The sequence below is a fragment of the Nomascus leucogenys genome, chromosome 8, assembly GCF_006542625.1.
Source record: "Nomascus leucogenys isolate Asia chromosome 8, Asia_NLE_v1, whole genome shotgun sequence".
Taxonomy (NCBI): Eukaryota; Metazoa; Chordata; class Mammalia; order Primates; family Hylobatidae; genus Nomascus; species Nomascus leucogenys.
Window position 1 is genome coordinate 16,496,546 of NC_044388.1, and position 121,896 is coordinate 16,618,441.

At 39.4% G+C, this 121,896-nt stretch overlaps 1 protein-coding gene across 2 annotated transcripts; it reads left to right on the forward strand.

Moving 5' to 3' along the window:
• The first annotated feature begins 25,935 nt into the window (after nt 1–25,935).
• RYK (receptor like tyrosine kinase) lies at nt 25,936–118,674 on the forward strand. Of its 2 annotated transcripts, none has more exons than XM_030816806.1 (15): nt 25,936–26,365; nt 52,862–52,983; nt 63,707–63,806; nt 65,488–65,622; nt 67,780–67,833; nt 72,451–72,595; nt 80,213–80,313; nt 83,420–83,545; nt 86,458–86,544; nt 92,333–92,402; nt 97,651–97,783; nt 99,670–99,779; nt 99,941–100,100; nt 116,436–116,572; nt 117,546–118,652. In XM_030816806.1, exons 1-15 carry the CDS (start codon nt 26,134–26,136, stop codon nt 117,655–117,657), a joined length of 1,824 nt encoding a protein of 607 aa, XP_030672666.1. In that variant the 5' UTR covers nt 25,936–26,133; the 3' UTR covers nt 117,658–118,652. The 2 variants fall into 2 exon arrangements, with proteins under 2 accessions (XP_030672666.1, XP_030672665.1); XM_030816805.1 differs by having other exon boundaries at nt 26,134–26,365; nt 83,411–83,545; nt 117,546–118,674.
• The last annotated feature ends 3,222 nt before the right edge of the window (nt 118,675–121,896 follow it).

Below are 121,896 nucleotides of genomic sequence, written 5' to 3' on the forward strand. Positions count from 1 at the left end.
GATTCTCCATTTTAGGCAATATCTATTGATAATGAGCATTTTACATCTTTTAGATTATTTTGGCAAATATCCATGACCTATAGCTATTAAAGTCTCTTCCCATACATTGCTTGGCGATCAATGTTAAATTCTGCCAAATGTTCACATATTTATTAGCAAAAAGGCACAAAAAGAGTCATGGCAATTATTCTTGCATCTGAGGGGATGTCCTCCGTTTCTATCTATGGGCTTGTCCTCCAGTTGAAAGACTTCTGTTTTATCCTTTCCAGATCATAAACTTCATGTTTTATGCTTGGGCTGAGGAGAGAAGCTGGGCATCTGTATGCTTCTCAAAGAGATAATTATGTCTTCTATCCTTAGTCCTTCCTGCATTCCTCCTTTCAGAGATACCTGATGTCTCTAACTCCTGACTTATGTTTTTGCTAAGTCAGTTGCCACTGTTCTTCAGCTTTCAGCTTCCAAAATGTAGTTACCGTTGTCTCTGCTCCCATTCCCTTTGTCATTTGGCTTATGCCCTTAAAAAAATCCGTTTCCTGCCAATTGAGTAGAGTTCAGGGAAATTGCAGAGATAAAAGTTGTGTTTAATCTGCCATCTTTAAGCAAAAATGTCTCATTCTATTTTAGCCCCTTCTGGTTTCATTTGGGAACTATCCAAGCTAGATGCCGTCATGTGTCACTTTAAACATCCTCTACAAGCTTGTTCCTTTTTCCTTCCACTGCTCTGGATTTGCATGCAAATATGAATTATTCCACAGGCCATCTTCTTTCCTTTTGCAAACAAACTGCTCAACACATAGGTTAGTGTTACCTCAGAGACTTCACTTATCAGTTTTGGCTTCACTCCCAACAGTGCCCAGAACTTGAAGAGCCCTGGTCAATACTACCTTCTGTCCACCTCATCAACAATTACATATGTTCAACCCTGTTATCCAGTCTCCAACTCTACCCTACTACTCTGTGCTTTCACCCAGAAATGACTTTTGTTGATATTTCAGAGAGAATAGAAGCAACAAAATGTGGATTTCCTTAACTTCTTTCTCCTCCTTCCCTACTCCATGTCTACATCTGAACCCATCCTGACTGCCCTCTTCAACAATCTCTGGCCCCAGCACTGTAACAGACTCTGTTTATGAAGCTGCCTGAGATGTCCCTCCTACATGCAGACCACACTGTGCTTTCCAGTCCCAGTCCTTCCTGCCTCTTTGGGACATTGCTCCATCAGCTATCCCCTCTTATTTTTATAATCTTATATTCTTTTTTTTTAACTTTTATTTTAGGTTCCGGGGTACATGTGCAGATTTGCTACATAGGTAAACTTGTGTCACAGGGGTTTGTTGTACAGATTATTTCATCACCAAGATACTAAACCTAGTATCCAAAATTATCTTTGCTGCTCCTTTCTTTTCTCCCACCCTCCACTTCAAGGAGGCCCCAGTGTCTGTTGTTCCCTTCTTTGTGTTCATGAGTCCTCATGATTTAGCCCCCACTTGTAAGTCAGAACATGTGGTATTTGGTTTCCTGTTGCTGTATTAGTTTGCTAGGGGTAATGGCCTCCAGTTCCACCCATGTTCCCATAAAAGACAGGATCTCATTCTTTTTATGGCTGCATAGTATTCCATGGTGTATATGTACCACATTTTCTTCATCAAATCTGTCTTTGAGGGCAGTTAGGTTGACTCCATATCTTTGCTATTGTGAATAGTGCTGCAATAAACATTTGCATGTATGTGTCTTTATGGTAGAATGATTTATATTCCTCTGGGCAGATGCCCAGTAATGGGATTACTGGGTTGAATGGTAGTTCTGCTTTGAACTCTTTGAGAAATTGCCATACTGCTTTCCACAATGGTTGAACTAATTTACACTCCCACCAACAGTGTATAAGTGTCCCCTTTTCTCTGCAACCTCACCAGCATCTGTTTTTTTTTTACTTTTTAGTAATAGCCATTACTAAATAGTGTGTGAGATGGTATCTCATTGTGGTTTTGATTTACTATTTCTGATGATCAATGATATTGAGCTTTTTAAAATATTCTTCTTGGCTGCAGGTATGTCTTCTTTAGAAAACTGTCCATATTCTTATATTCTATAAGAGCAGCCTCATTTTGGACCTGGCCACTTTGGCACATTCCTTTTGGCTTAGAAAGAGCTTAGATTTTTTTCATCTTAAAAGAATCCCTCTAAATCCCTATGGAGTTATTGCTCCTTCTCTCCCCACTCTTACATCAAGTTTCTTGAAAACATTGTATTTACTCCGTTTTCATACTGCTGATAAAGACATACCCAAGACTGGGTAATTTATGAAGAAAAAGAGGTTTAATGGACTCACAGTTCCACGTGTCTGGGAAGACCTCATGATCATGGTGGAAGGCAAAAGGCACATCTTACATGGCAGCAGACAAGAGAGAAAATATGAGGGCCAAGCGAACAGGGAAACTCCTTATAAAAACGTCAGATCTCATGAGACTTATTCACTCCCAGGAGAACAGTATGGGGGAAACTGCCCCTGTGATTCAATTATCTCCCACAAGATCCGCCCCACAATATATGAGAATCATGGGAGCTACAATTCAAGCTAATATTTGAGTGGGGACACAGCCAAACTATATCAAACATCTTCTGAAGTCATGGTCTCCACTTCTTTGCCTCTCCTTTCTTCTGTGACCTTTGCAGTCAGCTTTCTGCTTCCCATGGAGTCTCCCTCACCAATGCCCATTTTGTCAGCAGAGGCATTGAGCATGCCTCCATTCATGGCTTATCTCATTGCATTTAGCACAATTGACCACCGCCTCCCTAACACACTTCTTTTTCTGGACACCATGACTACTCTCATGCTTCTCCTAACTCTCTGGTTACTCCTTCTCTGTAGTTTCTTATAGGATTACGTGATCTTATTATATCTCATAATGCATGTTGCTATGGTTTAAATGTGTCCCCAAAGTCCATATGTTGGGAAATCGATCCCCAAAGCAGCAGTGATGGAAGGTGGGGCCTAATGAGAAGTGTTTGGGTCATGGGGGCACCATTCTCATGAATCGATTAGTGCCATTATCTCAGTAGTGGGTTCCTTATAAAAGGACAAGTTTGGCCACATCCTGTCTCTTTCTTGCCCTCTCTTTGCCCTTCCATTATGGGATGACATAGCAAGAAGACTCTACCAGATGTTAGCTCCTAAATCTTCGACTTCCCAGCCTCCAGACCATTAGCCAATACATTTTTGTTCATTATAACTTACACAGTCTGTGGTATTCTGTCACAACAGCATAAAATCAACTAAGACATATGTCAAGCATGCATTACAGTGTCTGACATCTGTCCATTATTCAAGAAATGTCCCCAATCATTAGTAGTCGCAGCAGGAGGAAGAGGAGGGGGAGGAGGGTTAGCATTAATATTGCTACTAATCTCTATCCATCAGAATGGCACCACTACCACCTATTTCCAGTCCAAACACTTGGGATTCATCCTTGTCCCTTGCCACTCACTTCCTACTTCCCCAAACTTTATTTAACCTATCATCAAGCTATTGATCCTATTCCATAAATATCCCTCAGATCAGACCATCTCTACCTGCTCCCCTGCCCCCATTTCCACCCTCACTGCCCTGCCCTGTTCAGTCCCCATCCTCTGTTACCCAGTCTATTTGAAAGTCTGAAAGCCACACTGCCTGGTGTCCCAGCCTCTGGCCTTACCATTTCCCCTCCAGCCCATCCTCTACATCTCCGAAACGATCTTCTAACATGCTTGTCTGAGCAGATCACATCTCTCCCAGGCATATTTCAGTAACAATTATAATTGGAACAGAGAAGAGAAAAGCTAATATTTAAAATCATAACAGACTGCAGCCGAATCATCCCCAAAGGCTTGCATGCCTCTGAGCACAAAGCTCTTTGTTTCAAAACACCTGGGTGGGGCCGGCCTTGGTGGCTCATGCCTGTAATCCCAGAACTTTGGGATGCCAAGGCGGGTGGATCACCTGAGGTCAGGAGTTCAAGACCAGCCTGCCAGCATGGCGAAACCCCGTCTCTACTAAAAATACAAAAATTAACCAGATGTGGTGATGCGTGTAGTAACCCCAGCTACTTGGGAGGCTGAGACAGGAGAATAGCTTGAACCTGGGAGGCGGAGGCTGCAGTGAGCCGAGATCGCGCCACTGCACTCCAGCCTGGGCAACAGAGCTAGACTCCATCTCAAAAAACAAACAAAGAAACAAAACAAACAAACAAAAAACACCTGGGTGGACACAGAAGGTGAACAGTTGGAAATTTAAAACAGAGAGATAGCTAAACTCCTCTGCAGGAAATAAATCGGGATTTGGGGGCTGGCAAGCATCTAGAGAGGGAAGAGAATTGAGGAAAGCCTTAGGAGGGATGCTACCTCACCATCTCAGTGGGAGGCTGGAGGCATGCCCTCAACCCCACTGCCCTTTGCCCTACATCTTTAATAAAGTTTATTACATAAACACTGCCCCTCATGATCCTGTAAATGGAGGAAAGGGGTGATGTTCTATGAGGATCTGCTAGGAACACAGAACTGAGAGCAGAGGTGGGAGGGCATCTCTGTGACTCTGGAAATTCCAGGTAGGATGAAATTGGAGCCTGCAGACCCTAGGAACAAAGGGCTTGGATGGAGAGGACCTGATGTAAACAAAGGTGGGTGTTCAAGTCAATTATACCTAAATTTCAAAAAGTGCCACCAGGCTCTTTGGCGTGATCTCATCACTATGGCAATGATGTGGCAGATGTTTTCTCTGGGTCAGGCAATGGGTTTGCTGCTTTAAAAGCACAATCTCATGCCATCCTCTCCTAAGGCCTGCTACAGAGTTGACATTATTGGATCCATTTACAACTTAGGACCTACCACTTACCTGGAGTCACAGAGTTGGAAGGGGTCAGGGAGTTGGGGTCTGAAACCAGATCTATGTATTCTCGCTCTTATTCAGAGCTGTCTCCTTTCTCTTAGACAAACTCTCAGCATTTCCCCATTGGCTCCAATTTTCTAATTGTGGTCAAATAAAAAGTCAGATCCAGTCACAGGTCTGAATGAAAACATCAGGTCTATTCACTCATTTTGCAGATTGGAAGAGGTTGCTCCAAGGAAGGGCAGAGAACTGGGACACCAAGGGAGCCAAGAGAACGAGGACATTTCTTTTCATTGTGAGTCCAATGTTCCTTCCACTGCCCCCATTTCCCAAACTGGGCCTGCAGAACTGGTGATGCCGATAAGTGTGCCATGAGAAAAGTATCCTGCAGTTAAATAAATCTGGACATTATTGAGTTAAAGTTAAATAGAGCTTCTCACAAACTTCAATGTATTACTGTGCATTTGATTTTCCAAAAGCAGGTGTTGGTATGCTCATTTCCCAAACTTATTGGACAAAGAGTTTGGTGGAACAATGATGAGCCTCTTATCAAGCTGGTGTATTGTGGAACAGAGTTTGGGAACTCTGGCTTCCTTTGCAGAAAAATCCTTGCTTTGAGGAAATACAGGCATTACATTCAGAAAGGGTTTCAAGTAATGCAAACTGACCACCCATAAAGATGATATTTCCTGCAGGAAGGATGAGGAACTCCTGAAGTCCTGCAGGAGCTCACGTTTTTCCTGGTAGGTATGAGTAGAGACAGACTCCATGTAGAGGGGATATTCTGAGTAAAGGAAGGAACTCCACAGACAGACTTTGGGAGAAAGGACAAGATCTAGCTGAAGGATTCTGAGAATGAGGCCAGATATAAAAGAAAACGTAGTAAACAGATAAGGCTGCTTTACAGTACTCAAAGCACAAGGATGATATACCTTTATTTTTCTCAAATAGAATCTGGCTTTGAGGCCCACCCACTGTGATTGGCAAGAAGCCTTACACCAGACATTTTTTATTTTTGGTGACTCCTTTTTTTCCTTTTTTTTTTTGAGACAAAGTCTCACTCTGTCACCCAGGCTGGAGTGTAATGGTGCAATCGTGGCTCACTGCAACCTCCATCTCCCAAGTGATTCTCATGCCTCAGCCTCCCAAGTAGCTAGGATTACCACCGTGGCAGGCTAATTTTTTGTATTTTTAGTAGAGACGGGGTTTCACTGTGTTGGCCAGGCTGGTCTCAAACTCCTGATGTCAAGTGATCCACCCACCTTGACCTCCAAAAGTGCTGGGATTATAGGCCTAAGCCACCCCGCCTGGCCATTTTCGGTGATTGTTACCCCTTCCTTCAGGTCATACTAGCATCTGGAGCTTTTCTAGTCCAGAACAACTAGGGAAGAGCCAACTCTGGTCATGGTGGATCCCCAAGAGAATCACTAGTGTAACTCCTGTGCAAATTTGGACTCCAGCTTGGACCAGCACTGCCATTCCAGGCAGGACGCCAAAACGGCCCTCCCAGGGGTTTCATCACAGACAGGGATCAGCTACAGAGACCCCTGTGGTAACCAGGGCCACTACTTGTTGTCCACAGACATCCAGCCTCCTTACGGTATCTGAGATACTCCTCTTCCCAGCCTCAGTGAAGTTTTCTTGGCAGCTGGATACATCCCTCCTTCCCTGGAAACCCAAACTTCAGGCCCACTCCCACTCCCAATTCATCCAATTTAGCTTCTTTAACCAAGCTCTGAGAGCAAAGGTCTGATAATAATCTTCTGGGTTTTGGGGAGCCAGGTTGACTTTACACATTTAAGGAGAGCATGAGCTAAATACTCCCTTGAATCGGGAAGAAAAATGCCTCATCTTTCTTTGGCTAAGGAATCCACAGCAGGCACTCCTAACAGTTCCATAAAAACAAAAACAAAAACAAAAACAAAAACAAAACAAAACAAACAAACAAACAAACAAAAAAAACAGCTGGGCACAGTAGCTCACACCTGTAATCCCAGCACTTTGAGAGGCTGAGGAGGGTGGATCACTGAAGTCAGCAGTTCCAGACCAGCCTGGCCAACCTGGTAAAACCCCATCTCTACTAAAAATACAAAACTTAGCCAGGTGTGGCAGCGTGCACCTGTAGTCCCAGCTACTCAGGAGGCTGAGGCATGAGAACTGTTTGAACCTGGGAGACAGAGGTTGTAGTGAGCCCAGATCACGCCACTGGACTCCAGCCTGGGCAACAGAGCGAGACTTGGTCTCAAAAAAAAAAAGATTTTTCTCAAGAATGTATCATGTTACAAATACACCAAATACACAAGCAAGGCCATTATATTTGCTATGATTATATTTGCAGTAAAAGATAGGAAAATGTTAGAGACAAATTTGGTAAAGCAATGAAGTCAGGGAAGGGAAATTCACTCCAATAAGACCCTTCTCCCTATGGAGCTTCTCTCCACGTGAGGTTGAAAAAACCTTGGCGTGATTCCGACACATGAGTAAGAATGACTCCAATGTGATCACTATTATAGCACAGGTGCCTGGGAAGTATTGTGTAGCTGAGCACATGAGTCAACATGCTGTAAACTCGCTTAACATCCACAACAATAAATAACATAAAAAATCATGACCAGTAAAAAGGAAAAGAATAGAAAAGCTGGCTGTGATGGCTAATTATTATTATTATTTAATTAATTTTTTTTTTTTTGAGATGGAGTCTCCCACTGTCATCCAGGCTAGAGTACAGTGGCACAATCTCGGCTCACTGCAACCTCTGCCTCCTGGGTTCAAGTGATTCTCCTGCTTCAGCCTCCCGAGTAGCTGAGATTACAGGCACCCACCACCATGTCCTGCTAATTTTTATATTTTTAGTAGAGATGGGGTTTCACCATGGTGGCCAGGCTGGTCTCGAACTCCTGACATCAAAGTGATCTGCCTGCCTCTGCCTCCCAAAATGCTGGGATTACAGGCATGAGCTACTGCGCCTGGCCCATGTGATGGTTAATTATATGTGTTGACTTGGCGAGGCTAGGGTGCCCAGTTGTTTTGTCAAACACCAGTCTAGATGTTGCTGTTGAAGTATTTTAAAGATGTGATTAACATTTAAATCTGCAGACTTTGAGTAAAGCAGATTACTTTTGATAATGTGGGTGGGCCTCAATCTAATCAACTGAAGACCTTAACAGCAAAAACTGGGGTTTCCAAAAGAAGAATGAATTCTGTCTTAAAACTGCAAGACAGAAACTCTGCCTGAACTTATGGCCTGCAGACTCAGACTCAAGACAGCAACATCAACTATTCTCTGAATTTCTAGCCTACAAGCCTGCCCTACACATTTTGCCCTTGCCAGTTCCCACAACTGCATGAGCCAATTCCTTGAAATGAATCTTTATCTCCTGTTGATCTGTTTCAGGGGAGAATTGCCACTAATGAAAAAGGCTTATGCTATTTTGAATATTACAGTGTCCACTAGAGATTAAGAATTAAAGACATGAGAATGGAACTAGGTAGCAAACTAGGTGCCCATATCTACTTTTCCTCCCCCCAGCACCAAATTCCACAAAGTGGACAACATTTAAAAGAAAGGGGAGAATGGAGAAGAGGTATAGAAGGAAAAGAAGGAGGAGGAGGAAGAGGCAGTGCATTTCTTCATACAGCACAGTGCTTTGACTGTGACAAGAATTGCAAACATTTTTCTCTCAGTTTGCCTCTTGTTTTTTGACTTTGTTTATGGTCGTTTTGTCCTGCAGGAGTATTTTATTTCCTATAAATGAATTAGAAAAATGAAGACATCCTCTAAAAGACAGAAAACAGATGGTATCAAATTAGCAGAGAAGCAAGATCAGAGAAAACCACAGCCTAAAATACCCTCAGTCCTGCTTTTGGAATGGAAGTTGTTCTGGAACAGCTCCTAGTTCAGAGTCAATTGACCCAAAAAAAAGGGATGGTACCCTGGGGCAACCACTGGGATATGCAATTTGGAGCAACAGGCCATGTGAAACGCTTTTCTCTGCTCCTCTTGTGCTGAGCAGGGGTTAGCAGCACTGTTGTTTCCAGGGTAAAGCAGTGACTTGGGTACTGAGGCCAGAGATGCAGAGTGATGTCCTGGCAACAAGTCACCCCCAGGATAGGCAAGAAAAACCTCATGGCAAAAGATAAGCTAGCAGAGTTTGCCACACTCAGCAGAGGCACACTCTCACCACCATCCACAAAAACCAATATGGCGTCATAAAAACAAGGATGAGCAGATGATCAATAGTCAGGAAATATCTGAGGAAAACCAATACCCTACAAGAGAACAGCAGACTAACAAGCAGAAAGATTGCTGTCTGAGGAAAGAGTTAAGAGCAAAGAGAAGAGTTCAAATACCTCTAATCAATTGCTTCAGAATGGTTAAGAACATGGGCTCAGGAAACAAACTGCCTGAAATCAATTTTGATTTCTATCCTGCTCTAAGATGTATGGATAGCACTGGGGAAAGTTGTGCCTCAGTTTTCTAACCTGTAAAGTGGGAATTTGAATAATACCAATCTCACAGGATTATTTTAAGACTTAAATGAGATAATCATGAAAAAACAAACCTCAGTAATGAGCCAATAATAAGTACTCAATACATGTTCGATATTGTATTACTGTTTTTAAAAAGCAAGAACTGGCTGCAGTAGAGAAGCAAAAATTTGAGAATATAGAAATGAAAATCAATGTATGGCAAATTTATAAATGAGAAAGATGAATGAACCATATAATAGATTAAAAAGTGGGCTGGGCACAGTGGCTCATGCCTGTAATCCCAGCACTTTGGGAGGCTGAGGCGGGTGGATCATTAGGTCAAGAGACCGAGACCATCCTGGCCAACATGGTGAAACCCTGTCTCTACTAAAAATACAAAAATTAGCTGGGCATGGTGGTGTGCACCTGTAGTCCCAGCTACTCGGGAAGCTAAGGCAGGAGAATTGCTTGAACTGAGAAGGTGGAGTTTGCGGTAAGCCGAGATCACACCATCGCACTCCAGCCTAGGCAACAAGAGCGAAACTCCATCTCAAAAAAAAAAAAAAAAAAGTGAATTAGTCACTGAGATTTTAGCCAATGTGCCCAGGAGCTGGGGGTTGGTGTATGAGGGGCCAAGCTTTCTAACTGGACTTTCCTTCTTTCCTTTCCCCTTCATGGAGGTAGAACTTTTGACTGACATGCCTGCAGGTGAAAGTGGGGGTAGAGATTGTTGTGCCTGGGGCTGAACTTTCAGTAGGTAGGGCCAGAAGTTTGTTTACCTATGGAAGGATCAAGCAAATAAGCCGATCCATTAAGGATAATGGGAGCCAGGTTTTTGAGTTACAAATAGGAAGTGAGGAAGGAGTTGTGTGGCACTGGAATCAGAAGTACTGATGTGAACTCATGGATGTTACAGATGTATGTATGTATATGTGTACATACATACACAGACATATACATACATAAATACATTTGTTTCCTTGCTTTGTCTCCTGAAAGGACCTGCAAACAATATACAATGAGCACACCTAGTTCCCAAATCTTGGTTTCTAAATACCATTCTCTATGAAAAGGAACTAGGACTGCTAAGAAAAAATGACTCCAGGGCTAGGGCAGAAAAGCATAAGAGGAGATAAAAATATTTTGTTTTTCTAAAAAGTAAGAAAATGCTCAGTGAATGTTAGAAACATATCAAAAGGACCCAGGAACCAGCTGCAAGGGGACCCACTGGCCAAATCTGAGACAATTCAAACATAAAAATATATATATAATGATAGTAATGGATTAAAATCCACCAAATAAAATAATCCATGAATTCAGTTGATATAAATATATCAATTAATAAATGGAAGAAAAGGGAAAGGTCTCCCTTATGGTTAAATGCCAACTAAATATGGAAGAAATTAGAAAGTTAAAAAATCATCAGTAGGTAATTAAACTAGTAGATAAAAGTTTGATGAGGAACAGGAGATTTATATAATCTCAAAGTATCTCCCCCCCAAATTTCTTGTTAATTACAAGGGAAAATAACTTTACAGTAAGGAAATGTATTGGAGAACACCTTAAACAAGTATTTAAAGTTAACATCACAGTAACGGGCCAAGCCAATAATGCATGATTCACTGAGAAGAATATAGCAATTCTACAATATTCCTGCCAAAATGTATAACCTGAATCTAATCATAAGGAAACATGAGGTAACATGGATTGAGAAACATTCTATACAATAACTGGTCAAGGGCAAGAAATTCAAGCAAAAGAAAGGCTAAGAAACTCTTTCAGATTAAAGGCGACTAAAAAGATATGACAAATAAATGCAATTTAAGATCCTGGATTGGATCCTGGACCAGGAAAAAAACAGCTATAAAAACTTTATTGGGACAATTAATGAAATCTGAATGTGAACTGTGGATTAGAAAATAGTATTATATCAATGTTAACTGTCTTAATTTTGATAATGGCACTAGGGTTATAAAAGAGAATGTCCTTGTTCTTATGAAATACACAATGAAGTATTTAGGCTTGATGTATGCAACCTATTCTCAAACAGTTCAGAAAAATGTCTTCCTTTCTTCCTTCCTTCCTTCCTTCCTTCCTTCCTTCCTTCCTTCCTTCCTTCCCTCCCTCCCTCCCTCTCTCTTTCTTTCTCACTCTCTCTCTTTCTTTCTGTCTTTCTTTCTTCCTTTCTTTCTCTCCTTGATTTCAAAAATGAAACTGAGAATTTCCTGGAATTTCTGAAAGACACCAGTTCTGGGAATCTCGATAACTCCACTTTCATACATCCCAGAGAAACTGTAGACATCAGTTTAAAAAACCTTTTAAAAACCCATAAGGAGGCCAGGCATGGTGGCTCACACCTGTAATCCCAGCACTTTGGGAGGCTGAGGTGGGCAGATCACTTGAGGTCACAAGTTTGAGACCAGGCTGGCCAACATGGAGAAACCCCATCTCTACTTAAAATACAAAAAATTAGTTGGGTGTGGTGGTGGGTAACTGTAATCCCAGCTACTAGGGAGGCTGAGCCAGGAGAATCAGTTGAACCCAGGAGGTGGAGGCTGCAGTGAGCCGAGATCGTGCCACTGCATTCCAGCCTGGTGACAGAGCAAGACTCTGTCTCAAAAAAAAGAAAAAAAAAAAAAAGACAAGAGGCAGATAATGTATCAAGGTGATCAAAGTGGCAGTTAGAGTTATAATTAATTTTTCAAAAAGAATAATGGAAACTAGAAGACAGTGAAATATCATCAATGTTCTAGCAACTCTGAATTCTGTAATGAGCAAAACTATTTTTTCTTTAGAATAAGATAAGGCATTTCTACTCAAACAAAAGCTGAGAGATTTTGCCACAAAAGATCACCATAAAGGAAAATTTAAAAGATGAACTTCAGGCAAAAGGTAAATGATTCCAGATGGAAGGTCTGAGATATGAAAAGGAATGGTTGTAAGTGTAACTAAGCAAGCACCGACAAAATCAAGTAACAATAATAGTATTAAACTTTTGTGCATGTAGGCAGAGGCTAGAACTAAAATTGTTGACAATAAGAGCAAATGAGTGGGGGTGGTGGTGATCATAAAGTGTTTTAATGTTCTTATGTTCTTCAGGAGGAGGGTAAATATGTGGATTAAATTTAGACCTTGTTAAGTATGAGTTTAATATAACTAGAACAATCATTAAAAGAATAGCCATAAAGCATATGACTTCCAAAAAAAGTAGAGACAATCAAGAAGGAAAGAAAGAAGGAAAATCAATCCAAAACAAGGCAAAAATTGGTTGGGGGCATGTGAGGAGAATAGCATAAGAAAGAAAATAGAAAATTTGTAATGAAATAGTTGAAATAAATCCAAATATACCTGTAGCTCCAGTAATGTAGTGAACTAAATTCTCAAGTTAAAGACAAATATTGTCATATATAATAAAACAAAATCCACACAACACATTGGGACACAGAAATGTCGAAGCTGACAGGATGTAAAATGATATACAGGCAAATGCTAACAAGAAGAAAGCTGGCAAGCTGGTATGGCTTTATTAATTTTAGACAAAATAGACTCTAGGCAAAAAGCATCAATGGAGATAAAATGAGTCATACATAAGAATAAACAGCTCAAATTTTCCAGAAGACATATCACTTTAAAATTTCCATGTCACTAATAATATAGTTCCAAAATATATAAAGCTCAAACTGACAGAACTACAGGAAGAAATAGATAAATCTATTATCTTAAGGAGGAATTTGCATACAGTTCTCACAGTAAGAGATCAGGCAAAAGCAGAAGAGTAAAAAGAAAGAAGATTTGATCAACACAATAAAAAGGTTGATGGGTTGACGTAATGCACATTACACAGAACTTTGCTCTCAACTATTGTAGAGCATATATACTTTTCACATGAAACATTTATGAGAATTAAACGACATGCTACACCATTAATCTAGCTTTAACAAATTTCTTTTTTTTTTTTGAGACGGAGTCTCGCTCTGTCGCTCAGGCTGGAGTGCAGTGGCACGATCTCGGCTCACTGCAAGCTCTGCCTCCTGGGTTCACGCCATTCTCCTGCCTCAGCCTCCCGAGAAGCTGGGACTACAGGCACCCACCACCGCGCCCGGCTAATTTTTTTGTATTTTTAGTAGAGACGGGGTTTCACTGTGTTTGCCAGGATAGTCTTGAACTCCTGACCTCGTGATCTGCCTGCCTCGCCTCCCAAAGTGCTGGGATTACAGGTATGAGCCACCATGCCAGGCCAACTTTCTAAAGATTGATATCTGAGCCCAAAGCTAGTATCTGTGAAGCTTTTAGAATTTTTTTTTTTTTTTTTTTTAAGACGGAGTCTTGGTCTGTCGCCCAGGCTGGAGTGTACTGGCGTGATCTTGGCTCACTGCAACCTCTGCCTCCTGGGTTCAAGCGATTCTCCTGCCTCAGCCTCCCGAGTAGCTGGGATTACAGACGCCCACCATCACGCCTGGGTAATTTTTGTAGTCTTAGTAAAGACGGGTTTTCACCATGTTGGCCAGCTTGGTTTCAAACTCCTGACCTCAGGTGATCCGCCCACCTCGGCCTCCCAAAGTGCTGGGATTACAGGCATGAGCCACCATGCCCAGCCCTAGAATTTGACCTAGAGACAAAAACAGAACTACCATGTCTCAGAGCTGTGGAAATTTCAGTAGTTTCAACTAAAGAATTCCTAGAAAGGTGTACTGATCTGTTCTGAAATGAATTGTGATGGTGGTTGCACAGCTCTATAAGTATACTAAAACTCATCGAATTGTTAACTTTAGGTGAATTGCGGCATGCAAATTATATATCAATAAAGTTTATGTATGTATCAACTTGAGAAGCTAGAAATCTATGGAAACCTGTCTGTTTCTATGAGGAATTTTAAAAACTTTCAGAAATAAAATATGAGCTAATGAAGCTAAAGTATTTGGGGGAAAAAAAGAAGTCTGACTTCCAATACCTCAAAGAAAACATTAGACTTAAGAGTACTGAACACTTACTATAGAAACCAGGAGACATGACGAAGTGACATACTGCACTCAGTGAATTAATCATGTAATAGCTGAAATCCTAAAGGCTTAGAAGAAGAGAATGAAATTGAAATATGGACTATTTGTATTCCACAATTAGAAGAACTGGAGGATCCCCAGAGTAAAAAATAACAACTCAAAGATGATGGACAAACAAACAAACTCCATTAACTCTAACAGAAAGTGATTAGAAACCATTTCCAATGCTAACTGAATAATGAGATGTCAGCTAGGTACAAGAGGAAGAACAAATTGAAAAGTTGCAGTATGAACCTCTTTGCTACATTCACCAGAAAGTTATAATGAAAAGTGTAATGGACTGAATTGTGTCCCTCCAAAATTCATTTGTTGAAGCTGTAACCCCCAATGCGACTATGTGCTTGGAGGCAGAGCTTTTTAGGGAAGTGATTAAGGTTAAATAAGATCAGAATAGTGGGGGCCCTAATCCAGTTGAACTTCTATTCTTATAAGAGAAGGAAGCGACACCAGAGATTTCTCTTTTTCTGTGGGGACACAGAGTAGAGGTCATGTGAGGGCAGAGCAAGAAGGTGGCTGTCTACAAGCCAGGAAGAGAGGCCTCACCAGAAACCCATCTTGGCAGCACCTTGATCTTGGACTTCTAGCCTCCAGAACTGTGAGAAAATAAATTTCTATTGTTTAAGTCACCTAGTCTATAGTCTTCTGTTATGGCAGCCTGAGCTGACTAACACAGAAAGCAAATACGGAAGCTTCTGATTAAAGATAGTAAAGCAAGAATATGCATTAATCTATAACCCCTTCTAAAATCCCTTTAAAACCACCATTAAGAGATTTTTTAAAGGCATAAACAAACAAGGACAAAAAATATGGCAGAGGAGACAATAGCAGGAAAATGTTCAAAGCTGGAAAGCAGGACATGTAGTAATTTATTTCGCTGATGTGAGAAAGAGGAATTCTCAGGCAGAAATAGGGAAAGCAGAGAATCAATCCAAAAGACTCAGGAATTGGTGGAACCAGTTAACTTTGCAAGTGAGAATGAAGATGGTATTGAAAATAAGAGAGTTGTTTAAATAGATTAAAGAGCTAAAAGGTTGTTAAACCTCCAGATACCTTCCTGCTATAGTTTGGGTGTTTGTCCCCTACAAACCTCATGTTGAAATTTGACTCCTGATGTTGCAAGGTTGGGTAGTGGCACCCAGTGAGAGGCATTTGGGTCATGGGGGCAGATCCCTCATGAATAGATTGATGCCCTCCCTGGGGGTGAATTCTTTCTCTGTTAGTTCTTTCAAGTTCTGGTTGCTAAAAAGAGTCTGGCACCTACCCCCACTTACTTCCTCTCTTGCCATGTGACCCTTTTGCACTTGCTGACTCCTCTTCTACTTTCCACTGTTGAAGCAACTTCAGGTCCTCACCAGATGCAGATGCCCAATCTTGAACTTTCCAGCCACCAGAATAATGAGCCAAATAAACCTCTTTTCTTTATAAACTATCCAGTCTCAGATATTCTGTTATAGCAACACTAAATGGACTAAGACACCTCCTCAACTCAGCACAGCAAGATGTCTCACACCGCCTCCCCAAATCTGGCAAAGTACTGGAGTTTTAAATATTGCAGAGGATAAAACTAAGGGCTAAGTTGAAGGCAAGGGTACCATATTAAAAATAGGAAGATTTTGAGACACTCTATCTCCATATTGATTTTAGGATTATAGGTCCTTCTTTTCCCTTGGCTGCTGGAATGCTGTTAGTTGGGCCTGTACCCTTTAGTCAAGAGATGGGGAAAATATTCCGTGGGAAATTAGACCGGCCCAAAAGATATGTGGAAAGATATGGACATTGGGGATTCCTAAATAAGTGACCAGATGAGCCACTAAGAACTTCACAGTCAACAGATTCCATCCATATCTATAGTTTCCAATTCAATTTTTAGTGCTCCTCTCTTCAATGAGCAACCAGGCAAGGATGATTTCAGGAACTGGTCTAACAATAAAGACTAAGATTAAAAACAAACAACTTAAAAGAAAACAGAAAACTAAAACTATACAGAGAAATAAAACTTTTTCAAAAGTTTTTAAAAAGTATTTTAAAAATATATTATTACTATCAGAGTTGTAAGAGAAGATAATTATTATGAAGCAAGAATATACCATTAGGCCTGGCACAGTGGCTCACACATGTAATCCCTGCACTTTGGGAGGCCGAGGTGAGTGGATCACGAAGTCAAGAGATCGAGACCATCCTGGCCAACATGGTGAAACCCCGTCTCTACTAATACAAAAATTAGCCGGGCATGGTGGCGGGTGCCTGTAGTCCCAGCTACTCGGGAGGCTGAGGCAGGAGAATCAATTGAACCCGGGAGGTGGAGGTTGCAGTGAGCCGAGATTGTGCCACTGCACTCCAGCCTGGCAACAGAGTGAGGCTCCGTCTCAAAAAAAAAAAAGAAAAAAATATACATACACACCATTAAAAAGGACATTTCAGAGAACAAATAAGCTCTGGGAAATTAAAAATAAAAGCGGAAATGAAAAACTCGAGAAGAGTTATAAGATAAAATTAAATAAATTAGTTAGAAAGATTAGCAAAGAGATGTTTTAACAGCCAGAATATAGGAATTTTAGAAAGAAGATGGAAAACAGGGTGGTGACATCATCAAGGATATAATTCAAGAAAACATCCCAGAACTGAATAGCCAGTGTTTGCAGATTGAAAGGATCCACAAAATACTCTAGACAACTGATTAAAATAGAAACACATCAAGGTGCACATTAAAAACTTTCAGAATATCAGGAATAAAGTATTCCAAAATTTTCCAGAGGGCAGAGGGCAAGGGGAGGAAAAGGAGAGAGGGAAAGAATGTTTTATACAAAGGGTCAAGAATCATAATGGCATCTGACTTTCCAAAAGTTACACTGAAAGGCAGAAGACAATGTAAAAATACCTTTGAAATTCTAAGGAAATGTTATTTTTAACATAGAATTCTATGCTTAGTCAGTATTATGAATAAAGTGTTCATAAAGATGTTTAGAATAAAGACTTTCAAATATGCAAACTCTCAAAATACTTATCTTCCATGTATACTTTCTTAGGGAAATGCTGGAAGAAGTGCCCACTATATAAAGAAGGCAAATCAAGAAAAAGGATGGTATCCAGGAAACAGGGAATCTAAAAAGAGTTACACAGGGAGGTCCCTGCATGATGGAACATTGCAAGATGATCACTTTGCAGCATCTAGGGAATAATTAATCCAAATGTCCAAGATGATGAAACTGATGGATCAGCTGATGTGTTTGAATACGTTGAGAGAAGGTTTAAACAACCGAGGGATGAGTTTGGGCATGACTTATTGATAAATACATAGAAACCTAAGCCAGTGAAGCACATGCTAACTTTAGCGGGGAAAAGGGCTGTGCAAGAAAGGAAAAATTATTGTCACATGGCTCAGCTATGAATAGCATTTACACAGTCATAACTATATAAACAGTGTTTATGATATGATGGTAGTGAGAACAGGCAGTTATATGTGTGTGGCATTTTGGAGGGTATAAAACAGAGCAAAATATACATAGTTTTCTGCAGGAGCAAATCATTTTAATACATAATGCCCAAAATAGAAAAATCAACAGGTCGGTCATATAAACATATTATTTCAAGTGGCAGAAGTGAATAAACAGCTAAAGGGGTTTAAAGCAGCTGCCAGGTGAGAATGGAGAACAGGTGGTAATGTTGTTTTTTGGTAATATGCCTTGTGGAACGGTGGCTCACACCTGTAATCCAAGCACTTTGGGAGGCCGAGGCAGGCATATCACTTGAGGTCAGGAGTTTGAGACCAGCCTGACCAACATGGTGAAACTCCGTCTCTTCGGGGCCAGGCTCAGTGGCTCACGCCTGTAAACCCAGCACTTTGGGAGGCCAAGGCGGGCAGATCACGAAGTCAGGAGATCGAGATAATCATGGCTAAAATGGTTAAATCCCATCTCTACTAAAAATACAAAAAATTAGCCGAGCATGGTGGTGGGCGCCTGTAGTCCCAGCTACTCAGGAGGCTGAGGCGGGAGAATGGCGTGAACCCAGGAGACGGAGCTTGCAGTGAGCCGAGATTGCGCCACTGCACTCCAGTCTGGGTGACAGAGTGAGACTCCGTCTCAAAAAAAAAAAAAAAAAAGAAACCCCAACTCTTCTAAAAATACAAAATTAGCTGGGCATGGTGATACACGCCTGTAATCCCAGCTCCTTCGGAGGCTGAGGCATGAGAATCGCTTGAACTGGAGAGGCAGAGGTTGCAGTAAGCTGAGATCACACCATTGCACACCAGCCTGGGCAACAAGAGCAAAACTCCATCTCAAAAAATAAATTAAATAAATAAATAAATAAATACATAAACCAACAACAAAAAAACTATTTATTTGACTCTTTAAACTATATTTGTATATAATTTTGGTAAAAATAAAAATTAACGGGCCAGGCGCGGTGGCTCACGCCTGCAATCCCAGCACTTTGGGAGGCTGAGGTGGGTGGATCATGAGGTCAGGAGTTCAAGACCAGCCTGGCCAAGATGGTAAAACCCTGTCTCTACTAAAAATACAAAAATTAGCCAGGCGTGGTGGTGGGCACCTGTAAACCTAGCTACTCAGCAGGGTGAGGCAGATAACTGCTTGAACCCGGGAGGCGGAGGTTGCAGTGAGCTGAGATGGTGCCACTGCACTCCAGCCTGGGCGACAGAGTGAGGCGCTGCCTCAAAAGCAAACAAACAAAAACACAAACAACAACAACAACAAAAAGCCCTAATTTTTTAAACAAAGAAAATGCCTGGGCCAGGTGTGGTGGCTCACGCCTGTAATCCCAGCACTTTGGGAGGCCCAGGCGGGCAGATCACGAGGTCAGGAGATGGAGACCATCCTGGCTAACACGGTGAAACCCTGTCTCTACTAAAAATACAGAAAATTAGCCGGGTGTGGTGGCAGGCACCTGTAGTCCCAGCTACTAAGGAGGCTGAGGCAGGAGAATGGCATGAATCCGGGAGGCGGAGCTTGCAGTGAGCCGAGATCGCGCCACTGCACTCCAGCCTGGGCAACAGAGCGAGACCGTCTCAAAAAAAAACCCAAAAACCAAAACCAAAACTAAACAAACAAAAAAGAAAATGCCTGAAACATATTACAGCATAAAATAGAAACATTTAATGTCCTCTAAGCAGAAAGACAGGACTCTGCAAATGTAGGTGACTTGAAACCAATATGAGAATGAAATGAAGAGAAATTATCAGTTGTGGAAGACCTAAAAGCTTCTGAGCAGAAATTGCAAAAGTAAATAGATAAATACACAAAATAAATTACAGAAAAAAGAGAAATATGCTGTCATGACAAGAAGGTTGGTGAAATCTGGCTTACTGCTTGTGTTAGAATAAGCTCTTACTTATTACCGTGAGGACTGTAGTAATTTGTTATAGCAGCAACAAAAAACTAATGATGGTGTCACCCTCGATCAGTTGTACCTTTTCCTCAACTGTGGAGACCTCCTTACAATTTAAAAGAACATCACCTAGGTTTTCTCCTGGAATAAGGTCCTGTCTTCTGAGAGGCCAGACTAAATATATTAAATTAGGTTAAGACAAAGCCATTGGAACAAAGAGACCTCCAGATGGATTTAATAAGATAAAAGTTTATTTCTCTGTCACGTAAGAGTCCAGCCAGTCTCAGCTGACAGTAGGTTGTGCTCATGTGGCCCCGAAGGCTTCTGAGTTCGTCCACCATGTCGCTCTTCTCCCTCGAGGCACCCTGCTTACCTCCGCAATCAAGGTGAATCATCACCACTCACGCAGAAAGTGAGGAAGCAGAAGCTGCACTTTTGCTCACATTCTACTCGAAAGAATTTAGTGAAGTACAGGGAAGGCTGTGAAACTAGCACAGCAAAAACCCTATGAGTATGGACAAAGGAGAGAACGGATTTCAGGGGACAATTTGTGTCCATCACCTGCATGACCCATTCTTTAGATTCTGAAGTCCCCTCAGCCCAAGGAAGTCTCTTCACTTTGGCCCCACATTGTGCATCCCCGTTACAAGGTTCTGGTGGCCACCCACCTGATTCTTTTGTGAGATGCTCACTTTCTTCCAACTTAGCAAAGATCCCTGGCTCCCTTGTAAGATAATAGAGAGGCTTCTCCAGGCTTTCAGCCCAAGACACTGAATAAGGAATGTTTCTCATATTTCACATGCCAATATAAAATTTACTTTGATGATAGACATCATTTTTGCAGAATTTCTTTTTCACCTTGTCGAGAATGAAATTCTGCACATTTGAGCTAAACAATTCAATGTTGAGGTTTGTGTTTAAAAAAAATGCTTATGACAAGTGAACACTGTGTCATACTGTAATACTGTGATTTCTCATAGGATCACTTGCCTATTTTAGTCTCAGTTACTGCAACTAATGCCATTTGTCAATTGTTTAAAGTGCTATGAAAAATGTAATTTTTGAAATGAAATGCTGAACAACCTGGAACTAATATCTAGATCAGCACTGCCCAATAGAAATGTCAGATAGGCCATAAACATAATTTTCTAGTACTTAAGTCAAAAAAGGTAAAATAAACATATGAAATAAATTTTAATAATATATTTTAACACAATATATCTAAAATATTACCACTCTAATATTCAACCAATATAAAAATTATCAATGAAATATTTTACATTCTTTTTTTTTTTAATACCAAGTCTTCAATATCTGGCATGTACTTTGCACTTACAGCACATCTCAATTCCTACCAGCCACATTTGAAGTAGTTTATGGCCATATGTGGCTAGTGCCTGCTATACTGGCCAGTGTAGAACTAGATGATCTCAATGTGAAAGGTATGTGAAGAAAGAGGGAAGTGAAAGCAGGCTGAAATTCCTGTTTTGTTTAAAGTTAGGTATGGCCACTAAGGAACATTCAGTAAATGTAATAAGTAGTGTTTGGTACAAATGGTTAACCATATGGAAAAAATAAAATTGTATCATATGCCATACATAAACATAAATTCCAGATAGATTAAGGAGCTATTTTTTAAGAGAAAAAAGTACAAAATACAAAAAGTATTAATTGGGGTCCTTTGTAAGACACAAAATGCAGAAACCATAAAGGAAAAGATTGTCAGATTTATCTAAAATAGAAATCCAAAATTTAAATTAAGTAAATAACATCATAAGAAAAGTTAAATGACAAGGGATACAGTAAAAGAAAACATCCATAAATCAATAAGAAGATAAATAAGCTAACTAAAAAATAGAATAGGTGGGCAGATATTTCAGAGTAATTTGAATAGGCAATAAGCATATAAGATGTTTAACCGCACTAGTGATGAGGGCAATGCAGATTAAACGACAATAAGCTATTTTTCTTTTGCTAGACTGTCAAAAGCAAAATGAAAAACACTGGCCTATTACCTTATGTCTCTCATTTATGCCACATTTAGAAATGTATATTTGTAAAATCTTTTGGAAGGCAATTCAGCAGAATCTATCAAAATTAAAACATAACTCCTTTGGACTTAAAGATTCCATTTCAGAGAATCTGTTCTTCTAAATATTTATACATGTGCACAAAGATGTATGTGCAAGGATTTGATGTGTATTACCAGAACTGGTGAAATCCATCAGTTCATCCCATCCAAAAGAACACCATGGGGTGCCGCTGTATGCCCTGTCATGAGAACATCCTCGAGATCTCAACTTACTTAGATAAGTCAAAAAAGCAAATCCTGTAGACCACAACTTTTTGTTGTGTTGTCCATTTCTGTAAGACTAAAAAAGAGCACACACATACAATTGTGTGTTTAAACCCATATATGTGTGAGTAACTGCCTAGAGAAAGGTCTCTCAGAACATACACCAAACTGGGCAGTGGGTGAGAGAGATGAGGGTGTGTGTGGAGGGACATATTTATATTTTACTTCAAATACTTCTGTGCTGCTTGACTCTTTTACAATGCAAATGGTTTAATATATTACTTCTGGAAGGAGAAGGTTTACAGAGAGAGCCACATTTCCAACCGCTCCTGGCAAAAGAAGAGGCTGATTTCAGGACTTGGAGCTACCCCTTCTCCAACCATCCACCCCCACCCAGCTGAGTGGTCAGGTCAGGTCCATGTTGCTGAGTTGTCTCTGGGTGTCTGTCCTTGCGGGCACCAGGTATTCTCAGCCCACATCAGAGGTCAAACATGGAACACCCGTCATCTCTGTGTAGCCTTGACCCCACGCTCCCACCTACCCATCTACCCCATGGCATCTCAAGCCCAAGACTGGCTTTTTAAAGTACAAGTCCTGCTGATGGTATTTCCTGGCCATGCTGAAATATGTCTCCTGGAGGAGGAGAATAAGGTCAACCACTGTGACAAACAAAACCAAGAGCGGAGGGCCAGTGGGTGGATTGTGTTGATGACTGTGGCTTTCATTTCCCCAAGGCAAAGAAACCTCAGGAGGCTGTGGTCAGGGTTTCTCATTTTCATGCTAAGGCTTTTTGGGAAATTTCAGAAGTTGCCACCCACACCTTGTTAGGGGAGGGAGAGGAAACTTCCTCTTCAGGATGGGTTGGGGATTGTGGGAAGACCTTTGTGTGAGACCAAGTGTCATGCAGAGACAGCAAGAGAGAGACTGGGAATCAATTCCTTCTCCGAGGGTTTAATTAAAGTGTGGGGAAGTTTGCAATCTTATTCAGAAGTTAATATCTGAGTGTAGATTTGAAGGAGGTAAGAGATGAAGCCATGTGGGTGTCAGACAGAAGAGCATTCCAGAGACAGGGAACAGCAGTGCAAAGGCCCTGAGGTAGAATTGTGTCTGTTGGAAGAACAGAAAGGAAGCCTTTGTGGCATGGCAGGAACTAAGGGAGTAGGTGGTCAGCAGAAGATAAGGTCAGAGGGAAGGGAGGAAGGTGGAGAGTGAGAACTACCTTGACATCTTGTAAAGACTGCCTTTTATTCTAGGTGAGTTGGGGAACCACTGGTGGTCTGAAAGCCAGAGAGTACATGATCAGGTTGACGTTTAACAGAATGCCTCTGTCTGCTGTGTTGGGAACAGACTGAGCGAGTAAGGGAGAAAGCAGGCAACTGCAGCCGACCAAAAGAGAGACAGGAGAGCTGAGATATTAATGGAGTGACCAGCAGCATCAGAAGCACCAGGAGGCTTGGGAAAACAGATTGTTGGGCCCCAGCCCTGGAGCTGCTACCTGATAGTACGGAGGGTGTCCAAGGAATTTACATTACAAGTTCCCGGGTGATGATACTGCTGGTCTGGGGGCCACACTTTGAGAACTTTTCTTTGTAGAATTGATGAAAACATTTGTTTATCAAAGTTCTCAAGGAAGCACATTGCTTGCTCCTGTGTCCCCAGTGCCTAGCGTGATGCCTGGCATGAGTCTTTATCGAGCTCAAGCTCTGGGCCAGGCATGGTGCTACTGAATGAGGTTCATGAGGGTCCCAGGTTTGAACTGTTCGGAGGTAACTGGTGATGAAACTTTCACAGGAAGTGGTCATTAAAGGAAAAGGATTCTTTGTAATTACAATAACAACAGGTGTGACACCTACCCAGTGTCTGCCTAGATGTTTTACTTGCATCTCTCTCCAATTAAATCCTGTAAAAGCCCTGGGAGTCGGGCATTATCCCGGGATTTTTATGAATGAGACAACCAAGGCTTGGACAGTTTAATTTTCCCAAGACCACAGGATTAACAAGTACCAGAACCTAGCCAGGCCTGAGTGAGAGCTCTCTGCTGTTTACATCATAGGCTGCCTCAAGAAGTCACTGACAAGACCTAGTAATTAAAGAACCTCGAGAAGCTAGGAGTTTCTTTCTTTGCGGACTGTGAGCTTTTTTAAAAGTGCAAGAATAAGCCATCCTTTAAAAAAATGCTTCCCATCTGAATTGAGATTCCTGTTCACACAACGTGTTTCGAGCCTCAAGCCCTTTCTGGCAGAACCCTGGTAGCAGTGGCTGTCCCAACAGAAGTTTTATTTTTGCTGACTTTTGTGGCTTTTAGCTTTCTCTAATGGAGCACTTTTCCTTCCCTCTCCCTCTTCTCAGCCTCCTCCGGTAGGATGAAGGGTGTAAGATTTTGTGCTGAGGCGCTGAAGCTTGACAAACTGAGGCCAGCCTATCTCTAAATGGGATCCGTGTATCTTGCTAGGGAGGGAGAAAATCAAGTTCCAGTACTTCCCTCCTTATCAGCCTTTTTCCCTACCCTTCCCTGAGGATAAAAATAGCGCTTCCCAGTGCCTCACTGCAATGGAGCAACTGCGCCCCGAAGCCAGGCCTAGCGTGAGAGCAGCTGCTCCCTGAGGCACGGCCCGGCGAGAGCCTTGGGGTCAGGACGGGGGCCTGTCCACAGGGACGAGGTGTCCCCGGACAGGGCAGGGGCCCTTGGAACCTCACCAAGAGAAGGGTCACTGGTGCAAGTTTGACCGCGATGGTGGGCGGCTCACAAAAATACATGAGGAGGCCCGGAAGTCCATGCATTGGCTGGCTCCACCGCCTTTAAGTACACGAAGTCTATCTGCAGTTCTTAACCTCTTTGAGGGGACAAGGACTCCCTAGAACAAATGATGACATACCACCTCTCTGTGTGCACTCAAGCATACACACAACATACAGAAACATGGACGTGGACACAAATACACACGAAGACACATACACTTTTGCACACAGTTTCATATTATTGGAAGGCTGTCGAAGCCTGGTATGGACGGCAGATTAACAACCCCAAAGGCAGGTTGATTATAGTGATGCAGAACGATTATAAAAAAATAACAATTTGGCCGGGCGCGGTGGCTTACGCCTGTAATCCCAGCGCTTTGGGAGGCCGAGGTCGGTGGATCACGTGAAGTCACGAGTTCGAGACCAGCCCAGCCAACATGGTGAAACCCCGTCTCTACTAAAAATACAAAAAATTAGTCGGGCATGGTTGCGGGCGCCTGTAATCCCAGCTACTCGGGAGGCTGAGGCAGGAGAATGGCGTGAACCTAGGAAGCAGAGGTTGCAGTGAGCCGAGATCGTGCCAGTGCACTCCAGCTTGGGTGACGGAGCAAGACTTCGTCTCAAAATAAATAAATAAAAATATAAAAATAAATAAAATTTTGTAACGTAAAAATAGGGTTACTAAAGCGTGCTAAGATCTTTCTGGAAAACAAATATATGTAGTATACATTCTAATAATAGATACGGAAATGATAAAGTTGATCACCGATGGTAAGATAAAGGATGATTTCTATCTATTTGAGTTTTCCCACTAAACAGGAAAGCATGCTGCTCTTTCGCAACCAGAACGGCCGCATCCAGGTGTTTCCGGGGACTTGGGGCGCCCACTGAGCTGCAGGCGCGGCCGGTGGCTCCAGCCTGGCACGTCCGTTGGGAAAGGAGGGTTACAGACAATAGACAAGCAAACATTAGACGCAGTGACCGCGTGGGGCGGGGACCGGCTCTTGGGGAGAGGGTGACCGGAGCCCTTCGCCCGCCGAAGCACTTTAAAACCCCAGCGCGCTTCCCAGCCCGGCCCGCCCAGAGCGAAAGGTGCGTGCGCGCTCCCGGGGAGGCGGCGGCGCGCACGGGCGCGTCTCCGCGGGCAGCCCCCTACTCCGGACGATGCCGCCGAGGAGGCGGCGGCGGCGGCGGCGGCGGCGCGCTCTAGAGGTCTGAAGCCACTGCTGGCTGCCACGGGCCGGCAGCGCGATGAGCTGGGCAGCCGCCCCCGGCTCGGGGCTGTGAGCGGCTCGGGGCCGGGGGTGGGCGGCGGTGCGGCGGACGGCCGACGCTCCTTTTCGGCGGCGGCGGCGGCGGCCATGCGCGGGGCGGCGCGGCTGGGGCGGCCGGGCCGGAGTCGCCTCCGGGGGGCCCGCGGCCTGAGGGCCCCGCTGCCGCCGCCGCTGCTGCTTCTGCTGGCGCTGTTGCCGCTGTTGCCCGCGCCTGGCGCCGCCGCCGCCCCCGCCCCGCGGCCCCCGGAGCTGCAGTCGGCTTCCGCGGGGCCGAGCGTGAGTCTCTACCTGAGCGAGGACGAGGTGCGCCGGCTGATCGGTGAGTGGGGCCGCCGAGGCCAGGGCGGGCAGGTCGGGCCGGCCGGGGCAGCTTCCGGCCGCCGGCGGATCAGTCTGCGCGCCGTGGACCGCCGGCGAATATCCTCCCCGCCCCCCGCGCCCGGATTCGCCTCGCGGCCCGGTCTCTGCCTGCCGTGCTGGCTGGGAGGTGTGGTCCCTGCCCGGACCCCAGCTCCGGGTCAGCCTTCGTGCCGCTCTCGCTGCCCCGCCGCGATAGACCCAGATTCACCCCATCCCATCCTCCTCGCTGCCTCCTTAGCCCTTCTCCCTAGAAGAGTCAATCGCCCTTACAACTTTTTTCCTTGCTGCACGAAGTTTTTTTGACCCTTTCTATGTGTGTCACTCTAGGGCCCTCGATTTTGAATATCTCGAAATTCATGTTTTAGACTGAACTTGCAAACCCTTTGCTGTGGTTTTGATGCCCCAGTAGAGGCCACGCTCTGTGCTTACCCTTTTACAAAAAAAAAAAAAAAGAAAAGAAAAAAAAAAAGAGAGGGGGAGGTTATAAGGGCACCAAATGTTCGTGGCAGCCTCCAAATCTTGGGACGTAGATTTGGAGCATATGCTTAGATTCTAAGCATATTGTTAGTGAATGAATTGCCAGGTGGCAGACCTTTTTAGTTTTTTGGTTTTTGCATTGGGTTTGTTGGGAGTTTGGACCGATTCTGTACTTCTGGGCCACTCTCCTACTTTGAATATCTTAAAGGGAAACAACTTAGTCTTGGGTCGGTTTGTGGTTCCATTTACTTGCTTAGCTTTGTTGTTTGGGGAATTAATTTGAAAAATTGCTGGGGTCTTATGTTAGGACTTTGTGGATTCTGGAAATGACCCCTTAGAGGAAGATGTGACAGGAACGACCTCTTCGTTCTTGTTGCCCGGGCTGGAGTGCAATGGTATGATCTTAGCTCACCGCAACCTCTGCCTCCTGGGTTCAAGCGATTCTCCTGCCTCAGCCTCCCCAGTAGCTGGGATTACAGGCACGCATAACCACGCCCAGCTAATTTTGTGTTTTTAGTAGAGACGAGGTTTCTCCATGTTGGTCAGGCCGGTCTCAACTCCCAACCCCAGGTGATCACCCACCTCAGCCTCCCAAAGTGCTGGGATTACAGGTGTGAGCCACCGCATCCGGCTTAAAAGGTTTTTGACAAACACAGCAGGCTCTTGCTTTTGTCCTTTTTATCCCCCAGGCTCTACTTTCCAGGGGTAGCTACTACCTCAACTAGGTCTTGTTTATTTTTTCTTCCTCTTTTTTTAACTTTTGTAGTTCTAAATCAATGTAGAATAAGTCTTTGACTTTCTAGTATCATAACTGAGCTCTTTCTCATTTCTCTCTTAAATCCTCCAATGTAGTTACATAACTTTTTTGTAAAAATAGCAGTGTTTACATTATTGTGTACACATGTATTGCTAAATAGTGACTTATGATTGTTTTTTTCTGTACATTTTTGTTTTTCCCAGAGCAAATAATTGCATTTTATCAAAATTGCATTTTGATTCGTTACCTATTTATCTTTGGCCGTGTTCCCTCAACTACTCCAAGAAGTATGTTAAATGCCTTTTGTTTTGTTTTTTTTTTCCAGGTAGCACGTTAAATCATCTATTAGTTCCGCTTGGTTTCCTCTTAGAGACTTCTTGGTCTGGAGCATTCCATCCTCTTGCTCCAGTCTAGATAATACGATTATTTTTTCTGGGACTTCAGTCTGTTACTTCTTTCCTGTCTTGGAACCTCTGTTTCTTGGATCTCCTTCCTTTTTCTTGGTTTGCTTCATTTTGCTACTATGTATGTATCCTCAGTAGCTTCTTAAGAAGGAATGATGAGAGATAAATTACTTGAGGCCTTGAATGTCTGAATGTGTCTATCCTGTCCTCATACTTTGTAGGTGGTTTGGCTGAATTTAAAATATTAAGTAGAAATACATTTTTTCATAATTTTGATGGCATGTTCACAGTTTTGTCTTAAGGGTTTTTGAGGAAAAGTCCAAAGCCATTCTGATGCCTCTTTTTTTCTCTGTTTTTTTGAAGCTCAGGTTCTTTTTCTCTGGCATTCTGAAGTTTTATAAGTTTTTGTGTGGTTGGTTGGTTGGTTGGTTCTTTCCTTCCTTTCTTCCTTTGCTTTCTTGTATTACCTTAGTGGGTCCTTTCAATCTAGAGACTCCTATCTTTTAGATTTCAGAAGTGCTTTTTTTTTTTTTTTTAATAATTCCCACTCTTTATTTTCTCTGTGTATGTTTCTTTCTGAGATGTCTGTTGGTTTGGTTGTTGAACCCCCAACAAGTGATCTTCAAATTTTCTTAACTAATCTCACCTCTTATGTATTTCTTTGTACTGGAAAGAGTGGGAAGGGGGAATGGTTCTCATTGTTAATGATCATGTTTTTAAATTTTAGAATCTTTTTCTGTTTCCATTTCATTGCATCTTATTTTATGGATGTATTATCTTCACTTGTCTCTGATGTGTGTATTTTTATTTTTTCTTTGTGTTTAATATATTTTTAATATTTCTTCTGTTTCCTCCAGTGTGGCTATTCATTTCAGGGATCTTTTCTTTGTTTGTTTAAGTCACAAATATCTGGTAATCCTTGACTGTCTATAATGAAGAGAAAGATCCTGAGGAGTTGATTGCAGAGGAGAGAACATGTGTGTATTGGTGGTCTAGTGACTTGTGAGTTCAGGTGCACTTTTCATTGGGAGTCTGCCCTGAATATCAACACCTTCATATCTCCTTTGGGGCCAGTGTTCACAACAAAGAAACCGTCATCTCCTGCCTCTGGTATGCTTGGTGATATACCAGCTGCCAGGGTTTGGGTTACCTGGCTGAGGGAGGGATGGAGGCTGTAGCCTTTGACTTCTGGCTACAGTTCCGTGTCACTGTGATTCAGTTTCTTCAGAAAAAACTTTGGGTCTCCTGCTGGAACTGGGGGTCCAAAAGCTTTGAACATCTCTTTCAGTGGCTCCCCCCTTGGCTAGGCTGAGCCTCAGATCAGCCTTTGGCATCTCGTTGGTGCCTCAAGACCTGAGCTTCTTGGAGGTCCTGAGGGGCAGTGACCATTCCTTCAAGTACTTTGCCATCTTGCAAAAGTTTGTTTAAAAAATCGTTGTCTTTCCTTTTCTGTTTGTCCTTGTGGTTTGATGTCTTTGTGATTTTTTTTTTTTTAAACTATCATTTTAGAGGAATTTTGGAAGGAAATGGAGGTGAGCGATTATGGTCATTCCACAATGTGTAAATGGCAGTTAGGGTTTGGGTTTAACTACTGAAGATGACGTGTGGCAGTCTTTTTGTATGAACAGTATTACGAGTAGTTAGTAGTGGTGGTTGCAGTTGTAGTTGACACTTTTAAAAGTGCTGTCTTTTGTCTGTGTGGGGCATAGAAGTCATCCTTGTGTTATGTACTGTCATTTCTATTTTATAGATGAGTGTTAGTCTGCTCAGGCTGCTGTAACAAAGTACCATAAAATGGGTGGATTGTAAACAACAGAGATTCATTTCTCACAGTTTTGGAGGCTGGGAAGTCCAGGATCAAGGCTTTGGTAGATTTGATATCTGCTGAGAGCCCTCTTCCTGGTTTATGGATACTGCTTTCTCCCTGTGTTCTCACATGGTGGAAGGGGCAAACGAGCTCCCCTGGGTCTTTTTATAAGGGCTCTAATCCCATTCATGAGGACTGCTCCCTATGAGCTAATCACCTCCCAAAGGGCCCTACCTGCTAATACCATCCCTTAGGGGTTAGGATTTCAACATAGAAATTTTGGGGTGACACAGAGAAATGAGAAAACAATAATCTTAAAGTAGGTATGTATTAATAACTAGCCTGATTTTTTGGTAGTAGTAGGGCACGCAGTCCTGATGGAAGTGTATCTGTTCTGAAACACCAAAAGTTTCAGGAGCTTTTAAACTCTGGTTGGCCTTCCTGTGTTCCCGGGCCCTGGTTCATCGATTGCATTTACTCCTCTTAACAGGCTGCAATGTAGGCATTCATTTCTGCATTTTACTGATGAGGACCCTGATTCAGGGCCTTTTGGACAGTGAGTAAGGCCAGGTCTTGACTCAGTCCTGCCTGAGACCTGAATTCATACTGCCTCTTTATCAGCTCTGGAGGAGTGCAATTAACCAAAAACTCATAGAGTAGAATCTGCAGGCCTGCTGCCATAGGTGCTTGTTTGTGGTCTTTATTATTATGCTAATTATTCTTGCATCCTCCCATGTTCTCTAATTGATAATTTTCATAGTACTGAGCTCTGTGGAATTCCGGAACCTGTGAAGGTGCCATATGGCTGGGCAGTGCCAGAGGCTTGGGAAGAACATGCTGGTGGGTGGGGGGAATGTATAAACTGATTATGCCAACGGTGGTGGTGGTAATAGGGGTCAGGGGGACTTTTGGGAAGAGACCCCATCTCCCACCAGTTAGAAATTCACTTTGGATAACTTGCTTCTCCTTTTAAAATAAACATCTTCTGGAAAAGTTAAGCGTGTTCACATTTTATTTAAAATCAAGTCAATACTAGTTGAGATCACTGTGTCCCAAATCAGTCCAGAAAATTTTTTTGAAGCTAAACCAAGTACCATATATTGTGGTAGAAAATGACAATTCAAAATTATTACATTCCTTTCCCTGAAGATCTCATAATTTTGTAGGGGAGACTTGCATTTATGACTGTAACAGAGATAAGAGTTATATTGCTGATTGCCATAAGTTATTGTAGGAGCACTTACTTTTGACTGTGGAAAGGGCAGAGGGGAGAGAGGCTTAGAGAGTTTTAGGAAAGTTGTCCCAGGGAAAAAAAAAGACATTTGAGCCTCATCTTGAAGGATGAATTTGGTAGGCAGAAAAGAGCAGTTCATACCAGGCAGAGAAAGTAGTGTGAACAAAGGCACAGAGGTGTGGAAGCAGCTGTGTGAAATTGTGGGGTAGGAAAAATCTAAGGTGGCTGAGGTGAAAAAATTAGCAAAGCCGTGGAGCGCCACAGGATAAAGCTGGAAGGGAGGCTGAGGTTAGAGTAGGAATTTGAACTCTTATAGGTGAATTCTTCAGTGAGCTGCTAAAGAATGCAGACTAGGAGAGCGCGCAGTCAGGTCTGGGTTATAGGAAAGATAACTTTGGCCCCAGTGAAAAGGATGGCTTTGGAGAATGAAATGCTGGATCTGGGAAATGGGATAGAGCCAACCTTGTGATGATAAGAGGGATCAACTTAGGCAGTTGAAGGGGTGGGATAGATTTGTGAGGAATTTGGTGAGTTTGGAGAAGACTTAATAGAAGAGACTTTAGGGCTAAAGAAAGGGGAGGAGTCACAGAGGAATCTAGGGTTTCAGATTTGGGCAACTGAACCAAAGGACCCTTTCCTTTTGGGAGAAGTGGTTGGTCAAGGGAAAGAAAAAGGAGATGAGCCATGTATTCCTCTCCTCCCAGCACCCCTCTCTCCTAAATCTCAGAGCCCATGCTTGGTGGGGAGGAGGGGTGGAGGGTTCAAGGCATCCTCTGCCCATGAGTCTGGCATAACCTGCCAGAGGGCCCAGATCCTGGATGGGTTGTTGGGAGGTTAGCACTCTGCAGCAAACCCTTAACCCTAGGCGTTTTGGTGGAGTTGCTATTTATTTGAATCCATGTGTTCCTCATTGGGAGACAGGCAGAGACATTGTGCAATTGTGGGTTTGAGGGTTGTTTTTTTTCCTCATGCTACACTTGTGAGAGAACTCTATCCAATTACGGCTAAACCTGTCCCCTGTGAGTCACATCCTGAGTTGACTGGTCAATTCCGAAGGTGCTGCCTAAAATGCTGTTTGGATTTTAAGGATCACTTTTGGGACAAATCAAACATGTGAGTATTTATTCAGGCACCTGAGTTGAGAAGTTCCATAGCATTACTTTTGGCGTTTTGATGCAGTTATGCCAATGTTCTGAAAAATCTTTCCAGCTACACATCCTAAGGCAAAACGAAAACTTGTACATGAAACAGAACCATTAGCTACTCTAAAATTATGTCACACTTAAAAGTATACATTTTTGTGCGTTGTTGATGTAAATCAAGTACAATATTTTCTAATAAAAATTTTATTAAACAGCATTCATTTGTGAAGGTCCTCTTACAATGTGCCAAAATAAACGTGTGTGTATTGCTCAGTTACAAAATAAACAGTTGTTGAATGATTCTTTTTGTGTGTTCAGCAGTGATAGTGCTGAGTGGATTTCATAGGTCTCATTCTTTATCTTTTTTTTTTTTTGAGATGGAGTTTTGCTCTTGTCACTCAGGCTGGAGTGTAATGGCATGATCTCAGCTCACTGCAACCTCTGCCTCCTGGGTTCAGGCAATTCTCCTGCCTCAGCCTACTGAGTAGCTGGGATTACAGGCGTCCACCACCACTCCCAGCTAATTTTTGTATTTTTGGTAGAGACGGGGTTTCACCATGTTGGCCAGTCCAATCTCGAACTCCTGACCTCAGGTGATCCACCTGCCTTGGCCTCCTTTCAAAGTGCTGGGATTACAGGCATGAGCCACCTCACCCGGCCTCATTCTCATTCTTATATAAATTTTAAGCTGGAATAGACAGCACACAAGTCTCTAGTTATGGATCACCTGTAATTTAGGGAGGAGGAGGAAGAGCGTATCTTGCTGTATGCCAGGTACTTTACATGTGTTCTCTTTTATCAACCATAGGAAGTCGGTGGCATTGACTGTTTTTTGTTTGTTTTTAAACAGATAAAGCTGAGATGCTGAGGTTGTGGGCAATTACAGAATTTGCTGTAGGTCACAGAGATGTGTGGGGCTATGTGACTCCAAAGTGCATGCTTTCTCTACTGTGCTGCCTTTGAAGGTTAACAGTTTACTTAGTCTTTAACCAAAATCATCTGAGAAGCTTTAACAAAATACGGATTCCTTGACCTACACTGAGCAATTTGTTGAATTGATCTGAGATGGGGCTCAGGTAAATTAATGTTTTGAATGCCATGTTTAATTGATTACAGGATGTACAGTTTTTCCACATTTGAACATCTCTGAAATCAGAACCATGTTATAATCAGTGGAGAGTCATCAGTTAATAGCTTTTTTTTTTCTTAGTGGCACAAAAAATAAGGATGTACTTTAGATTAAATGAAATATTATATAAAGGTGATACTGTAAAGGGAACTTAAATTCATAGTTTGTCACTTTTTTTTTTTGTCACCTTTCTTTTTTTTTGAGATGGAGTCTTGCTCTTTCTCTCAGGCTGGAGTACAGTGGTGCAATCTCAGCTCACTGCAGTCTCTGCCTCCCAGGTTCAAGCGATTGTCGTGCCTGAGGCTCCTGAGTAGCTTGGGGCTACAGGCGTGCACCACGCCTGGCTAATTTTTGTATCTTTTTTTTTTTTGGTAGAGATGGCGTTTCACCATGTTGGCCAGGTTGGTCTCGAACTCCTGACTTCAAGTGATTTCCCCCCACCACCAACCCTATCTGGGCTTCCCAAAGTGATGGGATTACAGGTGTGAGCCACCATACCAGGCCTCCACCTTTTTTGTGTGCATATGCGTGTGCTTGTCACAACTTTCAGAATTGTAAAATTCACTGGTGGTATTTATTATTTGCTTACGGCAATAGCTGTGTAGTAATGCCCTTGCAGGGAAACCATAAAATGAATGAGATATTGTCATTAGATTAAGAGCAATAGCAAGGTTACTTTTCAGCCAAGAAGCTGCAGGCAAGGAGAAATTCAGTGGTTCTCAACCTTTTTTTGTGAAAGCCTTAGGCCCTTTCCCTAGAAAAAGGCGTGAATGTCCACACATACTAAAATTTGTATACTGTGCTAGGACCTCTTAGACTTTTGGGGCCTTTGAGGGACTCCTGATGAAAAGCTTAATGGGTGCACCTGAGTGTCACAAAAACTGGTATATGTCATATTCTGTTTTACATCCTGAGATCTGACCTCCTACATGAATTTTTTAAAAAATTTGCATATATTAAGATTCACTCTGTTGTAAAGTTATGTAGGTTTCGACAAATGCATAGTGTCCTATATCCACTACAGTATCATAGAGAGTAGTTTGCACCTTTAAAAAGTCCCCTGTGAATGGGGCATTTGTATTTATAAATACTCCCTCCTTTATATTTTAAATAAGGTGCTTTAAAAATGTATTTATTATGAAAAATTTCAAAAATTCAAAATAAGGCAGAATAATATAATGAATCTCTATATACCCATCATCCAGCTTCAGCAATTCTCAACTCATAGCCAGTTCTGTTTCATCTCTACCACGTCACCCCTACTCCACTCATTTGCCCTCACTCTCCTTATCCTCTACTTAGATTATTTTGAAGCAAATCTAGACATAATTTCATAAAAAATATTCCAATATGTATATCTGAAAGAAATTCTTAAAAAATCTAAAATAACCATTATTGCACATTATTAAGAAATTAAGAATTTATAAATATCAAATATCTAAGCTGTTGAGCTTTTCCTGATTTATAAATATGTAAATGTATATGTAGAGACTCTTGCCTACCACCTGGATCCACTCTTATCCCTGCCCCTCCCTGCACCACTCAGTTCCCTTGGTGCCAGACTCCTTCTCACCCTGGAGTCTACATTAGATGGCACCTCTGCCTTGCGTTCCTTTCCCAGATCTTTACATGGCTGGTACTTTCTAGATCTCAACTTAAAATGTCAATTCCCCAGAGAGGCTTGTCTTCCTAGGGTTGATCCCCCGTGCCTCTCTGTGCTATCACACTGTTTTAAGCATCTGATACTTTTTTGGTTGTTTCCATCTCCTTTAGTGAAAGTTCTGTTTGAATAGAGACTTTTTAGGTTGTTCCACTTTATATTTTTAGCACCTAAAACAGTACCTGACATGTGGTAGGTTTTCATTAAAAGTGGAACAAATGAGTAAACGAGTGAATCATACTTACAAAAATATTCACTATCCTGTGCCTTACTGGAGTCATCATTCTGTTGATCATTTCCCATGGCCTGCTAAGTTATTATCCAAAAGGGAAATTAGACTGAAGCTATACTTACTAATGGAAGTTTACATATGTTAATTTTTTATAGCTGCTTTTCTTTTCTTTTCTTTTCTTTTTTTTTTTTTTCCTTTTTGAGACAGGGTCTCACTTTGTTGCCTAGGCTGGAGTGTAGTGATGCAGTTACGGCTCACTGCAGCTTTGATCTCCCAGACTCAAGTGATCCTCCTGTCTCAGCCTCTAACTAGCTGAGACTACATACCCCACTAATTAAAAAAATTTTTTTTGTATAGATGAGGTCTCCCTATGCTGCCCAGGATGGTCTGAAACTTCTGGGCTCAAGGGATCCTCCCACCTTGGCCTCCCAAAGTGCTGGGTTTACAGGTGTGAGCCACTATGCCTGGTCTTGATAACTTACTTTCTTTGGAGTTGCCTAGTTTGCCTCTCCCATTCCCTTGCTGTCTCTGGGTAAGGCGCCTCTCATGTCGACTTCCATAGCTCCATACCCTGCATAAGCAGACCTGTATCACTGCACCCACCATATTTTGTCTCTCCCCTACTGCACCGAGGCTACCTCATGGCTTGGCACAGAGCAGTCTCTCAATAGACTGTTGCCCTACGCTACAATTGGAGGATGTGAAGTATTCAAGAGAGATTCTGGCAAAAGCCTTTATCAGTAATGAAAAGCTAGGAAATACAATTTCTAATTTTTTTTCCCAAAATGCATAACCTGCTGTCCTATCCAGTCTGTTTTCCATCTTATATACAGTATCGTTTTCAGCCCTAGAAATTTGACTTGGGTCTTTTTATATTTTCCATGATTCTACTTAACTTTTTGACCATGTGGGGTACAGGTATAATAGTTGTTTGAGTGTCCTTGTTTGTATTCTAACATTTGTGCCTGTTCTGTGTTGATTTTGACGACATATCATGTTTACTTCCTGAAGTGGCACAGTTAGGAAAAGTTAGTGCCTGCAGATTCCTGGCTTTTCCTTGGGAGGAACAGGAGATTCCCTTCCATGTGTTCTTGAAGCTGATTTCTAAACCACCTATCAGGACCAAAAGGGTGGGCCTACCTGCTTTTCCTTAGGCAGAAAGAAGGCAGTCTGAAGGGAGGGGAAGAAGGGGTATATTTATGTTGTCTGCTGTTGTTGATCATGCATATGTTCTTTCTCTGGAAAGCTCTCTTTAATCCTTCTTTCTGTGTATGAACATACACTCTCAAAACAGTTCTATCAAGACACTTAGGGTTGCAGGACAAATATATGAGGAAATGCTGAAGAATGTGGCAGAGAATTACATGAAAAATCATATTTAATCCACAGATTATTGCTTGACCAGCTATGGGATTGAAGATTTACGTGCTTATTCAATTATGAGGAAAGGATGCCCCAGTTCTACAGTCTCATGTTTTAATTCCTTGTCTTATAATGTAGTTAAACATTAGGTCTCAGCTAATTTTCTAGGTATAATATGACCACAGCTAGATTTATTACATTCTGATGAACAAACTGTTATTTTATCGATTTCAGCGTGTTACTTTCCATAACCTAAGAGCACTTGAAATAAGAGCTCCTTGTTTACTTTGCTTTTAGCATTCATTAAAGTGTATTCAGTGGTTTAATACATGTTAAGTGATTTTGGTTTTTTCTCTGATTAATGGCTCATATTACCACTGTCCTCAGAATCTAGAAGATTATCTTGACTAAATGAATTTTTACTTAAGGTTTAAATGGCATATGGAAACTGTGGATGATTTAATAAAATAATAGTGTTTTGGCTGACACTAGGAAACCATGGATGATATCATAGAGTAATAGAATTTTGCGGCTGAGGAGGGACATTAACATCATCTGGTTTAACTTTTTTGTTTTGTAGTTGAGAAAATTGTTGCCTAGAGAGGGCGGTTAAGTAATTGGTTGCCAAAGGTCATTCAGCTACCTAGTAGTGAAGCCAGGGGAACAGAAGTGAGAACTGTGAACTCTGCTTTAGTTCTCTTTCTACGACATCACTTTCGTTTTTTTGCCTTAACTAATGGTTCTTGACATTTTCTTTAAAGTATCATTTTCTTTAAAACCCATCCTTGATGTAGTTGACTTTTACGACAGCCAGCCATTCATGCATCTAATATTTAAGTAGTTACAAGTAAACTAAGACCCCAGCCTTGTTTGTAAGATGTGAAAAGTAATAGGAAGATGGACATTTGAAACAACTCCCTGAAATATGTTTTGTTAAGTGCTATAAAGGTGGCTTTTAAAATAAAGAGAGATGGTTTGCTGATTTAGCACGAATGAACCATATGTGCAGCTTTGAGAAACCAATAGTCAACTTTTAAAATCATTTGGAAAAAATTTTTGAACTGTTGAATTATTAGAACTTGAGTTAGACAGGCCAATTCATGTAGATCACAGACCTTGAAATAGTTTGAACTTAAAATCGTCTAGGGAAAAATGAATTTTTTTTGATGAGCCTTAAGAGTTTTGCAAGAATAACTTTGGTTTTTTAGCTTTGAATTTGGGTTGTTTAAAAATAAAATTATGAAAAGTGCCATGCTTTCTTACAAGAGAGCAACATTTTTACTTTGCTGGAATTGGCAGTGGGAAATTTAAGTCTGGTTAATGTAACTGAACAGCTGAAGTATTTTCATCCTAAATCAGAATTTAAAAATCCTATGCATTCTAATGACAAAATGCTACCTCTTTAGTCCGTGGCTGTCCATTCTTGTTCTTGTCTGCTTTCCAGCAGAGCCCCCTTTTCTCTTGGCATCCTTGTCAAAAATTAATCAGCCCAAAATATATAACTTTATTTCTGGACTCAGTTCTCTTCTGTTGGTCTACATGTCTGTCATGCCAATACTACACTGTTTTGATTAAAGTAGCTTCGTGGTGAGCTTTGAAACCAGGAAGTGTGAGTCCTCCAACTATGTTCTTTTTAAAAATTGTTTTGGCTGTTTTGGCCTGCTCACAATTTCATATTAATTTGAGGATCTGCTTGTCCTCTTGTGCAAAAATGGGAGTCAGAATTCTGATAGGGATTTTACTGAATCTGTAGCTCACTTTGGGTAGTATTGTTATATTAACAATGTTAAGTCTTCCGGTCCATGAACATGGGTGTTTTTCCATTTATTTAGGTCTTTAATTCTTTCAGCAATGTTTTGTAGTTTTCAGTGTACAGTTATTCCTAAGTATTTTATTCTTTTGGATGCTATTGTAAATGGAATTGTTTTCTAATTTCCTTTTTGGATTGTTCATTGAGGGACCAGCTCTTATTATGCATTATACCTCTCCTTTCCTACTTGGATTGTTTTGCCCACGACAGTGTCTCAGCATTCTCTTTTCTTTTGATTTCTATGATCTTTACTTACATAACCTTTGACTCATTAGGATTGTTGGAGTCACCAGACCTCTACAAAATGATACTCAGTGACTTTATTTCCCTGACTCTAATTTTCATTTATTCCCTCCCTTTATCCCAAAGGGATATTAGAACCTACCCTGGTTTTTTTTCCTTTGACCATGCTGGTGTCCCAGTTCCCAGTTTTCTTTTTTTTCCCAAATGAGGCACTCATTGGAATGACCACCTTAGAAGTGATCTGTCTCAGCCCTTGGAGTTTCCTAACTATAGCACACCTACCTTCCTTCTCAGTCACTCCCTTCTACTGGAACCAGGCTCTGTTTCCTGGTCTCATAAAGAGTTACCCTGCTCCTGGCTTGCCGCAGAACTGGTTCCTTAAAGCATTACTGAATAAATTGTTTCCCTCACTGCCTCTCTAATCATTTCTCACTACTCACTTAACCTCTGTGATGCTTAACACTCCCTGAAAGTAATAACCCCTGCTGTCCACTGTCCCTGCTTTCAGACTGCATTTGATTGCTGTTGTCGAATTTGAAACACTAATAATTAATAGTAATTAGAAACAACTAGGTTATCTAGCCCCTATCTTTATGTGTCTTTTACTTTTCTCTGACTTTTAATTTTTTTCAAGCATATGATGGGGAAGGAAAGAAAAAGGAGTTAAAATTGAGAGATAAAGTATGATATTCTCTATAGATTTCATCTTTTTCTAAAAATAAATTTGTTTAAAATTCTTTTATATCATTAATTTTATTTCCTGATTATTAGGGTAAAATATACTCATTTATAGACTGTTTAGAAAATATACAAGAAAAGATATAGACTAGAAAATATACTCATTATAGACTATTTGGAAAATATTTGTAAAGAAGAAAAATACCGTATATTATTTATCCATGCATTGAGAATTTTTGATAAATGTATTTTCAACGTTTTTTTCATGTTCTTGTTTTTTCTTTATGTAGTTGAAACCATTTGTGATGGTTAAGAATATAGGTAACTCTTTGAGATAGATGGGACTTAAAAATGTATATGTTCAGTTTTGCCTCACTCCCTGCCTTCTTACCATTGCCCGGTGGTCATATTGTGGCCTATATATTTTCTCCTTTAAGAAATTGATTATGCTTTTCCTTATAGCTGATCACATTTTGTAAATATCTTACAGATGATTTGAAGTAAGTCACATTTCCTATAGAGTACCATCTTGATGTATGTATTAATTATGGCTGTACCTATAAACTATATGTTTTATATGCTAATATCAGTCATAGACTGATAGTTTTGTACCATGGTCATACTTATATTTGGTTCTTTTCATATTTCTACTATTTTTGTTTTTAAAATTCTTTATAGTTTGATACAGAACAGTGATGATTCATGATTATTATACCTTCATCCTGAAGCATACCTCTTCTCAGTATAAAACAGTTCTCCCCTATTAAAAACAAAAGTTTTATTAATCTCTCAGTATGTTTTAGAGAAACTTTTTGGGAAGAATACATAATTGAGGTGTTTCCTGAGGCCTTCTGAGTACTATTTTTGCATATGGTGAGAGTTTGTCTAGAAGTAGAATTCCTTGCCTGCTTTCTCTTCTCCTGAAAATTAAAGCTTTGTTCCATTCCCTACCGTCTTCAGGGTTTTCCATGTTATTCTCATTCAGATAGCATGGGTAACCCAATAATTTTATTTCAGTCCCATTGTCCAATGTTGCATGTGGAAATTTTTTCCAAGTTTTAGTCTTCTCTTTTCGTCTCTCTCTTCAGTTTATAGAACTTTGCCAAATTTTGCTGTCTGGTTTAACTGGGTATTTTAAGGGAAAGTTGGAGGAAGGTGTTTTAATCATTAATAATTTATCATTACTGGTGTTAACATTAATATACCAAAGATAATGTCTTTACAAATGTGATTTTTTTAATTGAATTTTATTTCTGAGGGCCTTTTTTCTATCTCTTATCAACCTTCATGGGTTATTTTAGACAGTATTTGGTTGTATTTTTGTATTAATGAGTTGTCGCAGCTGTATGCATATGTCTTTAAACATGTTTTTGAACACTTTTATTGTTTTTCCAGTTTAACTTCCATAGAAAATTTAAGAAAAGAAAAAGAATAAAAGCATATAATAAAAATCATCCATAATCCACCATTTATATTCAACCACTGTTAACATATTTTGCTATTTTCCTTTTTTTTTTTAAGTGGAACATAACATGCGTATGAATATATATTTAACTTTGATTCACTGGTTGTTTATTGAATACCTTTTACATGCATGAGCTATGCTAGGTGCCAGACAGTGTTGAAAATTTGCTGTATACAGTTTGTATGTTGTAATTTGCATTTACTGTTATATTCTAAGCAAAACTCATTTTACTACATTATTTATAACAGTTTTGTTCATGGCTTCATAGTCTTTTTTCAGTGTTTTTTAGTCACTTATTTGGTCATTAAAACCTGTCTTCAAAGAAGAAGCCCAATATGTTAGAGAGATGAACAGAGAGCAATTTAGTTGAGAGGATATTATGACTTGGGGTATCACGTCTCTCCTCCAAAGAAAGATAAACTGTTGAAAACTGTTGTTCTCTCTTGTGGATGTATTACAGTTTATTAATTATTGCTCTGTTGCTGGTAGTTTATATTATTTCTTTTCTTCAGTTTTAATTGTTTTTATTAATATATTTGTACATAAAAATTTGTGTCTGTCTTTCGTTTCCTTAAGGTGGATTTTAGTAATGGAATTACTGGGTCAAAGAGTACAAATATTTATAAAACTTTGTATAGAGTCACAAATTACTTGTCATAACCTGTGTAACAGTCAGTATTATTTTTAAATAATATAAACATTTCTGTTATAACATCAAATGCATTCCATAAAAACCCTTCGAGTTTACCTATTCACTAAAAATAACAGAATTTATGAGAAAAATAAGGTTAAGGGCCAGCCACTCAAGACCTCTGCAATTTTCAAAGCAGAGCACCAACAAAAGCATAATTGGTACCTTGTGAGATCACTTGGGCAGCCCAGTCAAACTACTTAGCATGGCTTATGTTGCCTCAGAAGAGAGTGAGAGATATTAACATATAGGGTGTGGTCTTGAGACAGTACAGATGAAAGTCATTTTCTTAGCCAATGTGGTTGCCATAAAGGTGGGCACCAGAGGAAGTGCAGCTTGCTGTGCAAAGGATGGGAATGCTCCTTTGAGCAGGGAGTCCTGGGTACAGGTTCTTATTTTAAATATTCTTGAAATAGAGCTGAGAGGACTCCTGCTTGGCAGCAGCTGAGCTGAATGAGGATCTTTTTCTTTCTCACTGAAAGTTACAATTCTATTCCTGCTATTCCAGATCCCCTTGCCTAGGAAAATTAATATGTGAACCCACTTGTTATACTGGAATGATCTTACAAACCACTTAAAAGCTGGTGTTACAGAAACATGTCTCACAATATAACAGACTGTATTTGCTAATTTGCTGCATGAAAATTTGAACAGAATTTTATTGGTTTCTTTCAAACCTTTTCAAACTGGAAATAACTACCTTAGCTAATAAAGAATGGAGTATCTGTTCCAAAACAAGTGTTTTCAAAACCTGTAGTCAGAAAACAGCAACTGTGTTTAATGATTATATTGCAATTTCAACACCTCAGTCTATGGTAGTGAATTTTAAATTTACAATTTATTTTGGTGGTCATTAGGTGTTCATTGAGATTTGGATCACGGGGCTTTAAATTGTCAGCAGCTTATAAATATTTATTTGTTGAGGGTACAAGCATCATCTTGTAGTGAGTCATTTGTGGCAATGGCTTAATCCAGGATTATGCAGCATTCAATTATAGCACCAGAGAGGACAGGAAGTAGAGGAGTGAGTTCAAGATTGGGTGTTTTTTTCTGAGCAGATTGTGTATGTCTGATGTAGGCTGTGGTGGGAGAAAGTGGAAACCTCCACTGGTAAGAAAGTAATTGAAGTAATTGAGGTTGAGGCCTGTAAGAAGAAACTGAGGAAATGATTGGTACAATAGAAAGGGAGAAACAAGAGGATTATAGATACTGGAGACAGAATGACCCTAGGAGCAGCTGTTGTAATAGTAAAGGAAAGAGCTGAAGAACTGCTAACTGTTGAGATACTATAGTTCAAGATTTTAGAGGCAGAGTAATTCGCATATTGCTGCTGTCCATAGAAATGAGTTTCTTTGGTATGGATGAAGGTTGTTGGAGTTGAGGAATAAAAGAGACGTTGAAGGGCAGATTGAAAGTGGGTTAGTCTCAGGGACCTTGGGAGTCTGCCCTAATGAGACATAGAAGAGGGATGTATAGAACTTGTATAAACTGGTCCCAGAATCCTCAGTGAATGAGGTAGCTGAGATACTGAGAAGGATAGAGGGTGGCATAGTTTGATGGCATGATTCTAAAGAAACAGAACTTTTGGTAAGGATGCTCAAGCAGTCATCTGAAGTGGCCATGGTGATCCAGGGCAGTGTCCACTGAGGATAAGAGAATGGGCCCTTTGGGCTTCACAGGGCCAGGGGAAAGTTGTACTTCCGAAGGATAAGGAGGTTGGTGGAAGTCAGGGGGTATTAGTGGGTGACAGTATAGAAGCAGATCATTGAAGGGGGATAAGGGGTGGACGGCCAGGGTGCTAAGCTACTAGCACGAGTTGAAGTCCAACTAGGTTTTAGAAGCCTGAGAAAGTTGGCTGACTGCAGTCTTTTCCCTGTCTTCAGTTGAAACGTTGTGAAGTTGCTCTGTTATGTTCAAAAAGAATATTCTCTACTTAGGAGGCATGGTTTCTGTTGAAGTTGGTAGTTTCTGTTTGGGCTGGTAAAACTAGAGAGACCTTGAGCAATTTGGGGAGAACAGATGTTCCCAGGAGGTTGGGAAGGAATTGGCTATATCTACCAGTCTCCGTGACAGATAAGATAAAATTTCTAGTAGAGCAAAACCACGAATTATCAAATGAATGCATGTGTGACTTGAAGACATGCCTGCATTTTGTTCTTTTTTTTTTTTTTTTTTTTTTTTTGTCTTGCTGCTTACAGGTACTTTTTATCTAGCTTAACATGGAGTTGAATTTACAGGACTCCTAGATGCTCTTGATACTTTGAACTGTGTCTGGAAAACTTATTTACACATAATAATGTGTAAACTTAATAACACAATAAATTGTTATTAGGAACAGAGTTCTTTATTTTCCTGGGAAAGGTGTTTTGAAGTTTAAATATGGAAGTTGGTGATCACTTAAGGTTAATTTTTTCTAAAACTTTTTATGTTAGTACAAGTACTATGCTATGATTTTGCAAGCTTCTTGAGATAAGCAGAGAGGTAAAAACCAATGAGTGTTAATTCCTTTTTTCCATCTTTTAAAAAAATTAGGTAAACTACGTATAATGAAATACACAGATTTTAAATGTTCTGTTGGTTGAGTTTTGAAAAATGCATACACCTATGTAACCACTACTCCATCCAAGATATAGGACATTTCCATCACCCCAGAAATTCCCTGATGGCTCTTTGTAATCAATTCAACAGTTTGCCTTCCACTCCCCTTTCCAGGGTCACCACTGACCTGATTTCTATCACCATAAATTACTTTTGCCTATTCTATAACTTTATATAAGTGGAAATATTAGTATATACTCTCGTGTAGCTTCTTTTACTCATACAGTCTATGAAATTCATCCCTATTGTTACAAAGTCTCTTATTTTCATTGCTGATTAGCATTCCACTTATATATATGCCACAGTTGGTTATCCGTTCATCTGTTGACGGACATTTGTGTTGTTTCCAGTTTTGGCTATTGTGGATAAAAGGGCTGTGAACATGGCCAGGCATGGTGGCTCACACTTGTAATCCCAGCACTTTGGGAGGCCGAGGCGGATGGATCACTTGAGGTCAGGAGACCAGCCTGGCCAACATAGTGAAACCATGTTTCTACTAAAAATACAAAAATTAGCTGTGCGTGGTGGCGGGTGCCCGTAATCCCAGCTACTCAGGAGGCTGAAGCAGGAGAATCACTTGTACCTGGGAGGCAGAGGTTGCAGTGAGCTGAGATCCTGCCTGGGCAACAGAGTGAGACTCCGTCTCAAAAATAAAAACGTTTTGGGGGAGGGATATGAATATTTGTGCATAAGTCTTTTTGTGGACATATGTTTTCTTTTCTTTTGGATAATTACTCAGAAATGGAATTCTTGGATCTTAGAATAGGTGTATGTTTAACTTTATAAGAAACTGTGTTTTCCAAAGTAGTTGAACGTTTTTTACACTCTTAGCAATGTGTAAGAGTTGTATAATAGTTACTCCACCTCCTTGCCAACGTTCAATGTTATTCTCTTGGGTGCTAATGGCTCTCATTGTGGTGTTCATTTGTAGTTCTCTGATGACTAAGGATGTTTAGCACCTCTTCATATGCTTATTTGGTATTGTATATAATTATGAAATGTCTGCTCACATCTTTTGTCCATTTAATTTGGTTAAAAAATTTTTGATTCTTTATATATTCTAGAAACAAATCATTAAAAAAAATTAACCAACATCTCTCCCTTCCCCCAGCTAAGTTCTTTCTTAGATATATGTGTTGTGACTATTTTCTCCTAGTTTGTGACTTTAATTTCATTTTCTTAATGTTTTTTGAGGGTCTGAAGTTTTTAAATTTGATGATTTTTAAATTTTGATAAGGTTTTAAAATTTTGATAATTTTCAGTTTTTGCTGGTTGCTTTATGTTCTGTGTCACTTGTCCAGGAAATCTTTGCTTACCCCAGGTTGTGAAGATTTTCTATCCTACGTTTTTTTTTTTTCAGACCAAAGGAGAGCAAGGGAGAGAGGGAAGGAGAGGCAGAAAGGGATGGGGGAAAGAGAGAGAGAGAGAGAGAGAGAGAGAGAAGGCAATAGAGAGAGTGTGAGGTGGAGGGGGAAGAAGAAAAAGAGAGAGGGCGAGGGAGCCAGAGAGCAAGAGCGACAGAGCCCCAGAGAGGGAGCGCTGCTCTCTGGCAGACAGGGCCTCTTCTATCCTACGTTTTCTTTTAGAAGCTTTATAGTTTTGGCATTTACATTAAGGTTTATATCTCAGATTGGGTTTTGTATGATATGTAAGATAGGGGTCAAGGTTTATTTTTTTTTTACTTATAACCCTAGGAAGAGTTTTTTAAACATTTATTTTATTTTTTAAATTTTTATTTATTTTTTATTTACACATTATTATTGTACATATTTATAGGGTACAGTTTGATGTTTTGATACACATCTCTGCTGTATAATGATCCAGTCAGGGTAGTTACTGTATTCATCACATCATACATTTATCATTTCTTTGTGGTAATAACCTTGAAAAGCCTCTCTTCTAGCTATTTTGTGATATACAGTGTTTTACTGTTAACTAGTCACTCTACTGTGCGTTAGAACATCAGAATTCATTCCTCTTATCTAACTGTAAGTGTGTACCCACTGGCTAACCTTTCCCCATCCTCCACTTTCCCCTCCCCTCCTCAGTCTCTGGTAATAATTGCTCTGCTCTATTCCTATGATATCAACTTTTTTTTTTTTTTTTAAAGATTCCACATATGAGTGATGTCATGCGGTATTTGTCTTTCTGTGTCTGGCTTATTTCACTTAACATGATGTGTTCCAGGTTCGTTCATGTTGTAGCAAATGACAGAATGTCCATTTTTTAAAAAGTTGAATAATATTACATTGTGTACATTCACCATATTTATCCATTCATTCCTTGTTGGACAGTTAGGTTGATCTCATATCTTGGCTATTGTAAATAGTGCTACAATAAGCATGGGAATGCAGATACCTCTTCGACATACTAATTTTATTTTCTCTGGATATACACCCAGTAGTGCGATTGCTGGATCATATGGTAGTTCTTCTTTTTCCCCCTACACACACAGTCTCGTTCTATCTTCCAGGCTGGAGTGCAGTGACATGATCATAGATCACTGCCGCCTTGAACTCCTGGGCTCAAGCCAACCTCCCATCTCAGCCACCCAAGTAATGAGGACTACAGTCATACACCACCATGCTTGGCTAATTGTAAACATTTTTTGTAGAGACAGTGTCTTGCTAATGTTGCCCATACTGGTCTCATATTTCTGGGCCTAAGTGATCCTCTGGTCCCGGCCTCCCATACACTGGGATTACTAGCATGAGCCACTGTACCTGGCCTTAACTTTTAATTTTTTTTTTTTTTTTTTTTTTTTGAGACGGAGTCTCGCTCTTTCCCCCAGGCTGGAGTGCAATGGCGCGATCTCCGCTCACTGCAAGCTCCGCCCCCTGGGTTCATGCCATTCTCCTGCCTCAGCCTCTCCGAGTAGCTGGGACCACAGGCGCCCACCACAACGCCCGGCTAATTTTTTGTATATTTAGTAGAGATGAGGTTTCACCGTGTTAGCGAGGATGGTCTCGATCTCCTGACCTCGTGATCCGCCTGCCTCGGCCTCCCAAAGTGCTGGGATTACAGGCTTGAGCCACTGTGCCCGGCCTAATTTTTTAAAGAACCTCCAAAGTCAGGCCGGGCGCGGTGGCTCACGCCTGTAATCCCAGCACTTTGGGAGGCTGAGGCGGGCGGATCATGAGGTCAGGAGATCGAGACCATCCTGGCTAACACGGTGAAACCCTGTCTCTACTAAAAATATGAAAACAAAATTAGCCGGGCATGGTGGCGGGCATCTGTAGACCCAGCTACTTGGGAGGCTGAGGCGGGAGAATGGCGTGAACCCGGGAGGTGGAGCTTGCAGTGAGCTGAGATTGCGCCACTGCACTCCTGCCTGGGCGACAGAGCAAGACTCGTCTTAAAAAAAAAAAAAAAAAAAAAAAAAAAAAACCTCTAAAGTCTTTTTCATAATGGTGTACTAGTTTATAATGCTACCAGCAGTATAATAGCCATCCTAACTGGAATGAAGTGGTATCTTTTTGTGGTTTTAATTTTCATTTCAAGATTTTTTTTTCTCCGTATATTTATGCATTTAGTTGCTTTACATTGCTTGTTGAAAATACTAAAGGTGAATTGCCTTGTTCCTCTTCCAAGCATTTTCATTTTCTTTTTTTTTTTTTTTTTTTGAGACGGAGTCTCGCTCTGTCGCCCAGGCTGGAGTGCAGTGGCACAATCTCGGCTCACTGCAAGGTCCGCCTCCCGGGTTCACGCCATTCTCCTGCCCCAGCCTCTCCAAGTAGCTGGGACTACAGGCGCCCGCCACCACGCCCGGCTAATTTTTTGTATTTTTGGTAGAGACGGGGTTTCACCGTGGTCTCGATCTCCTGACCTCGTGATCCGCCCACCTCGGCCTCCCAAAGTGCTGGGATTACAAGCGTGAGCCACCGCACCCGGCTGGCATTTTCATTTTAAAGATTGTTGTTGGCATGTAAATTTTATGATTAATTTATCTTTTCAAAAAATCTATTGAGATTTTGATTAAGATTACTTTGAATCTGCAGATCAATATGAGAGACTTGACATCTTAACAGTATTGAGGCTTATCTAAGGAGAATGTTACAGTATGTCTCTCCACTTTTTAAGGTTTTCTCTAATTTTTCTTAGCCATGTTTTATGATTTTCAGTGTGGAGATCTTACATAGCTTTAGAGTTATTCCTAGGTCCCTGGTGTTTTTTAATGTTATAGTATTGATTTTTTAAGTTTTATTTTCTAGTTGTTGCTAATATAGAAGTACAATTGATGTTAAAGTATTGGCTTTGTATTCTGAGACCTTGCTAAATTCACTAGTTGGTTTTAGTAGTATTTTAGTAGATTTCACAGTGTTTTCTATACATACAATTATGTCATCTGTGAACAATGACAGCTTTACTCCATCCTTGTGCTTTTTATGTCTTAATACATTGGCTAGGACCTCCAGTACAAGGCTAAATGGAAGTTGTGGAAGTGGACATCTTTGCCTTGTTTCTGATCTTAGGAATAAGGATTTAATAATTTACCATTGAGTATGATATTAGCTGTAGAGTTCTTTTTAATGTTCTTTACCAAACTGAGTAAGTTTCTGTCTATTCCTAGTTTGTTGACAGTTTTTATCATTAATAGGCTTTGAATTTTGTCAAATGCTTTTTCTGTATCTATTGAGATAATACGGGTTTTTATTTTGTTAATGTGGTAAATTATACTGATTTTTAAAAGGTTAACCTTTCATATATACTTGGTCATGATGTGTTAATCCTTTTATGTATTCTTGTATTGAATTTGCTAATATTTTGTGGAGAATGTTTGAATCTATGTTCGTAAGGGATGTTGTTCTGTAATTTTTTTTTCCTCATAATGTTTTAGTAAGTTTTTTGTATCAATATGATGCTGCTGGCCTCATCAGATGAGTTAGGAAGTATTCTCTTCGACTATTTTCTGATAAAGTTTATGTAAGATTGGTGTTGTGTCTAACTTAAATGTTTGATAGAATTCACTAATGAAGCCATCTGGACCTGGGGCTTTCTTTTGGGATAGGTTTTTAATTGTTTGAAATTTTTATTTCTTTTAATTTGGTAAATTATGTTGGTAAAGGGTTCTTCTGTTTCATCTAATTTGTTGATTTTATTGTCAAAGTTGTTTATAATAATCTTTTTATCTTTTTAACATCTATGGGATTTGTAGTAATATTTCATTTTCATTCCTAGTATTGGTAATTTGTGTTTGGTTTTTTTTTTCTCTTTTTCCCTTGATCAATCTTGTGAAGGGTTTAACTATTAATCTTTTCAAATAATGCTCTTTTGGCTTCATCCTTATAGTTAATCTCTTTATCATATGGTATTTCATCAGGGAAGGTAGGCTGTATGATTTTGGTTTGAATCTGTTTTCATATTTATAAAAAATTTTAAATGCATGTGGTCTAATTCATGATTAATCCCCCCTCACTTTTTCATGTCCCATAATTATATGTTCAAATCATCTACGTCCACACTCAATTTGTAACTGTTTTGATCTTTTTATTTTTTAAAGAGAGAGGGTCTTGTGTTACACAGACGGGAGTACAGTGGTGTGATCATAGCTCATGGTAACCTCAAATTCCTGAGCTCAAGCCATCCTCACACCTCATCCTCCTGAGTAGTTAGTACTACAGGTGTGTACCACCACGCCCAGCTAATTTAAAAAAAGTTTTATATAGAGATGGATTGTTGCTGTGTTGCCCAGGCTGATCTCGAACTCCTAGCCTCAACTGATCCTCTCGCTTCAGCCTCCCAAAGAGCTGGGATTACAGGTGTAACACCATGCCCGACTGTTTTGATCTTTTGATTTCTGAGAGGATGTTAGTTTCCAATTGTGATTGTGGATTTGTGTGTTTCTTTTTGCCTTTTTGTCCTGTTGGTTTTTGCTTTCTATATTTGAAGCCCTTTTTTTCAGTTGTACTACGTGTCTTCTTGTGTTTTTTATTAATATGAACTCAATAAATTTTATATTAATACATTTAATATGAAATCCTTTCAACTTGAGTTCTAGTTTGTCTCATGTCAATACTGCCTCATGTAATTTTCTTCTTTTTATTTATCTGACATATATTTCTAAGTAAACAGCACCTATCTAAACTATACTAAGGCCCAGACTTAAGAAAAAAAGACAAATTTAAATTATTTACAATTTTTCATCTAACCCCTTTCTCCAACACCACCAATCCTCCATTCCTGGATATTTGCTAACACTCCTGCCAGCAGGGAGAGGCTTTTGTAGAAGGGTCTACATTTCTGTCTCTGCTTTCAGTATCTTTTTTAGGATAAATAAAAGCAATGCTACCCAGCTAGTGCTGTGGAAGGCAAGCCGCCCAGGTGCCAGGGCAAGAGACCAAAGGCACAAGCTGTTCTAGTATAATAACGAAAATATATAGAATAAGAATAGTTATACTAGAAATAGAATATAGATATGATTATATATGAATATGATTAATCATTAGTTTGTAGCATTACTCTTTATTCCAAAATATTATAAAAATCTCTGTTCTACAATTATAACCTAGGAAAAACCAGGCCATACAGAGATAGGAGCTGAAGGGACATGGTGAGAAGTGACCAGAAGACAAGAGTGTGAGACCTCTGTCATGCCCAGATAGGGCCACTAGAGGGCTCCTTGGTCTAGCGGTAACACCAATGCCTGGGAAGGCACCTGTTACTTAGCAGACCGGGAAAGGGAGTCTCCCTTTCCCCAGGGGAGTTAGGGAAGACTCTGCTCCACCATCTCTTGAGGAAGGCCTGACATGAGTCAGGCCCGCCCGCAGCCATCTGGAGGCCTAAACGTCTCCCTGCGATGCTATGCTTCAGCGGTCACGCTCCTGGTCCACTTTCATGTTCCACCCTGTACACCTGGCTCTGACTTCTAGGTAGCAGTAGCAGAATTAGTTAAAGTATTAAAGTGTTTGATCTCTCCAAGAAATGCGTAGAAGAAATAATGACGTAAGCTGTCCCCTCTCTCTCTCTCCGCCTCAGCTACCAAATAGGGAAGGGCCCCGTGTCCATTGGACATGTGACTCGTGTGACCTTACCTATCATTGGAGATGACTCACACTCCTTACCCTGCCCCCTTGCCTTGTATACAATAAATAACAGCACAGCCAGGCATTCAGGGCCACTACCGGTCTCCGCATCTTGGTGGTAGTGGTCCCCCGGGTCCAGCTGCCTTTTTTCTATCTCTTTGTCTTGTGTCTTTATTTCTACGATCTCTGGGCTCTGCACATGAGGAGAAAAACCCACAGGCCCTGTAGGGCTGGACCGTACAAGTGCAGCAGCTTTCACCTGTGTAGCATGCCTTAAATCTCGTTTCTGCATTAATGATTTTATTACATCTAGTTCAGAAACGAGAAAACTAATTTTACAGGATAAATACCTGTAGGAGAGTGATTTGTTTCTAGGTCTATATTCTTAGGAGGTATGAGATCTCCATCTTGACCTCTCTGCATACTGTGAGGTTTCAGACCCCATAGTGCCGGCTCAGTAAATGTGAAATTTGCATTTTGGCTGTTCTCCTCAGTCTCTATCCCCCTTTAACTTGTGGAATATATATGTCATGTATTACTAGAGGGACGCCTGGATAGAACTTTAAATAACAGTAAATCAATCCAAGAGAAAGTTACTCCCTGCTTTTAGTCTTTCAGTTCCTTGGATGATCATGGAGAAATCCTCTTTGTGAATTTTTTTTTTTTTTTTTTTACGTTTCTCAAACACTTGATTATACCTCCCTCCTCCCTTTTTATAAACAATGAGCTAGGCTCAAGTTCACTGCCTTCTTGGTAGGCACCAGAATTGAGCTAGAATTTAGTACATTTGTTTTGTTTTTCTTTTGTTTTTTGATAACTTTTTTTTTAAAACAGTAACTGTTGATTTGCCACTGAAAAGTAGTGATTAAATTTTGCCTTACAAATTTTTATTTTAACAAGTCAAATGAGTTTTAAAGAAAAATATTAAATACAGGTAGGATAAAAGGGTGTGACAAAATTGAGAGCCTGATATGTTTGGAAGATTGTATGTGCCCTGGTTGAGAAGATGGTATGGGAGTGAGTGAAACTTCGGAGTCACTTCTCCAGCATTCCAAGCTTTTCATTTATTTTTGTTTTGTCTATAGTACTAACCTCTTGGTTAAGAAGTGTTTATGTTTTGTGCAGAGAGCTGTGTCCTGCAGATACCGTGAAAAACATAGTGTTCTTCCCTTTGTAGTCTTGGTAGGGAAGACAGCATGTGCCTGCAGAACACCTGGTGCAAGTGTGTACCATGGTAAATACTATCAGAACAGCAAGGACCTTGTGTTGTCAGAGGAGGCGGAGGTCATCTCTGGCTGGGGGCTTGAGGCTTGGCTCAGGCTTATGTTTTATCCGAGGCGCCTTTCTCCCTTTCATTTTGTATCTCCCTTCCTAAGTCTACGTAAATTTTTTGGGGAAGGGGCATTTCTTTGTAGCTGTTACTCTAAGAAGCACTGTGTCCAGAAGAAAGCGCATCACACTGGCCCTCAGAAGACAGAGTGCCTGCCAGAGTTCTAATTCTAGCACACCTGTTTTCAGCTGGATAACTGCTTAATTGTTTCAAGTCTCAATTTCTTCATATTTCTTGATGATGACAAAACCCCGTGTCTTTCTTGCTTCATAAGGCAGCCCATGTTAGGGCCATTTGTGATGTTCATTTGCTTATCAATATTATCTTCACTGTATTATTTGTATTTGAAATACTGATAGGGATGATTTTGAGGGTATTTTAAGTGTTTAATTTTTTTTTCCTATTTTTTTCTAGGTCTCGATGCAGAACTTTATTATGTGAGAAATGACCTTATTAGTCACTACGCTCTATCCTTTAATCTGTTAGTACCCAGTGAGACAAATTTCCTGCACTTCACCTGGCATGCGAAGTCCAAGGTAAGAGAGTGGCTAACCACGGACATCATGACAGGGTCACCCAGCCACAGAGGCAAGGGCTGTGTTTGAGGACTGGGCTGCCATCTGTACCAAAGGGTCCGCTGGTGATGTGATATAATAGTACTGAGTCTTTTCAAATTTATATTTCAAATATTTGGCCTATTCCTCTAAAATTTCTCGAATCCTTTGAAACGAAGGTGGCTATCATTTAATTGATTAGCACATGACACAACACTTACATCCTTTTAGGCTCTTCAAACAGAGATCCAGACCTAGCTTGAAAAGGGTACAATTGGGCCCAATAATGCCTGTGCTGCTGTGGTGAAACGATATGGGTGTAGGGGTGGGGATTGGTAAGATAGGATTCTTAGACATGTTGGACAGAATGGATACAGTTCTCCCACTCGTGGAGAAACGGTGTAAGAAAGGTACAGCAGATGCAGCCACCCATGTGTCCTGTGGTGAGGCTTCTTTACCCATAAGGGCTAAACCCAATCACTTAAGAATCTCTTGCCTGGGGTACTTGTTGCTGAATTCTTCACATTTCCTCTAACTGCCTGGGTCCCTCAAACATGGTAAGTTTTCTCCTAAGTCAGAGAGTCGGAGGCTGAGCATGGAGGTGCCTCCTATACCCAGCCAACTTCAGTTTCTTTTATCAGCTTTGTATATAGGCTTTTGAATAGGATTTTATTTAGGAAATAAAAATAGTCTTGCTACTATAAATAAGAATACCTATTGTAGAGTTTTTTAAAAAAGTATTATAGAATAGTGTCTGTCATAATATTTGCTGCAAGTTATTTAAATTGGCCACTTTAATATAGATTTTTTAAAATCTTCATTTTTTTCTACTTAGAAAACAACAGTGATTATTGGGAAAATTCAAATATTACAGAAATGTTTTAAGAACTGTAAGACTAGGCCTGGCGTGGTAGCTCACACCTGTAATCCCAGCACTTTGGGAGGTTGAGACGGGTGGATCACAAGGTCAGGAGATCGAGACCATCCTGGCCAACATGGTGAAACCCCCCTGGCCAACATGGTGAAACCCCGTCTCTACTAAAAAATACGAAAATTAGCAAGGTGTGGTGGCGTGCACCTGTATTCCCAGCTACTTAGGAGGCTGAGCCAGGAGAATCACTTGAACCTGGGAGGCAGAGGTTGCAGTGAGCCGAGATCGCACCACTGCACTCCATCCTGGGCGACAGTGTGAGACTCCGTCTCAAAAAAAAAAAAGAAAAAGAACTGTTAAGACTTCGTAGTTCTATACTCAGAAGTAATTTTTATAGTTTGGTATAACTTCTTCAAGGTCCCCTTTTTTCCCTTTTAAACAAAAAAGGGATTTTTAGACACGTATGTTGAACAGTACTTTTTCCCCTACAGAATAACTTATCTAGGCATCTTTCTTTTTCTCTCACTCGTTCTCTTTAGTGGTTTTATAATATGATATTGTATGGATGTATGCTATATTGCTATCTGTAAAGTACCTCGTTGATGGGACACATGGATTTTTAATAGCATTTTATTATTTCAAACAATGCTTCCCTTCACCATTACACAGTTTCCCTCATTTCATTTTATAGGCAAAATCCAGGTAATGGGAGGATGAAAACAATTGGTAGTTCATCTTTTATTGATGTTTCTACCTTTGCTATTTCTTTTATTTAAAAATGTTTCAATCTTTGCTTTTGATGAATATGGAAACAAAAAAATGTGTGTTAATGTGTATCCCTGTGTGTGTATATGTACATATATATGTGTGTGTGTATGTATATAAATATGTTAAGAACATCTTTGTTCAGAAGTTTTTGTGCACTTGTGGCCTTATTTCTGAATAGTAAATTACTGCGAAGAAGTGGCTAGGCCAATGTGTGTGCGTCTTTAAAACTTTGAAAGTGTGCGTCTTCTTTAAAACTTTGAAAGATACTGCCAAATGTACCAGTGAATAAGTGCTTATTTTTGATCTTCATTTCCTAATACCAACATTTTAAGTATACTTGTTTGCCTTCCAATCTCCCTTTCCCTCCCCCTCCCCATATGTCAGTGTGTATTTTCTAAGAAAAAGGGCATTCTTTATACAACCAAAGTACAATGATCAAAACCAGGAAATTTGACATTATGATGTTATCTAATCCACAGTAGTCACATTTTATCAATTATCACAACAATGTTCTTCATAGCTAATTTTTTACTAGTTGGTGTCTCTTAGTTCCCTATCAGTCTGGAACAGTTCCATAGGCTTTCTTTGTGTTTTTTGGCCTTAACATTTTTGAAACTTACAGACCAGTTATTTTGTAGAATGCCCCTCAGTTTGCGTTGTCTGAGGTTTCCTCATGATTAGATTCACGAATATCTCTGTGGCAGTGATACCACAAAGGTGCTGTCCTTCCCAGTGCACAGGTGCCAATTTGTCCCATGACTGGTGGTGGTAACTCCGAACACTCTCGTCACCAGATTTCTCCCCTGTCAAGTTTTTCACTTTATAATTAGTAAGTAATTTGTGGGGAGATAATTTGAAACTATCTTTTAAAAAATCTCATTCCTCATCATCCTTTCAACCACTACTTTTTGTATCTGTTTTTGGAACTAGTTTCATATTTCAGCCTGTGGTGTGGTGAAGGTAGTGTGTTTCCTCTCACTGGAAGAGGTCAGACCTACACTGGATAACCATACAATAAGGCTGTTATAGAAGGAATTCAAGTATTTGTGGAGTGGTTGCTACTGAATTTTAAGCTCCCTTGCAACTCTGAGGTCCAGTGTTTCTATGAACATCTTTCAGGCAGAGAAGCTTCTTATATTCTCCAAAAAGTTGACAGCTAATTCCTTGTTATTATTCTTACCTTTGATGTTGATACATATAAAAACAAATAATGTATTTCAAAATGATGAAAGGTTTATTAGAGAATTCAGTTCTAGGTACTTCTATTGACTTTGAACAGAGTGTGAATATTTCTGGGCACACTTAGGAAAAAAGAATGTTGATATGAGAGGTTTCCTGGGCAAGTGTATGGGTAGTGATTTGTGAGTACAAAGGCAATGTGGGAAGTGGCAGTCAGGACTGAACAAAATAAAACCTTTTACTGATTCCTTTAAAACAGTTAAAATACACTGTTATTTGGAGTGAGCTCAGGGCCCTGATGTTGCTGGTAATGGGTGTCTGAGTCTTAGGAGCCTGTTACAGGGGGAAGTTGGAGTGGGAGAGAGCAGGTAGGAGGGGCTCAGGTGAATATATATGTTTGAAGGGGAAGCAGGGTTAGCATGGTACATTTTGGGTCAGGAGAAGCCTTGACGTAACTGTAACTGTACTCCTATATCATTCACATTATTTTATAGCGCATAATTCCTAAGTTACCTCTTTGGCAGGTATAAATATCATTAGTGCACATTTGGGCTGCCACTGCTGGTATGATATTCTTTGTGAGGCAGAAGTTTCCTGATTTTTTTGGAGGGTATGACCATTTATTTACATGTCCAGGCCAGAAATGTAGAAGGGATCCTAGTTTCCTTCTCCTACACTTTCTAAATCTAGTTGATTCTCTCTAATAATTACATCTTAAATTCGTTTCCTACCTCTCTTGTAACCCAATGCCTCACCCTTAGTTTGGGCCTTCATTGTTTCTTGCTGGATTCAGAAGTGGTCTTCTAACTGGTCTCCTTTCCTCTGGACTGACCTCTTGTTGCACCCTCCACAAAGCCACCTTAGGCTTCTCTGTTGCTACCGGAATAAAGCTCTTGATTTTGTAGGAGGCTTTTATGATCTGGTCTCGGCCTTTCTTTTCTGCCTCTTATCTAGCCAGTCATTTAGTGTCATTTTTGTCTGTTTTGGAATTTCATGAATGCCCTGTGATCTCTCACAGTGCTGCTGTTTGCCACAAATGCCCTTTCTTCATTCTTTACCTGAATAACTCCTGTTTACTTCATAAAGCTGTGACCTGGTGTCACCTCTCCTCCAGCTGTGTCAGGTGCCCTTTTCTGTCTGCACAGTGCCCTTCTCCTCTCTCATAGCCCTAGTTATACTTTAAGAACATTGTAATAGTTGATTTTCTTTTCTTTCTCCCTCCTACTTGCTGAGCACCTTAAAGGGTATCCTCTGTGCTTGGTATAGCACGTGGTACTTACTGCAGAAGAGATGTGCAGGTAGAAGCCACAGGGCCCAGCTCAACAAATGGGGAACTTCTGAGCAGTTAGGGCTTTTCAGAGTTGGGATGTGCGGCTTTAGGAGTGGTGACTTTCCTATTTCTGGAAGTGTGAAAACATATAGGCTGGGTACACTTGACAGTAGTTGTACAAATGGGATTTTTCAGATATTTTACTCGTAATAGATTGAGGTTATAAGTTTGGAAAAATGAGTGGGTTGAATATAAACCTAAACTGATTTCACAAGTTCATCTGTAACAGGTATAAAAGTTAGAGGAAAGTAACCATCTTACTGTGTTTTTTTTAGTAAAAAACTAAGGAAATATGTCTGTGTTAATCTAGTTTCAAGCTTCAGCCACTATTGCAGTTGCCAATTCTAGGTAATAATCTCTGGTGATTTTAGCACAGTTGATTACGTTTATTTATTTTAAAAATTAATCTTATGAGTAGATAATATATGCACATTGTAAAAATTTAAAAAGCATAAAGGGTATACAGTGAAAAATAAGTCCCCTACACCTTCTAGTACCATCCCTGAGCAGTCCAGCCACTTAGTTCCCCTTGCTTGAGTCAGCCACTGTTGCCTGATTCTTGTCTTTCCTTTAGAAATAGTTCGTGTATATATAAGCATCCGTGTGTATATGTATATATACATCTTTCAACAACTAACATACCACATACTTTTCTGCAGTTTGCAGAGCACTGAACAATATCCTGGTCAAGGATCTCTGTCACTTGATACAGAGTTGTACTTTTTCCCCCTTCAAATGGCTGTATTACTTATTATTATATGGTTGTACTTTGGTTATTGATCAGTTCCTATGAGGAAATTAAGACCCAGATTTGGAAAGGGACTTGCTTAAGGTAGGAGAAGTAGGGTTAGAGGAAGCAGAAGGTAGAGATGACCTGAAATGGGAAAGTCACACATGAGGGCAGGGGAGGCTTGATGAAGGGTTTGTCACCTGATCATTTAACCCTGAGGTGTAATCATGAACTTTCAGAAAGAAGGCCGTGGCTCTGAAGCTCTAATACTTTATCAGAAACCCTCAGTTCTTGCTTTTTAAGGTTTTGCCAGAAGACGAAATACTTGCTTCCAGAGATCTGCAGGCTCCCTGGTATATGTCAGTTCAACATCGTAGATATTTTAACATTAGTTTCACATATCACAGCTTCTGGTAATAGTGTTTCTCAGTGTTTACACTGTTTTGTCTTGCTGCACAGATTGTGGTCTCTTCAGAGGCTTGAAGCTGTCTTACTCTTAGGGCATAGGTCACACATGCCTTAGTGAGTGGTCAGGAAAGACCATTGTGTTAATTGCATTTTGAGTTGGGAGTAGAACTCTGGTATTGCTTCTTTTTCACAAGACCACACACTTAAAAGCAGGCTACTGAGAGGCTTTAACAGATAATTGGTTTCTTCTGTATTCTAGAACATTCCCCAATGTCCAGGAAAAACATGTAACTGTGTCTGTTAAGTGTCAGTGGCTTTTTTTTTTTTTTTTTTTTGAGACAGTCTCGCTCGGTCACCCAGGCTGGAGTGCAGTGGCGCTATCTCGGCTCACTGCAACCTCCACCTCCTGGGTTCACACCATTCTCCTGCCTCAGCCTCCCGAAAAGCTGGGTCAACAGGCGCCTGCCACCATGCCCAGCTAAGTTTTTTGTATTTGTAGTAGAGACGGGGTTTCACTGTGTTAGCCAGGATGGTCTCGATTTCCTGACCTCGTGATCCACCCACCTCAGCCTCCCAAAGTGCTGGCATTACAGGCATGAGCCACCGCGCCTGGCCGTCAGTAGCTATTTTAGATATCCGAAAAGCAAAAACTTGCCAGAATGTAGCAGAATATTCCCACTACCCACCCTCACCCCATGGCTGTTCTCTGCTTTCAGGAATTCGTCATCATTTTCTAGGAGTTGCAGGGAACTTGTCCAGAGTTCTAGCAGGCACTGCTGGAGGTCAGCGGCTGTGTCCTTTGCAGAGTGAGGTTTCTATGAGAAAGGCATTACTTCTAGTAAGTTCAGAGAAATTAAAAGGCTATTTGGCTGTAGACAAGTGTATTCACTTTAAATCTGTACTCTGTGTGTTCCAGAAGGAAATGGCTTTACTTACCAGCTTCCTATTTGTAATTGCCATTTGTTTCCAAGTAAGGGAACATAAGCAAAAATGTTTATTTTTCAGTTTATTCAAATGTTTATATTTTTGGTAGTTTCCTGTTTCTTTTTTTTTTTCCTTTTCTTTTTTTTTTTTTTTTTTTTGAGACTGAGTCTCCCTCTGAGTAGCTGGGATTACATGTGCCTACCACCATGCCCGCCTAATTTTTGTATTTTTAGTAGAGACAGGGTTTTACCATGTTGGCCAGGCTGGTCTTGAACTCCTGGCCTCAAGTGATCCACCTGCATTGACCTCCCAGAATGCTGGGATTACAGGTGTGAGCCACCACGCCTGGCCTGTAGTTTCTTTTCTGAAGTATTTTGGCTCACTGTACATTCTGATAAACAACTGCTGTTCAAATTTCTTTGTCCCAGTAGAGTGTACATTTAACTTTTGAGCAAATCTGTTTCTTTAAAGGATGATTGGCAAGTGAGAGTCCTTACAGATTGATACATGCCAAACTAGAGAAAATTTGACTTCAATAATTGGCAATTTCTTCTCTAATCCCAGAAACTGCAGTGTTAAAATTTATATCCTAAAGACTGCAGAGGGAAAAGAGAACTACCTTGTGAATGCCTCCGATTTTTTGACAGTTCCTCAGAAAAGGAGCCAGCAAGCAGGCATCCACAGTTTCATGCTTCATATTCCTCTAAGCTGCTGATACGACCAAAGGGGCTGCCTTCTCAGATCTCCTCCTCAGCCCTTTGCACCTCTCCCTGTACCCTCACTGGCCAGCTACACTCACAGCCTCATTTCCCTCCCTTCTCTCCTCCTTTTCATCTTGCCACACTGAGATGCTCAGCTACCAGTCTTACCCGCTTTTTTAACTGCAGTTAGGGCCCTGGACCCCTTTGCCAGACCCTCTCTGCTTACTTTGGGGTTCTGGTCTCTGGTCTGCTGCTTCTCTCCTTGTGATAACTGAGACCTAGAATAAAGGAGACAGGAAGTTTCTGGGGAAATAGTAAGTGTGGCTTTGAATTTGTTAAGTTGGAAGGCTGTAGGATAATTAGGTAGATTTGCCTAGTAGGTAATTGGACACTTGGGAGGGATTGAAGGTAAAAGAGAGTGAGAGAAATTGACGATTAAGATATCCCATCAGTGGTGAAATGGGCTAGAACCTAGTGTACTAGGAGAGAAGGATTTACATTTGGAGAGGAAAAGGGACCTCTCCTTGGGACTAGAATGAAAAGAATAGATGCTCTAATAGATCTGCCGGGGTGTTGAAAAGAAAGACAGAAATGGGGTTCCTCTGTGCTAGTGGAAAGGGACAAGGACATTGAGTGTGAGGAGGTGGGGAAGGCCTGTAAGGTTGGAATAAGATTAGGGAAGAGAGGGTCAGTGAGGAAGGGATTGCTAAGGGGAACTAAGGGCCTCCCCTGAGACTGGAGGTCATTGTTGTGTAAGAGCTCCTTCTCTGTAGAATGGATTTCCTTCAGCAGTGCTGAGCGGCAGGAGTAGAGTAAGGGGTGGTCAGGATGCTAGAGCTGTCCTTTGAGGGTTTGGAAGGAGTGAACCAGCTGAAGGTGCCAGTATGACTGTCAGTAATGTTGCCTTCTTTAGGGCTTGAGCTGTGGAGAACATGAAACTAGGTGTTCATGGCTATACTGGAGAGAAGGGAAGTGGCTTTAACTGGCTGCTGCATCCTGCTATGAACACAGCCCCTGGCTCATAAATGTGCCTCATAAATGTTGGCTGACTTGGAGTGATGGAATCAGAGAACTGGTTTTGTAGGAATCAGAGGTGGTGATGGGATCTTTGATAGAATGGCATTTTTGCATTTGTTTTGGTTATGAAGTAATTCTTTAGCGTGTCAGGATATTGAATACTGAATATTGAAGCCAGGGAGAACATGGCAGGAGACCAAGGCCTCTGCAAGTCCTGTGTGGGTCATTGGTGTTGATGGCATGAGAAGTAGCCATTATGAGTAGAAGCTGTGAGCTTCGGCTGGGCGCGGTGGCTCACACCTGTAATCCCAGCAATGTGGGAGGCCAAGACAGGTGGATCACTTGGGGCCAGGAATTCGAGACCATCCTGGCCAACATGGTGAAATCTCGTCTCTACTAAAAATACAAACATTAGCTGGGCATAGTGGCGTGTGCCTGTAGTCCCAGCTACTCGGGAGGCTGAGGCAGGAGAATCGCTTGAACCCAGGAGGTGGAGGTTGCAGCGAGCCGATATCATGCCACTGCACTCCACCCTGGGTGACAGAGTGAGACTCGGTCTCAGAAAAAGAAGTTATGAGCTTCAAAGTAGAGGGGATTTGCATGAGGGCATGAGGAAGGGATGTCTGGGAAGGACCTAGTGATCCTAAATAGTGCTGACCCTACTGTCTAAGCCCTGAGGGTCAGGTGTTGCAGGAACTGAATGATAGGCAGGGAAACAGATGACTTCTGAGGAAAGCAAGGTTGTAGGAGAAGGTGGGAAGACATTTATGAAGAGGCAGAGAGTGTAGGAGGCTGTTCTGAATAGGGAGGTTCTCAGAATGGGGAAAAAACAGAAGGCCTGCAACAATGTTCTTGACAGACCCAGGAGGGTTTGTGTCAGAATCCCTGGGGCCAGCAGTGGGCTGATGATTATGGAGAAGTGCAGCATGGCAATAAGGTGGCTGTTCTGGAATGACTGCTGATGCCGCTGATGTCAGAGGAGACTTGTGCCAGGCTAACAGTTAGGTGTATTGCATTAATGATCTTATTTGATCCTCATAACATGTATTACCCTCATTTTACAAACTATGGAAACTGAGAGAAGTTACTAATTTACCTAAGAGTCACGTGGTATCATGGTTCCAAACCTATTTCTTGCTGGCAGTGCTGATTTCTTTTGTGCCCCTACCCTTCATGTACGGTCCTGTTCAGAGGTAGCATCGGTGTAGGGATGTATAATGCATTCTTTGATGTTGTATTGCTGGAAAGCTTGCTCATTCGCTGCCCAAACTTGCTTGGCTGTGGCTCTCTAGCACCCCCTGGTGGCAGCAATGGTATTGTGATATGCTAAGGTGAGTGTGAACACTTCCTAGCCAAGGTACCTCAAAGTCACTGATGTGCTGCAGCAAGAACATTTCCTTTGTTGGGAATGTGGCAGTTATCAAACACAGCCTTTAACAGTTGTTTATGTACCTATCTTAACTGCAAAGGAAGAGTTTGTTTGCATACTCCTACAGTGTTTAAGAGACTTTAAATAGAGTGTGAAAGGAGAAACCCCAAGGGGAATCAAATTCTGGACTGAGCCCTTCTTCTTCATGGGTAACAACACCTTCCACCTTAGCCCAAGCATAAGGGCCATCCCTTCCCTTATATCTGGGATGATACTCTTTCCCTCTTTTCTTTCATCTTTATTATGTACCATTTCATTAGCTTTTTTCACTAGCCTATATACATATTTGAATATCTCATCTAAAAACAAAGAAAGAAAAGCTTTGGAACACCCCCCACTTCACCATCTGTCTCCCATTCTTCTAGTTAAGTTTCTTGAAGAATGGTTTATCGAACGTCTTTCTTCTCACTCTTTTCCCAACCTGCTGCCTCATGGCTCCGCAAATCTCAGTCTGCCACCAATGATACCCTTTGTGACCACTGAATGAGGGAGGGATACCATAGTTATCAAGAACCTGTGGGCAGGGCAGAGAGTGATGTGAGCTGTAGGGCTTCATTGAAGGTCTTGATGCCAGCAGCCATTCTGAATTTCAGCTATTTCTTTGCAGTTAGAGCTGCTGCTTTCATGAACTCTCCATAGCAACAGAGCCATAATTATTGTTGCTGATTGGTTCTATTAAGCCACATTGGGTAGGCCAAGTATGGATAGATAATATTGGTGTTTTAGAGACATCTCATGGGTTGCCTGTCTTCCCTTCTGGATTCTGAATCACTTGAGAAGTAGATCCAGAGGTCAAATGGGGATCTAAACATGAACTTTCTTTTTGGTGAGAGCAAGACTAGAGGATGTGACTTAGATATTCTATGAGAAATCTGCCTTGGAATCTGCTTATTGTGTGAGTGGGTCTGCAGAGCAGACCTTCTTCCACCAGCCACAAGGAGGCCCTCCGAGCTTGGCTTTCATTTATCAACCAGAGAAGGCATTGGTAGCTATTTATGGTCTGTCAGTTACATATCTCACCGCTTTGGTTCTTCATATCTGGCTTTCCATGGCCTCTCTGTCAGTGCTGCATAGTCCTCAGCAGGATTTCTGACCCTAGATGGCAGGTTTTATGGAAGAGTGGTGGTCCTGTTTTGGACTTAAAATAGAGGGTGGCTTACTGGGTTGAATTTTTATCCAATTGAAAATTCTTAGGACTGTTTCTGACAATTTGGATTTTTTTATAGCTAGATTATTTGTACATATGAAAGGCTCATCCATTGATTAATGAGCTAATTAATGAAGTCAAGCTGATAGTATCCTTCCTGTTATCACAGGTCCATTTTGTTTATTTCTGTCTATTTTACAGGTTGAATATAAGCTGGGATTCCAAGTGGACAATGTTTTGGCAATGGACATGCCCCAGGTCAACATTTCTGTTCAGGGGGAAGTTCCACGCACTTTATCAGGTAAGTAAGATTCTTCAAAGACAGAGTTAACATACTTTTTCAACTGCATCCCCTATGGCCCCAAAACAGAAGTTTACTGATGTGTAGTGTGTATTACTTGATAGGCATAAGATATACGAATACTGTGAAAGGTAATTTTTGTAAATATTTGCACTGTGTTCTTAAACCATTCTCTCTTTTCTGTTCTTCTGGAACTCTCTGTGCTCCGCCCTCCCTGTCTCCTTTTCTGCATTGCTGGTACTTACCTCCACATGAGTCCCTGTGCCTGATCTTGTTTCGCTTTGATTAGGCACAACATTTCACCCTGTGGCCCAGATGATCTTTGCACAGTCATATTTGACCCTGTGACATGAAGCCCATCAGTGCCTTCCACGCCCATCAACTGAGCATTCCAGACTCACCACCTTGTGTCCTGGATCCTTTATCATCTGCCCCTGCCTGCCTGTCTAGCCTTGTTGCTGCACTTGCCCCAGAGTTCTAGCAGTTCCAGACTACATGCAGTTCTGATCTTCAACCCTTTGCATGTGCTGGTCTCAGTATTTGGGATCATCTTTTCCTCTTTCTGCTTGTGAACTCCTTTCTATTCATCCTACTCATTCTGCAAGACTCAAGATCTGCACTGTCTTTTTCCTGTCACCTTCTTTTCTTTCATTTGTTAACTTCTATTCTTCCTACCCCTTAGAACCTTATATTTAACTGTTTTTTTTCACTGATTACATTATCTAGCAATTCCCTTGATGCTTAGCATAGAGTATGGCGCAGGATAGGCACTCAGTACAGTCTGAGTAAATGAATAAGTGTCTTATTTACACCAATTTAACTGCTTTTGAGCTAACTTCTTAGGCTCTTGAAGTTGTGGTATTTGTAAGAAATGGAAATTTTTAAAAATTGAAAGTATCAGCCACAATAGTGTTGTGAAACTTTTTCTGGCAGTCATATTCACTGTTATCAGTGACATATATTAAGCTTAAAGAAAGCACAGGAAGGCTGCTTAAATTTTTATGGGCAGTAAAGGAATTTAGAAATGCCCATATCTTTAATGCACTCATACAGATGGTAGAATGATATATTTTAAATTTGTAGGAAAAGAATCTTAAAGATTGGGGAAAAAAATTATATGCACTGAAGTCTGTTATCCCATTGTTACAATTCTCTGTTAAAATCAATTTCTATTGAGAAAGGTGATAGCTGACAATTTATCAGATTCATTTACAGGTTTATATTTAATCTTTTTATTAAGAGCAGACATACTTGCATTTTGGTAGTGAGTTGTCTTTCCATTTGATCATGTAATTTCTATTGTTACTATTGCTGATGTGTCTGTTAAGGTTTGCCTTATGATCCTTCAGCTTTAGTATACTGGAATAGCAGGACTTATGAGACAAAGTGATATATTAAAAACAATGAGCAAAAGTTGAAAACAATTACCTCTTCATTGATGTCTTGGTTTGTTCTTTAATACTAACTTTTATGTCCATAATGAATTAAATGCTTAATGTCTAGAGGTGTGGTAGTCTGAAGATCTCTAAAAACTTTTGTTTAGTTACTTTAGTTAAATGTATTACTTTTAGTTTTCTTGCAGCAAAAATAAGTAATTCTAAAATGTTTAAAAGAATCATTTTGGGGTATTAATGTTGATTTTTAGAAAATGTAAAATATTTTTCTTATCTTTTTTAAACAGTGTTTCGGGTAGAGCTTTCCTGTACTGGCAAAGTAGATTCTGAAGTTATGATACTAATGCAGCTCAACTTGACAGTAAATTCTTCAAAAAATTTTACCGTCTTAAATTTTAAACGAAGGAAAATGTGCTACAAAAGTAAGGAATTTATTTACCAAAATATGTTTTACGTGTATGTGAGAAGGTGAAAAATAGAGTTTGTTGTTTTTTCACAGATTTAAGTATGACCAACTCGTGATTATAGTTGCAAGTGAGAAAAGAGCACTGGCAGGTGAAGTTTTGAGATAACCCCAGATAGTTGGTAGCCAAGAATCTCACTCAGGCCTCATTCAGCCCATGCTTTCTCAAATCTTTTGTCAGAATTGCTAAGATGTTTTCCATTAGGAATAGTGCTAAAATGGTTGAAGAGGTAAAGAAATAAGAAAAATCTGTTGGGACTTTTGAGTAACTATGTTAACTGTGTTTCCCTTATCAAGTTACTTTTATGCAGAAGCATTGCTCTGGGGTGAGATAGACCTGGGTTGGAATGACAGCTCTGCTTTTTTCAGTATGTTGATACAAGTTACATAACCTCTCTGAGACTCAGTTTTTTCATCTGTAAAATGGGCATAATACCTGTTTCAGAGGTTTGTTGTTTTTTACAATTCATTAAATGTAGCCTAAAACTTAGAATACCGTATTGGGTACTTACCAAAGTTCTTTTTGGTTTCGAATTATCTGTTACTGAAGAAATCAGAGTGGATATGAAAGAGTTCCAGCATGCTAGGTCATAAATCAAAGAATTTTAGAGTTCTCCTTACAAGTTTAGTCCAACCCACTCACTGTAAGTTCCACAAAGCTACAGTGACCCAAATTTACAAGGTCACATAGGTAGAATTGGTTAGTATCCAAGATGGTGGGGAAACATCCTTAAAAAAAACCTCCCAAACCCTGAGTGCTTACTGTGTTCTAAGTGCTTGACAGGTATTACAGCTGTTTAATCCCTACAGCAACCCTAGGCAATGGGTTCTCTCATTGTCTTCATTTTCAGAAAAGGAAGCTGAGCTTCAGAGAATATAGCTTGCCAATATCAGATAGCTAAGTGATGCAGCTAGGATGCAGACCTGTCCTCTCAGCCTCTTTGTTAAACTGTGTTTTAATAAATTTCCCAATTGAAATCAGTGCTGAGTGTTATGAAAACACCTAAGGCCAACAAGTGAGTTGTAATGGCTAATGTCTGGGTACATGCCAATAAAAAAGCTGCACTACATTTGAATAGACATTTTAAGAAAGAAAAGTTAGCATCTTTCAGCTTTAGTGTTTTGGTACAATTTTCAGTTCTACTATATTGAGTTATGTACCAACTTCCATGTAATGTTAAAGACAAAGGAGATTTCAGAGACTCTCTACTCCAATGTAGTAGTTACATATTTGATATAAGGAGATTGGACCCTAGGCTACCACAGCTAGCCAGTGAGGAGTGTAAAACATTCAGTTCCTGATCCTCAGAGAGATGGGCATGACTGTACCATGGTGCTTCATCCGTTACTCTCAAATAAGGCAGAATGATAACCAGACATGGTGTGGCCTCTGGATCCCACCAGTGCTAATATCAGCTAAGGTTAATGATCAGCTGATACTCGAAATGGTCACATACTTTCTCCATTTTCTTTAGTATGTGTGTGAAATTAACATTAAAATTCTGTGTTGGAGTAATTTTCTATTCTGTTTTAGACTTAAGTTTTTCTCTGGCCCTCTGTATTTGTTGGTCATGGTTTTGGCCACCCTAGTCACCCAGTTCAGGCTCATGACTCTTACTTTATTATGTGATCCGAATGTATTTATTTATCTGGTTTTCCAGCCTACTATATTTCAAAAACTGTCTGCAACAGAAAACATATCTGTACTATATGGAATGTTAGTAGGTGTTACTAGCAAGAAAAGTTTCCTTTATCATATGAGGATGGGAATTATGGGTTAGACAAGTTTTGTGACCCCATAACTCCTTTTAGTCTTTACATTCTAATGTTCACTGTGAAGCTCCAAAGAGACACTATAGTATGTGGCTTTTCCCAAACTTCTTGATCATAGGAACATTTTCATTGAGCATCTAGAAGTAACACCCTTTGGCTAACAGTGGTATAGACTATTGATTGGTGACTGTAGTGGTGATTATCAGAATAGTAACGTAGCTTTCATTATCTTGCAACAAATACCTGTTGCTGAGTTCCAGCAATGTTCTGATAATTATAGTAATTAAGGATTTTCATGGAAAAGAGAATTTCTAAAGCATCACTTATCTCCTTTTAAATTCAGAACTTGAAGAAGTAAAAACTTCAGCCTTGGACAAAAACACTAGCAGAACTATTTGTAAGTGTTACTGTATTATCTTTATCCATTATTAGAAATGAAAAATGGTTGACTGCATATAAACATGATTGCATGAAGCTTGGAGGCCTCATGGTTTCCAGTTTGTCAAATGATAATGACACCATGCTGTTATTTTGCTGGTACTTTGTAGACTGGTGGATAGGTCATGAAATTGTCAGAATATTGAATATTTTGAGAACTAAAATTTATACGTATTTTGTAATGAGTAAGCTAAAAAGTTTTACAAGCAGGAATATCATATATTTTTGAGTAGTCATAATTATATGAAATATGTGTAAGATCTTTATTAGCAGAGGTTAGAAAATCTGGCTTGCAGTCTGGACCTAATCTTAAGCTAATTTCATCCAGGTGAAGGTGTAAGCTTAAAGATATTATGTTACTTAAACCTACAGAGCAGATATGCAAAGTAGATTTTTATTTTTTGGTATTGGTTGTGTTTAGATATTATTACAAACTTCTTTTTTTCTTTTCTGACATGCAGACATCGTTGGGTCTTACTCTTCTTGCTGTAGTGTTAATAGCAGTATCTTAAAAGGATACTAGATTCTCTTCGTGCAAGTAGACTTTAAAAAATTGGTTTTGAAAACTTTAAGTACATGAAAGTTCAGAGTACGCTTTGATGAACTCCCATGTGCCCATCCCCCAACCTCAGTTATGATCAACACTTTGCCATTGTTCTTCCATTGATTCCCTCCTTTTGTGGTTGGTTAGGGGTGGAGGAGAGTATTTTCAGGCACATCCCAGGCATCAGATTATTTCACGCATAAATATTTCAGGGTGGATCTCTTTTAAAAGGGCCTTTAAAAAAACCCCACAATCACCTAATACCTATTCATTTTGATTTGTCACATATAACAAAATTAACAGCAGTTGCTTAGTATCTCCAATAGATAGTCCATGTTCAGATTAACCCAATTGTCTTTAAAATGTCTTTTTTCCCCCCTGAATCAAGATCCAAATGAAGCCTACACAACTGTTGGGGTGATATATGTTTTGTATTAATCAGAAACCACCAACCCTTTTATTAATATTATTTATTTATTGAAGAAATTATGTCATTTGTCCCATAGAACTTCCCACATTCTGCAGCTTCCTGAAATCATTGAACATGGTTTTTTTTGTTTTTTTTTTTTTCCTGTAAACTGGCAGGTAGATTTTGCACTTGATTAGATTTAGAACCAACTCTTTTGGTAAGAATAGTCCATAGATGGTACTCTGTGCTGCCTATTTTGTCTTTTCATCACCTTGGGAGGCACAGAGTATCTGGATGTCCCAAAGTGGAATTTTTTTGCCTGTAAAATAATGTGACATATTGTCTACTTGCTGGAATATTTCTGAAAAGAAAGAAAAAACATTAAAATGTCACTGTTGCCAAAGTTTACTTTTAAAATTCTGGTGACTTTGCCCATTTTTTTTATGCTAGTAGGATATTACTTCTCATAAAGAGCAGTATTGCATATTCTTGGCCTCTGTCTGTGTCTTCCTTGCTCCCTCTCATCTTCCCGCCCTTTCTATTTATTCATCCACCCAATACCTATGGAGAGTCTGTGGTGTGTTAGGCGGTATGACTGAAGCAGAGGACTAAACTGTGAGCAAATAGACCCTATCCTCGGGGGTTTATAATGTAGTGGGAGAAATAGACAAGGCAATATAGGCAGTGATAACAACATAGCATGGCAAGCTATGATAAGGCAAGCACAGGGGGATTTGGGAACCCAAGGATAGCTTCCTGAGAACAGTGACAGCTCTTCTGAGAGCTGAAGGGTGACCAGATGGTGGCAGATGAAGGGTGAATGAGGGAATGGGAAAAATGCCTAGGAAAGCCTGGAATTTGGAGGTAATTGAGCAGGGCGCATGTAGGGGGATCTGCCCAGCAGAGCCATATCCTCGGGTCTGCCCTGGAAAGTGCTTGGACAGCACTGCTAACATATGCCTCCAGAATTCAGAATTTTTTTCTGCCCCTCCCAAGATTGAATAGCTTTCCCATGGCATAAGGTAATTCTTGAAAGTCATGCCTTCATTCAGGCTACAGCCAAGTCTAGCTGCCCTAGAAGTCATTTGGTCTCTACGTTAATCTGTTCTGATTTATTGTTTGTTGATTGAAAGTTTAAATTTTAGAAAAGTTTTATTTTTCTTATTTCCATGTGTTTTTGAAAGCTGTAAGTTTTATCTTTTATCCTGACCTATCCCCAGAACTCCAAACTTGTATATCTGTCAGTTTAACATCTATGCATGGAGATATGAGGAACCTAGTTAGTAGACTAGGTACTCCACATTTAACTTGGACAAAACTCTTGATTTTCACATCCCCAACCTGCTTATTTTTATCTTTGTAAAGTTACCCTTAAAGTTACCCCTATCCAAGTTATCGCTTAAGCCAAAACTTTTCATTCTTCTTTTTCTTTCTACTTTGGTACAATCCATTAGTAAGGTCTGTTGACTGTGTTCCCAAATCCATTTACTTCTCATCTTCACTGTGACACTCTTGTCCAAGCCAGTGCTGTCTCTCTGAATTACTCTGGTAACCTTCTAACTTGTTCCCTGCTTCTGCTCTTGCTCCCCTACATGGCATTCTTCACACATTATGCAGTCATTTTGTGTTAAGTGGCCGTGTGAAATTGCTTTGCTTGAAACCTTGCAATGATCCCCCATCTCATTTAGGATAAACCCCAAATGCCTCAAGTTTTGTTCAGTAGAGTTATGATGTGAGTACTCATGATCCGATCTTCCATGAATCTCCAGTCACACCAGTTCTGCTTCTGTTTGCATCTTCCACTCTGCCTGCTTATGTCTTCTGTATCTTTGTGTTTTTTCTCAGTTTGCTTCTGTGTGTGTGTGTGTGTGTGTGTGTGTGTGTGCGTGTGTGTATGGCTGTATCTATGTCATTGGGTTATTTTCCCTGTTGCTGAGGCTTTCTTTTTGTTTGTCTCTGTTATTTATTTATTTATTTGTTAATTATTTTTGAGACGGAGTCTTGCTTTGTCACCCAGGCTGGAGTGCAATGGTGCGATTTTGGCTCACTGCAACCTCTGCCTCCCGGGTTCAAGCGATTCTCCTGCCTCGGCCTCTCGAGTAGCTGGGACTACAGGTGCGCACCACCACACACAGCTAATTTTTGTATTTTTTTTTTTCAGTAGAGATGGGGTTTCACTATGTTGGTCAGGCTGGTCTCAAACTCCTGACCTCAAGGGATCACCCACCTCGGCTTCCCAAAGCGCTGGGATTATAGGTGTGAGCCACGGCACTCGCCTGCCTCTCTTTTTAAAATAATATAAAGCTGAGTATCATTTTATTTAATGAATAGAGCCTTTAAAAACAGAAAAGCAAAACAATTTCTGTTACTCTCAAAAAAGAATAAATGTTTGTTTTTATAAACTTGTGGACCCTTCTGTCACTCTGTCTTCTGTGAGTCAGTGGTCCCTGGCAACAAAACGATGTCTGATCCCTCTAACCCAAACATCATTGTTGAAGAAATATGAAGAATATATAGATCTGCACTGTCTAGTATGGTAACTGCTAGCCACATGTGGCTTTTTAACTTTAAATTAATTACAGTGAAGTAAAATTAAAACAACAGTTCCTCAGTTTTACTAACTACATTTCAGTAGCTTTAGTTGTACTTACATTTGAATGCTTAATAGCCACAGGTGACCAGTGGCTACTGTATTGGACAGTACTCTAGAGAACATTTTCATCACTGCAGAAAGTTCTGTTGGACGGCACTGCTGTAGTATATTTTATGCACTGCTATGTTTTATGTATACCACTTGTGAGTGACTACTATACTCATTAGCCAAAAATTCTATTTAAAATCTTTTTTCTTTTTTTTTTTATCTTTGTAAAGGTACCCTTATCCAAGTTATCGCTTAAGCCAAAACTTTTCATTCTTTTTCTTTCTAGTTTGGTACAATCCATTAGTAAGGTCTGTTGACTTTTGTATTAATCAGAAACCACCAACTGTTTTATTAATATTATTTATTTATTGAAGAAATTATATCATTTGTCCCCTAGAATTTCCCACATTCTGCATCTTCCTGAAATCATTGAACATTTTTTTTTTTCTCTAAACTGGCAGGTAGATTTTGCACTTGATTAGATTTAGAACCAACTCTTTTGGTAAGAATAGTCCATAGATGGTCTGTTGCCCATGCTGGAGTACAGTGGAGCGATCTTGGCTCACTGCGACCTCTGCCTCCCAGGTGCAAGCAATTCTCATGCCTCAGCCTCCCAAGTAGCTGGGACTGCAGGTGCCTGCCACCATGCCTGGCTAGTTTTTGTATTTTTAGTAGAGGCAGGGTTTCACCATATTGGGCAGGGTGGTCTCAAACTCCTGACCTCAAGGTGATCCACCTGCCTTGGCCTCCCAAAGTGCTGGGATTACAGGCGTGAGCCGTCATACCTGGCCTAAAATATTTTTTTAAAGCTACAACAAAAACATCAAAAAAATTATGTGAACTTCCACCAATATGCTACTGGTAACTGATCTTACCAAAGAATGGGCACATGAAAAGTACAGAATACTTATTTGTGTATATTGGGTCACAAAGCAGTCATTTTTGTTTAAAAAGCTAAATGTGCTTTTTGTTTTTATTTCAGATGATCCTGTACATGCAGCTCCAACCACTTCTACGCGTGTGTTTTATATTAGTGTAGGGGTTTGTTGTGCAGTAATATTTCTCGTAGCAATAATATTAGCTGTTTTGCACCTTCATAGTATGAAAAGGATTGAACTGGATGACAGGTATTGTACATATTTTGGGAAAGAAAAAAAATGAAAGCAGTTGTTTGTATATATGTGGGAGCCCATACACATCGATGCGCAGTGGTGCAGGGGAAGGAGGGAGGACGACCAAGCCCCAGCCAAAGGAAAAATAAGATGACCTAATCACTGTCTCTGGTTTCTCTGATTTTATTTTTATTTTTTAAAAATTAAGAAGTCAGAAATTAGTTTTTTAGTTGTTGGGGAAGAAGCGGAGAACAAGTATGTTTTTTCTATTCCCTTTGACATGACTCTACCTCAGACCATTACCTTTTCAAAATAGCCCTATTTCTTCCTTCTAGCTCTTGCCTTCATCATTCTCCATTCCTCTCTTCCTCCCTCCCTCCATCCATCCAGTAAACATGTATTGAGCACCTGTTCTGATTTAAACCATTGGTTCTCAACCTGGTTGCATATTAGAGTCAAGGAGAAGCTTTTAAAACATACTAGTATTTGGGTCCACCTTCCAGAGATTTTGATGCAGTTGGTTTGTGGTAGTATTTGGGGATTAGTATTTTTCATAAAGCTCCCTGGATGATTCTAATGTACAGCCAGTTTGAGATATACTGGGTTAGATACTATGCTAAGTGCTGGGAACAGAAAGAAATAATGATATACTTCATAGTTTCAAGATTTTAATCTTTTACATTAACCTGTAATTATAAAAGTATGTAATTTGATGACTGTGATATGTAAAGTGTGTGAATACAACAGGTGCTTGTCCAGCCTCAGTGAGTCAGAGATGACAAGGAGGACATTATAGTCAAGTTAGGGTGAGAGGTACAGATGGAATGATAGGTTTATTTTCATAACACACACTTCTTACTTCCCTCCTCTGTGATTCCCAGTTACTGACTGAAGACATGCCCCAGCTTTGTGACTTCTTTGAAAGCCCTCCTTTATGTGGAGATGTATCATCCATACTCTTTGAACCTTTTCTCCTCTTATTGCTGTATCCTTACTTGTGCTCCAGTCAAATGATTACTTATTCCTCACTTTTGCCCCACGCTTTGCCCTTCAGGACTTTTGTTCATGCTTTCTTCTTCCCACAGGCCTCCATGCATTTTCCACCAGTCCAAACTTGGTCCATTCTTCAAATTCCAGCTCCATTGCTGTCTCTTTCATGAAGTCTTTTCTAAGCCTCCCAAACACCCCTTTCTCTTTGTCTCTGCCTCTCTCTCGTAGCAGTTACTGTACTTTTTCTTCTATAATTTTTTATGTAATTGTCTTACCTTTAGAATGTAAGTTTTTTCCAGTTAGGGAGCAGTGTGTCTTACTCATTGTTGAGTCACCAGTCCTAATTAGTCTTAACATACAGCTGGGAAGCATATTTGTAGCATAAGAATATGAAGGGGAAGGGAGCTGGTTGGATTCAGTACTGCCCCTTAGTACTCTTTGTCCCCACTGTTTTATTTTCCATTTCTGTGTGGAGAAAGAAGAGAAAAGGGATACGAATGAGAAGGAAGTACATATATGGTTTCAGAATATGTTTTGTGTACATGGTGGTGGTGAAGTTAGGTTTAGATTTTACAGGGGAGGAAATGGCATTTGGAAGCAATTGAGGGAACATTTTGATAGGACTTTGAGAGAGGATACAGGTAGAGAGGTGACTGAAGGGCATGACATTTGGAAGTCAGTCTTGATATACCCAGAGAGTTGCGTTTTCCTTGAATGCTTGCATGTGTGATAGGGCTGTGAGGCCACATAGGCCAGAATTTTGCAATAACTTTCAGAATCCATGGGGCATCTACCTCTGCCTGCTGAAATAATTAAGTTACCATCCATAAATTGGTGTTCCAGGTCTCTGTAGTTTTCGGGCAAAAGTTTCCAGACATAACCTGAGTAAAACCAGCTTATATTATCACATGTTTTCAGAGCATAGTCTAGTGGTCAAGAGTATGGACTCTAGAGCCAAACCATCTCTGTTTGAAGCCTGGCTATTCTGTTTACTAGTTTTATGGGCTACATGGAGTAAGTTATATAGCCTATGTGTGTCTCAGTTCTCCTCTGTAAAGCAGAAATACACACCTAGTAGGTATGTTGAGGTTTTAATGAAATACAGTAAGCTGTTAAAACACAGCCTTATGTATAGTAAATGGCATTTTATGAAGTTTTTAATAAAGTTGCAGTATGCTAGTATGTCCAGAATTGGTTCCTTCTGGTGGGTTCTTGGTCTCGCTGACTTCAAGAATGAAGCTGCGGACTCTCGCGGTGAGTGTTATAGTTCTTAAAGATGGTGTGTCTGGAGTTTGTTCCTTCAGTTGTTCAGATGTGTCGGGAGTTTCTTCTCTTCTGGTGGGTTCGTGGTCTCACTGACTTCAGGAGTGAAGTCACAGACCTTCGCAGTGAGTGTTATAGCTCTTAAAGGTGGTGCATCCGGAGTTGTTCGTTCCTCCTGGTGGGTTCGTGGTCTCGCTGGCTTTAGGAGTGAAGCTGCAGACCTTTGGGGTGTTACAGCTCGTAAAGGTAGTGTGGACCCAAAGACTGAGCAGCAGGAAGATTTATTGTGAAGAGCGAAAGAACAAAGCTTCCACAGCATGGAAGGGGACCCAGGCGGGTTGCTGCTGCTGGCTTGGGTCGCCTGCTTTTTTTCCGTTATTTGGCCCCACCCACATCCTGCTGATTGGTCCATTTTACAGAGAGCTGATTGGCCCATTTTACAGAGTGCTGATTGGTCCGTTTTACAGAGTGCTGATTGGTCCGTTTTACAGAGTGCTGATTGGTCTGTTTTGCAGAGTGCTGATTGGTCTGTTTTTACAGTGTGCTGATTGGTACGTTTACAAACCTTTAGCTAGACACAGAGTGCTGATTGGTGCATTTACAATCCTTTAGCTAGGCAGAAAAGTTCTCCAAGTCCCCTACCTGATTAGCTAGACACAGAGCACTGATTGGTGCGTTTACAAACCTTTAGCTAGACACAGAGTGCTGATTGGTGCATTTACAATCCTTTAGCTAGACAGAAAAGTTCTCTAAGTCCCCTCGCGACCCAGAAGCCCAGCCGGCTTCGCCTCTCACTAGTGGTGATGGACAAAGTTCTTCTGCCCTTTCCTGTCCTATTAACAATTATTTATTACCTGCCAGGCAAGCTAACAGTGGTGACCAGAAAGCTCCCATCCAGTTATCCAACAGCATTTAAGAGACATCTGCTGCTTCTCTCTCTGCATAGGGGCCACTGGGATTACCATTTATTGAGTGTTTTCTGTTTACCAGTACTGTACCATGTACTTTATATGTATTATCTTAACACTCACAGCCACCTAGAAATAGGCTTGAAGAGATTAAATAACTTTTTCAGGATTGCTCTTCTAGGAGCAGGGCAGAGCAGGCGGGACTCAGTGTTTTAATAGCTATGTGTTAATAATCCACTATTGTCATTGTATAAAGCACTTGCTGTGTGCCAGGCACTGTTCCCTGTGCTTTACGTTCATGAACTCCGTTAATCCTCACACAGTCTAGTGAGGTTGGATGGAGCCCATGGCTCCGTGGAATTCCTTAGAAAGGGATGATAGTGTTCTTCCATTCCAGGCACTTAGGAGCCACTGCTTGTTATAAATAGATCTCCTTAGAGGCAGATAATTAACACTGCCTGAGATGTGCTCATGCCAGGGCAGTTGGAGCTCATGTGTGTGGCTTTTCCTCTCCCAACACTGCAAATTGATCTTTTCAGTCTCTGTGTTATGCCTGATGAGTCTGTCCTGGATAGGCAGAGCTTCTCTTTACATTCACCCTGAAGTCCTGCAGAGGGGTTAGTCTGCAGTGTGTCTCTACTGTAGTCTTTCCCTATTAGTTTGCGACTGTGGGAAAGTTTATTACTCCTTTGTGGGATGCTTGAACTTGTTATCTGGCAGCATCTTCATTTTTCTCTTCCAGTTTCCATTATCCCCCCCACCAGCACCACCACCATGCCATTACTGGTGACAGAGTTTCCCTTTAAAATCTTTGATTTTATATCTAATGCCTAACTGTCTGACACATAGTAAAATACTCAGTAACTATTTGGTTGAATAACCAATGAATAGAGGGAGTAGAAAAACCATTTTGTTATACCAATCATTCTTTGCTTTTTTCACAACAGTTTGTGTCAAAAAGGACCATTCTGTCTGGTTTATGTTTTCTGTTCCAGGGAAGTGTGGTTTTCTCTGTTCATTGATTGATTCAGTGTTAATTGAGCTGTCACTGGGGCTCACTCTGGCCCACCTGCTGCTTATTGTGCCAGGTACTGGCTTAAGTGCTGGGGAAGGAGAGGTGAATAAACAGGCACTTGTCCTGTCTTTGTGGAGTTTATAGTCTGGTTGGGTGAGACAGATATTAAACAAAAAAAATCCCTACTGGAATGTAGGGGTCACAATCTTTGTCTGTTGCATTCATTGCTGTATCTCTAGCACCCAGTACAGTACCTGACATGTAGTAGATACTTAATAAATATTTGTGGAATGAATGGATGAAGTGGAGTTACAGAGAAAAATAGAAAAGTACAAATTGTAATAAGTGTTTTGAAGGAAAATTATGATCTTTCCCAAAGTTCTGACTTCATTCTAAGACAGGGTTAGTATCTCCATACATAATTTTACTTGCTTTTGAAAATCAAATGAGATAATCTATTTAGATTGATAATTTATTTAGACTGGCTATAAACTATTAAGTGCTAGCAAATATACATTTTAATCTCATTTTCCACCTCTTGTGGTATAGCTATGTAGGTGTTGACTTTAATGGATGTCAGGGGTAGGTCCCTCATTGCTTCTTGCTTCTCTCATGACAGTAGGTCTTGGATTCAAAAAAAATTTCGTTCTGACCACTTAGCATAGTGCTTTGCTTATTTTAGGGACCCACTTAATATCTGTTGAGGGAATGAAAAATTGACATAGATGTCCCTGTAACACCTTTGTGTGCCTACAGTTTTTTCAAAAATTCTGAGGTAGCACAAGAGTGCCACCTACTGTTCAGTTAATGGAGAGACTGTGTCTGTGCACTTAGTCATCAGTGATGTTGGTTGCAGATAAATAGTTAAGAAGTACTTTCACGTATCTCATACAATTTGAGCCTCACAAAAATCCTGTGAGGTAGATTATCTTAATCCCATTTATTTCCTTCCCTTTTGAGGATGTTAATGCTCCTCTTCCCTCCCCATTGTTGAAGTCTGGACTTCTAACAGCTTTGATATCTGGTTTGATTTTTGAGTGGTACTCAACTGTAAAACAGAGTCCTGTAATTCCTTTTTGTTCTAACGACTGGAGATGCATAATATTCACATAATTAATATAACTATGGTAGTATACTATAAATTAGTAACAATAATTTATAAAGATATGTTTGAGGGCCAGGCAATAAATGCTTTACTTATTTATTTTTCATGTAATCGTTTTAGCAATCTTATCAGAGGATAGTGTTATGCACACTCTGTCCACAGGGAATTTGAGGTTCCAGAGGATTAAATAGTTTGTCCTAGGCCGTACAGCTAGTAATCGATGATACTGGCAGTTCTGACTTCACGGTTTAGGCTCTTCATCTCTTTTCTTTATTGACCTATACCCACTGCATTATAAACTCATATAGATCAATTCTGTAATAACGTTGAGCCAAAGAAGCTCTTCCAGCACTCTGACCAGATGATAGCCTAACGAATCTTTATTATAGTCTCTTTGAGTTGCAAAGTATCTTCGCAGAGTTGCTGGGGAAACAGGGCTAACTGCAGCATCACAAGAAGAAGTATCAGGTTGGTGCAGTAATTGCAGTTTTTGTCATTAAAAGCAATGGCAAAAACTGCAATTTGCAATTACTTTTGCACCAATCTAATAGATAACCTAAAATGATGGACATCTTCAAGGAAGGCATGCTGGGGGGGCATTTCATTAGGCAAACATGTATCTTGAGATCTGTGGTTGTGCTGAGCAGAATGGCTTGCATATTGTAAGTGCTCTCCAAGTGTTTATTGCAGGACATTCCTATCTTAATTTTTGCTATGACTTTCTACAGGTGTTTGGTTACAATACCAGATAGTAGTATATTGTATTGTTAGCCATAGAAAGGCTACATAAAGACTTACAGTCCTCATTGCCTGGATGTTATCTATTTACATTTTTCAGATTTGCGTATGGGCTCTTGAAATTGATAAAATAAACATTCATATATAAATGTTATAGATTACATAGCAGCCCTTTGTCACTGTGTGTGTGTGTGTGTGTGTGTGTGTGTGTTTTGTTTCAGAGACAGGGTCTCACTGTGTTGCCCAGGCTGGCCTCAAACTCCTGGACTCATGTGATCTGCCTAACTCAGCCTTCCAAATAGCTGCAGCTACAGGCTTCACACTGCACTCAGCTTTATTATGTATTTTTTAAAATCACCAGTTTTTGAAAATACAGAACTATTATGTGGGAAGTGGTCAGTTAAAAGATTTTGCGTATTAAGGAAAGTTGGAGACTTGATTGGGCACTGCTGATCCTGTAGCTAAGAGAGGCATTGAAAGACCTATCCTGCCGTCTGGTTTCACCCTTCATGCTGAATTTCTATGTTTCACGTCTCCACTGCTGCAAAATTATAAGAACTAAGGCAGTGAGACTGAAATGTACCCAAGAGACAAGGTTTCTCCCCACTGAAAAGACAAAACTACATGCTTGAGCAGCATTACTTTGCAGTAATCTTGAACACAAGGTTTACAATTATTTGAACCTATCATCTTCTTAGTGTCCTGTATTATTTAGAGAATATGATATAATGTTTCAAGTACTAGAGATTTCCCAGAAGTTGGATAAAAAGGAGGGACTGGGGAAGCAGAAGAAGCAAAATGTATTGTGATTACATAAACTTGAACCAAATTTGATACTTTTTTTTTTTTTTGAGATGGAGTCTCACTTTATCGTCCAGGCTGGAGTGCAGTGGTGTAATCTTGACTCACTGCAAACTCCACCTCCCAGATTCAAGTGATTCTCCTGCCTCAGCCTCCCGAGTAACTGGGACTCCAGGCACACGTCACCATGCCCGGCTAATTTTGTTCTTTTAGTAGAGACGGGGTTTCACCATGTAGGCCAGACTGGTGTCGAACTCCTGACCTCCGGTCATCTGTCCACCTTGGCCTCCCAAAGTGCTGGAATTACAGGCGTGGGCCACCGCACCCGGCTAATACTCCTTTCTAAGCTCCGAGCATGTTGGCACATTTGATTTGGTTTGCTCTTTCTTTATCTGTAGGCCATTTGATATTGGGCCATCATTGAAAGAGGCCTGTCTTTCTTCTTCTTTTCTAAAAAGCAATCTAATTGAATGACATGGGCTCTTTTTTTGAGAGATGATCCATAGTTCCCTAACATATCTTTGTGTGAAGTTTAGGACAATTAGCTGAGGTGTCTGAGCACTAGTACCTACATTTCTGAATAATTTTGATAAGATGAACTTGCTTAATGATTTTGGAGATGGAAATGAAAGAAAAAATAGAGCTCTATAGGAGTTAGATTAAAATTTCAGTATGGAACATGATGAATTATTGTGATTTCCGTCAGGATTTTAGGCTAGTTATAATGGCCATGTGCATTTTGTATGTATGGAAAAAGGAAATTTCTCATTGAAACTGACTTGTCAAATATTTCTCTCAAAAATTGTTTGCAGCATTAGTGCCAGCAGTAGTTCCCAAGGGCTGTCTCAGCCATCCACCCAGACGACTCAGTATCTGAGAGCTGACACGCCCAACAATGCAACTCCTATCACCAGTAAGAGTTAATTTAATTCTAAAGCCAGTTTACTCAAGTTGTCTATGCTGCTTCCCAGTGGTCTTGCATGGTTAGTGACTTGTGGGACATGTTGTGTAAATTGTATCTAAAGTATGCAAAATTAGCTATGCTCTTCAACTTTTGCTTTCTAGAGCATTGAATGAAACATTCTAAAATTGAGGTATCAAAAATGAAATATAAGTTTGCTAGAATTAGTGAGGCTTTGGGGAGATTTCCATAGATTTATTATACTAAAAGGCTACTAAGTCACTTCTGTAGAAATTCAAAAGGAAAATTTTTCAGGTAACTATATGGAATTAACTTTTGAGCTGCATAAAGACAGAGACTTTAGACTGTAAGGAATTGTTTGATGGTCTTATGGGCCATGGTGAAGACTTTACATTGTTTTTTAATCGTAATAGGAAGTTAGCTACCACTGGAGAGTTGAGAATGTCGGATCTGATTTCCTTTTTTGTACTGGCATTTATTCTTTAGTAAAATAAGATTGAGAATATCTGTCCTCTACACAGTGCCCTGTTGTGGTTTTCCAGTACTGTCTCCCATGAAAAAGAACCAGGATTTTTTGGAGAAATGGCTGATTCCAGGTCTGGGTTAGAAAGTGAACAAGATAAGCCTGGGACATGTTGCTGAGTCAGATATCAAGGAAGTGGCTAAGACTTGAAGAGCTTCCACTGGCTAAAGATGGGACCATTTGATCATCAAAATGAATAATGACTATAATGAATTAAAACGTAAAATGTGTAAAAATCCACAAATTTGTAATAATACCTTATTTAACAAAATTGTTCATTATGAGAGGTGACTAAGGCTCCAATGAATACCTTACTCTACCAACTGACTACATGAACTGTATTTCAGGGTAACCAGATGGTGCTGGTGGATGAGAGAAAATTTTTCTTTACAGATGATTCTCAGCTAATAAATGTGGAAGAAATTATATAATTAGAAAATCCCATGTGCAACTCCTGATAAAATAGTTGATTCAGAAAAAGATCATCAGTGATTGAAAGGAAAATGGGGAACTCTGCCATTGAGGGATCAGGCTGTCACCACCTGAATATACTGATGAACTCAGCATTACTAAAAGTAGGAGACCTAGGTATTTCTTACCCAAGGATATGATGTACCATTCATGGAGCATTCTTTTCTCTCCCTGCTGCACCCCCTACAAGTTAACCTGGATCTGATCAAGATTATAGACCTGACTTACAGTTTACAGGAAATACTACTTGAAGAATTAGAGGCCAAACATTTTCCAGGGTAGCTGACCCAGTTTCTTCAATAAGACAGTGGCAAGAAAAAAGGAGGGGAGAAGGCATTATACAGTAAACAAAATTTAAGGGAAATAATAATAGCAGCTACTCTTCCCACTAATGAAGAAAGAAATATATGCTTTTTAGGAAATACAATAGATGTGAAAGTAGTTTAAGCTACTCAGAAGAGGCACATCATTGCTTTTAATGTTTAGATATCAATCTTTGCTCATTAGAATGGATTCTTAATTGTTATATGTGACCTCAAAGAAGTAGGGAATTATTGTTATATATGCTGAAATACTTTCTTAAAAAAGTCAAAGGGGCCGGGTGCGGTGGCTCACGCCAGTAATCCCAGCGCTTTGGGAGGCTGAGGCGGGCGGATCTTGAGGTCAGGAGATCAAGACCATCCTGGCTAACACGGCGAAACCCCATCTCTACTAAAAATACAAAAAATTAGCTGGGTGTGGTGGCTCGTGCCTGTAGTCCCAGCTACTCGGGAGGCTGAGGCAGGAGAATGGCATGAACCGGGGAGGTGGAGCTTGCAGTGAGCCGAGATCATGCCACTGCACTCCAGCCTAGGCAACAGAGTGAGACTCCGTCTCAAAAAAAAAAAAAAAGTCAAGGGAAATAAATTTATTTATCTTTTAAAAATTGTTGCCATCAATAAGAAATTTACTTATTTGTAAATGTGGCCATTACCTTAAGGAGCTAGATAATTTACTTACTATATATATATACTAAAAACAAACACTTTTTAAAAAGGTCAATAGAAATACATTTGTTTACAGATAGAAAAAGAGGAAGAAAAAAATATTTGAAGACATAGTAGCCAAGAATTTTCTAAGATAACAACACAACAGAGCACAGATCCAAGAAACTAAGAGAACTCCAGGTAGAATTAAACATAAACATTCACATGTACTCACACACCTAGACAGTCTATCACAGTCAAACTGCTGCCAATCAGTGGTTTCAGGTGGTGTCAGTCTACATCCATTGTAAAGTGGCCCAAAACTTTTCATGTGGTTCTCCTGGCAACCATTGATGATCATTGCATAGGTCCACTAATTTTAGGAGGAGGTTTCTTCCCAATATCTGGAGATGCCATTCCAACTTCTACTTGCTAACACCAGATTTTCCTTTTATTCTAACATTTTTTTTCTTGAAGTGAAAACTAATTTGTGGCTGTAAATTCTGTTTTTACTGTCATTGAATTAAGAATGAATGGGAATTAAGGGAACTTATTAAATTTGAATCTCACAGTGGTTTTACTAGGATGTGGTAATACCAGAATAATTACATTGATTATGTATTTTGTTTGAAAAAAGCCTTTTCAAACAAAAATAACTTTTTGTTTGAAACTTTTTGTTTGTTCAAACAAAACTTTTCAAATGAAGAGATGTTTGAAAAAAATCTTTTCAAACATCTCTTCATTTGAAAAGTTGGTTTGTTAAAGAGACTATATTAGAAAATCTTTTGGGAGAAAAACTGTCCATAAGAGGGATTAAATGAAATTTCACAGGTCAAAGCTTGTTTCATTTGGCTAAAAGGCAATTGAAGTGGTGGTTATGGTAATACTATTTTTAGGATTTCTAGTTGCAGTTCAGAATTTTAACATTTTGGAGTAGTGTGGTGGGTGAGGAGACATTTCTTTAACATTTAGTGTGGCCTTCAAATAACTCTCCTAATTCACATATACGCCTGTTTCCTTTTATGACTCTTACACTCATTCCTGTGACTTGAGTCCTGAGGTTCTAACTGAGCTAGTTGACCCCAATACCATAATAAGGGTATTTATATTGCTTGGTTTGGCTTTGTTGGCTCCTTAGGTTATCCTACCTTGCGGATAGAGAAGAACGACTTGAGAAGTGTCACTCTTTTGGAGGCCAAAGCCAAGGTGAAGGATATAGCAATATCCAGAGAGAGGATAACTCTAAAAGATGTACTCCAAGAAGGTATTTATTATCTCAAAGTCAGTTTTTTAAGTATGACTTAATGTTACCACTATAGACACTTTTTTCAAAAATTTAAAAAATTTCATCTCATTTTGTGTCTAAGATAAGGATAGGAAGCATTGTATGGTTTTTCTTTTATAAAAATTATTTTCATTTTCTCCTATGCTTGAATGGGCCTTGTACAACTTTGGTGCAGTTCTTGATTTTCAAGTATATTAAAGCATGTATATTATTGTTGGCTGTATTTAAGGTGTATTCTCTGTTTAGTTTTTATTTAAAATGACCACTACCTGGCAGGTCTCTCTGAGATATTCTAAGTTACTTTCTCTCTGGACGGATAACTTGGGGGTTGTAGTGGAAGGAATGGACACGGGCTTTGGTTTTGGTCCTAAGTTCCAATCCCACATTTTATTCTCTGTGTGACTTTGGAGAAATCACATAATGTCTTCAGTCTCCAGTTCCCTCTTCTATAAATTTGGACTGCGTTGTCATCTCTTAGACTAGTTATAAAGTTGAGATGAAATTAGGTACAGTAAATGAACTAATACATAATAGTGTTTGCCAGGTATTAGTATGCTTCCCTTCCCCTCTCACTGGGCCTTGCTTTCCTTTTTGAATTGGAGGGTATTGATTAGGGAGATGCTGAAAGAAGAGGACAGAAATTAATAATAAAATACTGCACTGAGCTCTTCATGTTGTTAGAGAATTACTTTTTTACCTCCACCGTAATTCAGTTTGGAATGCTTTGGATACTTATGAGTCCTCCTTATGTATTCCTTTGCTGGTTGGGACACATTTAGGTCAATCACAACTAAGTCAGGTACTTAAACTGTCCCCAGAAGCAAATGGTAATTAAGGGAAGCAGATTTTCTGGTATGTCTTAAAATGCATCATTGCCACTTGTTATAGTTGACTGTTTTCTAAGCATAACTATTTTGCAGATCTTTTTGCAGTCGGAAAAGAGTAAGTAGACCAGGTAGCATTTCCTAAAGAATAAAAAAAAGAGAGATAAATTAATAATGTTATATTTGCAGTTTCTTTTGGTCTCTGAATGGGATATAATAGGCAATCTGTTGCAGTGGTATGATTTGAGAAGAAGGAATTCTGAACCAGGTAGAGTTTTTCTTTATTGGTCTTTTCAGGCCCATAGTAGTTTATTTTAAAATTCTTTTGATTTCAGAAAAGAAAATATGGTGGCCGATTAACATTTAAAAAGGTGGTCAGGTTCACTGGAACTCTGATAAATGCAAAGAAAACAATAGTTACATGCGATTTTTTTTTTTCACGTTAGATTGTGAAAAAGTAAAAAGATAATTTCTAGGTTGACGGGTATGGAGGAACACACGCGTTTTTACATTACTGGTAGGAACGTGAATTGCTGTAACATTGTGGTAAAGTAATATGTACATATATATTTTTGTGTATGTTCCTTGCTTCCATTGTTTTTAAGTATATGTAAATCTATGTTTGGGAGTAATATTTAAAAATGGGACTAGGTACTGGGAAGAGGAGACAGGAGGTTTTGCAGTGCTGCAGTGCAAGAGAGTTAAGAATCTCAGTCAAGCAAGGTGAACTTGGGTGGAGAGAGAAGGGAAAACCTTTGTGAGGAAGACAGGTCAGGGTGTGTAGCTCTGTGTATTGATGAGAGTGTTTGAAGATATTTACTCAGCTTCAAGCAAAATGTCTTAAATGAAGATTATCCAAAGTCTTTTCTGCCTTGAGCATACAAGTTACTCTGTCTCTAGGCCACAGTGAAACCTGATACATGGATACCAACAACTCCACCTCATAGAGTGAAAGGCATTAGAGCAAGCCTATTTGTATGCATGGTATCTGCAGCAAAGTGAAACTATTTGCAGGCTTATCTTTTAAATTGTAAAGGAAGGAAAGTAAACAATTTTCTAGTGAGCAGGAGTAAAATGAGATTCATTTTCAGTGATCACCTTGTTTGGGAGCTTTTTATGGGCAATTACAAAATTGGTAATAAAATCTAGATGGATTTTCTTAGTTCCTTCCCTAGCACCCCCAAAGGTCATAACTAACTTCTCCTATTACTATAAGAGTTTTTTTGTTTTGTTTTGTTTTGTTTTGGCAGAGTCTGTTGCCCAGGCTGGAGTGCAGTGGCACAATCTCGGCTCACTGCAAGCTCCACCTCCTGGTTTCACGCCGTTCTCCTGCCTCAGCCTCCTGAATAGCTGGGACTACAGGCACCCGCCACCATGCCTGGCTAATTTTTTTGTATTTTTAGTAGAGACGGGGTTTCACTGTGTTAGCCAGGATGGTCTCGATCTCCTGACTTCGTGATCTGCCCGCCTCGGCCTCCCAAAGTGCTGGGACTACAGGCGTGAGCCACCGCACCCAGCCTCTTCTCACTCTAAGAGTTTTTAGGAACACATTTTACCAGTGAACCGAGAGTCTAATTGGCTTGTCTGAGACCTTCTGAGGAGTGAGTGGTAGAAGGAATGGAACCCAGGACTGTCTGGATCCAAAACTTGTACTCCTTGGCTACTTTTTAAGGCTCTGCAGTAGAGAGGAAAGTTCATTTTTGTCTTTTTGTCATTTCTCTGAGGCTAAGCCTAGAAACTCATAAATGCCATTGTGGATACCTCATTACTGAGCTCCAGTGCTCCTGGCTATATCATTAGTTTATTTAGTATAATTCAGGAAAATTTTCATATACTTAGTTTAGATATGGTGTTTCTGAAAGCAAGTTAAGATGTGTAATAGTTACAAAAAACTTTCAACAGTCGTTAAAACCAAAGATTTGGGTCTTTTTACTCTAGGGCTACAGTAATGTTGTTGATCACATATGCCCTTGTTATTTTTGTTTTATGTTATATTATGCCAGAAAATTTTGTACTATAATTTTATGAAGGTTACATGATCTCATTAATTATTACTTTTCCTTTTAGGTACTTTTGGGCGTATTTTCCATGGGATTTTAATAGATGAAAAAGATCCAAATAAAGAAAAACAAGCATTTGTCAAAACAGTTAAAGGTAGGATCTTTTTTCCGTAGTATTTCCATGATGCTCTTCTGTCTCAGGTGGCTCATGCCAGCAAAATTCAGTTTCCCAGTGTGTGCCAGACTTTTTACATAGTCCATGTTAATTTAGCTGAAAATCAAAAATTGTCTTATATGAGCCTAATTGTTTTGGAAATTTGGGTTCTCATTAAGTATAGAAAAACAAGTCTGTTAAATTAAGACACGAGACATTTATTAGATATTACTCAGTTAATTGCAAGTCAAACTGCATCCACTTGATTTCATTGTTACTATATTTAATGTTGGTATGCTTTTGCAGATATAGCCATAGTTGGAATTGCTGGCCTAAGGGTGTGTACATTTAAAATTTTAATAGAGCCCAGGTGCAGTGGCTCACGCCTGTAATCTCAGCACTTTGGGAAGCTGAGGTGGGCAGATCACCTGAGGTCAGGAGTTCGAGACCAGCTTGGCTAGCATGATGAAACCCTCGTCTCTGCTAAAAATACAAAAATTAGCCGGGCGTGGTGGCTCACGCCTGTAATCCTAGCTACTCAGAAGGCTGAGGCGTGAGAATTACTCAAACCCAGGAGGCGGAGGATGCAGTGAGCCGAGATCATGTCACTGCACTCCAGCCTGGGAGACAGAGACTGTCTCAAAAAAAAAAAAAAAAAAAAAAAAAAGATATTGTTAGATTGTCCTCTAAAAGATAGCACTGGTTTATATTGTCATGAACGAAATAAATAAATGTTTTCACATATTCTTCTTTTGGGCCAGCGTTTGAAATGTGATGCCTAATTTTTAATTTATTGATGTATATAAGTTATTTAATTAAATGGATTCCCTATCAAGATGCTGCAGTGTTATTTATGCAGGCATATGGCTTATTTCCTATTACTGGTAGATTAGCAAGACTTTAAAAAATACTAGAATTTTAATTACTTACAACAGATACTTGTAAAAGCTTAAATAGTTCTGAATTAAGAGCTGGGTGCAGTGGCTCACAATTGTAATCCCAATGCTTTGAGAGGCTAAGGCAGGACGATTGCTTGAGCCCATAAGTTCAAGATCAGCTTGGGCAATATAGCAAGACCCCTGTCTCTACAAAAAATTAAAAAAAATTAGCTGGGTGTGGTAGCATATGCCTGTTGTCCCAGCTACTCAGGAGGATGAGGCAGGAGGATTGCTTGAGCCCAGGAATTCAAGGCTGCAGTGACCCCTGATCATGCCACTGTACTCCAGCCTAGGTGACAGAATTTTAATTTTTAAAAATGATACTAATAATTCTGAGGTAAGTCCTATTTGCTTATCTAGAGAGAAAGAAAAATGTGATAATTTATAGGGTGCTTAATGTCTATCAGGTCTGATGTAAATTGAGAAGACATGGTAATAATATCTAAAAACAAATTTAGCACTTTCCCTTTAGAAACTGAAGGAAAGATTAAATTCAGTTTTATGGGTAGAAAGTGAAAAAATTTTACACAGTTTATGAAGTTAATTTATAAGAACTGTTTCTAAATTTACTTGAAGGAATACTTGGAAAGTACGAAGGCTTTATGTTTATTGGTTGTAAAAAGTTGGGTTGTACCAATCTAACAAAAAATCTTTGAAATTGCTTTTAATTGAACAAAATTGTTTGTTTAAGGCTGCTACAAATACATCCATACATACACACCTCTTTAATATTTTCTAAACAAGTGGTTTAACTTACTGTATCATTCAATATTTATTTTATTCATTCACCCCTTCCCAGCACCAAAAACACTTTTAAAGGGTAATATTTATGTTAGGTCCATCCTTTCTTGTCCTTTTGGCTAAGACCAAGTGTAAGTTAGGTCCCAGTAGGTTTTCTAACTAGGAGAGTTTACATACTACTTTTTGTAAATGTAAAATTTGAACCATAAGGTTATTAAACAACAGCGTTTTGTTACTCTTTTCTCATTTTTTTTTTAAAGGAAACTCCTTAATTCAAGTATTTCTTCCAGGGTTTGTAAGTATTCTATAGACTGTGTGGAACTGGGCTATTATTGACTTGTTCTGAATTAAGGAAGGAGGTTTTTATACAAAATTGGGTTGATTTAGGGTTGGAAGGAGAGATAAAAGGAAATAATAGTGATAAGAAAACACAATGAGTATACTTGGACTGTTTCACAGGATAAGACTTCTCTTTCCGTATATGCTTGACTTGTAGTCACTGGTACTTGACTTGTAGTCACGGCAGACTATGTTGTATGTTGTTTCTGTGCTTTACCTCTGTAATTATAATGTTCTCTGTGAGCTGTGTGGAAATAAGAGAAAGCACAGTGAGTCCTTATGGGGGACAGAGGGGAAGTGCATTGACCAGGATACTTGCCTCAAATTTGTTAGAGAGAGAGCGCCACATGACTGTCTCTGAGATTGATTATTTTGGAATGCTGTTTTTATGGTTTTAGTTGTAGCCACATAGAGCTGACCAAGGTCTTTCACAAATCTGTATGCTTTGTTACATGTTGCACAATTAGAAGTGTAGCATAAAATACAAAAGTGTTTTAGAAGGCACTGACCTTTGGCTTTAGGCATAAGCAGAAAATTGGAGTTTGGCTTTTAAAAATATTCATAATTTTATACAGAGACTTCATAGATACTCCAGTATAAATTTCCAGAGATTGAAATTAGCAACCCAAATCTTACACAGTAAATATTGTGAAATTGAATTCCATAAAATAAATGAATCAGTTTGGATTTATTGGTATTAAGTTCTTATTTTCTTAGCTACTAAATTTTTATAGTTTTGTAAATAAGCGTTTGTTTTTAAAAATCATTTTGTGCATCCTTGTAACTTTTAGAATATATTTAATAGTACCGTTTTCAAATGTGTACATCTTGAAGATAGACCTTTCATTATGTAAAATTAAAAGACTAGGATGAGACTGCAAAAGGAATCCAAGAAAATGAGTTTTTCTTACTAAATGAATAAAGTTATTTTATCTTTGAGTTTTCTTAGATCATCATTCAAGTGTCCTTTGCTTTAATAGAACATGCTTATCAAAATTAAAAACTTGAAAAAAGTAAGTACAAAATGACACATTCTGAAATTACCATTTGTTGTACTTAGATCTCCTTACCAGTTGAGGGAATGGTAGAAGTCTTTTTAACTGGGCGGGGACCTCCAACTATTACTAGTTTTCAGTCTTGAAAAGATCCTACTAGCCTAATAGTCCTGGCCATAATTTCATTAGAAATTATTTAGGTTGTAGAAAGAGTAATAAAGGCACATTCTGCCATTTACTAAGAAATCCCACATTCTAAGTAGTTTGTAGACACTTAGAGTTTATTCCGGCACACATTGGTATGAAGCGCCTTTTCCAAAGAAGTTCCAAATGTTTCAGATCCTTTGCTTTTTGTCTACCCATTTTACATTCCTACAAAAGTCTTAACTAAGAGAAGTTGCTTGGAAAGGGGACACTTAGTAGCAAGTAATGGAAGTGAAGCAAGAGGAAGTGAAGCAGGAATGAGATTCCAATGGGTAGATGTGGAAGTAATTGAAATTTGACATTTCTCAGCTTTGACAGTTCCACATTTAAAGACCAAATGTGACAATCATAGTATCTGAATTCAGTAGGGTGGGTTTTATTGTTGGTTCAGCATTTTCCTAGGTGGGTCTAGAATATGAATCTTGGCTTTGCCAGTCTTTTACATTTCTCTCTTCCTCTTATTGCATTGGTCCGAAGCTTTATAAATTATTATTTAATTAATTTATTTATTTATAGACAGGGTCTCACTCTGTTGCCCAGGCTGGACTGCAGTGGCACAATCATAGCTCACTGCAGCCTCAACCTCCTGGGCTCAAGCAATCCTCCTACCTCAGCCACTCGAGTAGCTGGGACTACAGGTGTGCAACACCACACCCTGCTAATTTTTTTTTTTTTTTTTTTTTTTTTTGTAGAGATGGGGTTTCACCATGTTGCCAGCCTGAGCTTTACAAATTATTATTGCTATTTTTAATACTGATGTAAAAATTCGTTATGGGTTTCTTTGAAAGGGTTTTTAAGAATATACTATTAAGTTTGTTTTAACATTTAAAAACTATTTTTTAAAATTCAAACTCACTTCTTATTTATTATTATTATTTTGGGAGACAGGGTCTTGCTCTGTTGCCCAGGCTGGAGTGCAGTGGTACAATCATGGCTCACTGCATCCTTGACCTCCTTCGCTCCAGCAGACCTCCAGCCTCAACCCCTGCAGTGGCTGGGACTCCCAGTGTGCACCATCAGGTCCAACTAATTAAAAAAACTTTTTAAAATAGAGATGGGGTCTTGTTGTATTGCTCAGGCTGGTCTTGAGCTCCTGGCTTTAAGTGATCCCCCTGCTTCAGCCTCCCAAAGTGGTGGTATTACAGGTGTGAACTGCTGTACCTGGCTGCATTTTCAATTTTATAATATAAATATTCTTTTCAAGCAGTGGAGAAATTCCTCTATACTGTTAAGGTCGTGGTCCCTGTGAGATGAGGAATCCTTGTGGATTTGTGCAAATATTTGAAGGCTTAAAAATTCCTTTGGAGATGTAGACTTAAAGATATTGATAAATTGCATTATCATGTTTTTGTTTCAAAAACATTGACCTAAAAGTTTATTTGTTCTGTTTTGCTACTTTGGACCAAAAACCATGAGTTTAGAAACTAAAACTAAAGTGGCATAATTCTAATTTTGGTTATCATATGAAAGTTAACTATATTTTTACTACTGTATTATTAGTTCCTTTTGTTTTTTTTAACCACAGAGAAGTAGAAAGAAGAAAGCAACAGAATAGGCCATAATCTCCAATCATAACTTTCATAGTCATTTTATACCTGTAATGTTTGTTAGGTTAGGAAGTATAAACAGAACAGAAAGGTACAAAACCTAAATTCTCCTATCTTGAAAAGTAGCCATCATATGTAAAAAATTCCTTAATATGTAAGAAATATTAGGATATGTAAACACAAGTTGTACCTTGTTTTTGAAATTTAATATACTTAGAGATCTTCCTCTGTCAGTACATATCTCGTTTTTCAAAAGTAGCCACATAGTATCCCATTGTGTCAATTTAATTAGTTCTTTGTTAGTGGGTACTTTGGTGGTTGAGTTTTTTGCCATTGAACAGTGCACTTGTTACATTGTACATAGATGAGCTTTTGTGACTATATCTGTAACAGAGACTCTTAGCAGTGGGATTGATGATGCAAGGTATATCTGCATTTCAAAATTTTGTTACATGTTGCTTTCTCCATCTATTCAAGCTACTATTGATGAACCTGTTTTCTCACACTCTTGCCCAAACTCTCAATAGTAGGTAGTGGAATTTCTTTGTGTCTCAATTTGACAGGGGAAATGGCATCTACTGGTTTAATTTGCATTTCTTTACTTAGGACTGAGGCCATGAGTCGTTTGTAATCTTGTGTGTCATTTGTTTTTTATTTTCTCAGTAAACTGTGTGTTTATATCCTCTGCCTCTTTTTCTTATTGATTTATATGAGCTATTTAAATAGGAAAAAAGGAAGTTAGCAGTGTATATGCCTTATGTGTTGCATATCTTTTTCCAGTCTGTTATTGCATTTTCTGCTTTGTTTATGGAAACTTAATTGATTTTAATATAAAAATTTCTGGGAAAATTGACCTATTAATGAGACTGCAGTAGAATTTTAATCTAGATCTATTTAGATTTACCTGTAACTTATAATGAAAACCTACGTACCTGATAGTTCAAAGTATTTATTAATAGCAGAAAATGTTAATGCCATATATGTAGTATTATTATTAAAGACAATTTCTTTTCTTTATATATAGATCAAGCTTCTGAAATTCAGGTGACAATGATGCTCACTGAAAGTTGTAAGCTGCGAGGTCTTCATCACAGGTGAGAGGAGAAACCACCAGCATTTCAGTGTTGAGCATGGCAACACTTGATGCTGCATTTTTATGTGCAGAACATTGTGATGACTTCTGAATTGAAAGCTTTGTGGAATAGCTTAATTTTTTTTTCTGAATGTAAAAGTGAAATGCATTCTCATTGTACAAAACTTACAAACACAATAAAGTATAAAAGAAAACAAAGAATAGTATGTAAGCCCACATCTGGATAATCATAGCTAATCTAGCTAATCTTTCCAGAAATAATTTATACATATTTATGTGCACATTTCCCTTTAAAAAATAGGATGATGGTTTACATATGTTAAAAAATATTTGTTATGAGATTTTTGAACGTATAGGACCTCAAAGTCAAGTATAATAAACATGCATAAATCTTCCTTCTAGATGCAGTGATAGTTAACATTTTGCCATATTTTCTGTGTTGTGTATGTTTATGTATTTATCCATCTGTATCTAGAGACATATCTCCAGATACAGGTATCTATATATTTGTGTATATAAATATTTTATAATAAATTAGACATCTCAGTACTTTTAGTGCATGCCCAGCATGTATTTTCAATGAAAAGAAGATATTTTTCTTTATAATCGTAATACCACTGTTGTCTTTGACAAAGTTAACATGCTTCTTAATTTAACAAAACAATGTATGTGACTTTCGATGTTGGCAACTGTAAATCCATGTAGCCATTTAAAAAGGCTACATAGTAAGTAGTCCACTGAATGGATGTACCACATTTTATTTAACTAATTTCTGGTATACAATCATGCCATAGCATGATTTTTAAAAACTACTCATAGTTCTATATGAAGACTTTTTTTTTTTTTTTTTTTTTTTTTTTTGAGACAGAGTCTTGCTCTGTCACCCAGGCTAGAGTGCAGTGGCGTGATCTTGGCTCACTGCAAGCTCTGCCTCCCTGGTTCATGCCATTCTCCTGCCTCAGCCTCCTGAGTAGCTGGGAATACAGGCACCCCCCACAACGCCTACCTAATTTTTTCTATTTTTTGTAGAGACGGGGTTTCACCGTGTTAGCCACGATGGTCTCGATCTCCTGACCTCGTGATCCTCCCGCCTTGGCCTCCCAAAGTGCTGGGATTACAGGCGTGAGCCACTGTGCCCGGCCATGAAGACCTTTTTTAAAAGCTTGATATTGGTCCTGTTCACAGAACTGTAACAAAAACTTTTACGTTTTGAGTCAGAAGCAGCTTAAATATAACATCGTAATGTGTACAGTAGCAACATTAGAGCAAAATTTTTTTAAAGCACTATGTAGAGTCAACATAATTTGTATGTCTACTGAAAATTTGATCACATATGTTTAAAAACAGAACTGTGGTCATCTCTGTTGGAAGATGTTTATGGGCTTCTGAAAAAATATAGTTTCTGTATACTTTAGACAGTTCCTTGAGTTCTGCTGAAAAATAAGGTGACTACCCAGAGCTTTTAAATTTAAAAGTTTAGTTATATTTTGGTTCATATGCAGAAGAATTTGAGGACCTAAAAAGAAGGCAGCCACAGTAAGATAAATAAAATGGTAATGAAAAAGAAACTGAGTTTTTTGGCATTATGGTGGTAGAAAAGAAAACAAATGAGCCAGCAAGTAAGGAGAACAAATATGTTTACTGTGACTGAACATAAAACACCTCCTAGCTTCTGGGCAACCAAGGGTGAAGGAAACGCTAAAAGTTGATAATCTCAGTAGCAGAAGGGAAAGAAACAGTTGGAATATTGTCCTTTTTGGCAGTGTTGAAAGTGCTTAATGGTCTATTATACTGACTCTAGGGAGAAGGGCCAAAGGTGTTTAATCCTAGTATATAATGTTAACCTATTACTTAGATACCTAGGCAATGTTCTTACCCCAGTGAAAGGTTTGCATCACTTCAGCACAGAAGTGAGTAGCAGGGATAAATGTAGACAAAGCCAGGATTTTCCCAAGAAACGGTTTTATATTCACTGCAGCCTTAAAGATGCCTTGGCTGAAAAATGCTCAGAGCAAGCATTTGCAGTGTTGTGTCTCATACAGTTTTAGATTGTAAGGTTTTGCAGCATCCCACCAGGATGAATTAGCAGTCTCAGGTGGTCCTTAGGGAAAGGAATGACATGACATACTAAATTGGGGTTATTTGATACTGGGCATTCAGTCCTTGAGGAAAGTCTTGTAAAGGTAGGTTATAGCTTGGTTATGCTTAATTGTTCTTCCTTCTATGAGGTGATAGCAGGAATCCTAGTTACAATGAATAAAACACATTGTCAGTATGTAGAAAGTATATTATTCTTTACATTCACTGTAGCAGTTCATTTCATTTTTAAGGTGACCAGGGCCTATCACACATTTCGTTTTGATCCCTGATATGTATAGACTGTTCATAGCTATACTTATGTATTTGTTTGCTCATTCTTTTATTCTAATTCATTCAGTACCCATTTTGCACTTGGAACTGTGTTAGGCAGAAAGAATGAAAACGAAATGATCTTCAGAGATCGTATTATAGAATTTATCAAGCAATAGAATATAGAATTTATTCAGCAAGAAAAGACACGTGTTTTTAGATTTTACCTTTTTAGCTGGTTGTGGTATGTAACACAGCATGTTTGCTTCATGTTTTAACATACGGATTGTACACGTATTGAAGTGTTTTAAAGCATTTTAAAATCCTTTCTTTTCACACATTTTTCCACTGGAATTTATGAAAATAATTTTATTAAAAGTTAAAATAGCTGTATACATAAAAGATATTAACCTATTTTAATTTCATTAGAAGTGCTTCATATCAAAGTATTCTTGTGCTTGTAGTTTGGCCCCTTCATTGGCCCAAGGATGCCTGATGGTGAACACTTCTTATGACAAATGGCTCACAGCTCTCCCACCGCAAGCACCCTCAACAAGACTGAGAATTAGAGGCAGTTCTTGTGTCAAGCCCCACAGAACCTACCTTCCTCTACCGTCTTTCTTTTCTATAGCATCTCCTGCTTTCATTCACTCTTCTTAGAGATCCAGACCTTCCCCTTTATCCTCCTTTTCATTACAAAATGGGTGGTGGTAGAAAAGAACAAATGAGCCAGCAAGTAAGGAGAACAAATATGTTTACTGTGACTGAACATAAAACACCTCCTAGCTTCTGGGCAACCAAGGGTGAAGGAAACGCTAAAAGTTGATAATCTCAGTAGCAGAAGGGAAAGAAACAGTTGGAATATTGTCCTTTTTGGCAGTGTTGAAAGTGCTTAATGAAAGTGCTTAATGAAAAACAGCTATTTGTACTTTGAAACATTTTCATGAAGTTTGTTAGTTCTACCAGTGGATTTTTAATCCTGTGGTAGTGGAATAAAAGATTTGACTTCACCCAGCAAACCTAATGGATAAAATGTCTTTAACTCTGCTAAATGAATTTCAGTCACAAAGAAAGAAACAGAAGTAATCTTTGATGTGTTAAGTAGATTGGGCAACAGTGTTTAATGGTATGCCCAACTTAATCCTGAGTGTAAACCTGTAGTCATTTTAGTATTCATGGGAGTTGGTGGAAAGGAGGCTCTGTAATCTCCCATGTGGTCTCCCTTGCTTCTCTGGAGAGAAAGTCTAGTGGTCCAGGGGAATGCAAAGGGTATTGAATCAGATGAAGATTTGATATTTTTCTCCGTGTACTTGCTCTTTGTCCTTGGCAGGTTACCTAAACTTTCTCTCCCAGCGTGGATTTCCTTGCATATAAAGTGGAACTCCTAATCACTGCCACTCGAGCGGTTATAGAGAGGTTGCTTCTTACAGGTTTGCTGATCTCTAAGTCCTCATTTTCCCACCTCCTCAGGGTCAGTGCTTTCCATGTTAGTAACTCCTGCAAATATGAGGGGAGCGCACAGCTTTGCCACTTGTGCACTGGTGATTGTGCCACAGTTTTATAACTGGGGTTTAAAAAGTGATACATGCTTAATTAAGACAATTTTTAGGAAATACAGAAAACAAAGCTGAAATTATCTATAGTCTCACAACTTAAAGACAACTCTTAACTCTTTGCATATTTCCATGCAGACCTTTATTATTATTTTTCTGCATTTTTATAATTATCTTGCAAATGTGAATTTTGTATCTTACTTTCTTGTAAGATAAGCTTTTACTCATATTCTCATATTGTGACCAATTGTGACTTATTGTCCTGTTATTCTTTCATTACTTTTGAACATTCAAGCTGTTTGCTACTTTTTACTAATATCACACTAACTATCCTTGTTCATTGACTAGCTTTTTGATGTTTGATGTATTTCCTTATTAAACATCCTTAGAAGCAGAATTTGCTAAGTTAAGGAGTAGGAATGTTTTAAGGCTATTCGTTACTGTTATTTGTTATTAAATGTTTGTTCTATATAGCATAGAATACAAAGTGTTGGGTGTAAAAATTGAGTTTACCTTAGTTTTTGTCTTCTAGCAATTTTTAGCTTAGTGGGGAAGATGATATAATTATGTAAAAAGTTACATAACCTTGGGAAAAATTAGCAGTTATTTCCAGATGTCAGTGGAGGAGGTGTTATTAGACAATAGGATGAAATGTATGTACGTATGCCATAGAAATTAAAATAGGAACAGGATTATCCACTACATGGTTGGTTTTATTTTGCACATCACAGCAACCTTTTATGGTTGGTCGGGTCCCAATGTTATAAGAATGGAAACCAAAGCCAAGAGACACATGGTCACTCTGATAGTAATTGGTAAATCTAGGATTCAAAAATCTGATTCTAAATCCAGTGTGACCAGCTAAGGACTTTTTGGCTTTTGTGGCATTACAGCCTTTTAGAGACCTTTTTTGATGATCATATTCTTGACCACAGTCTGGTTTGGGCCTTTCTTTTTTCATGTGTGATAATGGAGTAAGTGGGATATTATTATCATAATACACTCATGGGCAAGTCAGTTTTTAGATGTCTCTGATTAATTGCCCTTTAGAGCAAAGATATAGTGTGGTTAGAGTGTGCCTTCAGACAATCCACCTCACAGGAAGCAACTTTGAGTTTATGACTTTTCCCTACCAAGAATGTGCATATATGGGGATATATGCACATATATGGGGAACGCTTAAGGCTGGTTTAAAATACAGAACACTTATAATTTTACATTTTTAATGGTAATCATGTTTTTAAGTATTTTGGGGATTTTGTTTTGTTTTAGATTATTTTTATTAGAAGTAAGCCCCTAACATTTTGGATTCCTTTGTCTTTCTCCCAATTTTTTATTATTTTATAGAAATCTTCTTCCTATTACCCATGTGTGTATAGAAGAAGGAGAAAAGCCCATGGTGATATTGCCTTACATGAATTGGGGGAATCTTAAATTGTTTTTACGGCAGTGCAAGTTAGTAGAGGCCAATAATCCACAGGTGAGAAAAATTTGCCCAAATACCAATTATTTACCACTAGTTTCTGATAATGTCTTTGAAAGTAGATATTAACATTCTTAAATATAAACTGTTTAGAGGCCTGCAAAAAAGAACCTCAAAATGAACCACAAGATATTTATAACCTGTTGGTTTAAAGGAAAATGTTGGCTTATGTTCCTGCCTTGAGGCTTACACTGTGCTGATGCTGAAGTTTTCTTTACATTTTCATTGTGTACTTACTCATAATCAGCTCAAACCCTTTGTAATACCATCTTAGGTGTTTTCCTGATAACTGAGGGTACTTGTCCTAGATCTTCCTCTTAGGAATGGAAACAGACTTTCTAGAGCCATTTGGTTCATACTATACCAAAGGCTGGTGATGACTGGAGGTCTAGATTGTGGGAGATAATTGTATGTATTGTTAATATGCTTGGCTGTAAGATGGCAGTCATCTAAGAGTGTTTCTCTTCCTTGCTTGTGTTTATGACTGTAAAGCAAAGGTCAGATACCAAGCATATTATAATGGTAGTGGTAGTAAAGCCTAGTGGGTTTTTTTTGCTGTCAGCTGTATCTTGTTGTCCCATTAAGTTGCTTTAGGATTTATAATAGTATACTTATTATAGTTGCCAGGAGAAAGTGGGTTCAAAGGCTGCATTGAGTATTTGGCTTAATATGTATGATATGCTTTGTAAATTGACAAGACTAAAGCTGGGATTCTCAACAAGTGGTTAGAGGCTGTGGCTCATCTGCATTACCTGGGGAAGGATTTTATTCCTCAGCCCCAAGTATTGTCATACACCTAGAGGAGCACATCAACGGAAGAAGCTAGGAGCTCATACTTTGGGTTTGTGTGTGTGTTTTTTTTTTTTTTTGAAATGGAGTCTCGCTCTGTCGCCCAGGCTAGAGTGCAGTGGCATGATCTCAGCTCACTGCCAGCTCTGCCTCCCAGGTTCACGCCATTCTCCTGCCTCAGCCTCCCGAGTAGCTGAGACTACAGGCACCTGCCACCACACCTGGCTAATTTTTTGTATTTTTAGTAGATGGGGTTTCACCGTGTTAGCCAGGATGGTCTCGATCTCCTGACCTTGTGATCCGCCTGCCTTGGCCTCCCAAAGTGCTGGGATTACAGGTGTGAGCCACTGCGCCCAGCCGCAGGGTATTTTTGTTTTTTGTTTCGTTAGACAGGATCTCAGTCACCAAGGGTAGAGGGCAGTGGTGTGGTCACAGCTCACTGCAGCCTCAACCTCCCATGCTTAAGCAATCCTCCCACCTCAGCCTCCTGAGTAGTTGGGACCACAGGAACATGCCACCATACCTGGCTAATTTAAAAAAAAATCATTTTGTGTAGAGACAGGACTTCAGTATGTTGTCCAGGTTGGTCTCGAACTCCTGGGCTCAAGTGATCCTCCCACCTCAGCCTCCCGAAGTGCTGGGATTATAGGCATGAGCCACTGCACCAGGCTTAGACTTGTGTTAATTTGAAAATAATCCCAAGGAGAGAATCTCCTAATACAAACTACTGTTTTGGGGAAAAAAAGATTACTGAATTATAAACATTTGAAGTATTACCTTGAGAACTAACTCAGCATTCACTGAACAGATGTATTGAGCAGCTGCTCTGTGTGCTGGATATTGGGGAGATACATCTAACAGATGAAAGGAGACAGAGAGTAAATGGTAGATTACAGAATAATAAGGACTATAGTTGATATAAGTATAGGGATATATGGGAACATAGTCTTGGTCAAGAAATAGCTTTTAAAAATTCTGTGTGTAGGTTTAAAGCAGTATTTTTGGATGGAGTAGGATTGTGGAATAAAATAAGAAACAAAGTGCCATCATATTTGTGTGCTATTTGCAAACCATGTTATTTTTTGTTACCATAGGCAATTTCTCAACAAGACCTGGTACACATGGCTATTCAGATTGCCTGTGGAATGAGCTACCTGGCCAGAAGGGAAGTCATCCACAAAGACCTGGCTGCCAGGAACTGTGTGTAGGTGCCATGAGCTTGATGCTGTCACTTGATGTAGAGTGCTTCCTGGATTTGGGGTTCTCTGCGAGTCACAGTGGGACTTGGGTTGTATTTAAGGGTGATGGTGATCCCTACTTTTTGATATTCTGATTGCATTTGATGTTCATGTCTTTACTTTTCAGCATTGATGACACACTTCAAGTTAAGATCACAGACAATGCCCTCTCCAGAGACTTGTTCCCCATGGACTATCACTGTCTGGGGGACAATGAAAACAGGCCAGTTCGTTGGATGGCTCTTGAAAGTCTGGTTAATAACGAGTTCTCTAGCGCTAGTGATGTGGTAAGTGCCGGGACCCCCAGATAGCAAAAGAATAGAGAAACAGCTTTCTGTTTTTAAATGTTTTACTATGTTTGTCTTTTGGGTTTTTAAAAAATCTGCTAGCTGTTCCTGGAAATTTTTATCCAGAAAGCAAGTGTAATTAGCTGCCAGTCAACCAGTTTATGGAGAGGAGCTGTAACCCAGACCATAGGCCAGCACTGTGTGTAATCTCATTTCATCCTCACAGTACTGCTCTGACAGAAGCACTTTTTTTTTTTTTTTTTTCTTAAGACGGAGTTCCACTCTTGTAGCCCAGGCTGGAGTGCAGTGGTGCAATCCCGGCTCACTGCAACCTCTGCCTCCCGGGTTCAAGCGATTCTCCAGCCTCAGCCTCCCAAGTAGCTGGGATTACAGGCGTGTGCCACCATGGGCACATGCCCAGCTAATTTTGTATTTTTAGTAGAGATGGGGTTTCACCATGTTGGCCAGGCTGGTCTTGAACTCCTGACCTCAGTTGATCCACCTGCCTCTGCCTCCCAAAGTGCTGGGATTACAGGTGTGAGCCACCACGCCTGTTGACAGAAGCACTATTAACACTAGGAGGTAGGCTGTGGTATCCGAGTTTTAAAGGTGAGGATTTTGAGACTCAGAGAAGTTACAGTAATTTCATTATTATTTCTTTCTTATATGAGACAGACCGAATCATTGCCAGATCATAAAGATGTTTTCAGATGACCTCTTCTAAGTGTTATGGCCCATAAAATTTGTAGTTCCCCCCGTCATCCTCTTCCTTTTGTCAAGTTTCTGGGTGGTTTTGCCACTTAGCCAGATCATAGTTGGGCCCTTTGTGATGTATAGTTTCAGAAGCCACGTTCACTTGTGGATATTTTACAGCCATTTAAAATTTCTGTCACTTGATTTCTTAGTCTTATTTGGAAGACTAAGCGTAATTTATTTTCCTGTCTCTTGCCTTTTAGACTTTATTATTGTTGCAGGATATTTAGGGATTAGGTAAAACTTCTGCTTATAGGGTCCCACATATGTTCACTCAGTGATAATCTGTTTGTGTTATATGTAAAATCCTATAGAATAATTTGCTTCTAAGCTTCAACTGTAAGAATTGCGCTTACTGTATCATTGTATTTTGTGTGTCAATATTTTATAATTTAGGGCTACTCTTTTGTTTCAAAGTGTGTATGTTTTAAGGATTAATCTTTTAATCATGTATTACTGTACGCTAAGTAATTATATTAATTGGTATATACTCATTTCCTCGGTATATGAGTTTTCTGTGGCTGCTGTAACAAATTACTACAACCTTGGTGGCTTAAAACAATAGAAATATAGTCTCGTGGTTCACTTCTGAGGCCAAATGTCTGAAATCAAGGTGTAGTCAGGGCTGGGCTCCCTCCAGAGGCTTTAGTGGAGAAGCAGTCCTTGCCTCTTTCAGCTCTGGTGGCTGTTGGCATTCTTTGGCTTGTGGTTCCATCTCTCCGTTCCAAGTTCATAGCACCTTCTCCACATATGTCTTTGAAACTCTCTCTGCCTCCCTCTTAAAAGGGTACATATAATTTAGAACCCACCTACATAATCCAGAATAAACTTTTCCTCTCAAGGTCCTTAATCACATGTTCTGTTATATAAGGTAATTACAAGTTTCGGGGAGTAGGACATGGGCATATCTTTGGGGCTACCATTCAGTTCACTGCAGTCAATAATTGAAATGATCTAAGATTTCTTTACTGAAAAACTGATACTCTAAAATCCTTAACATGAGAATAATTTGAGAAAGGGGAAAAATCCTTTCATTAACTCTAACTACTAAATAAATTTTTTTTCCTTTTTAGAAACTATGTGCTATTTGATATTAATATGGTTTGGCTATGTCCCCACCCAAAATCTCATCTTGAATTGTAATTCCCATAATCCCCACATGTCAAGGGTGGGACCAAGGGTGGAGATAATTGGATCATGGGGGGCAGGTTCCCCCGTGCTGTTCTAGTGAGTCTCACGAGATCTGATGGATTTATCAGCGTCTGGCATTTCCCCTGCTCGCACTCACTCCATCCTGCCACCCTGTGAGGAAGGTGCCTGCTTCTCCTTTTCCTTCCATCATAGTTGTAAGTTTCCTGAGGCCTCTCCATCAATGCAGAAATAAGTCAATTCAACCTCTCTCCTCAGTCTTGGGTATTTATTCATAGCAGTGTGAGAAGGGATTAATATGGATATATTGCTCCTTTTACATACCAAGTATTTTGATAAAATGTGTTCACTTAATGTGAATGAGCAATTTACTTATATAATTTTTAAACTTTTTTTTTTTTTTTTTTTTGAGACAGAGTCTCGCTCTGTCACCAGACTGGAGTGCAGTGGCTCAATTGCAGCTCAGTGCACCCTCCACCTCCTGGGTTCAAGTGATTCTCCTGCCTCAGCCTCCTGAGTAGCTGGGACTATAGGCACACACCACCATGCCTAGCTAATTTTGTTAAAATCAAGGTCTTTCATTGTACGTATCTTCAAAATACTTTGTTTTAACTCAAGATAAACTATTCTCAAAGAAACAATTTATCTGACACTTGTGAGGTGAACAAAGTAAATATGAATGATTATGAGAAGGGATGTGATCTGCTTCACAGAGCAGTCTCAGAAGCTAACACTGAATGACAACCTGTTTCATGTTGCCCACAGCCTCTCCTAGCCAGAGAGGCATGGGGCATGGTGGGTGATGGGTGGCAGGATGAGGGAAATAAAGCCAGACTCTTGGATACTGAATCCCAGGGTTCAGCTTATAGAGCAGTGGGCTACTAGTCCTGGTCTGTTTTTCCAGAGCTTTGATGATAAAGAAAAAATCTCTCTCTAGCATTAATGTCTAGAAGTTAAACATGCCAAGTAAAGCAGTACAAATATGCAAAGCAGGTTATATTCTTTTAATGGCTACCTAATGAGAACCTGGACTTTTTTTTTTAGGGAGAGAAGGTTACATTTTTGGTTTTGATTTTTATTTAATTCAAATGACATACGAAGGGAAAGCAGAGTTTGATTTTAGACCAATGCACAGCTCCTGTACTGAATGACAGTAAGGACTAGTTCTACTCTTTGATAAGGTTTTTGGTTTTAGAGTTGCCAAATCTTTATTCAGACATTCTGAATTTTAGCTAGAACTGTTTACCAGCTCTACATTAAGCAAAGCTATTTTCATGGAATGGGAAAGGGGGCAGGAGGAATTGGTTTGGCTTTGGTTGTAGAACGTAATTTTAAAACATAATACCAGTTGAATTAGAGCAGTGTGATTCTCAAATTTACTCCTTTAGTAAAAGCTCACATCTAAACATTTTTAAATGTAGAAAAGTGAAATAAACTTTTCTTAGTGTTTACTTTGAAAATTTTATTCCATAGTTGATTTAAAAGATGGATTCACTCGTCTCTTTGGGATGTTAATTTTTTTTATTTCCAGTGGTTGATTTAAAATTTTTATTTTATTTATTGAAATATAGTATAGTTGCCTTTGCTGAAATGAGATGGCAGTTGTGGTGAAGCAAAACTAGTTCGATGGGCAGAAAATGGAAGATAATTCTTAGATGATAATCTATAAGTATTTCGTGTAATTTGAAGAGGTTTCTCTTAGAAAAAGGAGCATTGGTAGCTTGTATTTCAAAGGGGTATGCAAGATGGCAAATAGTGCTATTTTCTTGCACACTGGAGGCCCCCAAAATATGTATTACTTTTTTTTTTTCCTTAGACACAGGGCCTCACTCTATTGCCCAGGTGGGAGTGCAGTGGTACAATCATAGCTCAGTGTAGCCTTGTACTCCTGGGCTCAAGTGGTCCTCCTGCCTCAGCCTCCTGAGTAGCTAGGACTACCAGTGTGTGCCACCACACGTGGCTAATTCTTTTATTTTTTGTAGAGATGGAGGCTTGCTATGTTGCCCAGGCTGATCTTGTACCCCTAAGCTCAAGCGATCCTCCTGCCTTGACCTCTCAAAGCACTGGGATTACAGGTGGGAGCCACTGCACCCAGCCTGTATTACTTAATTTAATGTATTTATTTCTGTGTAGGTATACCATTGTATAGTTAAGCGATGATAGGAATTATTTTTTTATAATATTTATGATCAAATATTTTGTAGGACCTACAGAGTGAAAATTAAGTTAGATAATATACTTTCAACAAATGAGGCTATAGCTAATAATAAATCTCCAAGCAAGATGCTCCAAGAGCGTTGAGTCTCTTCAGCTGGGTATCAGCTGGCAAAGTTCATGTTGAGGATACATGGTTTGGTTAGGCAGAACATTTCAAATTATATCAGAAATAGTTATTTTTATGGTTATGACATTTTGCAGGAGTTCATACATTTTATGTAAGAATCCGCCATCATCAGAATGCAGTTATACCAAATACTTAGTTGCTTGTTCATGTGGCAGCTTTATTTTAAAATATCACCATTAACTTAATGGTGAGCAGCTTCACAAGAGAATTACTTTAGTTATTTATTTAGTTTGTTATTACAGATAAAGTTTTTTATTCATTCTCCTCCTCTGCCTCTTCCTCCTCGTCATCTTTGCCTTTCTCTTCCACCTTTGTCCAGACAACTTCAGTGGGAACTTTTGCGCCATCAAATTTTCCTTTAGACTTGCAGTTAGCAACATCCTTCTCATACTTCTCTTTCAGCTTTGTTGCCTTTGTGATGCAAAGCTGCTTTTCGGTGTCACTTAAATTACTCCACCTCTCACCTAGCTTTTTTGCCACATCTCCGATGGAGATGCCAGGATCTGAATTCTTGGGGCAGAATTCTGAACAGAACAGGAAGAATCTGGACAGTGACCTTTTGGGGACATTGAGGTCCTTTTTGGTTTTTATTTTTTTGTTTTGCCTCCCTTAGATGGTCCATAATCCTTCATTTCTGAATCATAGCATATTTTATCTACTTTTGCCATTTCATCAGATTTAGACTTCTCTTTCCCAGACATTGTCTTCCATTTCTCAGTGTACTTTTGGACAATTTTGCAAAATTGACAGGGATCTCTGGGTTTTTCTTCTTAGGTTCTCTGTATGCCTGCACAAAGAAGGCATAAGCAAACATCTTGCCTTTTGGTTTTCTGGAGTAGCTTTTAGCCACCCTGACTGAATTGTTCATGAGTCTGGGCAGCACAGGGCATGACACGTAGCTTAGTGATTCCCTAGCCTCAGCTAGCTGTCTCCACAAGAGGCACCTCAACAGGAGAATTACTTTAACATCATAATTACTTTCAGTGTGTTTTGGCATAAACTTACTTGAAATAGCTGTGTGACCCAAATTTTCTGAGCTATACTTAGCATGTGATGTTAACAATATCCTTTGATTTGCATTTAACGTGGTTAACTCCTAGAAAATGCTCACATTTTTCTTTTGTAGATTATTATAAATTTGTTTCCATATGTATGTATGTGTGTATATACAATCCCACACACACATATGTATGTATGTATCGCCTTTGCTTTAGATAATTGGAATTGAAAGGACTAGGAACACCCTTCTGTTTTCCATGACTATGATGTGACTGTTCGTGTAAAAGTCCTGCCTTTTAGTTTTTTGGAATTGAATTTTTTTTAATTCTTAAAATATTTTAAAGCACACATGTTGAAGATAGCTTTTTAACATTTGGGTTGGAAATGCATACACACAGTCATTATGTTCTGTTACCATTTTTTCTTTATGGGTGAAGTTGGGGGCTTAAAAGTTACATTTAATATTCTGTTTTTGGACACTTCCACCAGAGTCTATACACATGTGAAATACATATTTTTAGATGTAAATGTAGCACCCAACAAATGATACTGCTGCCTTGGAGGGAACATTTTCTTGGTCCTTTAAGACATCCTTAACATTTTTGCATTTCTTCATAATTAAAAATTCTACCTTATTTATTTAGAAATACATTGATGTTTTCCATCATGAAAATAATACATTGCATCTCTAGGTTGTGTTTTCAGAATTTTTACTGAAAGGATTCAGTATTTCAGTATGTCCAGATTCTTATGTTAACATCAACTTTTAACTGTTGAGCTTAAGAACTATGCACCTCAAGATTTGACTAGTTATAAATGTCTAATATTATTCCAAGATATGACATAATTGTAGGCATTCTTAAGAATTTCTGGATATTGTTTTTATTGTGTTTTCATCAGATGTGGATACCACCATAAATTTTTTTATGTGACTTTCTTTTCCTTTATTTGAAAATAGAGTTCTTGATTTACATCTTCTTTGAATTACTTAGCTAATTATAGTAGGTAATGTAATTCTGCTCTTAAGAACTACCTTCTGTTAGGAGATTACTAAATGTAATCAGGAGTACACAGTTAGGAATTTCTTTCTTACTGGTTTTCTTGTCTTTATAGTATTACATTGTGTTTAAGAAGCATTTTCTTAAGAAAAATAAGTCAAGGAAATAACTTCCATGCCAAATATTATCAGCGTGGTTTATGGCAATGAAGAGATCCTTTTAAAGGTATTTGAATAGTTTTTAGGGGGTAGGACACATCAAAATGTGTTGCTTGAGCCTTTACATTATTTATTTTGTGACTATCAATGATTACCTAGAAAATAAAAGGAAATCTGAAGTTATCCAGAGATGGCATCTGCAGCACATTGCTACGTATGACTCTTTTAACTCCCTGTTTGCCCAGTGCTGTGGAGGGAGCCCAGTGCTTCTTGTATCCTGAGCAGACCTGAGCGGGAGAGTCTGACATTTATTATATACCCATGAAGAGTAGTCTGCTGAACTACTGTGGTACCAAAGAGAAAGCTAGAGTTACGGAGGATGCTTATTATTATTATTATTATTATTTTTTATTATACTTTAAGTTCTAAGGTACATGTGCACAACGTGCAGATTTGTTACATATGTATACATGTGCCATGTTGGTGTGCTGCACCCATTAACTCGTCATTCACATTAGGTATATCTCCTAATGCTATCCCTCCCTCCTCCCCCTACCCTACAACAGGCCCCAGTGTGCGATGTTCCCCTTCCTGTGTCCAAGTGTTCTCATTGTTCAATTCCCACCTACAAGTGAGAACATGCGGTGTTTGGTTTTTTGTCCTTGCGATAGTTTGCTGAGAATGATGGTTTTCAGCTTCGTCCATGTCCCTACAAAGGACATGAACTCATCCTTTTTTATGGCTGCATAGTATTCCATGGCGTATATGTGCCACATTTTCTTAATCCAGTCTATCATTGATGGACATTTGGGTTGGTTCCAAGTCTTTGCTATCGTGAATAGTGCCACAATAAACATGTGTGCATGTGTCTTTATAGCAGCATGATTTATAATCCTTTGGGTATATACCCAGTAATGGGATGACTGGGTCAAATGGTATTTCCAGTTCTAGATCCTTGAGGAATCGCCACACTGTCTTCTACAATGGTTGAACTAGTTTACAGTCCCACCAACCGTGTAAAAGTGTTCCTATTTCTCCACATCCTCTCCAGCACCTGTTGTTTCCTGACTTTTTAATGATCGCCATTCTAACTGGAGTGAGATGGTATCTCATTGTGGTTTTGATTTGCATTTCTCTGATGGCCAGTGATGATGAGCATTTTTTCATGTGTCCATTGGCTGCATAAATCTCTTCTTTTAAGAAGTGTCTGTTCATATCCTTCACCCACTTTTTGGTGGGGTTGTTTTTTTCTTGTAAATTTGATTGAGTTGTTTATAGATTCTGGATATTAACCCTTTGTCAGATGAGTAGATTGCAAAATTTTTCTCCCATTCTGTAGGTTGCCTGTTCACTCTGATGGTAGCTTCTTTTGCTGTGCAGAAGCTCTTTAGTTTAATTAGATCCCATTGGTCAATTTTGGCTTTTGTTGCCATTGCGTTTGGTGTTTTAGACATGAAGTCCTTGCCCATGCCTATGTCCTGAATGGTATTGCCTAGGTTTTCTTCAAGGGTTTTTATGGTTTTAGGTCTGACATTTAAGTCTTTAATCCATCTTGAATTAATGTTTGTATAAGGTGTAAGGAAGGGATCCAGTTTCAGCTTTCTACATAGGGCTAGCCAGTTTTCCCAGCACCATTTATTAAATAGGGAATCCTTTCCCCATTTCTTGTTTTTGTCAGGTTTGTCAAAGATCAGATGGTCGTAGATGTGTGGTATTATTTCTGAGGGCTCTGTTCTGTTCCATTGGTCTATATCTCTGTTTTGGTACCAGTACCATGCTGTTTTGGTTACTGTAGCCTTGTAGTATAGTTTGAAGTCAGGCAGCGTGATGCCTCCAGCTTTGTTCTTTTTGCTTAGGATTGTCTTGGCAATGCGGGCTCTTTTTTGGTTCCATGTGAACTTTAAGTAGTTTTTGAATCTGTAAATTACCTTGGGCAGTATGGCCATTTTCACGATATTGATTCTTCCTATCCATGAGCATGGAATGCTTATTATTTTTTAAAGTATAGAAAACTTTATTCATTATTAATTTTAGAGTAATGCATAGATTCCTAATATTTGTTTCCTTTATAGTTGCAGATTTTATATACAATAATCTTGGAACAATTATTTAAGTATTAAGTTCACATTAAGAGAAATAAATATTGAAGACAGGAAAAATCTAGAGGTGCAAAGATTATTTCAGACTTTAAGAAATACAAATTTAAAATTTAACATTAAGGTATTGTTTAGTTTTATTTAATGGTATTGTTTTATTCATCCTAATATTTCCTTGGAATGAGGAATAAATGGATTTACTTCAGGAAGAGTTACTGTATTTTCAGAGGTGAGCACTTGCTGTCCTGTGATCAAGTAGTTGGCCTGGGTGTTTTCTGTCGTTGGCTCTCCCTCAGGGTAATTTACCGATAAAATCTTGTAAACAACTCTTTACATTCCTTTAAAGAGACTTGTCCTTATTCTGTTTAATATTCCCTTCGGATAGCCCCAGTGTTCTGATGGAGTAATGTCTGTGCATCTGATACAGTGGCAAAAAGTGCCATAAATAACAGATATGTGTAATGGCCTGGTTAGCATCCAATGTAGGCTCCTCTGTCTTTCCTAATCACAGATCATGGGGCAGATTCATAACAGAAGTAGTCACTTTTCAATCATATATAACACTCTGCTTAAAGATTGCTGATGTTGGAAGTTGAGTTTGGTGTCTTAGTGTATTGGGATCACTATAACAAACTGCCATAGACTGGATAACTTGAATAACAAACATTGAATTCTCGTAGTTCTGGAGTCTAGGAAGTCCAAAATTAGGTACCAGCAGGTTCGGTGTTTGTTGAGAGCCCCTTTCCTGCTTCATAAATGTCCATCCTGTCTCTGGGTCCTCATGTGGCATAAGGGGTGAGGGAGCTCTCTGGTGGTCTCTTTTATAAGAGTACCAATCCCATTTATGAGGGCTACACTCTCATGACCTGACCACCTTCCAAAGGCCCCAACTCCTAATACCATCACTTGAGGGTTGAGGTTTCAGCATATGAATGGTGGCAGGGACACAGACATTCAGTCCACTACATTCTGCCACTGGCCTTCCAAAATTTATGTCATTCTCACATGCAAAATACATTCATTCCATCCCAACAGCCCTGAAAGTCTTAAGTTGTTCTAGCATCAGCTCCAAAGTCTTAAGTCCAAAGTGTCATTTAAATATCATCTAAATCTGATATGGATGAACCTCAAGGTACAGTTTATGTTGAGGCAAATTCCTCTTTAGCTCTGAACCTGTAAAAGCAAACAAGTTATGTGCTTCAAAATACAGTGGTGGGAAAAGTAATGGATAGACACTCATTCCAAAGGGAAGAAATAGGAAAGAAGAAAGGAGTAATGCATCTAAAATAAGTTGAAAACCTAACCGAACAAACAATATTAAACCTTAGGACTCAAGAATAATTCTCTTTGGCTTAATACTCTGCTTTTCAGGTCCACTGGGGTGGGAACATCATCCCTCAGCTAGGTGGGAAGGTACCTCAGTGGCTGTTTGCCAGGGCCCCACCCCAGAGGCACTGAGGTCCTTTTTTGGCACTCGGGGCACACCAGACCTAAAGAGGCATGTAAGAGGAGGCATGTCCCTCTGGACATCTGCTCTAGGCCTGGTAAAGGGCATCTACAGAAAAACCTATAGCTAACATATTTAGTGGTGAAAGGCTGAATTCTTTTTATTTAATACCAGGAACAAGACAAGGTTGCCAACTCTTATCACTTCTGTTACTCAGCACTGTCCTTGAGGTTATAGCCAATGCACTAAGGGAAGAAAAGAGTAGATAGAAAAAAGTAACTATTTGTAGAATAGTATGATCATTTATGTAGAAAATTCAGTATGATATACAAAAAAGCTACTAAAACTAATAAGTGAGTTTAGAAAGATTGCAAGATCAATGTACAAAAATAAATTGTATTTTTGAACACTAACAATGAAAAATAAAGTTTTAAAAAAGTTTATAAGAACATCAAAAATATGAAGTTCTCAGGAATAAATCTGACAAAAAATGTGAAAGAGCTATATAATACATTGCTGAGAGAAATTAAATAATACATACACAATAGGAGAGGTACACCCTTTTTGCCTTGGTCAGAAAACTCAAGATATTCTCTCCAAGTTTGAAAAATATTATCAACATTATTAGTCATTCATTAGAGAAATGCAAAATTAAACCACAATGAGATACTGTTGGTTTGGCTAAAATTGGAAAGTCTGACCATACCAAATATTGACAAGGATATGAAAGAACAAGAGCTCTTTTACACTGCTGGCAGGAATGTAAAATGGGATATTTCCAAACTTTGGAAAACAGCTTGGCAATTTCTTAAAATGTTAAATATATATGTACCATATTCAGTCATTTTGCTCTTAGATAAATGAAAACATGTTCTTACCAACACTACACAGATGTTCATAGCAGCTTTATTTTTAATAACTAAGGCTGAACATAATTCAAATGCTCATCAACGGGTAAATGGGTAAACTGCAGTATTCATATAACGAGCTATACTACTAAATAAAAAGGAATGAACTATTGGTACATGCTACATCACGGATGAATCTCAGAATCATTCTGAGTAAAAGAAGCTAGGAAAACAGTATACAGCTTGAATAATTCTATTTATATAATTCTAGAAAATGCCAACTATCTAGTGACAGAAAGCAGATAAGTGGGTACTTGGGGATGGTAGTGCTTGTGGTAGGGAGGGGTGGAAGGAAAGGATCAAAACAGAATCATTTGGAAGTGATAGATACGCTCCTTATCTTGGTTTTGACAGTGGTTTCAGGAGTGTTTATGTATATCAGAACTTATCCAGTTGAATACTTTATGTGCAGTTTCTTATGTGTCAGCTGTGCTACAATAAAAATAAATGAAAACTGTCTTTGCTGTCTGATCACTGCTGCTAAAAAATCTAAGACTACTTGCTAAATTTGCCTGATCTTAAGACCCACCAAGGACTTTTGTTTAAAGTGATGTGATTCAGGCCTGTCGTGGTGGCTCATGCCTATAATTCCAGCACTTTGGGAGGCCACAGCGGGTGGATCACTTGAAACCAGGAGTTCAAGACCAGCCTGGCCAACATGGTGAAACCCCATTTCTGCTAAAAATACAAATAATTAATTAAATAAAATAATGTGATCCAGGCTTCAGAATTATTAAGATAGGACAGGGAAACTGTACCTTTTAGCAAGTACCCCAGATAATTCTTCTCCTTCTTATAAAACACTTAACCCAGATTCATTTAATTGCAGTTCGGTAATCTGCGGCCATGTCTTTATATGACAAAGGGACATTAGGTTTCTAATACGAACAGAAAGGCCTAGCCATGGAACACCTGATGATGCTTCCACTGTGGTCAGATAAGATAATTTACAATTGAATGGAATTATTTCCCTTTCAGTTTATAGTTTACTGAAGTGAGCCTTGCATTGTAAGTTCCTGAAATAATGACTGGAAATGTCTTAATATGGTAGCTCCATCTTTAGTTAATGCTGCACTAAAAGAAACAAGGAATTTTACTTATATACTTTTTGACAGGTCACATTCATATGTTTTAGTGGAAAACCCGTTTTACATCTTATATATAGAAGCTGTAAAATAACACATGTTCTGGGGAGAGGAATAAGATGAATAGAATAACATTGTAATTCTCTAAATGTTCTTTAAATGGAGATAGCCACAATCTTTCGTAAAACTCTGGAAAGAACAGCATGACCTTCTTATTGCCCCCTTTCCACCGACGTCAAACAGAAGGAAATTATAGAATAGGTCTGTCTAAATTTTAAATGGTTCAGTTATCAGAAGACTTTAGAGAGCAAGTTTTCCACAAATCATCTCTGTGGCATTTTGTCTTGATTATTTTTTTTAAGGGTTGGTTTGCCAACATGTAATTAATCACTTTTATTAGTTTTTAAGGAAATGAAACTGCATTGTTCCCTTTGGCTTGACTGTTCTTTTTTATGGCGTCTTTTAGTGTTGTAGTTGTAATATGAAAACTTTAGGTAAATGTTGGGCAATAATGTGAACAAAACAGTGGGAAGGGAGTAATTTTTAAAAGCTTATCTACATTGCTGTTGTAATACTTACATTCAACTCCAGATCTCAAATACCACCAACTTTAATATCAAAGTCTCTTAAAGTCAGAAGGTGTTACAGTGTCAGTGGATGGGGTTATTCCCTGTGTAAAAAGGGTCAGGATGCACTTGTCACCGGCAATTTACCATGAAGTTATTATTGGTGAGGCTGCAGAGCTCATTTTTTTTTTAGTGAGTATACTGACCTTTAAAGGGCCTTATGTATCTTTAGACTATAGTAAAAGGTATGCATGCCTATAAATGCCATTGTCCCTAATCTTTGGATGGCAATATTCATGTTTCTCACCAATTCCCATCATTTCTTCTTCCAAAATCGAGTTTGAATGGATCATTTCATCTCTGGAGGAAGGGATGGGAGCACCCTTTCGACCAGTTTCATTTCTTTGGGCTCTGTTCCATCTGTGCAGGGAACTACCTTATGGAAATTGGACACGATTTTAAAAATAAAGCATTACATTTACTAATGACTGTCAGTATTAAGATTTCATGTAGATCTTGTTGCTTCTCAGGAAAAAGTTTCATATACAGTAAGGTTTTAAAGATAGGCAAATAACTAGATGTGAGCAGGTACCATTCTTTAACTTTTATTAATTTGAAATCATTTTTCCATTTTTAAGCAGAATAGAATGTCCCAGTAGGTGTAAGGGAAATTTCAGTAGCCTCCAAGACTCTATGGAGATTTTGAAACTATACACGCTTCTCAATCTGTCCCCTGCCCCCTCCTCCTCCCAGAGCATAGGCTTCAAGGCTGGGCTTTGCTCCATGTTAATGATCACTGTTAATGAAAAAGATAATAGGTTCCAAAAGACTGAACACCTGGTTTTGGTATTTAGGGTAATGCTGCTGTCAAAGTGATTGAGATATATACCTTCCTCTGTGTTCTGAAAGTTTATGTAGGGTTGGGTGTGTAATGGGTTGAATTGTGTCCCGCCTCTCCACCAAAAAAAAAAAAAATTGGTTGAAGCCCTAACCCCCAGTACCTCAGAATGTGACCTTATTTGGAAATAGGGTCATTGCAGATGTAATGTTAAGACGAGGTCATACTCAATTAGGATGAGCTCTAATCCACTCTAAGAAAAGAGACACACACACGAGGAGAAAATGTCACGTGAAGATGGAGGCAGTGACTGCAGGGCTGCAGCTGCAAACCAAGGCGCACCGGGGGCTGCCGGCAACCACAGGAAGCTGGGAATAGGCAAGGAAAGATTCCCCCTATAGGTTTCCGGGGAAGCACAGCCACGCTGACACATTGATATGGACTTCTAGCTATCAGAGCAGTGGGACAATAAATTTCTGTTGTTTAAGCTACTTGTTTGTGGTATGTTATTATGGTAGCCCTAGAAAACTAATACAGATTTATATTTTCTTTCAAGTTTGATGGAATTCACCAAACAATGTTGAGTTTTCTTTGTGGAAAGGTTTTGAATTGTGAATTCAGTATCTTTAATAGATGTAGGGCTATATAGATTGTTCTGTTTACTCCTGTGTCTGTTTTGGTAATTTGTATTTTAAGAAATTTGTTTATTTCATTTAAGTTACTGAATTTATTGGCATAAAATTGGATTTTTCATAATATTTTTTGATGTCTTAAAGGATGGTGTTCCCTCCTTTATTTCTGATATTTTAAATTTTTTGTTGTTGTTCAGTCTAACACAGTGGTTCTTAACTGGGACAGTTTTGCTGTGGTTAAGGACATTTGTCTGTGCCAAGGGACATTTGGCTATGTCCGGAGGCATTTTCAGTTGTCACAGCTTGAAGAATGTGCTACTATCATCTAGTGGGTAGAGCCCAGGGAGAATGCTAAACATCCTACAATGCACAGGACAGCTTCTCACAGCACTAAGAATCCTCCAGCCCACAATATCAGTAGTGCTGAGGTTAAAAAACCTACTCTAGGCTTTGTAGTGTAAACCTTCTATTTTCCAAAAATATTATATCATTTCATGTTTAATATCGTGTTTCCACTCATCCCCTTCCAGTCTTCAAACTGTTTGTGGGCATACCTTTTACTTCTCTGTATGTTATAAACCCCACAATATATTGTTAGCTGTTTTTGCTTTAAATAGTCTGTCAAGGAAATTTTAACATAAGAGAATATGTTCAGTTGTTACTAATATATTTTCAGCACTCTTTATTTTTTGTGTTGACTCAGATTTCCATGTGGTATATTTTCTTTCCACATGAAGAACTGCTTTCATACATCTTACAGGTCTGTTGGAAACATAGTCTCTCTGCTTTTATTTGTCTGAAAAACTCTGTATTTATCTTCATTGTTGAAGTATATTTTAGCTCTATATAGAACTTTCCATGACAGTTTTTAATTTTTTTTTTCTTTCTTGGAGACGGAGCCTTGCTTTGTTGCCCAGGCTGGAGTGCAGTGGCACGATCTCGGCTCACCACAACCTCCGCCTCCTGGGTTTAAGCAATTCTCTTGCCTTAGCCTCCCGCGTAGCTGGGATTATAGGCATGCGCCACCACGCCCAGATAATTTTGTATTTTTAGCAGAGATGGGGTTTCTCCATGTTGGTCATGGCTGGTCTCGAACTCCCGACCTCAGATGATCCTCCCAAAGTGCTGGGATTACAGGTGTGAGCCACTGTGCCTGGCCCTAAAATATTTTAAAATATGTCATTTCATTGTTTTCTCATTTGCATAGATTCTGGGGGGAAATGTAGCTATTGTTCACTATTATAAGGCTTTTAAAAAATCTGTGTATTTTACAAAGTAAGTATTTTGGGATTTTGTTGTTATTGAAAAATAATAACCTAAAATTTAATGCAACATGCTTAGATTTTACAAACAGACTTGTATTTGACTTGCGTTTGGGATTTTTCTTTTTTTCACTTTTTTCTCTGTTACTCATTAAAATACGTATTTTGGGGCAAGCTATTTCTCTGAGCCTCAGTTTTCTCACCTGTAAAATTGAGCTACCAATGATTCTCACAGGTTTATTGAGGAAATTAAATGTATTGAAGGATGCGAAATGACTCGAATTTGTAGGTACTCATAAACCTGATACTACAGTACACAGGTATCCCCCCTCCTCATCCAAGTTCAGTTGTTCTTACCTCAGGGTTCACACTTGGTGGCAGATCAGTGGATGTACCGGATCTGAGTCCTTCCCAGCCATGTGGCAGCAACTCTGTGTAGACATGTTGCCTGCCCCCTGCCCCCTGCACACTCTCCAGGAGCCGAGTACAGCCAGGAATTGGCCAAAATGGGGAGCCCCAAACAGACCATGAATGGACACTGTTGCCACTGTTTACCATTCCTGTTCCTTTCTGTAGTTTACGTGCTGATTTTAAATAAACCTGATTGCTTACTCAAGCAAGGTTGGAAGTTTTTTTAATCCTTTAATTTAAAACTTTAAATACAGTAAAAATCCATGACTTCTTATATTTTCACTCATTTGCATATTTCACTTAGGATGCTCTTCCCTTTAATTAAACTAAAATTCTGTTCATTTTCCACTTCTCAATTATGCAGACTAGCTATAATATTTAAAGTTACAAATTCTCATATTAGAAGAATCTTGGACACAATTCATAATACATAGCTTGTAATCAACAGTAAACTATTACTTCCAATGGATCTAATTACTTAGAATTTATAATACTAATATTGGATGCACTCTTTTTTATCTTAGCAAGGGAAACTAACTGTGTATGATAGACTTCTTTTTGTAAATAACATTTCGCTTTTCCGAAGCATGAGTTGAGCTGCTATTTTTTGTCCTGTAGCTGGCTGTGGGCACTAGCCCCCTGACTGTTGTTTTAAATGTCCCCTCATTGTGCTTCTGCTCCTTTCCTAGTGGGCCTTTGGAGTGACGCTGTGGGAACTCATGACTCTGGGCCAGACGCCCTACGTGGACATTGACCCCTTTGAGATGGCCGCATACCTGAAAGATGGTTACCGAATAGCCCAGCCAATCAACTGTCCTGATGAATTGTGAGTTTTTTTGAGCTTGAAGGCATGAGTTTTATTCCATTTACTATATTGGAATAAAGGAAAAAGAGCAGGTTTCCATATTCACACAGAGACTTCCCTTTTGAGAATAATGACTCTTTGGATTTAAATTAGACTCTTATAAAAAACCACAAAGTCAGGGAGATTCGTTCACTCTTTCATGCATTTGATATTAGAACATCTTGCATTTTATTTTATAGTACATAATCTAAGCACTGTAAATTAGTCTGAGACGACGTACTAAGAAAATTGAATACTACGTCAGTTATTCTATATAGAGTAAGTACCTGACTTTTATAGTTATAAAGTAGTTATAAAGGACATAGTTATAAAAAACCTTTCTCATTGTCATTTTGCCTTGCCAATTAGTATCAGCTGATACAGGGAAGATGATCTGGACTAGTAAGCCAAATAGTTGCTTTCTGTTTCCTGCTTCTATCACGTAGCTTATCTTGCCATGTAATGAGAATGGGATAAAAGGAGGCTATTCAGGGTGATTGATCGTACAGATGAGTATGTTCTCAGTTCCAGAACCCCCTGAAGGTTTCTGCACCATGACGAGGTGGCAGCTTTTGTACTGATTTTACTCTAGATCCAGGGTTCATAGAACTTAGATAAAACTGTCTCTTCCTCCAAGTTCTTTTTCTTAATTTAACTATAGGAAAACATAGGTTGTTCTTTTTTTACTGTGTTTTAGGTTTTTACGTGAAATCTCTATATTTGCTGAAATATTATGATATGCTCTCATGAAGAATTGAAATTCACACATAATCCAAATAATTTCTTTTAGCTTCTTTCTAGAGCTGCCAACAGATGGTAAAATGGATCCGTTTTTCATATATCATCCTCTCCGTACCCACCTTTAGACAGGCAACATAACTGGCATCAAACTGACCAAAAGTTTAGGAATACTGTATCCTTACTAGCCCAAATGTTCATTTTTGTCACTCTGCAGATTTGCTGTGATGGCCTGTTGCTGGGCCTTAGATCCAGAGGAGAGGCCCAAGTTTCAGCAGCTGGTACAGTGCCTAACAGAGTTTCATGCAGCCCTGGGGGCCTACGTCTGACTCCTCTCCAATCCCACAGCACCAGGAGGAAGGTGCCTGTCGGGGCTCACTTGAAGCCTGTCATGGATGCTTTGTATCTAACACAATGCCAACAGAAGCACATTTGTCTTCCAGAACACCGTGCCTTAGAAATGCTTTAGAATCTGAACTTTTTAAGACAGACTTAATAATGTGGCATATTTTCTAGATATCACTTTTATTAGGTTGAACTGAAAAGGTTTTTGTAAATTTTCTGGCCAAAATTTTTTAAAACATAGTTACTTTGGACTAGGGGTACATTCTTACAAAATAAACAGTTTTTAAAATTGTTTAGACACAGATATTTGGAATTAGCTATCTTAGTGCCAACTGCTTTTTATTTTTTTACTTCATCAGGGTGATGTAAGTGACTCACCTTTAAAGTTTTTTTAATGTTATTTTTTAATCACTACTCTGGGAAATGGTTTGTCTTCAAGATGCAATACTTTTCTTAGTAAAGGAAAAACAGCATAAAAAGATATCTGGTCTGCCTTGTACAAGAAAAGGCAATATTAGAGGAAGAAAATTTAAAGAAAAGCTAGAGGAAAAAAAAAATTTTTTTTAATACTTATTAGAAGCAAACTGCCCTTGCATGGAAAACTGTTTATTTTTTTCAGTGAAAAGGAATTCTGCTTTTGTGTTTTTGGGAAAGCAGGAACTGAGTTCATTACATCTTTAATTTGGCAGAAATTAGCCTTTCTGTGAACCAGAAGTTGTTTGGGGCAGATCTGTAGTAAGCAATGGTGATTTTATTTATTTTTACTCTCTGGAAAAGGAGATAATACAATTCCAGAAAGTGAACTCATATTTCTAAGGTTAAGATTCCCTTTTATTGCACCTAGAATAGTGCTATGCACAGAGCGGGTGCTTGAGTTGTTGTCGTTTTTTTTTTTTTTTTTTAAATGTAAACTGGTAAATTTTGTGCTTATCTTCAAGGCTGGCTTAAGTATAAAATTGTTTTTTAAACACTTGAAAAATTAAAGGATTTGTTTTATATTATGACAGTACTGAAATTATTTTTCATAGTGAATGATTGGTTATTGTGTCTGGTAAGTCTTTGAACATTCAACAGCCAGACATTTGTGTTTTATTTCATGATGTTCCAGTCAAGTTCCAAAGCCCTAACACAGTTAAGCTGGCTCAGACTCCAGATTCTAGTAAAAAGTTGGAATTAATGTTATAAGGAAGTATTAAAACACTGAAAAATTTCTCTAGAACCAGCAAGTAAGGGGTATGTGTGTATTTACGCTCAGTTTTAGTTGGCTTAAAGCAGAGTTGAATGGGCCTTCTAAATAGCTAGGCCTGCAGGTACCTGCCACTACTCCCATCTTCACAGGTGTATAAGGGAGAATGTGCAGCAGTTGGAGGCTTTTGCTGTTTTTAAAAAAGCTTTATGAATCAGCAGCACATCTGGAAAAATAGCTCACACAGTACCTGGTTTTCCACAAGTAAGCCAAGGGCATGATTTTCTGTGTATATTTATTAACAGTTCTTTGGTTTTATGAAATACTCATGTGAAGCCAGTCCCTGGAGGACTGTTTTTTAAAAAGTCCCTTTGAACCATTTGTAAATTATATTTTCATTCATAACCTGCATTCTTAGAAGGCATTCAGTCAACATTTACAGCACTTACTGTGTATTTTCCACATGGAGTGGTTCAACTCAAGCGTCCCTTCCAGTATTCAGGGCATTCTTATTTCATGTTCAAGTGAGTACATTGTTTAGAAATCACGGTTTATTAACATGTACACGATCTATTTAAAAAAAAAAAAAAAAAGTACTGACACCTGACTTCTATCCCCAGTTAGCAGATAGTAAGAAATGTCCTCAGTTTGGTGGATGGTGTGGTGCCTGTAACCTTAGCTTTTTATGTTTGTGAGCACTTTTATTTTATGTATGTATTTTTATTGTAGTAGATTTTTCTCGCTGAGCTACTTGGAGTCTTTGACAGGGGAAGGAAAGAGCAGTTATAAGATTTCCCTGACCCATCTTCTTCCAGTAGTTTTGTTGTAGATTGTGAATGTTACTGGAGTTTTACATTTTACTGATTTTGCAGAAAATATAATTTTTATGGAAAAGAAGCAAATTGACGAAGCACTGTTGTGGTATTATAAGCTGGCTCTGGTGACCTAGAGGTGCATTCTATTTGGTTCTTTCTTGTAATCCTCCTGTTCTAGAAAGTTTCTTTTTTTTTTATTGATAGAAGGAGGATTGGGTTGCTCATTCAGTATATATTTATTGAGTGCCCACTGTATCCTGGCTCCCAGGATAATGCAGGGAACAAGATAGATGAGGTTCTTCCCTTTCTAGATTTTGCATTCTAGTTAGGAAAAACAGGTAATGAACATAAATAAGATTTTGGTAAGTGCTATGATAGAAATAATAGAGTGATATTAGAGAGTATAACTTCAGATGTCATAATTAGCCAAGCTTCTCTGAGCAGGTGGCATTTGAATTGTGATCTGAATGGCAAGAAGCAGCCAGCCATGAGAACACAGAGGCAGAAGGCACATAATTGCAGAAGCCTTAAAACAGAAGCAAGCTGGCCTCCAATCTCAGCCCTTCCCATTCATTCTCTAGCTGCTGTTGTTGGAAAAAGAGAAAGGTAGCTAGCATGGCTAGAATGTAGTTAAGGAAGGGAGTGGTACAAAGAAGCAGGTCTTTGTAAGCTGTGGTATACATTTATATTTTTTGCTGAATACAGTGGGAATTCATTTGAGGATTTTTCAAGTAAGTAGCGATATGATCTGATTTGTCATTTTGAAAAGGTTGTGCCAGCTCCTCTGTGAAGATTGGATTGTGAGAATTCAAAGGAAGAAGTAAGGAGACCCTTTAAGAAACCGTTGTGTAGTTCAGGAAAGAAAAGATAGTGGTTTGGACCACTTTGAGTAGTGAGGAGATACAGAGAGAAGGGGCAGATTGGAGATATGTTTTGACGATACACCAGGACCTGGATCCATTGGATGTTGATGGTGGGGTGAAGAAGGAAGCGGGGAGGTCAGGAATGACTAATTGATTTGGGACTTGAGCATCTGGTTTTATGGCCAAGCTGTATACTGAGATGGGGAAAAATCTAGGAGTAACTGAATTTTGCATTGGCCAGATAAATCCATAATTTGGTGTAAACTGTGTTTGAGATGCCAGCTGATCATCTGTATGGAGATTTTTGATAAATGAGAGTCTGCAGCTCAGGGAAGGTCTCACTGAACATACAAATGTAGGAGTATAGCATATAGACTATTTTTAAAGCCATGGTACTGGATAGAGTTGCTAGGGAGAGAGTGTATAGATGGAGAGGAGGTGCTAGGACTGAGTCTTGAGCACTCTAACCTTCAGTTCCAGCTAGTGAAGAAAGAAGAGATAACAAAGACTGAGGAAAAGCCACTGTAATTGATAAAAGCAACAACAAAAAAGTGAAAATGAGGTGTTGCAGGAGCCCAAGAAAGGTCGTGTTTCAAAATGGAGACGCCTCCATCAGATTTGTCAATATAGAGTTAACTGGCAGGAGCACGGGGACTGGAGCAGGTCGAAGTGTGGACACAGGTGGGGACGTAAAGGCCTGCTACTGTCAGCCCTGCTGTGAAGGGAAATGGAGCAATAACTAGAGGAGATCAAAGGGGGTTTTTCGGGAGAAGAGGGACAGGGACGAGAGTGTTTTCCAGATGAAGGTACAGTGCCAGAAAATGTTTCATGGGCTCGTGGGAATGATCCAGTAGAGGGAGAAAAATCCCTCTGGGGTATGGGCCACTGCTCTTCCTTGCCATTTGGTCCACAAGCATGAAAGCCTTTCACTCTGGCCCCGAGCCCTTTTGTTGTGTGAGGGTTGTGTGTTTATTGGGGAAGAAATGTGAGGGAGGTAAGGTAAGGGAGGCGGTACACAAAACTGCCACCGTCCCATTACCCAACAGCCTGCCTCTGTTGAGGGGCTTTCCTGGGACTTCAGAGTGGCACCCTCATTGTGCTTGCAGCTGTCATGTTTCCTTGCCCAGATTGCCCCATAGCTGCTTCCCTGGCCTCGGCCTTGAATCCCTCTAGCCAGCAACTGCCCAGGTAACACTTTGTAAAACTGAGCCGCTGTCCCTGCTTGGAGCCTTCAGAGTAGACTTCAGACCTACGCGGAATATCCACTCGGCTCTGCCGTTTCTCCTGCTCCCCACTTCGGGCCTGCGCGCTTCCCGCCGCTCCGCATGCTCCTCCCCTTCTCCGAGAATGACGTGCTCC

Bases quoted from the DNA above. Each gene is read 5' to 3' on its own strand.
- RYK (XM_030816805.1), top strand. From the start codon at position 26,134: ATGCGCGGGGCGGCGCGGCTGGGGCGGCCGGGCCGGAGTCGCCTCCGG. The intron at 52,984-63,706 runs GTAAGAGAGTGG...TCTATTTTACAG, and splicing joins CCTGGCATGCGAAGTCCAAG to GTTGAATATAAGCTGGGATT. The intron at 63,807-65,487 runs GTAAGTAAGATT...TTTTTTAAACAG, and splicing joins AGTTCCACGCACTTTATCAG to TGTTTCGGGTAGAGCTTTCC.